This window comes from Euprymna scolopes, chromosome 5 (assembly GCF_053919585.1).
Source record: "Euprymna scolopes isolate OS-2025 chromosome 5, ASM5391958v1, whole genome shotgun sequence".
Lineage (NCBI taxonomy): Eukaryota > Metazoa > Mollusca > Cephalopoda > Sepiida > Sepiolidae > Euprymna > Euprymna scolopes.
In genome coordinates this window covers 178300481-178422990 of record NC_136486.1, presented here as the reverse complement: position 1 = coordinate 178422990, position 122510 = coordinate 178300481, and the positions used below count along the sequence as shown (strand labels likewise).

Genomic DNA, 122510 nt, shown 5'->3' with positions numbered 1-122510 from the left:
ACCCCTGATGAGTTTGTGGTATATTTTTTAATTCATGCACATTTCATATTTATTATTACAGAGCTCATTCTCTATTGAATATTATATTGTACCTAATATATATAGTACTGATTTCAAAAAAAAAAAAAATGACTTGGGTGACATCAACTAGAATCGAAACTAAAACACTTAGCACTCCAGCTGCATTCCCTAACATTTCAGCTATCACGACACTGATAAGATTTTAAATTAAACCACTTTGTGTTATGAATGAATTTGCACAAGCGCAAAAATAATAATATATCAACGAGTTGAAATAAACATTTTGCATTTCAACTTGCCGACATATTTCTGTACGTGTTTTTCATCTGTCCAAACAAAGACTTTACTCGTTAGCAACCATCTTTAGTGTATGATTACTATTTCTTGTTAATTTCAGCGTTTTGTGACCAATAGTTGAAGAGTTTATCGGTTAAATATTTACAAACACATACATACATCTACTGCTTTTATTCATGTAGATTATCAAACTTGTCACACACACTGGAAACAATATACTGCGATAAAACATTTTTACATTAAATTGTGTTATTAATATACAGCGATAAAACATTTTTACATTGAATTGTGCTATTAATATACTGCGATACAACATTTTTACATTGAATTATGGTATTAATATACTTCGATACAACATTTTTACATTGGATTGTGTTGTTAATATACAGCGATAAAGCATTTTTACATTGAATTGTGTTATTAATATACTGCGATAAAACATTTTTACATTAAATTGTGTTATTAATATACTTCGATAAAACATTTTTACATTTAATTGTGTTATTAATATACAGCGATAAAACATTTTTACGTTTAATTTTGTTATTAATATACAGCGATAAAACATTTTTACATTGAATTGTCTTATAAATATACTGCGATAAAACATTTTTACATTGAATTGTGTTATTAATATACTGCGATAAAACATTTTTACATTGAATTGTGTTATTAATATACTGCGATACAATGTGCCTTGTTTGGGGTGAAAATTGAATAAAAAGAAAAAAAATATATAGTTTTTTGTCATTTATTCACTATATATATATATATATATATATATATATACTAGCAGGCCACCCAGTATTGCCCGGTCGTAAAATACACATAAATACGATATTTTAATTCATACAGAAACTGAGACATGTGCCTGCGAGTATTATGCGTTTTCTAAATAGTTCACTTCTTTTTCGTAAACCATTTTTTCTCTAATATTAACAATTAGTATAGATATCCTGAAAAATTGAACCATAGGAAAACCTTTCACAAATATCTTAGTGACTCCTGAAGATTGAACCTTCTTTATAATCTACGGACCCACCCTCAAACAAACGGTTCGAATTCTTGTAATGCAGAGCGGACCTCCTTTTCCTAAGTGGAAAAAGAAGCATGTTCTCAACACCCAGAGAAGGCCGCAGGTTGCAGCGACCGAAACGTTGTACTAATAACACCCAAGATGCGAATAATAGTCCGATTAATCAACATAACACAAGCATTCACATCTCAAAAATCAGAGTTCACTTCTTGTAAGTAAAAAAACATACTCGAGCTGAGATAGAAACCAAAACCTTAAAAAAGTGAATAAAGTATAATAATAATAATAAAAATAATAATAATAATAATAATAATAAAAATAATAATAATAATAAAAATAATAATAATAATAATAAAAATAATTATAATAATAATAATAATAATAATAATAATAATAAAATAGCTTGACAAGATCTTTTAAAAGTGTTTTCAAACATACTTATTCTTAACATAAGGAATCTGCCATGAGAATGATTCACGCATGCGCATTCGTGAAACAGTTAAAAAATAGATAAAAATCCGATTATTCCCACATACCAATTTTTCAATCATGACCCCTTAGCAGCCCTTTTTTCCAGATGAAAACTGATTTAAAAGTTTTCCACATGTCTGAATACCCTATATACCAAATTTCAAGTCTGTAGATAAAAAATTCGTTGAGTATGTAGATTGAGAAGTGTCCGCATACGTACACACACACACATTCTCGCTTTATATATATATTGAAAGAATAACAAAAAAAAAACTTCAATAACTGTGATAAGTACAAGGTCCTCTTGTCACAATCGTCTGGCAAAGTCAGTGAAATCTTCCCACCAAAGTGTAAACAAAAAACTAACAAATAATTTTTAGCTTGCATTAGTTTTTGTCCTCCTCTTAAATGTCAAATGTTTTATGAGGTTCATTTCCACAGCAAGTTGGCCAGTTGCACAATACTCTAAAATATCAGACATGAACCACTTCAAAATGAAAGGAAAGTTAAAATAAAAAATAATTTTTTTAAGTTTCAGTTGTGAATCATGCAAGAACTTCAGGAAATTTGTCAACTATATTTGTATCAATTTTTGTTGTGTCGAAATTTATTTTTAAAAGACGACAGGCCAAATAATGGCGCGAGAAATAAAGAAAAACACAATTTGCGGCATTTTGATTGCGTCGAGATTTTGTATTGACTTGAACACTTTTTCTATTTATGTCTTTTCCTGTCGGTGTTTATCTATTTGTTTCTACCTGTATATACTTTAATTTATCTATTTCTTTTTCAGTCTTTGCCGTATCTCTTCATGCACATCTGTTTGCATATGTCTCTCTGTGCTTGTCTCACTATTGTTGAGATTTCACCCAATCACATATGCAGTTTTGGAAATCATATGAGAAATAAATGTTAAATCAACAGAAAAGGGAATACAAACTTCTAAATTGTATCAATTTAGCATGCTGAAGCAATTTATGCAACGCTGAAAAGACAAAATTATTTTGCTTTACAAATGCTGGCATTTGCAAGACTTATCCATGGATAATATTATCATCCAAATAGCAATTCTAAGTCATTCCATAAAATTCTATGACAATATATGGGTGAGGAGAAAATATCTTGGAGCTGTCTGTCTGTCCATGGTTTCTCCGTGTATATTGAATATTTACAGTAACTGTTGGAAGCTTGTTGAAGACAACTTGCTTTTCCAAAAGGCTAGGACAGAAGATAATGATTTCTTCAAACACAAGCAGTTCATTAGTCAAACTGTTTGTGCTAGCCAGCCTTTGATTGTTTCAACACACCATCGTTACAAATGGCGGTTGTTTAAAGGGAAGCAACTCTAATGTCTATAACTGTCCGTCGGTATCTAACTCAGTTTTATAAGATATTGAATGATCACGCATATCTTTTGGACTAGAAATTTCTTACATGAGTAAATTACATAATAAAAGCATTTGAATTGAAAGGAAAAAATTCTCTGAGGACTGAAATGATGAGGAATAGTTAATAATAATATTAGTTATTTTGAAGATATTGTACAGATGTGTATAAAAAAATTGGAAGAAAGACTATCTTACATTTATTTTGGTTAATCACTAAATGTTTGCTGAATGTTTCTGAGGGTGTCTGAACCTCACATGTTCCCACAGTGAAATTTGGAAAGTTTGCTTGGAACTAATAACAAAATGGTCATGTTGAGATTGATAAAATCATAGAATTTCTCATACAGACATTTCTGTGTTTTCTGGGAGGTGTGATACCAAACCAAATCCATCTGCAACGCTTGATGACAGTCAATAGAAACTTAAAGTTGTCTCAATCGAGTCCTTTTCCAAAAATGTTGGGTGACATGATGTCGCTTTCACCTGAAACCCAAAGACAATCAGTCTGAAGGAATTTGGTCTTTTAGGAGGCACAAGACTCTGTGCTGACCAGAGGCTAACGACATGTCGTTTTGCGTGTTGTGTCACTGGTTTTGCGAAACAATCAGAGCATCTTCTGCTTGAATGGATGTTTGACGTTATTGAGAAATTTTTGCCTTTCATAAGGCAATTCTCTTATAATTTGAAAGCAAGTAGCTGGCCCTTGCGGAATAGCAATGACCCTCATTCAGTGCTTTCTTCATAGTCACCACTCTAATTACCATCCTTCCTGCCAAGATGTGCACTTTTATTTTATTTTTTTAGGGGTGGAGCTCCTTGAAGAATTTCATTGTGTGAATAGACAGAACAGGAAATACATCCAAAGTTTTAGTTTTCATAATACACGTGACTTCATGCACGTTATAGATAACGTACCTGTTGGTCATCATGTCGTGCAAATGGCCTTGGCAAAAGTTCTTGTCTGAGAAAAGCTAGAGCATCCCTGGCTCGACTGGCTATTTGGCCTTCTTGAGGAGTTTCTTGGTTTTTGTAAGGCGGCACTTTTGCACTTTTGGCCACTGCAATTCTTGTATAAGAAGTACTGAAGATCATCTTTCAGCACTTTCTCCGCAGTCACTAACATCTAACAACCAGCTCTCTCACCAAAGTTCACACTATCTTGCTACACCATTTGTTTTTGTTTTACTTTGATGTGTGTGTGTGGGGGGGGGGGGGAGTTTCTCAAATTTCATTGTACAGCCAAAAATCAAAACGACTGAATCCACTGTGAAAAATTTCCCCCACTCTTTATCTGTGCCTAGATTAAAACGTAGATTCCATGAACAAAGTTTCTTTCTTAGAACTGCACACCTGTGGAACTCTGTTCCGTCTGCCTGCTTCCCACCTAACTACAACTTGGATGTCTTCAAGTCCAACATTAACAAATTCCTAATGAAACGCCCTGTTAAGTAAACACTTCATTAAATCTCTACACCAACGTACTGTACTTGCAATAACCCTTATACCCGAGTGGATTCCGGGCCTTGATAAGTGGTGACCACCGTGTAAAAAAAAAAAATGACTATTATGATTCTTCAAGTTACTCCATCACAGTTCTTTAGCTCACATCTCATGGCTTCAAGGAGCATTCAAACAAATTTTTTAATCCACCATGAATCATGATGTTTGTCACCATTTTGCAATATTTCCAGTCATCCATGCTCTCCAACACTCCAACCCATAACTGTACACAGAAACAGTTATTCATTGCACTATTCCTCACTAATAAATACTTCAAATGCAAAATATTACAAAACTAGTGAGACCCATAGAAATTCAACAGAATGAGAAATACATTTAATCAACAAATATGTTTTAATAAAGCTAATATTTTTATGAATAGTGCAAATAATTAGTTTTTTTTTTTAAAGTGAGACCAATAACACATTGCAAACATAAGTTTATTAACATTTTTTAAAAAGTGACATGCAATATGGTTTCCGTTCTGCTAGATCTACAGTTGATGTGCTAACAGTTATATCCCATATAATTAGTGAATCTCTCGACAAAAGCTTCCTTTCTAGGGCAATTGCTCTTGACATATCAAAGGCCTTCGATAAGGTTTGGCATAAGGGCCTACTTCACAAGATTTCCAGTTACGGTATAACTGGAAATGTTTTCTCAATAAATAAATCATTTCTCTCCGATAGGTTCATAAGAGTAGTGGTTGATGGACAGAAATCAGAGGCCCACAGTATTAATGCTGGAGTCCATCCTGGGCCAAACTCTTTTCTTGATCTACATCAATGATCTCCCAAAACACATACTTAAATCATTCGTTGACATCTATGCTGATGACACGACCATCTACAGCAACACATCAAAGGCCGTAAATGACAAAGCTCTCTCTGATTCTCTCTCCTCTGATCTTCAGCATGTGGGGGAAGAGATGGCTGGTTACTTTTAATGCATCTAAAACCAAGCTTCTATCTACATCATCAACGCTCTGTTCCTCATCTAGCATCAATTGAAATGGATGGCTCTCATCTTGGGGAGACTTCATGTTTTGACAAGCTTCTGGGTTTGACCTTTACTCCTGATCTGAAATGGAACACGTATATCAAGTCTGTTGCCCGGGCCGCTGGGAAAATGGTGGGATCCTTCTCCCGCTCCAGAAGATATCTCACTACTGATGCAATTCTCTATCTGTATAAAAGCCAAGTACGTCCAAGGATAGAGTACTGCTGCCACATCTGGGTTGGAACTCCAAAAAACAGCCTATCCTGTCTTGACAAAGTACAATTAGACTTCATGGCTTCCTGGGGGATGCTCTCTTCTCTTCCCTGCAACCTCTCTCCCACAGAAGAGACGTTGCGAGCCTGTATTTGTTTTATCGTTATTTCCATGGCAAGTGCTCATCCGAGCTCCAATCAGTTCCCCCCTCGCCAATCCTTCATGATAAACATTCATCTAGCTAAAACCACTGTCAGTAATTTCTCCCACTCTTTATCTGTGCCTAAATCAAAACGTAGATTCCATGAACATAGCTTTTTTCTGAGAAGTGCACACCTGTGGAACTCTGTTCCGTTTGCCTATTTCCCACCTGGCTACAACTTGGATGTCTTCAAGTCCAACATAAACAAATTCCTGATTAATTGCCCCCTTAAGTAAGACACTTTATCAAATCTTCAATACCAACTATTATGATATTATCCCATTGATTATTGTACACAAAATAATCCCCGAGTGGCTTCCGGGCCTTGATAAGTGGTGATACCCATGTAAATAAAAAAATAAAAAAAAAAAAGTGTCTATTATATTTTAAATATAGAACTGACCCAAACGCAATAAAATACTAATAAATACTCAGAAAGTAATATTGTGCTGGATAGTTCAATATAAATAATAAAATTAGAATGTAAGAGAACCTTTAATTTAATCCTTCGGTTCAACACTTCTTAGCAAACGTTCTTTTTTTACCCTGTTTCTTTTGAATGTCCCTTTTATAGGTTTCGGTGACTTCTTTCTTCAGTGAAAAGTTACTGTTCATCAAAATTACTCAAGAGTTCCTTTCTCACACGATTACAACAATGATCATATATTATTATAATGGCTGTTAAAAAAGGGAGACAGAGTTTTTTTTTATCCACGGTGAAAAGAAGGATGGAGGGAAAACATTTAATGGAAGTTGAAAAAAAAAAAAAATTAACTAAATAAGAGTCAGCCGACCGGGTTTTGCCTTCACTTTTCAAAGCTGAATCAAGGTTTTTTTTTTTTTTTGTATAGAAAAACGAATTTAAATGGAGAACGGCTAAAATAAAATCAAAGTATCGGGGAAAAAAATGGGGGAACGACTAAAATAAATCTATCGTTATGATAATCATATAATGGAGAGGGAACGCCTTAGAGACTAATCATGTCCAGACACAATAGACACTCCCTTTGTTTACAGAAAGAAGGTCTCTTTAAACAGACGTGAATTACTATAATATTTGAAACTATGCTACATGAAGGAAAGGTCACTCTCATATTCTTATCCAAGGTTATCAGATTGGCTTTTTTGAAGTCAAATTTTGTGAATTTGGTCTGTTTTGAAGCTGTTTGTCCTTCAAAAATAGTATTTGCCTTTTTTGAAACAAAATCTTCAGACTAAGGAGAAAACAGAATATAATAAAGATGATCTCATCTGTCCCGAACATCATGCAATACTATACAACGAGCAACTTTAATTATAAAAGTAGTAAATGGGGTCAGCACGGTGCACATGTTTAAGCCTCAGCAGCCATGTTGCCTGCATCAAATGGAATCAGCCACAAATGTGTTTTTGCTAATGAGTTTTCATGAGATTTAGCCTCATTGTTCGCAAATTGTGAAGTGAACAAATTTAGAGCAAAAATGTTAATTAACAGTTTTTTTGGTTTTTGTCGATCATGAGGGAGGAGAACAATAAACAATGGCCACAAAGGTGTCGAAAAAATTTATGATGGTTTTATTTCCTGTGATCTTTAACTAAACAGTAAATATATATCAAATTGACCTAGACATGGCAGTCTGCAATATGGAGGGGGAACCTGCAAATCTGTCCAATATTAGACTGACTGACATTTTAGAATTTTCATTAAAATAACAAAAATATCTCCAATTACGTGTGTGCATATATATATATATACACACTCGTGAGCAAAAAGAAATGGGCCAAATAAATTTTATCGCACTAAAAGCTATATTGAACAAAGAATAATTGAACAAGGAAACTTAAACGAGACTAATAACACAGAACAAGACATTTACTTTAATAAATGCTTAGGATGGAATCGCATTCCCTTTTGATTTTCTTAAAAGATCAATCCTTTTAGACATGCTCTCAACCAAAGTTGAACACTGAAGAGAAGATGCTATTCCATTCGCTTTGCACAGCTTCTCACAGTTTGCCATTGTTCGAAAAAGTTCTTCCATCCAATGCACGAGATATTATGGACCAAATATTCTCAATTCGGTTTAAATCAGGGCTTTGACCTGGCCAAAATATCACATTAATTGAATTATCAAAAAAACATTTTTTGTGACTTTAGCAGTGTCTGCAGGGGCATTATCATGTTGAAAAATAATGTTCTCCGAGATATTCCCAGCTTCTGGATACTTGGTAACAGTCCTGTTTCTAATATTCGAATGTATTCCTTTGCATTGATTGACTTCTCACATCTAATAAGTTCCTCAACTCCTGCTGCAGTAAAAGTTCCCCATACCATTATCCCCTCCATTCCGGTGTTTGACTGTCGTTTTTATGCAACTTGGTGAAAATCTTTCTCCAGTTCTTCGATTGCTCCATTTGGGAGCATCACTAACAAAACAAAATCTTAATTCATCTAACCAGAAAACATTCCTGAACAAGTCTGTATCTTTCTTGCCATAATACGAGAAAAATCTCTATCATTGATGTTCTTCTTAGATAAAAATGGTTTCTTTGCACACTTTTTAGAAGAAAATCCCATTTCTTTTATTCGACTAAATATTGTATATCTAGAAAGAGAATTTCCAGCCCCTGTTTTGAATTCTTTGCTATGGTCAACATAAGTTTTCTTTCAATCCTTCAAAACAATTAATTTAAGCCTATGGTCGTCCTTCAAAGTGAATGCTCTAGGGCGACCAGATCCAGATTTCCCTTTTACTAAGCGTTCGACTTCGAACCTTTGACCAATTCGCTTCACTACAGAAGAGACATTTTCACATTTTCTTTTCTTAAAATATAAAAAATCTGTAAGTCATTTTGGACTGCCTTAATCTTGCGATTCGGTTTTTTATATCCTAGCCAAGATGCAGTCTTACCATTTTTAGGATTCATTTTTTCACTTATAATTATATGCTATAATAATAATGATCTGCGAAGTAGAAATTTTCAGTTAAAATTAACAAAAATTCATGGAAAAATATTGAAAAATCGATTTCTTCCTTCTTTCACTCTTGGCACATTTTTTTCTGCTCATGAGTGCATATATATATATATATATATATATATATATATATATATATATATATTGTATTTTGTGTACAGAAAGTTATTAGATGAGATAAATCATTAGTACCATCGGTTTCAAGTTCGATAATTAGGACTGTTTAAGATATCCATATGAAGCTCTCTTCAGCCAATACTCATCTCTTGATTACATCTTCAATTTTCGTTTGCAGGATTATTGTATATAGCTGGTTACTGGGTGTTGGTATATTTTAAGTGGAGTAATTTAACGTATATTTTTCCATCTCTGGTCTTTGCTTCCTGTTTTGTGGTAAACTAATCATATATATATATGTGTGTGTGTGTGTGTGTGTGTGTGTGTGATTATAGAGAAATACCAGGTGTGTTTTCAAACTTTTATCATATGGGCACTTTTATTGATAGTACACACATGAAACTTTAGTCCCTTCGACGTAATATTCTCTGGCTGCCACACACTTGTACTATTCCAACAACTTCTAAAACGCCTCATGAAAGTCCTTTTGTGTGAGTGTGTCAATGAACCTTGTCACAGCTTCTTTTATCTTTTCAATTGTCTCAAAACGACAGCCTCTAAGGTTTTCCTTGAGCTTAGGGAATAACCAAAAGTCACAGGAAACAAGGTCTGGACTATAGGGAGGGTGAAGAACTGTCTTAATGTCCATCTTGGTCAAATAGTCTATGACAAGGATGGAGTTGTATACCGGTGCATTGTCCTGGTGCTCGATTCATGCAACATGGTCCGAAAGCAGTCTGCAGCATTCCAAACATTTCTGTGGCATTTTTTTATTCCAAGTTTTAAACAGAATTTTATTGCATATCGTTCTTCTAAAGTGTCCTCACATACAGATTGCATTTTCAAAATTCACCAACTGTGACAATCAGGCTTTAGTATGGTGTATTTCAATTCCTGCTATAACATTTCATTTGAATCTGAAATCATAAAAATTAGTCAATCATCTCATAAGATGTATAGCAATAACATACTGAATTTTCAAGAGTCTACAATAATTTTAAATGCCTGTGCAAAAATTTGTCACCCTAAGGAAAACAACACTACAACTTTATTTTAAAACTTGTATTGAAACAATCAATTCAGGTTACTTGATTATGCATTAGAGCTCAATCACTACCTCAACACAGGTCTGGAACTGGGAGCATGCCTTTTCCACAAGCGCCAGTAGGAGTTTGGTAAATACTCGGCGGATGACAGCAATCAAGCTGGCTTTGGTGTTATGGGAGGTCATTTTGGTGATGTTCCCAATGTATGACCAAATGAAGTAGTCCAGCAGGTTTAGATCGGGGGAAGCGGTAGGGGGGGGGGGGACAGTGAGAGAAGGGTACAAAGTTGTAGCACTCCTTCTGAATCGAAGTCTAGGTCTCTTTGGACTTGTGCGCCAGCAACAAGTCCTGCTGCCACACCCAGGGTTTGCCACCTGATTGCACCAGAGATCACCACATTCTTAAGCACATCCAGGTACACTTTGGTGTTGACTTTCAAGCCGACTTCGAAGATGTGAGGTGGCATGATGTGGCCCTCACTTGAAACCACACCAAAGACCATAACTTTGTTTTCATCACTCTGGGCACGTCCACGATATTCGTGGCAATGCGGTAATGCATTTTGAGGGTAATGGCAATAGTCATGGTCCTGTTGTCATAACTTGGATCTCGCTCGTTGAACATTTCAATTTCAGACATGATAAAAGGCTCCTATCACTCTTGGGATTTGTATACAACTGACAAACTAGTAGATGGTCTGCAACAAAAAAAGAAACGGCTTTCATCAAACGGAAATGGAATCAGGTTGTCTTTTTTACAGCGACAATTTTATCGTCTCACATTTATTTATAAACCTAGAAAAATAGAAATAAATAATAGTTATTTTCTTTGAACCAAAGAAGGCAGAGTTATCACCTTTGAGAGAGCACGTTGACTTACAGTTTAAATGGCAAAGAAAAAATGCTTCACCAGCACAAACTTTAATTCATCCAGTGGCTTCTACATGACCATTTAATCTGTAAATTTGTTAAAGTTGATACTTTATCTGTTGATCTTTTTTGTGTAGTTATTAAACTGATAACACATATCATCATAACAAGAATTTATTTTCCCGTTGACATCCATAGTTTTCACCAACTCTCTATTCATTTAACGCCACTTTTCCTTCATTCAAGGCCCAGACGTTTTTGATATTCTGCAAACTTATAACCCTGATCAAATTATAGTTTAGCAAGCCAACTACCTCCAAATTTCAACTTTATATGGTCTTGTCTAATCATTTGCTTCCAAGTTTTCCTTGGTTGGGCAACCTTCATGCAGCTTGAGAAATCCATGTTGTGTCAACGTTTTATACATGACTCGATCAATGCTTAGAATGATATTTCCTTTTTAAAATATGTTTTTTTGTCACATCTGAACCCAAGTGATTCTCGAATAATCAATCCATCAATTCCGTAAAGGCTGAAATCAGTTGAATCACAATTTTTTTTAAGTTAAATATAAAAATAGTTTGGCAAGCTTGAACACTCTAGCAAAACCTAATGGCCCATAACAAAAAAATTACCTCAACATAAATGCTAGGTTGAATTCATAAGTCGCCCTTAAAAGAAAAAGCGTCCTTAACCCTACCATTCTAGGCCTGAGTGGCAAGCCCACCCATCCCACCAAAAAATATTTTAATACAACACGTAATCATTCTGAGAAAGCACAGTTTATCTCCATACTAAAAATAAAAAATCAGTTAACTGTTCTTAAATGCATAAATACTGAAATCGGTTGAATCACATTTTTTTAAAGTTAAATATAACAAATATTCTGATAAGCTTGGACACCTAGCTAAGTCTAATGATCCCATGACAATATTAAATGTAGTTTTCCTAAATTTTACCCACTGTTCGTTTTTTTTTATGTTATCTGCATATTATACAAACTTGATGAAATTTGTGAATAATTTCTCCGTAATTGAAACGGAAATGCCTTTAATATCCAGCTGTTGAAAAAGGCTTATCTTTTTATTTTAACTTTTTTCAAAACAGATAATGGCATTGCTCACATTTATTGACTTCTCATGCTGTCAATTATTTAAGATGCATTTACAGAAATGCATTTTTTTTTTTTTTTTTTTACACAGTGATCACCACTTATCAAGGCCCGGAAGCCACTCAGGGATAAGGGTTATTGCAAGTACATTACGTTAGTGTGGAGATTTGATGAAGTGTTTACTTAAGGGGGCGGTTCATTAGGAATTTGTTAACGTTGGACTTGAACATATTCAAGTTGTAGTCTGGTGGGAAGCAGGCAGACGGAACAGAGTTCCACAGGTGTGCAGTTCTAAGAAAGAAGCTTTGTTCATGGAATCCGCGTTTTGATTTAGGCACAGATATAGTGTGGGGGAAACTTTTGACAGTGGATTCAGCTAGACAGGTGTTTTTCGTGAAAGATTGCCGAGGGGGGACCAGAGATTGGAGTTCAGACAAGCACCTGCCATGGAAATAACGATAAAACAAGGATAGGCTCGCAACGTCTCTTCTGTGGGAAAGAGGTTGCAGGGTAGAGAAAAGGGCATCCCCCACTAAGCCACAAAGTCTATTTTGTACTCTGTCAAGGCAGGATAGGCTGTTTTTAGCAGCTCCTGCCCAGATATGGTAACAGTATTCCATCCTTGGACGTACTTGGCTTTTATATAGATAGAGAATTGCATCAGTAGTGAGATATCTTCTGGAGTGGTAGAAGGATCCCACCATCTTTCCAGCGACCTTGGCAACAGACTTGATGTACGTGTTCCATTTCAGATCAGGAGTAAAGGTCAAGCCCAGAAGCTTGTAAAAACACGGGGCCTCACCCAAACGAGAGCCATCCATCACAATTGATGCCAGATGGGGATCAGAGCGTTGATGATGTAAGGATAGGAGTTTGGTTTTGGAGGCATTAAAGGTAACCAGCCACATCTTCCCCCACTGAACCACGCGCTCGAGATCAGAGGAGAGAGAATCAGAGAGAACTTTGTCATTTACAGCCTTTGATGTGTTGCCGTAGATGGTCATGTCATCAGCATAGATGTCAACAAATGATTTAAGTATGTGTTTAGGGAGGTCATTGATGTAGATAAGGAAGAGAGTTGGGCCCAGGATTGACCCTTGAGGGACTCCAGCATTTATATTGCAGGTCTCCGATTTTTGTCCATCTACCACTACTCTTATGAGCCTATCGGCGAGAAATGATTTAATGATTGAGAAAACATTTCCAGTTATACCGTAGCTGGAAATCTTGTGAAGTAGACCCTTATGCCATACCTTGTCGAAGGCCTTTGATATGTCAAGAGCAATTGCCCTAGAAAGGAAGCCTTTGTCAAGAGATTCACTAATCCTGTGGGATATAACCGTCAGCACATCTGCGGTAGATCTTGCAGAGCGGAAACCATATTGTGTGTCACTAAGAAGGTTATTCCTGCTGAGGTGGTTGACTATTTCTCTATTTAATATGGATTCCAGCAACTTACTCAAACACACAGGAGACTTATTGGTCTGCACTGAGAGGGAGATGACTTATCACCTGAATTCTTAAATACAGGGCAAACTGATGAGGTCTTCCAGGGAGTCGGAAAGCACTTCTCCTTAAGGCAGCGCTTAAATAGTTTCGTAAGTATGGGAGCAAGTTCTGGTTGAAGCTTTTTTAACACTATAATTGGGATGCCATCAGGGCCAGTTGCTTTACTGGAATCTAGGTTCTTGATTAGCTTGGCGACCTCATGCACGGATATTTGTATGTTACCTAGCTTGTTCTGTGTTATAGGAGGAAATATGGGGAGTTGATGGCCTTTGTCGCATAGGGTAGAATTAGCTGCAAAGTTCTTTGCAAATAGTTTGGCCTTGTCTGATGCTGACGAGATTATCTCTGGTCCATTGATAATGAATGAAATGCTATACTTTATATACACAATTAAATATTTTAACAAAATATGGATTTTTTTCATTTCAATATTTTATTTTCATCCATATAAGCAACTGCTAGATGCATGAATTTTTTAAAAATTTTTGGAACAATATCTGCATTTACATATTAAATATCTGTGTCCAACGGATGCAAATATTTGTTATATTTTTTTATATTGCAAGGTTATTAACATGTTAAAATGAAATAAAAATAAAATGATAAAATAGGTATTAAACAAATTTGATTTAAAATGGATTTTTAAAAAGTCCAACGTAAAAAATAAAAAAAAATAATTAAAATTGATAACAAAAATATCTTTTAAAGGTTGACAAAAATTTCACAGAAAAATATAAAATATATTAAAAAAATACTTGATACTTACAAGATTTATCAGACCCAACCCCACAGATACAAAAAAAAATCTATTTTATCAAGGATGTGCGTGGCCAATGAAATAAAAATCTGAAATTATAATGAATTTCCCAACCTGGTAGGCCATGGCCATCTACCAGTCATCCCCACCCCCATTTAATGGAGAGTGATCTCTCATTTCTAGACCATTCTAGTTTTTTAGGGCAGTTAATGATAAAAATGGTTTTCCGTGGGAGATAAATTTTATGAGGATTTATCATGCTAAAAAGTTGATAAAGAAAATTCACCCTAACATAAACACAAGATCCAATTCATAAGTATCCCATAAAAAAAAACTGTTCTTAACCTTACCATTAACCCTAAGTTTGAGTGGCAAGCCCACACCCAAATAAAAAACATTGTAAAACAATATGTAATAACTCTGAAAAAGTAAATACTCCTGCCACCAAATATAAAGATATTATCTTTATCGCAAAAAAAAAAAAAAATGGTTAACTGCCCTAAAATGCTCGAATGGATCGAAAATGAGGGATCATTTTATGTCAAATTCATATGTAAATTCTAAAATAATTATGTTTTCTTCAAGTTTCTCAGGGTATTTACACATAATTGCTTAAAAAAAAAATAGAATCTCATTTTGCAAAAAACATTCATCTACAAAACATTTTTTATATTGTATCGACTGATAGGTTTTAGCCTCAGTTTTGCTTTTAAATTCATTCATTTTTGCATTTTGCCTAAGAAGTTAATGTTATGTGTTAAATGTTAAAAGTATTTGGGTTTTTTTTACTTAAAATAAAAGATCAAAATGTTCAAAATTAAAAACATCAATATGTTTAGTGTAATAAACAAACAAACAAACAAAAAAATGTGGTTGTTAACAAGAAAAAAGACCCAACTGCGTATGTGAGACTTTTTGATGAATTAAAATTAAAAAGGAAATAAAGCAAAATAAGATGTGAGGAAAAGGAGGAGAGAGAAAAAAAGAAAAGGGAAAGAAAGATGAAGCAAAAAAGGGAAATAAAATGGAGTCAAGACAAAAAGCAGATTTCTATCTTAAAACAAGAAACAGATTTAAATGGAAATCTTCTAAGTTTAAATTAAAAAAAAATAAAGGTCTCATTCCTGATTATATATTTAGAAATAAAAGTTTGTTTTGATATGTCAAATTTTTCCATGAAATAATAGAATAATGTTCAAGTATTAAAAATATGTTCTTATTTCTATATTTAACATTTTCTTCTTAAAGGATTGCATATTTGTGTGTATTAGATAAGAACAGAAATTTGTCAGGAAATTAAAATTTCCAAACATTTCATTCAATTTGAACTTGATCAGAAAATTGATTAATTCATTTGAAAGCAAACATTCTAAAAATGCAGGGAATGAACAGATATCAGGAAGTGAATAATAATATCAGCGCTGTGATAAATTATGATGCATTCAAAATGTTTTCATTTCAAAATATTACACTATATGTCTTCAATTGAATTTTTATAAAATATTCATATTTTTATTACAGAAATGATATTTTGGGGAATATAATAAAGGATATTTGCTTTCAAAATGTTTGTTTTTTTATCCAATGTATAAGAATTGTATTTTCTGGCTTGCATTCAGATTATAAATCTGTGTGGGCATCTAACTATATACACCAGATGTCTATTATATAAACTTCTATAAACATATTTAAAAATTTTTTATACAAATACTTTTTTGTGATACTATTATATGCACAGTTAATATTATAATATCTACAAAAAACATACTGCAGCGAATATATTTTCAATTTAAATAAAAACATTTGGTAGCATATTTTTATCCAACTTGTTTGAATCAAGTCATACATTTGGTTTGATAAATTGGTATTCTATTTTTGTATGTTCCTGTGTTGTAATAAAATATATATAGTTGCATAAGCGCATTTAAGATTTAAAATATGTGTTTGTTCATATTATATACAATTTTGTAAATATTTTTGAGATTTAATCTACATATCAGCATTATATTTAATTTTTTATGTATTTTTACAATTGTACACAAACACACATATATATATATATATACACACACACACACACATATATATATACACACACAATTAGTTATCATTCCAAATGTCAATGGCAGAATCAACTCACACTAATTCATTAGACTATTTTAAGACAGATGCCTAAATTTTCATTGTAATAATAATAATAATAATTCTTCATAATAAAAATTTAGGCATCTGTGTTGAAAAAAAAAAAAAAGAAAAGTGAAATGAAAATTGAACTGACTCCAGTTTTTGACATTTGGAAAGAGTAATAATATACATACTCTGAAAGCGGAAATTCTCTTTCATTGAGCTTAATATTTGTTTCAATTCAAAATATAATTTATGGAATATATACATCAAGAGAATATACTTTCTCATAATCTTAAGATATATATATATATAAAAACAAACATAAGCTTTTTTTTATATATATAAACACAAATATGTATGTATTATGTGCGTGCAATATATATTATATAGAGAGAGAGAAAAAAAGGACAAAATCACAAAAATTCATAAATAGACTAATATTTTGTTTCTTTTAATAACAGAAAGTTTGTTCAAATAAACAGAAAAGATATGTTTGATATTTTTGCAAAAAAATATCACTTCAATCCACTTTAACAAAGTTTCTGTTATTACAAAAAACAGAATATTGGTCTATCATATATTTTTTTTTGTTCTTCTATACATTCTGTGATGTCAATCTCATAACTATACAAGGTTTGCAAAAGTAACGTTATCTGGCGATGTTACAACAGCAGGTTAGTGCAGAGGCTATATTTTCAGCAGAACAGAGCACCAGTCCGTTTGGCTTTTGCAAGATTATTTGAATGGCAACCTAACCAGTTGATTGATTGCCAGGCATGGACCACAATAACAGTTTCGCTTGCAGATTTTATCCCTCCTGAGATTTTCCTGCAGAAAATTCTTAACGACAAAGTCCACACAGAAAAGCCGTGTCGTATCGTCGAACTTGCGTATTTCTTCAATGCTTCATTTTTCTTTTACATTGAAACAAAATTTCAAAGTTACATATGGCGGACCCCATATATAGAAATTGTCCATATGTGTGTGTGTCTTTATACTTATCTACTTATCCTCATGACCAAGAGATTCCTGAAGGTGAACACTTGATTTGGGTTATCGATCTTAATGTTCGAAAATTTAAAAAGCTAACAGCATCATCATCATTAGAATTGACCTGTTCCTCATTTTTGGCAAAGTCTGCTACGATATTAAATGGTGATGTTGGCTCGTGGGTGTTCAACACCATGCTAAATTGTTTGTCTTGAGTTTCCTGAAAGTGTTTTGAAAAGCCTCGGATATGACAAGGCAAAAGAGGGCCGATGATTTCCAACACGTGACCTTTCTGATTTTCCTCTGGCAAAAACACTGTACTGTGCTTAACCTGTTAAAAAAAATAAATAAAACAAATGAAATGAAATCTATTAGAATAATTTGTTACACATCTCATATATATCAGTAATTATGAATATATATATATAAATATATATATCCTATGTATTTATATATATCAGTCATTATGAATATATATATATCAGTAATTATGAATATATATATATATATATATCAGTCATTATGAAAATATATATATATATATATATATCAGTCATTATGAATATATATATATATATCAGTCATTATGAATATATATATATATATATATCAGTCATTATGAATATATATATATATATATATATATATATATATCAGTAATTATGAATATATATATATATATATATATATATATATCAGTAATTATGAATATATATATATATATATATATATATATATATCAGTAATTATGAATATATATATATATATATATATATATATATATCAGTAATTATGAATATATATATATATATATATATATATATATATATCAGTAATTATGAATATATATATATATATATATATCAGTCATTATGAATATATATATATCAGTAATTATGAATATATATATATATATATCAGTCATTATGAAAATATATATATATATATATATATATATATCAGTAATTATGAATATATATATATATATATATATATATATATATATCAGTCATTATGAATATATATATATATCAGTAATTATGAATATATATATATATATATATCAGTCATTATGAATATATATATATATATATATATCAGTCATTATGAATATATATATATATATATCAGTCATTATGAATATATATATATATATATATATATATATATATATATATCAGTCATTATGAATATATATATATATATATATATATATATATATATATATCAGTCATTATGAATATATATCAGTAATTATGAATATATATATATATATCAGTAATTATGAATATATATATATATATATATATATATCAGTAATTATGAATATATATATATATATCAGTAATTATGAATATATATATATCAGTAATTATGAATATATATATATATATATATATATCAGTAATTATGAATATATATATATATATATATATCAGTAATTATGAATATATATATATATATCAGTAATTATGAATATATATATATATATATATCAGTAATTATGAATATATATATATATATATATATATATCAGTAATTATGAATATATATATATATATATATATATATATATATCAGTAATTATGAATATATATATATATATATATATATCAGTAATTATGAATATATATATATATATATATATATATCAGTAATTATGAATATATATATATATATATATATATCAGTAATTATGAATATATATATATATATATATATATATATATCAGTAATTATGAATATATATATATATATATATATCAGTAATTATGAATATATATATATATATATCAGTAATTATGAATATATATATATATATATATATATCAGTAATTATGAATATATATATATATATATATATATCAGTAATTATGAATATATATATATATATATATATATATATATCAGTAATTATGAATATATATATATATATATATATCAGTAATTATGAATATATATATATATATATATATCAGTAATTATGAATATATATATATATATATATATATATATATATATATATATATATATCAGTAATTATGAATATATCAGTAATTATGAAAATATATATAGCAGTTAAGCTACCCAGTATCTTCTGCATTTCATCAGACTAATCAAGCTAAAAAAGCATGGAATTTATGAGTATTTTTATATATATACACACGATGTTCAGTTTAGCAGTCAGATTCATTGTTATTCCCACCCACGTATTAATATTTCTATTAGTCAATGACAGAGCTTCTCTCAAACAAAGGTTTAGCTGACTTTTATTTCCTCCTTTGTTCTGTTTTTACACCACTTCATCTCACCTGCCCAATGGGGGTTGCAGTTAGGGTGCTACAGATGTTAATCAGTCATCTCCATCCTTCCCTGTCCTCCGCAGATTTGACCACCTCGCTCAGCTTCAATCCTGCCCATTCTGTGATGTTGTCTTCCAATCTCTTTTTTTGTCTTTCTTCCACCTCTGACTGTTCCCTGGAGCGCTGTTTGGCAAACCTCTCTCCTCTTGTTATGTGACCCAACCATTTTAGTCTGCGCCTCCTGATTGTGGTAACAAGATCTTCATAAGGACCAATGGTTTGCCTTATTCTGTTTTTGACTTCCTCATTGGTTATGTAATCTTTGTAAGAGATGCCAAGCAGTTTTCTGAAGACTGCTTGGCATCTCTTTTGCTCTGTTCTGAAGAGCGAGAACTCATCCTTTGTTTTTGTGAATTTGTTGAATTAAAAGCTGACATTGTTTTAACGTGTGTTTAAAGTAATTGTTTTTTAATTTCATTTTAGATGTTCAGTTTATTATTTCATAATTATTTGATGTATTTAGTATTCCTTTTCCTCATACATTGTCAACTAAAAGACAAGCAAAAATCAATACTATGATCTATGTTTAATAAAATATGAGGTGGTTTATGACAAGGCACAAAACCCTTGCAAAGACACTGTTTCTGAAAATTCCACCTGACACTAGGTGCATAGCGAAAGAAAGCAAAGTCTTTTTTCATTGTAGTAGAAAAATAAGTTCTTGCTGTAAATGTCTTCCAAAGAAAAATTAAAGATTGGAGCTTAATTGAACACTTTTCATGGAAATAACAATAGAGCAGAGAGAGACTAGTAATGTCTATTCTGTAAGAATAAGGATGTAGGGGAGAGTAAATTTCAAAATTGATTTTGTACTCTGTCCTGCCTTGACAAAGTGCTCAGAGTGGCACTTCTGCAGATGTGACAGTCTCATTTTAGGACAGATCTGAATCTTATATAATTATTGCATCTGGGGTCAGGAGTTTTCTAGAGCAATAGCATGATCCAACTATTTTTCCAACTTTAGCAACACACTGGATATACGTCTTCCATTTTAGATTTGGAATAAAAGTCCCAGGAGCTTATCAAAACAAGGGACTTCTTCAAAGAAAAAGAAGAACCCAAGCGCTGGTGATACTTGGATTTAAAGATGTAAAAAATAACAAGCCGTTTACCCCTCCCCTCCTACATCACATGTTCTAAATCCAAAGTGAATGAGCAAGGTCTTGATCACTAATGCTCTCCAAGGTGTTGCCATAGAAAATTGTGTCATCTGCATGTCAACAATTGATCTCAGGATATGGTTTGTCATATTATTGCTGAACATCAGGACGAGTGTTGGTTGCCGAATAGATGAGGCATGTCGACATTGATTCTATTTGCTTTTGAACTCTTTTGAACCATCAACAACTACTTTTATAGATCGTCTGTCAATGCGAAAGGATTCAGTGGTTATGAAGACATTGACAGATATTTCATAGCAAGTTTGAAACAGTGTTTTTTTCTCCTTGCTACAACCTCTTTGTCGCAGAAGAAATGTTATGACTATCTTTACTTTCATGGCAAATGCTCAACTGAGTTTCAATTTATGGTCCTCCCCTGCAAGACTTTCACAGCAAACCCATCTAGCTACAATCACTATCATCAATTTCCCCAACTTTCTATCGGTGCCAAAATCATAACACAAATTACATGAACAAAGCTTCTTTCATAGAACTGCCTGCCTGCAAAACTCTGTATTACGGGCCTACTTTCTAACAGATTACAAGATAGTCATCTTCAAATCCAATGTAAACAAATTTGTATTGAGCTGCCCCGTTAAATAATCCAATTCCATCCACCACTCTTAATTATTATGAATGTTGTCTCACTGACCACCTTACACTCATTAACCCTTATCCTTGAGTTGCCTTCAGGCCTTTATAAGTAATGACTCCTTCATAAAAAAAACACCTTTTGCGCCTACCAGAAGGCCTTTTATATATCAAAGACTACTGCCCTAGAAACAAAGTCCCATCAAGAAATTTGTTGATCCTATGTGGTATTACAGTCAGTACATCAGTTGTTGACCTTGCAAGACAAAATCCATATTGCTTGTCTATTAAGCAGACGCTTATGCTGAGGTAGTTGCCAACTTCTTCATTGATTCAAGCAACTTAATCATAATGCACAAGAGATTGAAATGCAGAAAATTGCCATCCAATGTTTTTAAATACTCAGCAAACTAATGATGTTTTACAAGCGAGAAAACAGTTCTTCTTTAAGCAACAGCTGAAAGTAAAGTTCTGGCAAAAGATTCTTAAGCACAACTGTGTGATTGGAATTTTGTTAGGAACAGTTGACTTGCTGGCTTCAAGGTTCCAGATAAGTTTGGCAACATCCTGAATATGTATATCACTTAATTTTTAGTCATAAGTGTGTGTCGGGGGGGGGGGTGCTCTGATGAAAAAAAAAAAAAAGAAAAAAAAAGTCAATTTTGTAAGAGAGTTATTTGTAAAAACAAATTTGGATTTGTGTATTTCCTCTCTCCGTAAATCAAGACAGATGGTCTGTCCGTGTCTGTATTAACTAAAAGCGTGGTTATGTGTTAATTCATTTCTATTTTTGTCAACGTCGATATGACTTCCAGTGTGAACCTTATTTAAAACAAACAAGGTATGATTTGATTCCTATTCATAATTAACCATCAAAAGTTTAATAAATAATTTTTAACCAACACAAAGATTCTGCAAAATAAACTTTGAATTAAACATACAATGTTAATTTGAGTTTCTTCTTTTTAACTGTTATTCTAACTTTGAATTACATAGAGCTCTCTTATAGTTTTGACAAAAGTTCATTGAAAATGCTGGTGACTATGTAGAAAAATAAATTCTGGAACAGAAAAGGTTGCTTCGTAGCTCTAGGAGGTTTTTCTTTTGGAAAGTATGACAAAGTGCGCTCCAGATACCCATGCACAGCCATTGTTCATGCTGGCAAAAGTTAATTGAGAATTGTGGTAATTTGAAGAATGAGTTACCACAATTCTCAATTAACTTTTGCCAGCATGAACAACGGCTGTGCATGGGTATCTGGAGCGCATTTTGTCATACTTTCCAAAAGAAAAACCTTCGATTTTTTTTTTTAATTCAAAATGTTGAAGAGCTACGAAGCAACCTTTTCTGTTCCAGAATTTATTTTTCTACATAGTCACCAGCATTTTCAATGAACTTTTGTCAAAAATTCAATAAAGCATCTCTACTTCTGATGCACATCCATGACAAGGATTGATTTCTTAGCATCTCAAATGATCAATATCTGCAACAAAGAAATGAAACTTTCAGGTCAAGAATGCATCAGTTCAGTCATCATAACAATTTGTAATCCATTTGGGTGGAATAACAAATAGGAGGCATTAATTTTGTAACGCCCCTCGTATTAAAAAAATTATTAAAAAATTAAAATAAATAATTATAGTAACAATTATATATATATATACATTAAGACAACAATAGTATGAAATGAAGTCACAAAACTATATATTGGTAGATATAGAATGGATCATTTATTGAATAATGGAATACAAGCAAAATTTGGGGGATAGAAGGGACTCTTTATGCCAGGGCATTTCAAAGCCTAATGCTTCTCATCAGAAGAGTAGAGAAGGTGCTAGGTAGCATGGGGGAGATATGGCGTCTAGCGTAAGGTTCATTAGGGACGAAAAAGATTAAGAGGAATTATAGAATGTTGGGGGAAGCTTTATTGAATTCTAAATAAATAAAGAAGCTTGCTATATATAGTATGATATATAAAATTGTATATGGGCTTTAACATATATATATATATATATATATATATATATATGCATATATTTTGGCAGCAAGCAAGTTATTGTCGAGGCAAGTTTGGTTAAATATGACAGCTTTCTTTTTTCTTGATTTTTCTGTTAACTTTTTCAATTTGATGAGTATTTATTTGGATCTCAGGTTGTAAATTGTTTAATACGTAACTGAATATCTTTTTGTCGGCTGTTTTTCCTTAAACACTTTCATTCCATAACCGTCATCAGTAATAATTTTGTTGTTGTTAAATATGTTACCTAGTCATGTGTACATGAACGACATCAAGACGGCGTATGTTATATCATCGTGGGAAGGAGATGAGTGTTTATGAAATGTGTATTCGTGTGATTGTCTATTCATGAGCGTCTTTGAAATCGATATACATTAGAAATGTTTGAATGTAAAAACATCAAATGGGATCATACCTTTTTCCAACAGTTTCCACATTGGCCGGGTAAGCTTTTTGAATCATTAGACTGAAATAAAGACTTTCAACTTCTTTGAGAGAGAGACTAACGCGAAACTTTGATAATATATACATAAAGGTCTTTAGTCTGGAATCATCCCATCTCCTAGAAGCTACAATCACTGTTCTAAATCACATCTCTAAGCCTGTTGTCCTCACTCTGCTTCCACGGTCGTTTTGGAAAACCCATCTTCTCTCGTTGGCTCCAAAAACTTGACCGAACTTAAACTTTTACTGATCACGTATCCTCCTAAGATACACGGCAACTTAAAGTTATTTCTATGTCAGACCGTTTGAGGTTAAAATATTTTTTAATGTTTCTTCCAAAACCTATTTGTTTATATTATTTATGTAAACATTGACTATTCTAGTTTATTCTAATATAAACATTTATCTTAACAATTTTTAATCTTAAGAAAACTAATTTATCCTAACTTGTATGGTTATCAAACATTGTCCGGGATTGTTTTATGCAACAGATTTTTTAAATTTCATTTTGGTTTTGATTTATTTGTTTAATTTTATTTAGTTAGTTAATTTCATTAAGTTGTCTGTCAGGAAAGGAAGGTAGAGTATTTTTTTTATTTAGTTAATTACTATAAGTTCTCTCTTTCTCTCTCTATATATATACTAGCAGTTCAGCCCAACTTTGCTCAGGCTCTATGTACTGTTCATAATTTGTTCTATGTGTGAATATACTTTATGTAAGATTTCAAATGTTTGGATCAAAATTTGTCTGAGTAATATCATAGAGACCGCAGAGGTCAATTTTTTTAAACTTTGATTCCAATTTTGACCCCTTAACATTTATTATTTTTGTCTCAAATCAAAATACAAAGTTTTACCCATGTCCAAGTTACTTACATCTAAAATTTCAAGCCTTTAGACCCAAAATTGACGGAGGAATTTGGTAGAATCTGCAAAGGTCAACTCTTTCAACTTTGACCCTTTGGCAGCTAAATGTTCGCCCAAAAACTGATTAAAATGCTTGCTGCATTTCTGAATACCCGTTATGTATAAATTTCAAATGTTTAGACCCAAAATTGGCTGAGTAGTTTGCTAGACATTGCAAAGGTCAAATCTTTTGAACTTTGAATTCTTGGTAGCTCAAATTTTCGACCCAAACTGATGAAAAAGCTTGCCCTATCTCTGAATACCCTTTATGTAAAATTTCAAATGTTTAGACCAGAAATTGGCTGAGTAATTTAGTAGAGACCGCAGAGGTCAATTTTTAAAAACTTTGACCCAAATATTGACTTCTTATTTATTTTTTTAGGGCTCAAATCAAATTAAAAAGTTTGATCCATGTTCAAGTAACTTACATTTAAAATTTCAAGTGTTTAAACCCAAAATTGGCAGAGGAGTTTAGTAGAGCTTTCAAAGGTCAAATCATTGAACTTTGACTCCTTGACAGCCAAATTTCTGGCCGAAAACCGATTAAAAAGATTTTCCCAAATCTTAGTACTCCTTATGTCAAATCTTGAGTCTGTAAACCAAAAATTGACAGAGTTATTTGGTAGGGAAATGTACACAGACACACACACAGACATTTTCACTTTTATAGATATATATATACTAGCAGTTCCACCCAGCTTTGCTCGGGCCCATGTTCATAACTTTATGTGCATATGTATATATTAAAAAGTGTGAATATATACGGTAATGCCTTTCTATGTAATAGGCTTCTTTAACTACCATAAAGAAAAGTTGGTAGAGACCGCAGATGGCAAATTTTTTTTAAATTTGACCCCCAATTTTGATCCTTTAACATTTATTGTTCCTATTTACAATGCCTCCCCACGGGACAGAGTTAGACACCCTTAATATTTATTGTTTTGGGCTCAAATTAAATTAAAATGTTTGACCCATGTCCAAGTAACCATCATCTAAAATTTCAAGTGTTCAGACCCAAAATTGGTGGAGGAGTTTGGTAGGGTCAGCATAGGTCAACTCTGTAAACTTTGACCTCTTGCCAGTCAAATTGTCACCCAAAAACTGATTAAAAAACTTGCGGCATGTCTCTGAATACCCTTTATGTAAAATTTCAAATGTTTAGACCCAAAATTGGCTTAATAGTTTGCTAGAGACCACAAAGGTAAAATCTTCTGAACTTTGACCCCTTGGAAGCCAAATTTTCAGAAAAAAAAATGATTAAAAAGGTTGCCCTATCTCTCAATACACTTTATGTAAAATTTCAAATGTTTAGACCAAAAATTGGCTGAGTAATTTTGTAGAGACAACAGAGTTCAATTTTTTTAAAAACTTTTACTCCAATTATGACACCTTAACATTTATTGTTTTGGGCTCAAATCAAATTATAAAGTTAGATCCATGTCCAAGTAACCTATATCTAAAATTTCAAGTGTTTAGATCTAAAATTGACGGAGGAGTTTGATAGAGTTCTCAAAGGTCAAATCGTTGAACTTTGACCCCTTAACAGCCAAATTTCTGGCCGAAAATCGATTAAAAAGATTTTCCAAAATCTCAATACCCCTTCTATCAAATCTCGAGAATATATATAGATAGAGAGAGATAATTAGGTATATGTATTGATTGTTTAATATGTTAGTACCTGAATTAAATGCTATATTGTTAGTATGTATATATATATATATATATATATATATATATATATATATATATAGTACCGTTTCGCTGTATCACAGCTCATCACTGCGGCTAGACAGGCAACTGCCTCAAGCAAAACCCGACTGCCTAAACTAGTCAAGGCTTCTCACCATTATGCTATACAGCTGCTGCAGTGCGGGTAGTGAATTAACGATGTTTTGACACATATATATGTATATGTGCCTAGTGAGGCGAACAATGAAACACATGAAGGCAATTCATCATTAGAACGTTTTCTGTTTCATTGCAGGAAAGAAAATGTATGCAGAATTTTCTATGAATGAAATGTTACTTACTTTCATAGATTTCAAGACAGCGCCTTTAAAACCAGACGGGGATAAAATAGTAGGTGGAATCCGAAACTGGGGGCCAGCAGCTGCAAAACAAGATTTCCAATTGAGAAGAAAATTGAAAAGCGCATTGACATCAATATCAGTTTCCAAGATGATTGTAGATTCGGGACGACTATCGATTTTTTTAAATCCGTCACGATTTCTTTTAATTCAGTTAAGGAATAGAAAAGTTGTTTAACAGACATTTTTTAAAGAAGAAATTTTAAAAAAATGAAAAGTACATTGTTTTTAAAGTAAAAGAGAAATTTTATAAAAATAATGGAAACGATATTTTCAAAGTGAAAAAGAAATTAAAAAAAATGAAAGGACATTTTTTAAAGTGAAAACAGTGATACAAGAAATGGAAAATAGACTAAAACAAAAAAAAAAAATAAGAAAAGAATTTCTTTTCTGTAACCAGAGCTGAAATCAGTATTTATCAACCCAATAGCCACAGCTTGTTCACAACAAGTTTCAGATGCAAAACAGATATATACAACAGCAGCAAGGAGGTGACAGTAGCTATGTGGTTAACAACATAGACTGACAATCTGGAATCCAGCTCATTCCACAGAAACACTTTCACTTATCGATGTTGGCAACCTTCACATGGTCCCTCCCGTAAATATCCAATATCTTTCTAGAATGAATTCTTTCCAGAAAGATATCAGAGAAACAAATACCAACAAAAATCATCTGATTCATATGAAATAAATAAATGCTCAACAACAAGAGAAGCAAATCATTTACTTAGGAGTGATAGAGACTAAAAATTAGTTTTCTATAAAATAATCAAAATTCTTGCAAAAATTTGTTTTATTAGTGAAACTAGCGGGATCCATGGAAATTCCACAGTTGTACTTTTCATCTGTCGTACATCGCGGCTGTGCTTAAAAGTATTTTTTTATTCGAGACAATAAGTGCATAGTTTGATGTCAGTGTGGGAACTGTACACACAATTATTCACGAGGAACTGAAGATGCAGAAGATTTGTACGAATTCCACAATTCCATTCTTATCACAGACTATTTGACCAAAATGAGCATCAAGACAGTTCTTCACCCTCCCTATAGTCCAGACCTTGCTCCCTGTGACTTTTGGTTATTCCCTAAGCTCAAGGGAAACCATGGAGGCTGTCGTTATGAGAGAACTGAGGATATGAAAGAGGTCAAGGGTCATTGACACGCTCACACAAGAGGAATAGAGTTTCATGTATGTACTATCAATAAAAGTGCTCGTACAAAACAAAGTCTGGAAGTTTATTGGACGTACTTCATATGTCTATTGTTATCCTAGCTAGAATCTTCAATCACCATAATACCACATTCAGTCCAGGAGTTGTCCTACTTAAGATTACAAAATCAACTTTTTTTTTTTTTAAATATAAACATAAATAAATCGTTTTTATTAAAATAATTTCATTGACACAGGGTGGGGAAAAAACAAAATATACAAACAGATGTCAGTTTGTGAAAAGAAAAAATGTGCATCTTGGAGATTTTCTTATCAGGAGGGAACCCTTCACTTGGCTAGCTAAGAAACTAAAAAGGACACTTTGATTCTTGCTTGAAAGCCAAGAAAATGTAAGAAAGATATTGGTACTGCTTTTTAAAATATCATTACATATTTAAATACTGAATTTTTACTGAAAACTAAAAGCAATTCGTGCCCTATTTTTTTTTTTAAATAAACATTTATTTGCAGCAAAGATATAAAACAGAAGAAATTAATATTTTGATCAAATTTTGTTATCATATATGAACCGAGCAGATATTAATTTTTAAACATTTTTGCCTCAATTTGAGAAATAGAAAAATAAAGCAAAAGGTAACGAGTGACAGAGAATGGGGCAGGCAGGATTTTTTTTTATTAAAATTAAAACTGACGTAACTTCTATAAGAAATATGCCAAAAGTAATGCCCTCTATTTTTTATTCTGCCCGAATGAATCAGTCGGGATTGCAAATGACATTGTTATGATGACTGAACTTATGCAATTATGAACTGAAACTTTTGTTTCTCTGCTGCAGATATTGACAGTGTGAGACTTTAAGAAACAACCCCTGTCATGGATGTGTGTCAGAAGCAGAGATGCGTCATTGAATGCCTCCATGCAGATAAAATTGAACCAAACAACATTCATCAGCGCTTGTTGAACATTTACAAAGCTGATGCAATTGATGTCAGCACAGTTAGGAGATGGGTTAGTTGATTTCAGATGGCAACATGGCTGCGAGTGACAAAGCATGCTTCGGACTTTTACAATCAAGGCATCAAAACAGGCTGGCAAAAATGCATCGAGAACGGTGGTAACTATGTATAAAAATAAATTTTGGGGCAAAAAAGATTGCTTGTGTTAATGGTACTACTCCCATATTCGTAGCTCTTTAGTATTTTAGTTTTTGAGTTAAAAAAAAATATGAGGTGTACTTTTGGAACGACCCTTGTATTCGTACTATGTTCGATTTTAAGAAATATTGCAAATCATTTGTGGTCAAAGTTCACAAAGAATAACTTATGAACCCTTATTCCACTTTTTCAGTTTCAAAGCAGTCAACTGTCATCTGCATAATAAATAGCGGTTGAAAACAGGTAGATACAGAAAAATACAACTGATCCGTTGATCAGATATGATCAGCTGTGTCCTTGTAGTGTACACAACAGCTACTGGTTATCAAAACAACTTCCACTCTTCAGTATCTACCGAGCTTGACCACATGCCTTTTACCTTAATTAACAGATTTCAGAGAAAACATCAGCTGATGATGATGGAATTAAGTCCCTTTTATTCAAACTCAACCAGCGCTTCTATTCAAGGAACACAAACCCTAACGTGAATTCCGCATGACCAACGCAGCGTTCCAACATTTAAAAAGACTACCGCAGAAACAACAAATGGACTTCTACTGATTCTATGCTCCAACAACAACATGACAAAAAAAAAAGAAATACTGAAGATGAAGTTTAACTTCGAAATATATTTATAAATTTCAATATAAATTTCAAACAAGATAAATGTTTGCTTATTTTGTAATAATGTGTTGTTTTGGCTTCAAACGTATCTAATAAGTATTTATTTTATTCAAACTCAACCAGCGCTTCTATTCAAGGAACACAAACCCTAATGTGTTTTGTTTATAATTTTGGAGGAGATTTATTTAACAAAAGCTGATTAATTTTTTCTTGTTTGTTCAGAAGAGAACAATGTTCAGGTGTTTAATTACGGTTGACCGTTTATGACCTGGTTGAACCAATTTGTTCAGTCGTAAATAAATGTATATAACGGCATAAATAAAGTGGGAATTGATTCAAATACGCCGTGTATATATTAGCTCAATATCCGAGTAGATGCCAGATACCTCCAGATTGTAAATGTCCATTGCTTACATTCAGTATGCCGCCATTTGTCTCAGAGAGTGGAAGATTTCATTTGTCATAAATACAATTTTTTTTAAGCACTATGCATAATAATCAAGGAAAGTTTATGAAATGTCAAAATTCTCAGTGGTAGTTTAACTCTTGAACTTCATAATTTTTATAGTTTGAAGACAAACATAGTATCATTACCTTTAAACTAATTAAAATTAATAAATATTTTTTTTATCATATACATCATAACTCAGGTCATAAAAGTTCTGGCCAATTACTGCCCCCTCTCCGTTTTAAAGGGGAGTATAATAATTTTATTCAAATCAGTAAGGGAATTAACTTCATTCAAAGCAAAGCAGAAAAAACTTTCTTTTAGGAAGTATTTTTTAACTTGATTTATTTATTTTGAGCAAGGAACTAAAGACTTTTTGGTTTCAATTTGTATGATTTAGTATTGTTGATTTGTTTTGTTTTGTTTTTTTTCACATTTTATATTGTTTAGCTGAAGCAAACATATAACTGCGTTTTCATATTTGTGTCATGTGCTTTAAGTAGTTCATGATTTGAAAGCCGTGAAAAAAACTGTAAATGACAGATGCCATAAAACATGTAGAAGAAGAAGAGTTAGATTTGTTTGGCATCTGGAAAATCGAAATTTTTAAAAAGTGGTTTTCAAATCATAAACAGCTTCAACCATTTGGACTAAGCAGGAGAGGGTAGAGCAGTAGCTCTAGATATATCTAAGACTTTTGACAGGGTATGGCATGAAGGTCTTCTCAGGAAAATCAGACCATACAGTATCACTGGAAGAATACTTAACATAATTAAATCCTTCTTAGATAAGAGAAAAATCCAGGTTGTCCTCGACAGTCGTACATCTAAACAATATGATATAAATGTGGGAGTGTCAAGGGTCTATCCTTGAACCTCTATTATTCCTAATATTCATAAATGACCTCCCTGACAAAATTGTTTGTGAGATGGGTATATATGCTGATGACACCACGCTCTATAACAGACATGACAGGAAAACAAATGAACACACATCTAAAGAAATGGCAGAAACACTAGAGGATAACCGATCTGTAGTGGAATGGGGACAAAAATGGATGGTCACATTCAATGCTGCTAAGACTAAACTTGTTTCCTTCAATAATTACAAGAAACCTTCTCTATCACCAATAGCAATGGCCAAAGACTCCTTATCTAAAAGTACAAGTTTTAAACTCCTCAGCCTAACATTCACAGGAAACAGGAGTTGGAACAATTACATTGAGAGTATTGCCAGGACCGCTGCGAAGAAGGTAGGTTCTCTCTACCTTGCTAGAAAGCTACTAACGCCTGAAAGTATCTTGTACCTCTATAAGGCCACTATTCACCTGTGTATGGAGTATTGTTGTCATATTTGGGCTGGTGCATCTGCTACTAGTCTCTCACTCCTAGATAAGGTTCAAAAGAGAGTCGCCAACCTGATAGGTCCTAAACTGTCATCTAAGCTTCAGCCTCTGTCCCATCAACGAAATGTTACATCCCTCTGCCTGTTCTACAAGTATTTTAATGGTGAATACTCCGAAGAATTGCAAGCACTTGTACCCCCCCCCCTCGACGTAAGTACCCCCAACAGACCCGACAAGCAGCTAAATCCCACCCTTTCACAGTAGAGATCCCTAGATATAAGAGAGCCTTCTACTCCAGTAGTTTCTTCCCCAGAACTGCTAGACTTTGTAATTCCCTTCCGGGACCCTGCTTCCCTGACTGTACTGACATGCAAAAGTTCAAGTGTAACGTGAACAGACGTGTGACCTTGCAACGTGTCCTTACACGCCCTTGACCCCTGATCGCGGCCCAGTTATGATCTGCGCCCTGGTCGGCACAGTTATGATATGTCGACTGGGCAACCAGGTCTGCCAACCGTTAGTACGTCGCGTCACCCAGTGAGTTCTTCGTTAAGGCGTTGGGGATTCTTCTCGGATGCTCGGTCCTCAAGGCCTGTTCTCCGTGGATCGTCTAGTTATTCTGGGTGTTCGTTGACGGATACGGTGTCACAAATGGCAAATAAAGAAATATCCACATATAGGGATCAACGCACATCAGCAACAAAACTCCGGAGGTTGGTTAATATAATATATATTTCGGAAATTCATAAAAGAAGTATTTACAGTATATACATATAGTTGACAATTAATTCAAGCAAGCAGTTAGTTCTACAACTGAGCTTCTGTTATTGAAATACCTGGTCGGTATCGCGGACTTTGCGTAATTCTCATTAAGTGATCGACACGTTATAAGCGTTGAGTTATCAGGCAACAAGCGAGGGGGAGAGAGAGGAGAGGTGATTCTGCCGAGACTTAGCTTTCTTTGACTCTGATTCCGGACTCTCTCTTCTCTCACTGACTCTTACTTAATCTCTGATTTTTCATTTCTTTTATAATACAATTATGGAATGATGACGACACCCATGTTCGTCCTCGACCAATCAAATTGCTTGATTATAATTCGACGGGGCCTTTTCTCATTGGTTGATTATACTTCGACAGGGCCCTTTTTCATTGGTCCATTTCCAAAATTGGATTGACTCCTCCCTGGCTTACTAATGGAATTTTTCCATTCCCAGGAAAATTATTTTTCCTTTGACTTAAAGCAAATCACGCGATTTTATTTGTTTTAAAATTATCTATTGATCTCATTTTTCGCCCCGACAACTCAAAGGAATTTTAGTTTATCCTTGAATTAAGTTCTGGTTGTCGGCCATTCCACCACATCAGACACCCTGTTTACGTCAAAAGACCAAGAATGCATTTGTCGCCTTGAACCTATCGGACAACGCATTTTCCCATCCGAGCAAAAGTATTTCATAACTTCAATTTTCGTTCGACCTGATTCACCAAATGACGATTCTCGATACGTCATATTATTGTTTTGAAATTTCGGACAATTCATTTTTTTCCTATTCTTTGTTCTAAAACATAATGCCGAGTCACTGCTTGTGTTTCTCTCAGATCAAAAACAACCCGACTTTTCAATTGTCAGACTCACAGGTCAACTTGGCTCATAGTTTTGCAAATTGCGGGTGTGAAATCCCCACCCCTCCGGCTCCTGCATAACTATGATTTCGGCCATTGTAGATCAAACGCCTGTGTATTTTAGCTAAAATATTTTATGCATTCTTTTTCGCTTTTAAAGTCTAGAATGTGATTTAACCTCTCGCTACAAAGGCACTCTTGCCGCCGCCATCTCAACAACAGACTTAGCTCAGAATTTATTCACAAAAAAAATTAATAATAATTTTTATTCTTTCAACCCGATCATCGTCCGGGAACAAAAATTTACTTTTAACCAAAAGAAACGCCACATCAACCCCACAGGTCTGATGTGGCCTCTCTTTAGTGCCACAGACGTCTTGCTGCCCAACTTCCCACATAGTACCCCTGTAGCTTATATCCCTGATAGTAGCCCCCTACATAAAAGTGGCAATGTGCCTTGTTTGGGATGAAAATGTAATAAAAAAAATTTTCCAATATTGCTTTTAGATTCTCCAATGATACGGAAGACTGTAAATACCAAGTTTTATATTTCATTTTCATAATCATATTTGCAGATTTGATTCAAATGAATCGAGCAAAAAAGTGGGAAGATGTAAATCTAAAGAAATTTAAGCTTTTAATCTCAGAAATTCCTTAACAGTTTCGTGCCTTAAGACTGTTACATCATAAGCCAGTTTTTGACAGCAATGACATACAGTGATTTGTTATTGTTTGTTTTTATAGGCTATATTCGAGTGGCAGGGGGGGAGGGGTCATGACATGTCAGTTTGTACGGACATGAGATTAAATAAGTACATCACTTCAAGTAAATTTGATTGTTACAGAGTAACTTTTAACTTTGTACCAAACTTAAATTTCAGATAATTTTAATATTCAAAATAAAACTTGAGATTCTCTTCTTTTTTTCTTTTTTTTTTACTAGGGAGTCACCACTTATCAAGGCCAAAAATCCACTTGAGGATATGGATTAAAATTTGAGATTAGAGTTATAGTAAAAAAAAATTTGGGCAGAAATGAGAGGCCCACACCATTAATGTTGGAGGCCCTCAAGGGTCCATCCTGAGCCCAACTCTCTTCCTGATTTTTTTTTTTTTTTTATTACATTTTCACCCCAAACAAGGCAAATTGCCACTTTGGTGTAGGGGGCTACTATCAGGGGCAACAACTACTGGGGTACTATGTAGGGATTTGGGCAGCAAGGTGTCGGTAAGGGGGAGCTAAACAAGAGGTTATGCAGAGCTTCAGACATGCATCACAAGTAGACCATTAGCTGACCTTTCTCCAATTAGGATTGTGGCCTCGGGAAAGCCCACCGGGGATGAGTGCAGGGTCCCTTTCCATGCGCGTCATGGCACTACAAACAACCCGATATTATTCAACTGTTGATGGAGCAGCCGCTCTAAGCGCTACCAAAGAGTTAGGGCTCCTGTACTACCAGTCGGGAACAGCAGCCAGGAACTGTCAATCCGGTACCCTCAACCCATTAGAAGGTCAACCCAATCTAATCGCTCAGGCATATCTTATACTCAAGCACTCCCAAATGTTCAGTTTTAGGGGTGGGGTATGCTGGGAAGGGGAAGAACGGCGTTCGTTGCCCTACATCAATGATCTCCCAAAACACATACTTAAATCATTCGTTGACATCTATGCTGATGACACGACCATCTATGGCAACACTTCAAAGGCCGTAAATGACAAAGTTCTCTCTGATGTCTCCTCTGATCTTGAGCGCGTGGTACAGTGGGGGAAGAGGTGGCTGGTTACTTTTAATGCACCTAAAATCTAGCTCCTATCTTTACATCATCAACGCTCTTATCCCCATCTGGCATCAATTGAAATGGATGGCTCTCGTCTTGAGGAGGCTTCATGTTTTGAAAAGCTTCTGGCATTGACCTTTATTCCTGATCTGAAATGGAACACATACATCAAGTCTGTTGCCAAGGTCGCTGGAATGTTGAGATCCTTCTACTGCACCAGTAGATATCTCACTGCTGATGCAATTCTCTATCTATATAAAATCCAAGTAGTTCAAGGATGGAGTACTGCTGCCACATCTGGGCAGGAGCTGCTAAAAAGCAGCCTATCCTGCCTTGACAGAGTACAAAATAGACTTCGTATCTTAGTGTGGGATGCCCTTTTCTCTTCCCTGCAGCCTCTCTCCCACAAAAGAGACGTTGCGAGCCGGTCTTTGTTTTATCGTTATTTCCATGGCAAGTCCTCGTCTGAGCTCCAATCTCTGGTCCCCTTTTGCCAATCTTTCACGAAAAACACCCGTCTAGCTGAAACCACTGTCAATAATTTTCCCCACTCTTTATCTGTGCCTAAACCAAAACGTAGATTCCATGAACAAAGCTTCTTTCTTAGAAGTGCACACCTGTGGAACTTTCTTCCATTTGCTGTTTCTCACCTGACTACAACTAGGATGTCTTAAAGTCAAACATAAACAAATTCCTGATGATTACTATGATATTATCCCATTGATTACTGTACACGCAATAACCCTTATCCCCGAGTGGCTGCCGGGCCTTGATTAGTGGTGATTACCATGTAAAAAAAAAAAAAAAAAATTTGAATGGGTATTCCTCATATGAACACTCTTCATCAAAAGTGACAAAAAATTGATATGCTTCGCTAGTGTTTGTACATGATATTTATCTAGATATATTGCTAATATTCAAATGAAATCACAGAATTACATCAGTAATTCTGATTTTATATATAAATTATCATTTTGAATGACCTAAAGAAAAAAAATATATCCTCCATCAACTTTTTAATATAGAGTGAAGAATTTCTTTTTGAATTTATTTCAAGCAGTGGAGTAAATCTGTTATTTGAAATTTTTTTTTTTTTGTTTTTAAATGTTCTTTTTTTTTTTTTTAATGTTTTTTTTTTTATTTTTAAATGTTCGTTTGTTTTTTTTAATGTTTTTTTTTTTTAATGTTTTTTTTTTTTTAGCGATCAGAACAAGACACATATTTTATTTGCTAACTTCTGTATGACAGGATGGAAATGCAAATATTTATTTGCATACAAATACACATAATGCGAGTCTTGAAGACAGGCTTAGATCTAATAACCTCAGAGAAAGATTAAATCTAGAGAGTATGGGGGTGTAAATGCAAAACAGAAGACTCCATTGGTATGGTCACACTGAAAGAATAGACAAAAGTTCTTCAGTTTAAATAGCAAAGTCAGTTGGCAGAGAAAGACCAAAGAAAACATGGAAGAAAGTGATAAGGATGGACCTGAGTGAATGTGATGGGTTCATTTGGAAATCAATATGTAGTTGTGACATACATGGCTGATTGTCAGCAAAACAAATGTTAAATTGAAGATGATGATCAAATCTGAAGAAATAAATATTTAGGGAAGCATTAGAAGCTTATCACAATACAGAATATCATTAACAGACAAATCTGGAAGCTATAAAAAAGATCTGGCAAAAAATAGTTTAGTTTGGAAATCAATTTCTAAAAGCCGTCTAACACATGTCAGTGTGTAAAAAAAAATGTTAAAAATATTTTTACAAGTTTCATTCAAACCTGATACTTTTTCGTTTATTTTAGTTTAGAAAACTTTAATTGAAAGCTAATTTTAAGAAGAAATAGTTTCTTTGCCTTTATTTTTCATCTTTCATGAATGTACATCTAATACACCTATAACCACCCATGTGTAGAGCAAGAAAACAAAGGTTTCATTCTATTTATATTATGATAAAAACTACACTGAAAAATTTGGTGCAAATTCAGAGTTCAACCTAATTAAAAAAAAAATACAGAAAAATCTTTATGTTGTATGTATCCGCACAGAACGAAAATATCATATCCCTAAAATCAAGTAAATTGATTAGGTATTTTTCTTCTGTATACAGAAAATCATTTTTGTTTTTTTTTACAAATTTTAGCGATTCATAGTATACTGTAGTAATTGCAAAGTTGATTTTTAAAAATCAGTAGTTCATATTGAGTTGTCTCCCTTTATTAAACATGGCGGATACAAGCAATGTCCTACTTTTTGATTAAATTTGATTTTCTTAATTTAAAATAACTTGTACAATTTACATGACTTTTTTGAACTATGACAATTCTATGACGGGTAGGTACATCAGATTTTTCTGTATTTTTGTTTTTCAATTAGGCTGAATTCTGGTCAATAAGCAAATATTTTATTAGTGTGCTAATAAAAAAGAAAAAATAACTAAAACAGTGCTATCATATTTGCGATAAAATTTAAAGGAGAATAAAGGGACGTAACTCAGTTTTTTTATAAACATCAAATGAATTACTTCCCTTGTAAACAATTTTAATCAGTTTATTTTTTCATCAAAATTCAGTGAATATGCTCAAAGAGGAATGTAATCACAAAGTGATTTTGTTGTCCTATTATAATAAGACATTTTCTTTATGTCTAATTGAAACTTATAAATAAAAATCACTTTAAGGGGAAATTATTTGAAAACAAAACACGATGCAGAAATCATATTCATTAGACGAAATCTGAAAATAAAACATTAAATCAGAAAATCTAAAATTTGTTTTTAGCAAATTCACTACTCAAAATTTATGTCACATATTTGAAGTAGATTTTCTATTAAAATATCATTCTCCATCTTAATCATAATAATTTGCCAAAAATAGATCCAGACTATGTGAAAAATGTTAAATTCTATATAATTTCTTCAATATCCAGAAGTGACTCCATTTTTGAAAACAAATTCCCATAAAATGAGTGTTTCTTGTTTTTGTTTTTTTTTTAGGGAGGACGGGGGGGGGGGGGAAATGGTCTAAAAGTCACCTGAAATGTCTCAACAAAAATGTATGAAATTGGTTCTTGATGGTTTAAAGATTATACATTTTTTTGTTTTAAATCAATTCTGTAATGATCTGATACTCTGCTTTTCATACATAAAGTAAATTTACAGTGTATAAAGATTATTCGATACTGGAGATATTCATAATCGCACCTTATTTCCAAAAAGAGAGGAGATTTAACATGAAAAATATTTGAAATCGTCTCCCCTTGCTGTTATTTCAGATCATTTGAAACCATACTAGCAAGTTTTAGTCTCCCCTACATCAAGGCCAAAGGTTTGGGGATATATATATATATATATATATATATATATATATATATATACACACACACACACACAGAGGCACATACTCAAATTAAATCTAAATATTTCAGTCATAAACTACACAAAATTTTGATGTGTATGTCTCCATATAAAGTTAGTTATGTTTAAATATTTGTATGCACAGGTTCACTCCTAAACTAATGAACCGAGAAAAACAACAGCTAGATGTAAGGAGTGACAATGTGGGTTATATTTAGTTAAATTTTAAAAAAATATAATGAAATTCCTTCATGAAAATTCAGATACCATAATTTTTTTGAAATTTTAAACAAATACATTTTTCACCTTTATTCGCCAAGGCAAAACAAGCATTGCAAAACAAGACATTTTGCCACTGAGAAATAAGGGACTACTGTGAATTGAAGGTCATAACTATAGGACATCTTAAGGGAAGAGTTGTGCAGCAAGATGTTTGTTCACATTACACTTAAATTACGGTATGTAGGTACAGTCAGGGAAACAGGAAGCAGGGATCGAATTCCAAAAGTTTAAGGATAGAAGTTATTAGAATAGAAAGCCCTCCGTCATCTGGTGATCTCTACAGTGAAGGGGTGAGATTTAGTTGATTACCAGGTTTGTTGAGTGCATTTACGTTAAGGTTGCACTACAGCAGCAACTGCCTTAAAGTATATTTCATTGATGTACTTGTTTTACAAATGCAAGGATGCAACATTGTGGAGATGAGGCAGAGACTGGACTTTGAATATTGGACTTTTGGGTGGGGTACACCTAAGACCCAATTACATCTGGGAGGGTCGTTTATGAAGACCAGGAACAATAGGTTCACAAATTGACCCATAAGCTAGATTAGCATTAATCTCATGTTGCTTAGACGTACAGCTATCAAAGACAACCCGGGTCTTATTTTTTGGCAGGGAAGGATTTTTACTATTAAATATTAATCCAGTAACACTATATAAATTTTTATAAGACCTCCACGCCAGACCTTATCAAAGGCTTTGGATATATCAAACACTATCATCTTAGCTTCACTTGGGTTCTGCCTTGCCCAGTGTATGATATATCAATTATATATATTACTAGCGGGGGTGGGGGCAGCTTTGCCCGGACGTAAAATACACTTGATTATAATATTTTAATTTGTCCAGATTTCGTATATATTATTATAGAGTCGTGATTTCAAAGGAAAAAGAAAAAGTATTTAGGTGCCATCAGCTAGAATCGAAACCGAAACTGTAGCATTCAAAGCTTGTGATGTTACCACTGTACCAATGTGACATGCATATGAATTGATTAAAAATTAGAAATAAATTAAAATGAATGTACAAAATGTTTCAAGATTTTTTCAATTTTGACGCCTTAAAAAACAATTTTAAAAACATCTAAAGACCCATAAAAGAACGTTCCGTAAAAAATGAAATCATTTGAGGCCCCTAGCACCGTTCTGCAACTTTTCATTTTGGAGGAGATAAAGTTTGAGAATATGGAGACAGGCAGACAGACATATAGCCGATTATATATATTATTATATACATGAATATCAATATTCCATAAATTTCAGCTTCTTTATTAAATTTTAAAGGGGTTGAAACCAATTAAGCAAGATTCCCTGAATTTTAATTTCTTTATAAGTCTCTTTAATTTTTACAAACTTGCTAGAATAACAGTTTGTATCATTTTGGTTTGGAAACCAAAAACTACTATTTATCAGAGGTTTCCACTATTGAAACCAAGAACAGAATAATGTAGCGCATAGAACAAAGTCATTTAAAGTTTTTTTTCAAGTTTTTAAAACAGAAATGTAATTTGGGTAAATTTTGTACGTTAAAAAGGATACAATTTTACTTTCAGTGGATCAAGTGAAGGAAAGTTTTTTTTGTCAAGTCCAATACTCTCTAACCAAACAGCAGCTCCATCGTATGCAGCAAAACTGGCTTCATCATCGTCATCATCATCATTGTCACAATTGGAATCCACTTTGTCTGATAATTGAGAATTCATGGCATCCGGGGAAATTTTCTCATCGTTTTGAATGTTTGCATTACATAAATCCTCATCTTTATCATCGTCAAACAAATCCATTTCCCCATCAAGATCTTCATTATTTGAAGGTGAACAAGATTCTTGGCTAGAAATAAAATTGTTATATTAAGTATGAGATCAACATACAAAACGTTTATATCTCGGACCAATATGATAAACAAATGTGTACACTTAGTATCAACACAAAAACAATAGAAGAAATTTACACCAAAGATAAACATCAACAAAAAGTACGCTAAAGACGGCCATTAAAAAGATGTTCACTGTAGATTAACATAACACTTGTGATGTGCTGGCAACTTCATCACTTAGCATGAAATCATGTTGCTCTAATCAAGCATGTCATTCATGTTAAAAAATGTAAACGTTAGAATAGAAAAAATCTGTCGGGTAATTGTTGGATGATGAGAATAATGAACTTGGATTTTAGCAAAACGAACATTCTTGCTGTGACAATTCATGTCGCATCTTCGTTCATATTTTCTACTGACAGATTTGATTTGTTTTACATTCTATTGATCTTCTTGGGTTAAATAATGGAGACGTATTTGGATAAAAAGATTTTGTATTTAAGATTTTTAATATTAATTCAAATATTTAATAGATTTTTTTGTTTTGTATATGTATCATCTGTGGATTAATTTCTTTTGCATTTGTATATTTTGTAAATAAACATTCCACAGTCAAAAACAGAGGATACGGTTTCATTTATTGGAATTATAGATATTATATTTTAGGGAATAAGCCTGCAGTCTTTAAAAAGGAGACAATAAGTTCCACCCTGACGCTATAATGCCAACATGGCAGTATCTTTGTTGCATGCGAGTAAAATCCAACATATTCTATCATAAAGTGTCTCACCATAAATGAAACATGCGAAATCACACATTATGGTGGCTCTATCTGCTCACACAAGCGTAAATGAGTAACTTAAATGTGCCCAATATGAAGTTGAGGGAAGACAACCCTAACCTCTCTTTGTGATTTCTACAGCACAGTTTTCATTCTTACAGATTGAGTTGTATTGTTAGTAATTTACTGCTTCAGCAAAACTACCATTTCTCACAAATATACGTGTGAATATTTGGTTTAACATTTATGTATGGAATCTTAAATTTGTTGTTGAGGGGCAGTTTGGGTCAGCTTTATCATTTCTTAAAATCCATGCAGGACTTGGAATTTAACACAGTATAATGTTAGTGTCCAACAATGATTTTAATTTTCATAATAGTTCAAAAGATCAGTGATTTATTCAATTTTCTATTCTTCATTGTTGTTTAGATAAGGAGTCTAAGAAAATGGTGAAACAAAAATTCTCCAAGATTATAATCAGGAAAAGATTCAATAACAAAAGCTAATAGCACATCCATTGGCTCGGATGAGATCCACTACAAATTGATGAATCTACCCAAAATATCCAGAGAATGTCTACTGCCCATCTATAATGATATATGGACAACATGCAGTGTCCATAGATTATGAAAGCAGGTTGTCATAATTCCCATAACTAAAAGATCAAAATTCCTCTTCAAATCCAATAAATTACAGGCCTATTACACTAACAAGTTGTCTGCAAAATGCTGGAAAGGATGGTGAATACCGAACTGATATGGTTCCTGGAAAAAAAAGAAATTAATTCCAAACTAGCTTATTCTGCTTGTGCAGTGATAAAACTTCAAAAATGTACTTATGTTGGGCGGTATCAACTTTGGTCAAAATCAGACTTTGTGTCTGGCAGTGTTCTTGAATAGAATAAAAGTAGATGTGTGCAAAATTTCCAAATAAAATCGGCTCAGACGTTTTCAAGTTCATAAGGAACAAACTCACACACAAAGTGCCTTTTATATATAAATAGAGATAGACAGACAGCTGGAAAGAATGGTAAATTCCAGACTGACGTGGTTCCTGGAAAAAAAAAAAAAATTACAAATTGGCACAATTGATCAACTAGTTTGGCTGGAGATTTTTATCCAAGATTCTTTTATTAGAAAAGAATATCTGCTGACATCCTTTTTCCTAACATGTGTCACAGCTAAATCAATTAATCTTGGGTATGTCTTACACTCCCACTTCTGTATGCCATAAACATATCACATTTTATATTTATTCAAAAATTATCTAAAACACTTTAAAATAATCCGTTCATCAAAATATTCTTACCTTACATTCTGATTGATTTTCGGACTCGTTTCCTCATCTTTCTTGAAAGATTTTTCAGAAATTCGAAAATCAAACGGCATCTTGAACTGAATTCCTGAAACAACAAAAAATTCTCATAAAAAAATATATAAAAATATATATTTTTGATTTTTCTTCAAAATTCCCGCTATATTAAAAAAAAAGCAAAAATCAGCAAAAATTCATACAATTTATGCACCGATGATGTCCAAAAAATCATGTAAATTGATTAATTTTGTAATTGCCTACAAATTTTCATTATTTGCTAAAAAATCATTTTCTTTATAAAAATAAAATTATTTGATTATTTTACGTGGTTTTTGGAATATGATATTTTAATTTCGTCAATCATACAGATTTTACTTTGTTTACTTTATTTTTTAATATAAGGGAAATTCTAGACAAGAACTAAATCTTGGATAAAAACCAAAAGCTTTCCATAAACTTTTTCTACAGCACTGATTTAAATCATCTAAATTTAATCATTTTATCAGATTTTAAAATAGATCGTCTACGTGAATTATTCATAAACAGAAAAATAAAATAATTCTCGTACAAATCAAATTATTCAATAAACTCTAATGCATGTAGAAAGATTTTAAAATTTTTGAAGCAGAAACAAAGGGACGCAACTTAGGTTAAATACGTTACTTCCCTTGTATCATACAATGGGTGCTAATAATTTCATTTGTTATTTCTTTTAGTTTATTTTTGGTTCTCATCTTCAAATGTTATTTGCATAATGTTTTGCTCATTATTTTAATTTTTTTATTTTTACAAGGGAGTCACCACTTATCAAGGCCTGAAGGCCATTCGAAGGTAAGGGTTAATGAATGTAAGGTGGTAGTTTAGTAATTATTAATAGCATAGATTGGGTAAAATTTGGATTATTTGAAGGGACGACTCAACAAAAACTTGTTTGCATTGAAGTTGAAGGCTTATGATATTGTAATCAGCCAGGAAGCAAGCCAGTAGAATAATGTTCCACAGGCGGCCAGTTGTAGAAAAGAAACTTTGTTCATGGAATCTGCGTTTAGATTTACGTACAGAAAGAGAGTGGAGGGAAATTGTTGATAGTGATAGTAGCTAGTCAAGTATTTTTTGTGAAAGTTTGGCGGGTGGGGGGACTATAGAGTGAACCTCGGGTGAGCATTTGCTATGAAAATAATGATAGAGTAGAAACAGGCTTACAATGCCTCTCCTGTGAGACAGAGGTTGCAAAAGGGAAGAGGAAAGGGCATTACCAACTAAATTTAGAAGCTGGTTTTGAATTCTATTAAGGCAGAATAGCTCGCACCGAGCAACCTCCTGCCCAGATGTTGCAACAATATTCCATTTTAGAATGTATTTAGCTCGTATATAGATAGAGAATTGCATCGGCAGTGAGATACCTACTGGAGCGACAGAATGATCCAACCATTTTTCCAGCAATATTTTTCTGTTTAATCTGGGAATCTGCATGCAATTTCTAACAAAACCCTTCATTAAATCCACCAGGGTAGCATGTTCTCATTCTGTCAACCATGACTGAGTAGTTGCAACTGTATTTTGGGTGTCACCTGCATTGACCAAATTTTTTAAAGATTTAAGTCATTTATGTCCATTCTCAGATAAATTCAGTAATTGTATTCCCTTGTTACAGATCGTATTGTTTTGCTGCAGAGGTTGTTCTGCATACATGCTAAAAAATCTCACTGTTTTATGTTTTTGTTTTGAGTCAGCCATTTTATACAGGATTGTTGCAAAATACTATTGCGAATTACTTAGCAGTTCTACCCAGTCATGGCTGACAGAACAAAAGCATGCTATTCCCTGTGGATTAAATAAAGGGTTCCCAAAGTCAACAGAAAGATTTCCAAGTTCAACAAGATACACTAAAGAAGGTTGGAGGTTACATCGATCGAAATGTCATGCAAATAACACTAAAGATAGCAGTAGTCCAAAGAATCCAAAAATCCAAATAAAAGTTTTAAATATTAGAAGTCTGTGATGCAGACTTCCTGTTTCTTGTGTTGACAAATCACAAAATTGACTTTGAAATCTAGCGGAGAAAGTCTTTTTTTCTACAACTTATTTCTTGCAGAAGAGACATTGCTAGGTTTTACTTTATCATTATTTTCATGGTAGTTGCTTGAATGAACTCGAATTCCTGTTTTCTCGCTGCAAAACATTCACAGCAAAAACTCTTCTTTCTATAACCACTAAAGAATATTCCTATCTTTTGTGTGCCTGGAACTAATCGGAACTTCCATGAGCAGAAGAGGCATTGCTAGACGTACTTTATCATTAATTACACTTTTTTGAAGGTTGAAGGTTCAATCCTCAGTGCAGGCAATACTCAAAATACAAGCGAAATTTCTTAGAACTTTCATGGTTAACAAAACAAGAGCTTGTTACCCCGATGGATTAAATAAAAAAGTTTGTTTGAAATTTTGTGCAGTTTCCAGAGTTTTACAAAGAGATTCCTGCATTCGACAAGATACACCTGAAAAAAGTCGGAGGTTACATCGACCGAAACGTTGTGTAAATAAAACTCGAGATGAGAACGTTACTGCAAAGAAACCAAATAATACAATCAATCCACATCTAAAAAATGCAAAAATGTTTTATTTCTGTTTCACAACAAAATAAGCAACCACAAAGCAAAAAAAAATATATATGGCAGTAAATATGAGGTAATTTTAACCAAAAAAAGAAAGGTGGGCTCCTTCTACCATGCTAGAAAATTACTCACACCAGAGAGCATCCTATATCTTTACAAAACCACATTGTTGCGATATCTGGGTAGATGCATCTATCATTAATCTCTCACTCTTAAACAAGGTCCAAAAAGAGTCTCAAATTTAATAGGTTTCATACTGTCAGCCAAGCTTCAATCTCTGTCTCATCCCTGTGCCTCTTTTACAAGTACTTTAATGGAATGTACTCTGATGAACTCTTAGCATTTGTGCCCCCTTGACGTACATACTCCCAACTAACCCAACAGGCAGCAAAATACCACCTCTTCTCTGTTGAGGTTCCTAGATGCCATAAAGCTTTCTACTTAACTATTTTCTTCCCTCTGACAGCTAGACTTAAGAATTTTCCCCCTGCTTCCTTGATTATACTAACCTATAGAAGTTTAAATGTAATTTGAATAGACATCTTACTAAACTTTCAACGGTCTCCCATTAGACATGAGCCTAAATAGTAGCTCCTTACATTTCAAGTGATAATACACCAGAATTTTTTATACAATAAATAAAATTTTTACTCATGACACCCACACGTTATGGAAGTTAGCATGTAACTGACACGCAAACATAAACCCCTGATTCACTTGTTGAACCACGCATAGATCTATACTTTGAACAGGGTTAGTAGAGATTTTCAATGTCCATTTTCAAAGGTTTTCAAGGCTTTCTCCAAACAATATTTAAGTTTTCAAAAAAAAATTTGGGGGTTGTCTTACAATCTATAGCGATTTATAAAGTGACCAAAAATCAAAAAAATACAACAAATAAATGTTAGCATAGCCAATAAAAGTTACTTTGCATCGTTATTTTCATGGCATGAGCTTCAATCTATGGTCTCCCCTCGTCAAACGTTCACAAAAAACACTCGTCTAGCCAAAACCACTATCAATAATTTCCCACACTCTTTATCTGTGCCTAAACCTAAATGTAGATTCCATGAACAAAGCTTCTTTCTTAGAACTGCACACCTGTGAAATTGTTTTTCGTTTTCCTGCTTTCCAGCTGACTAAAGCCTGATTGCCTTCAAGTCTAACATAAACAAGTTCTTAATGAACCGTCCCCCTAAGTAATCCAATCTACAAAATTCCCACTACTTATGTTTATTATGCTATAATTACATTGACTAATGCATACTCATTAACCCCTTATCCTCGAGTGGCCTCCGAGCCTTGATAAGTGGTGATTCCTGTGTAAAAAAAAAAAAAAAAAAAACCTACCTGCATCATTTTCTCGTGTTTTTTTTTTTGGGGGGGGGGGGATTGGAAATTCCCGTCCGCACAAGGAAAGTATTTTTTAGAGAGGGGGGGGGAGGGTCATTTTATTTATGGCGGCCACCACTACTCCCCCGCCTTAAAAAAATTATAAAATCAATTTATAAATGAGAACAAAAATAGATGGAGATTTCAACCGTTATCATGAAACTACCCAAAGTAGCATTGTTATGAATATCAATGGGGATGACACAAAAGACTCCCCTAACCCTCAAAAAGCCAAGTTTCATAATTTACCTTCTGCTGTAAGCGCTTCTCGGATGCCTCTGGTGGTAGGAGTGACGACAGCACTTAGGGAAGCTGTCTTCTTGACCCTTCGAAAGAGGACGCTTAACTGATGTGTACATAAATAGAAATATGGACAATGTCCAGATTTTAACTGACCAAAAGCAGAGTGAAAGCTTGATAACCTGAAATAAAAAAAATTTTTTTTAAAAGATTAAAATTCAACAACATCCATGACTGCTTGTGTTGCGTTTATGCATGGAACATGATTGTAAAAATGGGCAACATTATTAATCGGAAATTCATGTAACTGCTGTGAGGTTGATTGAAAATTTCTATGTAATACATACAGCAAAGTGTATGTTCAGTGTTATCAGTTTTATGTTCAAAGTGAATAAACAAGTTAGATTGATATTTAGAGAGCGTACGAAGAGAAAGCCACAGAGTGCATGAGTAAAGAAAGGATAAAAAGCTATTAAAATCAAGTTCTTCTCATAAAACTAAATTCAAGTGATTCTTTCATCCTCTATATACACTAGAATGCTTGGACACTATCGTTCAGTGTCTGTACATGGGTGTGTGAAGACAACGTGGCATGAGCATACTTTTTGCTCCAAGTAAATCATGATTAAATATTCAAAATCACATTTCGTATTTGCGGCCCAAATAAGAAATTCTCTGTATGGCTGACTCACACTGGTTTTTATGAGGAACTAACAGGGATACCCTGTGTTACCCGGGTGTAGAGTGGTGGGGTGGGGATGAGTAATCAAAACAACAGTAGGCAGCCAGGGTGGAGAGAGATGTTAAAAAAAAAGTTTTTTAAAAGTGGTAATAGGCAGGCAAGCTTGAACCCGTGACGCGAAGGCGGAAAAGAAAGTGAAAGAAAATCTGACGTCTTATCGATGCTCCATGACACAAACAGAAGTTCGGAACGTTCAAATTATGTGAAGTCAATCCAACCGATACAATGACTTGAAAAAATGGCGATTCAAAAAACCAACTCCTCCCGGCAGAAAACTGCTCAGTTGAGGGGGAAGCAATAAATGTTTTTGGCCAATTTTTTCATATTTGTCATCCAAAACATTGAGCTTCAAAATGATACCGGTCTTGTGAAAATCCGTCGCTTCTATCAAAAGTTTTTGGTAGACATACAAACCTACACACACATAGTTTGTCTTGCACCTTCTCCAAGTGGTTGCCTGAAGTAATAGCATGAAGCTTGATACTCAATCAGACTAGATGAATTCTTGTCCTGGAATTCAGTAAAACCAAGAAACCATAAGAAAGATACACTATCACATATTTAAATGGTTGATTAGGAAGAGGAAAATGATGTTCTCGATTCAGTGTTTGAGATATTAAGAATTTTAATGAAATATGCAAATATTGATGTATCTCATATAGAGATCTAGGAAGACAATCCCTTAATTTCTGAGAACTTTTAGTAAAGTAAAATAATAAAAAAAAAAATACCAAAATAACGCTGTTTTATTTGGGTTGAAGTGAACATTTGAAAAACGTTCTATTGGTTAGGTAGATGTTCTTCATTATGATGATCTTCTGTGTCCATGGCACAGGATCGTCATTAATAAATAGAAGGAATAAATAAAATTTATAGTCTATTTTTTGCAGAGAGAGAGAGAAAAAAAAGGGAAAGGCAGTTTAATCTTCTGGTGATCTTATCATTGTATATTTCTGTAACTAATAATTGTAATCCCTACATTTGTTTTCCTGTTTTCAAACTTTTGAGTATGTTGGATCTTTGTATCATTTGGATTCTTCAGACTACCATTCTCATTTTTGGTGTTATTTTCACGTTTTGGTCGATGTAACTTCCAAGCTTCATCAGGTGTATTTTCTAAAACTCGGAATTTGTATGAAATTACAAATCAAATAATAGATAGTAATAAGTAGGTAGTAATAATAATAATAATAATATATATATATATTAATAATATGTAATAAAAATAGTGATATATAATGATAAGTAGTAAGATTGTACATCAAGAAAACAAAATAGGTTTTAGATTCCAAAAATTAATTCCTGGCATAATGGATAGAGTACTTGGTAAAATGCAATTGTAAGTTACACTTTTCTGGAGGTTGAATGTTCAATCCTCAGTGTGGGTGGTACTAAAAAATACAAACTGAAAATTAGGAATTCTACCAAATCATGGTTGACAGAATGAGAGCATGCTACCGCCATCGATTAAATAAAGGGTTCCATTCAAAATTCCATGTAGATTCCTGAGTTCAACAAGATACGCCTGAAGAAGGTCAGAACTTACACTGACCAAAACATTGTACAAATAACACTAAAGATGAGAACAATAGTTTGAAGAATTCAGATAATAAAAAATAATCCTCAAAATATCTAGAGAGAAAATACAAACCAGTCAGCTTGAAGAGCTTCATATATCGTATCACCCAAAGGAAACGTCTGCAAAGACCTGGAAAAAAAATTAGGGATCAATTTACAAACCAATGATTATATTTGACTGACTTTTAAAACAATGCATTTATGGCATTTTATACACACACACACATATATCACTAAATTTTATACACACACACATATATCACTAGATTTATGCATTCACTATACAACCATTACAATATCTTGTAGATTAACCGGCCATCAGAACAAACCATTCTTGCTCACAAACTAATTATCTTCTCTCAACCAGTAATTCAACTTAACCTTCTAATATGCTTACAAATACCACAAAAAATGCGTCTTTTTTCGTACAGAGCAAAGAAAGTTTCTTTTTTCTGTAACTTTCCCTACACTACAACTATTGATCAACATTTTCGTTTCAGTAACATCCACTCTCGCTTTTCATAGCATTCCTATTAATTTTCAACTTAACAAGTACACCTTCCATCGTTTCACAGGTAAGTACTAAAGCATTAGTGTAGAGCATCTTTTCCAGATACAAAACTCCCATAACAACATTTCTAAGACGCAACAAATGAAAAACAATGTTCTTTGGTCTTTTGTGATTCAGTTCAAAATCACATTTACTTTAATCTGTTACACTTGAAATTGCAGTTTTATGAACAATTTAAACAACTTAGCAACAGAAAAGACAGAGAAAATTAAATAATGGAATATGTCAATGAATGCTATCAGAATATTAAAACTTAATATGTTCAAGCAGTGAGAATAAAGAAATAATTTCAAGATTCATTTTCATCAGTTTCGTTCGGTGAACTAGGAAGATATAAAGCAATGAATGCCAAGTTTGAATCAAAATTATTATTACACCAGTTATTTTAAGAAAAGAAAACCTCTATTTGCAGCAGTGAATAAGATTGATGAGGAATTGTATATACTCAAAAAATGACATCAAATGTAACTAAAGTGAGCTGGTCTCGGCTAGAGTCTAAGTTATGAAATTAAAGAGACACATGTTTGTGTAGACTGATTTCTTAATGCTCTGTGCAAAGAGTTAAACTCAACTGAAAGAAGTTTTCAAAGTTTAATTTAAATAATATTTATCGAAAAATATATATGAATGAGGAGTGCTCAAACGCTTTTTGGTTATTCATGATTCAGTTCAAAATCGCATTTACTTGAATCTATCACACCTCATGTTTTGACAAGTTACTGGGTCTGACCTTTACTCCTGATCTGAGATGGAACACGTACATCAAATCCATTGCCAGGGCTGCTGGAAAAATGGTGGGATTGTTCTACCACTACAGTAGATATCTGACTACTGATGCAATTCTTTACCTATATAAGAGTCAAGTACGTTCAAGGATGGAGTACTGTTGCTACATCTGGACAGGAGCTGCTAGAAGCAGCTTATCCTGCTTTGACAGAATAGTTCAAAATAGACTCCATAGCCTCTGATGCCCCCCCCCACACCACCAAAACCCAATTTTTCAGTTTTGAACCCTTAGCAGCCCCAGCCCTTTTTTTTTCAGATGAAAACCAATTAAAAAGTTTTTCACATGTCTGAAAACCCTACATACCAAATTTCAAGTTTGTAGATCAAAATTTTTTTAAGTATATAGGTCAAGAGTTGTACTTCATTGTACAACGTTGTATAGGTGTTGATTTTCATGTTACCACGCCAATAACTATTAAGAACATTGTCAGCTGTTTGATTCATCCATGAACTACACAAATATCATAAAATTGATGTAAATGAAAAGAGGATAACTATAGCAGCTCTTCGCTAACAGATGTGGATGTGGTAATCACATCAGGGAAAACACTTATTTCAATATTCACTTTCAAATTTAATCAAGATAAAAAAAAAAAAACAATTATATTCAGATGTAACATTTCTGGAGAGAAAATTCTCCCACAGAGTAAGCGTTTCTATCTATGTTAATGTTTGTTGTAACGTGGCTCGTATCATATGGCTTCCGGTCACCCTGAGATATAAAAGGTGTGTATAGCATGCAAGAAAATGCATATTCCATTAACAGATAACTAACACCTACTACTTTTTTTTGTTCCCCTACTTAATAAAGTAATTATCTGCAGTTTCTCAGCCTTATTATTTTTGTGCAATATAACAATCTCTTTTTCTTTCAACTTCCCCTGAGCTATGTTCATGTACCGTTCATTCTCCTTTAGGATCCTCCGACCACTCCGTCGTATCAGTTAAGATAAAAACAAAATGTAAGAAGCCATCAGACGTACCCCTCCACCGTACTGTATACCGATACTCTATGGCTGACTGGGATAGCTTCCGTACATTCATATCTGATTTACCTCTGCACTCCATGTTTAAAAAGGAAGTGTCCTCTATAGTATCAGATCTCACCGAATGGTTAATTGTAGGCATAGACCAATTTATACCATCTAAAAAATTCCAACAAAAACCTAACAGCCAGCCATGGTTCTCCCCAGAATGTGCTGCTGCTATCGCGCACAGAAATCACTTTTTCGATAACTACCAACGTAATAGATGCACTGAGACTAAAGCTGCTTTCAGGACTGCCAGCAACCACTGTAAAAGAGTAATAAAAAATGCAAGAGAGCTATATGCCCAGTCTGTTAAATCCAAGGTAGCTGATCAGCGGCTTGGTTCCCACCAGTTTTGGCAAATAACAAATAGGATCTTGAACAGAAGTGTGCGTTCTATCCCAACCATTATCAATGGACCAGAGGTTATCTCGTCAGCGTCAGACAAGGCCAAACTATTTGCAAAGAACTTTGCAGCTTATTCTACCCTATGCGACGAAGGCCATCAACTCCCCATATTTCCTCCTATAACACAGAACAAGCTAGGTAACATACAAATATCCGTGCATGAGGTCGCCAAGCTAATAAAAAACCTAGATTCCAGTAAAGCAACTGGCCCTGATGGCATCCCAATTATAGTGTTAAAAAAGCTTCAACCAGAACTTGCTCCCATACTTACGAAACTATTTAAGCGCTGCCTTAAGGAGAAGTGCTTTCCGACCCCCTGGAAGACCTCCTCAGTTTGCCCTGTATTTAAGAATTCAGGTGATAAATCATCTCCCTCTCAATACAGACCAATAAGTCTTCTCTGTGTTATGAGTAAGTTACTGGAATCAATATTAAATAGAGAAATAGTCAACCACCTCAGCAGGAATAACCTTCTTAGTGACACACAATATGGTTTCCGCTCTGCAAGATCTACCGCAGATGTGCTGACAGTTATATCCCACAGGATTAGTGAATCTCTTGACAAAGGCTTCCTTTCTAGGGCAATTGCTCTCGACATATCAAAGGCCTTTGACAAAGTATGGCATAAGGGTCTACTTCACAAGATTTCCAGCTACGGTATAACTGGAAATGTTTTCTCAATCATTAAATCATTTCTCTCTGATAGGCTCATAAGAGTAGTGGTAGATGGACAAACATCGGAGGCCTGCAATATAAATGCTGGAGTCCCTCAGGGGTCAATCCTGGGCCCAACTCTCTTCCTGATCTACATCAATGACCTCCCTAAACACATACTTAAATCATTCGTTGACATCTATGCTGATGACACGACCATCTACGGCAACACATCAAAGGCTGTAAATGACGAAGTTCTCTCGGATTCTCTCTCCTCTGATCTCGAGCGCGTGGTTCAGTGGGGGAAGATGTGGCTAGTTACCTTTAATGCATCCAAAACCAAACTCCTATCCTTACATCATCAACGCTCTGATCCCCAGCTGGCATCAATTGTGATGGATGGCTCTCATCTGGGTGAGGCCCCGTGTTTTGACAAGCTTCTGGGCTTGACCTTTACTCCTGATTTGAAATGGAATACGTACATCAAGTCTGTTGCCAAGGTCGCAGGAAAGATGGTGGGATCCTTCTACCGCTCCAGAAGATATCTCACTACTGATGCAATTCTCTATCTCTATAAAAGCCAAGTACGGCCAAGGATGGAATACTGTTGCCATATCTGGGCAGGAGCTGCCAAAAACAGCCTATCATGCCTTGACAGAGTACAAAATAGACTTCGTGGTTTAGTGGGGGATGCCCTTTTCTCTACCCTGCAACCCCTCTCCCACAGAAGAGACGTTGCGAGCCTATCCTTGTTTTATCGTTATTTTCATGGCAGGTGCTCGTCTGAACTCCAATCCCTGGTCCCCCCTCGCCAATCTTTCACGAAAAACACCCGTCTAGCTGAATCCACTGTGAAAAATTTCCCCCACTCTATATCTGTGCCTAAATCAAAACGCGGATTTCATGAACAAAGCTTCTTTCTTAGAACTGCACGCCTGTGGAACTCTGTTCCGTCTGCCTGCTTCCCTCCGGACTACAACTTGGATGTCTTCAAGTCTAATGTTAACAAATTCCTAATGAACTGCCCCCCTAATTAAACACTTCATAAAATCTCCTCACTAACGTGATGTACTCACAATAACCCTTATCCTGAGTGGCTTCCGGGCCTTGATAAGTGGTGATCACTGTGTAAAAAAAAAAAAAAAAAAAAAAAAAAAATCTCACAGTCGGCTTTGTCACTCAGAGAGAGATAGGCCCTGGGCATCTTAGCTAATGAGTCGTACAATGGGAACTATAAAAATAGATCATAAAAGGAAAAAATAACAGATAAGGAGTGGATGTTGGTATGTGGCCCATACCATACGACTTCCAGTCAACGAGAGTTATAAAAGACGGTACGCAGAGCAGATAGGCGAGTGGAATCGTAATTAACACCTACTATTTGTAAACACGTCTTGTTTTTGTTCCACTACTTAATAAACTAGTTATCTACACTTTCTCTTTTTTATCGTTCTTTTTCTAACAGATTGGCAACGAGGATCCAAATTTATTACCAACCACCAACAGATCGCTAACAGAAGGATCCAAATTTATTACGAACCACCAACAGATCGCTAACAGAAGGATCCAAATTTATTACGAACCACCAACAGATCGCTAACAGAAGGATCCAAATTTATTACGAACCACCAACAGATCGCTAACAGAAGGATCCAAATTTATTACGAACCACCAACAGATCGCTAACAGAAGGATCCAAATTTATTACGAACCACCAACAGATCGCTAACAGAAGGATCCAAATTTATTACGAACCACCAACAGATCGCTAACAGAAGGATCCAAATTTATTACGAACCACCAACAGATCGCTAACAGAAGGATCCAAATTTATTACGAACCACCAACAGATCGCTAACAGAAGGATCCAAATTTATTACGAACCACCAACAGATCGCTAACAGAAGGATCCAAATTTATTACGAACCACCAACAGATCGCTAACAGAAGGATCCAAATTTATTACGAACCACCAACAGATCGCTAACAGAAGGATCCAAATTTATTACGAACCACCAACAGATCGCTAACAGAAGGATCCAAATTTATTACGAACCACCAACAGATCGCTAACAGAAGGATCCAAATTTATTACGAACCACCAACAGATCGCTAACAGAAGGATCCAAATTTATTACGAACCACCAACAGATCGCTAACAGAAGGATCCAAATTTATTACGAACCACCAACAGATCGCTAACAGAAGGATCCAAATTTATTACGAACCACCAACAGATCGCTAACAGAAGGATCCAAATTTATTACGAACCACCAACAGATCGCTAACAGAAGGATCCAAATTTATTACGAACCACCAACAGATCGCTAACAGAAGGATCCAAATTTATTACGAACCACCAACAGATCGCTAACAGAAGGATCCAAATTTATTACGAACCACCAACAGATCGCTAACAGAAGGATCCAAATTTATTACGAACCACCAACAGATCGCTAACAGAAGGATCCAAATTTATTACGAACCACCAACAGATCGCTAACAGAAGGATCCAAATTTATTACGAACCACCAACAGATCGCTAACAGAAGGATCCAAATTTATTACGAACCACCAACAGATCGCTAACAGAAGGATCCAAATTTATTACGAACCACCAACAGATCGCTAACAGAAGGATCCAAATTTATTACGAACCACCAACAGATCGCTAACAGAAGGATCCAAATTTATTACGAACCACCAACAGATCGCTAACAGAAGGATCCAAATTTATTACGAACCACCAACAGATCGCTAACAGAAGGATCCAAATTTATTACGAACCACCAACAGATCGCTAACAGAAGGATCCAAATTTATTACGAACCACCAACAGATCGCTAACAGAAGGATCCAAATTTATTACGAACCACCAACAGATCGCTAACAGAAGGATCCAAATTTATTACGAACCACCAACAGATCGCTAACAGAAGGATCCAAATTTATTACGAACCACCAACAGATCGCTAACAGAAGGATCCAAATTTATTACGAACCACCAACAGATCGCTAACAGAAGGATCCAAATTTATTACGCACCACCAACAGATCGCTAACAGAAGGATCCAAATTTATTACGAACCACCAACAGATCGCTAACAGAAGGATCCAAATTTATTACGCACCACCAACAGATCGCTAACAGAAGGATCCAAATTTATTACGCACCACCAACAGATCGCTAACAGAAGGATCCAAATTTATTACGAACCACCAACAGATCGCTAACAGAAGGATCCAAATTTATTACGAACCACCAACAGATCGCTAACAGAAGGATCCAAATTTATTACGAACCACCAACAGATCGCTAACAGAAGGATCCAAATTTATTACGAACCACCAACAGATCGCTAACAGAAGGATCCAAATTTATTACGAACCACCAACAGATCGCTAACAGAAGGATCCAAATTTATTACGAACCACCAACAGATCGCTAACAGAAGGATCCAAATTTATTACGAACCACCAACAGATCGCTAACAGAAGGATCCAAATTTATTACGAACCACCAACAGATCGCTAACAGAAGGATCCAAATTTATTACGAACCACCAACAGATCGCTAACAGAAGGATCCAAATTTATTACGAACCACCAACAGATCGCTAACAGAAGGATCCAAATTTATTACGAACCACCAACAGATCGCTAACAGAAGGATCCAAATTTATTACGAACCACCAACAGATCGCTAACAGAAGGATCCAAATTTATTACGAACCACCAACAGATCGCTAACAGAAGGATCCAAATTTATTACGAACCACCAACAGATCGCTAACAGAAGGATCCAAATTTATTACGAACCACCAACAGATCGCTAACAGAAGGATCCAAATTTATTACGAACCACCAACAGATCGCTAACAGAAGGATCCAAATTTATTACGAACCACCAACAGATCGCTAACAGAAGGATCCAAATTTATTACGAACCACCAACAGATCGCTAACAGAAGGATCCAAATTTATTACGAACCACCAACAGATCGCTAACAGAAGGATCCAAATTTATTACGAACCACCAACAGATCGCTAACAGAAGGATCCAAATTTTTTACGAACCACCAACAGATCGCTAACAGAAGGATCCAAATTTATTACGAACCACCAACAGATCGCTAACAGAAGGATCTTAATTTATTACGAACCACAAACAGATCGCTAACAGAAGGATCCAAATTTATTACGAACCACCAACAGATCGCTAACAGAAGGATCCAAATTTATTACGAACCACCAACAGATCGCTAACAGAAGGATCCAAATTTATTACGAACCACCAACAGATCGCTAACAGAAGGATCCAAATTTATTACGAACCACCAACAGATCGCTAACAGAAGGATCCAAATTTATTACGAACCACCAACAGATCGCTAACAGAAGGATCCAAATTTATTACGAACCACCAACAGATCGCTAACAGAAGGATCCAAATTTATTACGAACCACCAACAGATCGCTAACAGAAGGATCCAAATTTATTACGAACCACCAACAGATCGCTAACAGAAGGATCCAAATTTATTACGAACCACCAACAGATCGCTAACAGAAGGATCCAAATTTATTACGCACCACCAACAGATCGCTAACAGAAGGATCCAAATTTATTACGAACCACCAACAGATCGCTAACAGAAGGATCCAAATTTATTACGCACCACCAACAGATCGCTAACAGAAGGATCCAAATTTATTACGCACCACCAACAGATCGCTAACAGAAGGATCCAAATTTATTACGAACCACCAACAGATCGCTAACAGAAGGATCCAAATTTATTACGAACCACCAACAGATCGCTAACAGAAGGATCCAAATTTATTACGAACCACCAACAGATCGCTAACAGAAGGATCCAAATTTATTACGAACCACCAACAGATCGCTAACAGAAGGATCCAAATTTATTACGAACCACCAACAGATCGCTAACAGAAGGATCCAAATTTATTACGAACCACCAACAGATCGCTAACAGAAGGATCCAAATTTATTACGAACCACCAACAGATCGCTAACAGAAGGATCCAAATTTATTACGAACCACCAACAGATCGCTAACAGAAGGATCCAAATTTATTACGAACCACCAACAGATCGCTAACAGAAGGATCCAAATTTATTACGAACCACCAACAGATCGCTAACAGAAGGATCCAAATTTATTACGCACCACCAACAGATCGCTAACAGAAGGATCCAAATTTATTACGCACCACCAACAGATCGCTAACAGAAGGATCCAAATTTATTACGAACCACCAACAGATCGCTAACAGAAGGATCCAAATTTATTACGAACCACCAACAGATCGCTAACAGAAGGATCCAAATTTATTACGAACCACCAACAGATCGCTAACAGAAGGATCCAAATTTATTACGAACCACCAACAGATCGCTAACAGAAGGATCCAAATTTATTACGAACCACCAACAGATCGCTAACAGAAGGATCCAAATTTATTACGAACCACCAACAGATCGCTAACAGAAGGATCCAAATTTATTACGAACCACCAACAGATCGCTAACAGAAGGATCCAAATTTATTACGAACCACCAACAGATCGCTAACAGAAGGATCCAAATTTATTACGAACCACCAACAGATCGCTAACAGAAGGATCCAAATTTATTACGAACCACCAACAGATCGCTAACAGAAGGATCCAAATTTATTACGAACCACCAACAGATCGCTAACAGAAGGATCCAAATTTATTACGAACCACCAACAGATCGCTAACAGAAGGATCCAAATTTATTACGAACCACCAACAGATCGCTAACAGAAGGATCCAAATTTATTACGAACCACCAACAGATCGCTAACAGAAGGATCCAAATTTATTACGAACCACCAACAGATCGCTAACAGAAGGATCCAAATTTATTACGAACAAACAAAAAAGCTAAAGCATCGTTAAAAGAATTAAAAGGAGAAAAAATGATGGAATACTTCAGAATTTGTCGGATGGAATTTCTAAAACAAGAAACATTACACAAAGATGAAGCAGAAAAGTTGAAAACCATCTTTGTTCCACTACCTAATAAAGTAGTTATCTACAGTTTTTGTGTTACCATGTTTTTTGTGTGTGTGATATAACAATGTTCGAATTTCTTTTTCTATTTATAAACATTTGAATGCTTTTTTTTATTTATTTATTAATGTTAAAATGAAAACACACAATATTTTAGTAATATTACTTTCTTTTTTTTTTTACAAAGATTCCTATGTAATAAACAAACAATACTGAAATGTCTAAAAAATATGTTTAAATTAAAAAAATTATTAACATAAATTTCCTTTGGAAAAATGAAATTGCGTATCAGACTAACCTTTCATTTTGAATTCTTGGGAACATTTTTAGCCACGGAAGATTCGGATGGATCCAATAAAGACATTCCTTCTGGAAAATTGATTTCCATTTATCCACTTGGGTTTTTTTCTAAAGACACAAAAAGAAAGAGAAAATTCAAGAAATCAAAGAAAACTCAATGTGTAACAACAATTTCAATTACAATAGAAAATGTGTTAGGGCTAAAGTTCCGTTAGGTTTACTGAGTCACTTTCAACGATACCATTCGAAAAGGTATAAACCCTTATGTTCTCCCTCCTCTTATAAGTGAAATACTTGGGCAGTGTGATTACAATATTTAGAAGTGGATGTGTAAAAATAATCTAAACATTGGAATTTCCACATATTTTTGCTTTCTTTAGTGTTTAACAAATATTTCTTTATCGGTCACATTTAACCCTTTATGACCTGGTTGAACTAATTTGCTCAGTTATAAATAAATGAATATAACAGCATAAATAAAGTGATAATTGATTAAAACACACCTTGTACATATTAGTTCAATATCTGGATAGATGCCAGATACCTCCAGATTGCAACTGTCCATTGCTTACATTCAGTATGCTACCATCTATCTTAAGAGAGTGGAAGATTTCATTTGTTGCCAAATGTGAGAAAGAGGTTGTCGGAAAGAGAAAAGGACATCCCCTACGAGGCTACGAAGTCTATTTTGAACTCTATCAAGGCAGGATAAGTCCTTTCTAGCAGCTCCTGTCCAGATGTGGCAACAGTACTCCATCTTTGGATGTACCTGGCTCTTATATAGATATAGAATTGCATCAGCAGTGAGATATCTACTGGATCGATAGAAGGATCCCACCATTTATCCAGCGGCCTTGGTAATGGATTTGATGTATGTGTTCCATTTCAGATCAGGAGTAACGGTCAAGCCCAGAAGCTTGTCAAAACATGAAGCCTCCCCAAGATGAGAGTCATTCATTTCAATTGATACCAGATGGGGATCAGAGCGTTGATGATGTAAAGATAAAAGCTTGGTTTCAAATGCATTAAAAGTAACTAGCCACCTCTTTCCCCATTGTACCACGTGCTCAAGATCAGAGGAGAGAGAATCAGAGAGAACTTGGTCATTTACAGTCTTTGATGTGCTATCATAGATGGTAGTGTCATCAGCATAAATGTCTACGAATGATGTAAGATCATTAATGCAGATTAGGAAGAGAGTTGGGCCAAGGATGGACCCCTGAGGGACTCCAGCATTAATACTGTGAGCTTCTGATTTCTGCCCATCAAATACTACTCTTATGAACCTATGGGAAAGAAATAATTTAATAATTGAGAAGACATTTCCAGCTATACTGTAATTTGAGATCTTGTGAAGTAAACCTTTATGCCATACCCTATCAAAGGCCTTTGATATGTCAAGAGCAGTTCGCCTAGAAAGGAAGCCTCCGTTGAGAGATTTGCCAATCCTATGAGATATAACTAAGCACATCTGCTGTAGATCTAGCAGAACGGAAACCATACTGCGTGTCACTAAGAAGGTTATTTTTGCTGAGATGGTTGATTACTTCTCTATTTAACACAGATTCCAGCAACTTACTCATGATGCACAGGAGACTTATTGGCCTGTACTGAGAGGGAGACGAGTGATCACCTGAATTCGTAAATACAAGGTATATTGATGAGATTTTCCAGGGTAATGGGAAGCAATTCTCCTTAAGACAACGTTTAAACAGTTTTGTAAGTATGGGCGCTAGTTCTAGTTGAAGTTTTGGAGAAATATAATTGGAATACCGTCAGGGCCGGTTTCTTTACTTAAATCAAGGTTTTTGATTAGTTCGGCAACATCACATACAGATATGTGCATATTACATAGCATGTTTTCTGATACAGAAGGAAATATTGGGGGTTGGCACCCTTGGTCACAAAGGGTAGAATTAGCTGCAAAGTTCTTGGCAAAGAGTTTGGTTTTGTCTGATGCTGATGACATTACCTCAGGTCCATGGATGATAGTTGGGATAGAGCACATGTTTCTGTTCAGGATTCTGTTTGCTATTTGCTAAAACTGGTGGGAACCAAGCCGGTGCTAAGCTACTTTGTACTTGACGGACTGAGCATACAACTCGCTTGCGTTCTTTATGACTTTACAGTGGTTGCTGGCAGTTCTGAAAGCGGCTTTAGTCTCAGTACATTATTACGTCGGAATAAATGGAAAAAGTGATTTCTATGCGCAATGGCAGCAGCACATTCTGAAGAGAACTACGGCTAGCTGTTAGGTTTTTGCTGGAACCTTTTAGAGGGTATGAAACAGTCTATACCTACAATTAACCATTCCGTCAAATTTGATACTATAGAGGACACATCCTTTTTAAACATGGAACACAGAGGTAGATCTGATATAAAATGTATGGAAGCTATCCCAGTCAGCTATAGAGTATCGATATACTGTACGATGGAGAGGTACATCTGAGGACTTATTACATTTCATTTTTATCTTAACTGATACAACAGAGTGGTCGGAAGATCCCAGTGGACACAGAACAGAAGTTGAACATAGTTCAGCGCAAGTTGTGAGAAAACAGTCTAGGAGACTTGCATATTGGCCGTCAGTGTTGTATATTTATTTATTTCTATATTTATTTATCTGCAGACTGTTATCCTCATCTTCATAGTTGTTGTTTAACCACGTTTCGGTCAACTATTCCTAGGAATAGTTGACCGAAACAGCAACTATGAAGATGAAGATAACGGTCCGCAGATAAATAAATATAGAAATAAATAAATCTAAAGGGTTAAGTTTGAAATCGCATTTTCATTGTATTGGATACATCTTCACAATATCTGTTTTTAAATGAAAATTAAATCAAAGCATTTTTTTTTTTAATATTATATTGTCAAGAATTTTTGGAGTCAAAAACTGGCCCATATGACTCATACAACTTTTCTTTCTTTCAACTGAAAAGTACAAAAAAAAAACAAAAAAAAAAAAAACTGCAATTGAAATAAAAACAAACCATTTTTGTTGGTTCCATCTGGGTTATTGGATTCTTCAGAAAATGGTGAACTCCATCAGCTTCTTCTGATGTCTTAAGATGTTTGCACCAATCAAAAGGTTGAATAGAAATAACGCGGATTTTCTGTTTAAGACTCCAATCAACAGGTAAGCCACTAGAGGTAGAATGGGTGAAAGATTCAGACGAAGTGGCCAAGCCATAATTCTGTTAATTAAAAAGAAAACATTAAAAAAAAAATGATAGCAACAATTTGTTTGGGTGTCTTGTTCCGTGGTGTAACCACCTTATTTTCTCAATTCCATCATTTTGACAGTTTTTGTTTTTTTGCATGAATGTGTATACAAGGTTTGTCTGGAAAGTAACAGGACTCGTGTCACAATCAATTTCAATTCCAAACATGGATTACCTTTCAAAGTTATCCATCCCTCCTAAATCTAATGAACTTTCCTATCTTTCTCTGTACTGTTTCTATGCACTTCAGCTACAGACCCTCTTAATACCTCTTCCGCCTCTACTATGAAAATGGTTCTTCTTTAGTTTAGATGGAAATAAAAAAAAAATCATAAGAAGCAAGATCAGGTGAATAAGGAGGGTGTTCCAGTAAGGAAATTTTCCTCTCAAACAGGAACTACCTGATAATCAAGATGTTGTAAAAAGTTCAAGAAAAGGTAAATAAAAACATATGAAACAAAAATGTAATGTTTTCAGTAAGATAAGTTCAGTTACCTTCTTTTGACATATCTAATACAATCCACTTATCCTTCTTTCAACCACAGTTCACACAGCACTTTTCAGGTAGACTTTGCATAGTAAAATGGTGTGAGGTTTACATATTTAATATTATGTGAGAAAAAATTATTGAACGGATTGCTAAAAATAATCAGTATTGATAAAAAAAAAAAAACATTGTAAAAACTGAAAATCAATAAAATTTCAAAATTACATGCAAACATCACTCGCCTAGATACAAAGGCCCAAGTACATATATTTGGTGACTTTAATGCCCACCACAGTAATTGGCTTGGCTTCTATAACTACACTGACACATAATTTTTCTTGATCCCATTCCTTGACACAGACAGTAACGTTCCTGACCCGTCTCCCTGTTAATCAGGATCAGCAAGCCTCACTTCTGGACCTATTTCTGACCACAGTTCCTGAGGATTGTGTAACAAATGCCCATTGCCCTCTCGGGAATGCTGATCATGCTGTGATAATGATAGACATCACTCTAAACTCAACCCGAAGCTGAAGAGCCACTGCTCAAAACAACAATAAGGCTGATTGGGATTTCCATAAGGAAATATCTTTTCTCTTCCTGTGGAACAGTGCACAAATGAGACCACTGAATGGTTCAAAGCAGCAATTGAAGTACATGTTCCTACACGGAAGTTCTATAGCAAACCCCACTCTTCCCAATGCCATTGCTTAAAGACAGCATGCATACCGCAGATTTATTCGACATAAAAAAATCCAGGTTGTCCTCGACGGTCGCACATCTAAACAATATGATATAAATGCGGGAGTGCCCCAGGGTTCTTTCCTTGGACCTCTATTGTTCCTGATATTCATAAATGACCTCCCCGACAACATTGCCTCTGAGATGGGTATATATGCTGATGACACTACACTCTATGGCAGACACGACAGGAAGACGAATGAACACATTTCTAAAGAAATGGCAGAAACACTAGAGGAAGACCTCCAATCTGTAGTGGAATGGGGACAAAAGTGGTTGGTCGCGTTCAATGCTGCCAAGACTAAACTAGTTTCATTCAATAATTAGAAGAAACCCTCTCTACCACCCATAGCAATGGCCAACGACTCTTTATCTGAGAGTCCATCTTTCAAACTCCTTGGCCTAACGTTCACAGGAAACATGAGTTGGAACAATTACATTGAAGGCATTGCCAGGGCCGCTGCAAGAAAGGTAGGCTCTCTCTACCGTGCTAGAAAACTACTAACACCCGAAAGTATCCTGTACCTCTATAAGGCCACCATTCGCCCATGTATGGAGTATTGCTGCCACATCTGGGCTGGTGCATCTGCTACTAGTCTCTCGCTCCTTGACAAGGTTCAAAAGAGAGTCGCAAACCTGATAGGTCCTGAACTGTCATCTAAACTTCAGCCTCTGTCCCATCGACGAAATGTTGCATCCCTCTGCCTTTTCTACAAGTATTTTAGTGGTGAATGCTCTGACGAACTGCAATCACTTGTGCCCCCACGACGCGAGCACCCTCGACAAACCCGACAGGCTACTAGATCCCACCCCCACACTGTAGAGATCCCTAGATGTAAAAGATCTTTTTACTCCAATAGTTTCTTCCCCAGAACCGCAAGACTCTGGAATTCCATTCCAGGTCCCTGCTTCCCCAACAGTACTGACGTGCAGAAGTTCAAGTGTAACGTGAACCGACACCTTGCTGCCCAAATCCCTACATAGTACCCCAGTAGTTGATTCCCCTGATAGTAGCCCCCTACACCAAAGTGGCAATTTGCCTTGTTTGGGGTGAAAATGTAATAAAAAAAAAAAAAAAAAAAAATGTCAAGTACAAACAGACAAAAGTTTATTGAAGCTAGAAGTAATTGTAGGAAAGAAATAGCAACAGCTAAGAGAGAACATACCAAAACCACCAGAAAATGAATTGAAGTGCAAAAATTAGGAACTCATGATTTCTGGAAAATCTACAACAGTGTAGTAAATAATTAAATAATAGGCAATCAACAATTCTGCCACTATCCAACAATCATGAGGTTGTTTGCGAGGCAACTGAGAAGGCTAACATGCTTGCCCATCGGTTTGCCTCAAACTCTACATTGGACCCAGCAACCCACTCTCTCCCTGATTTTCCTTTGTGGACAGAAATCTCACTAGATGATCTGAAAATCACCCCTTCTCAAGTTCATGATATTATAAAAAACCGAGACACCTCAAAAGCATGTGGACCGGATCTCATCCTTGCTGGGGGTTGCTTCAGTTCTCTTCAAACTTTTCAAGAAATGCCTTAATGAATCTTTCTTTCCTGACTGCTGGAAAACTGCTTCTGTGGTGCCAGTTTACAAGAATTCTGGCAAAAGAACTGGCCCATTAAATTATCGCCCTATTAGCCTCCTCCCTCTTTTCACCAAAATATTTAAGTCCATAATTAACCAAGCTCCAGTCCACCATCTTACAGCTGCTAAACTTCTGCTCAACCAGCAGTATGGGTTCAGGAAAGTCCATTCTACTGCAGATATCCTAACTGTAATTTTTTAACGTATATACCATGCACTGGATAAAGCAGGGGAGGCTAGGGCAGTAGCCCGAGATATACCTAATGCCTTTGACAGGGTATGGCACGATGGTCCTCCCATGAAAATCAGATCCTATGATATTACTGGACAAATACTTAATATAATCAAATCCTTCTTAAATAAGAGAAGAATCCAGGTTATTCTCGATGGTCGTACATCAAAACAATATGATATAAATGTGGGTGTACCTCAAGGGTAGATCCTTGGTCCTTTATTATTCCTGATATTCATAAATGACCTCCCTGATATAATGGGTCTACTTGCTGACAATACCACACTCTATAACAGGCACAAGCAAGGCAATAGCGGAAACCCTAGAGGAAGACCTCCGGTCTGTAGTGGAATGCGAAGGACAAAATTGGATGGTAACTTTCAAAGCTGCCAAAACTAAGCATCTTTCCTTTAATAATAGTGGGGCAGGTTATCTCAGTATTCCATAAGAATCTTTCACTTAGTAATACAAGCACCAAGTGATGAAAGATTGTTTCTGCAATCTGCCCCACTATAACTACCAGAAACCTTCTCAAACACGAAAAGCCATGGTTAATAATTGATTACCAGAAAGTACTTTGTTCAAACTCCTTGGTTTAACGTTCACGGGGACATGAGTTGAAACAGATACATTGAGGGCATTGCCACGACTGCTGTGACAAACGACGTGAGCTCTCTCTACTGTGGTAAAAAGTAATTATGCCACGATTCGCCTATGTATGGAGTATTATTGCAACATTTGGTGCATCAGCTACTAGTCTCTCACTCTTAGACAGGGTTCAAAAGAGAGTCACCAACCTCATAGGTCCCACACTGTCAGCTAGGCTTCACCCTCTGTCCCATTGACGAAATGTTGCATCCCTCTGCCTGTTTTACAAGTATCTTAATGGTAGGTGCTCCAACAAACTACAAGCCCTTGTCCCTCATCAACATGACAAACCTGACAAGCAGCAAAATCTCACCCCTACATAATAGAGATTCTCAGATGTCAGAAAGCCTTCAACTCTAATAGAACTGCTAAACTTAGGAATTCCCTTCTGTGTTCCTGCTTCTCTGACTATACTGATATGCAGAAGTGTATTGTAAACAGATATCTTACTGCTCAACTCCCTACATAGTACCCCTCCAAATTATGCCCCAGATAATAGCCACTGTGCCTTGTTTGAGGGGGAAAATGCAATAAAAAAAATAAAGAAAAAACTCCTCAAATAAGAAAATAAATGGATCGATTTAAAAAAAACTAACAGTTATATTTCTTTGTTTTTTATTCTCTTTCTAATAATGCTTAATTTGAGTTTCTTGGATGTAAAGAAAAAACTGCTACAATAGTATTTGTAAATACATCTTGTTTTTAGTCCATTGCTCAATAAAGTAGTTATGTACATTTTCTGTCTTATTCTTTTTGTGTGATGTAACAGATTTGTGTCGAAGATTTAATTTATTACGCCAACAGATTGGTGACAGAAAAAGTTCAAATTTATTATGAACCACCAACAGATTGGTGACAGAAAAAGTTCAAATTTATTACGAACCACCAACAGATTGGTGACAGAAAAAATTCAAATTTATTACGAACCACCAACAGATTGGTGACAGAAAAAGTTCAAATTTATTACGAACCACCAACAGATTGGTGACAGAAAAAGTTCAAATTTATTACGAACCACCAACAGATTGGTGACAGAAAAAGTTCAAATTTATTACGAACCACCAACAGATTGGTGAAAGAAAAAGTTCAAATTTATTACGAACCACCAACAGATTGGTGACAGAAAAAGTTCAAATTTATTACGAACCACCAACAGATTGGTGACAGAAAAAATTCAAATTTATTACGAACCACCAACAGATTGGTGACAGAAAAAATTCAAATTTATTACGAACCACCAACAGATTGGTGACAGAAAAAGTTCAAATTTATTACGAACCACCAACAGATTGGTGACAGAAAAAGTTCAAATTTATTACGAACCACCAACAGATTGGTGACAGAAAAAGTTCAAATTTATTACGAACCACCAACAGATTGGTGACAGAAAAAGTTCAAATTTATTACGAACCACCAACAGATTGGTGACAGAAAAAGTTCAAATTTATTACGAACCACCAACAGATTGGTGACAGAAAAAATTCAAATTTATTACGAACCACCAACAGATTGGTGACAGAAAAAGTTCAAATTTATTACGAACCACCAACAGATTGGTGACAGAAAAAGTTCAAATTTATTACGAACCACCAACAGATTGGTGACAGAAAAAGTTCAAATTTATTACGAACCACCAACAGATTGGTGACAGAAAAAATTCAAATTTATTACGAACCACCAACAGATTGGTGACAGAAAAAATTCAAATTTATTACGAACCACCAACAGATTGGTGACAGAAATAAATAAATAATTTGTTTCTTTTTTTTCACTTAAATAAATCTGTTACAAGAATAAAACAGAAATTGTTACGGTAGGTTGTTGTTTCTTTTTATTTTTGTTATATTTTTTTCTGGTGATTTCATTATATTTAAATGTCTATTTCAGTACTTTCCTTCAGTAGTTTTGTTACGTTTTGAAAGCTGGCAGTTGACATCATGTTCCGAGCAAAGCCGAGCAGCCAGTATCAATGTCTGCTTCAAATTTTGCACAAGTATTGATCTTTACTTCAGATCTAGTTCAAATTTAATAAACATTTTAGTTTTTTTGAACAATTTACAATGTTTTGCCTCTAAATCAAATGGAATAATATTTAACAATAAATTTGAATTGAGTTTCCCAACTACAAATTATCATTTTGAAAGTTGTAGTCTTCCATACTTGACACAGTTAAAACTGGATTTTCAAACAATGAAAATCCAGTTTATGAATATTTTTGATGGACTAATTCTCATTGGATCATAGCGTGAATCTTAGGATATTTCAGATAAAAACAATCTTTAATAGATGTTGCATCCCTCTGTTTTACAAATATTTTAATGGTAAGCGCTCCAACAAACTACAAGCCCTTGTACCCCCTCAACTTAAATACCCCTGACAAGCAAAATCACACCCCTACACAATAGAGATTCCTACATGCAAGAAAGCCTTCAACTCTAATAGTTTCTTCCCAAGGACTGCTAGACTTTGGAATTCCTTTCCAGCTTCCTGCTCCTCTGACCGTACTGACATGCAAAAGTTCAAGTGTAATGTAAACAGACATCTTGCTGCTCAACTCCCTACATAATATCCCTGCAAATTATGTCCTAGATAGTAGCCCTCTACATCAAAGTGGTACCGTGCCTTATTTGGGGTGAAAATGCAATGAAAAAAAAAAAAATTAGAATTATGTTAAATTTTAAATGTTTAATTCTTTTCCCCCTCTTTATTAAACCATAATCAGAAAAAAGGTTAGCAATAGACATAGGCTACTAAGCTAATTAGTGAATACATAAAACTTAGGAACATCATGATAGACAATACAGAACTCCGAAGATGTGACAGTGATACATGTTCATTCACACAATTATGAGGCAGCATGTTCAGGATTGCAGAACACAATGCAAAAGTCGATCACTGGTACATCTCTAAACATCAGTGTGATTATGCAGTGGAGCTAATGTGAAAGTATATCGTCGCAGGTTTGGTCTGTTCAGCCGCAGCACAGGATGATATTTAAGTATTGCGGCAGAGCAAGAACCATGAAATAATCTGTAGGCAACAGAAACAACCGTTACATTCTGGCGAGTAGAGAGCAGATCTAATCCAAACAGATCATATATTCCAGAGGGAACAGGGTTGCAGCAGAGAATATGTAGTATATATATATATATATATGTGATGGTACGATGCTGTAGACGCTCAAGAGAATCCTAGAACACTCTGCCAACTCCGGCAAACACTAGGGACCCATATTCCAAGTGGGGACGAAGTCAGCAAATGCCATTCATGGGGTATTGGTAGCTTAGGATACACAATATGTAAAGCTCCCTATTAACCTTGTTGGATACATAAGACACGTGGTCGTCAAACTTGAGATTGCTAGATATTATTACTCCCAGATAGTTATGACATTTCAAGAATGAACAAATGTGTCATGAAACCAAAAGCGCAACTGTTTTTACTGGGGTGAACAGCATACCCCAATTCCTTTGCACACTCAGATGCAAAAACAAGCAGGGACTGCAGGTAAACCGATGATATGTAATTGTCTGCCAAATTAGAAATGTACTTCAAATGTCTAATTTTGTGACACACACATTATGTATCCTTATAAAATTTGAGAAGGATCAATTCGACAGGGATACTATGTAGGGAATTGAGCAGTGAGGTGTCTGTTCACATTACACTTGAACTTCTGCATGTCAGTACAGCCAGGGAAGCAGGAAACTGGGGGGGGGAGTCCAAAGTCTAGCAGTTTGAGGGAAGAAACTATTAGAGTAGAAGGCTTTCCGGCATCTAGGGATCTCTACAGTGTAGGGGTGGGATTCTGCGGCTTGTCGGGTTAGTCGGGTGCATTTATATCGAAGGGGGAACAAATGCATTGAATTCATCATAGCACATTCGATTAAAATGCTTGCAAAACAGGCACAGAGATGTAATATTTCAACAATGGGACAGAGATTGGAGTTTGGTTGATAGCGCAGGAACTACTAGGTTGGAGATTCTTTTTTTGGACTCTGTCTAAGAGTGAGAGACAAGTGGCAGATGCACCAGCCCAGATCTCGCAGCAATATTCCATGCAGGGGTGAATGGTAGCCTTGAAGAGATATAGGATACTCTCAAGTGTGAGCAACTTTCTAGCATGATAAATTGAACCTAACTTCTTTCCAGCAACCTTGGCAATGTCCTCAATGTTTTGTTCCAATTCATGTTGTTTGTGAATGTTAAGTCAAGGAGTTTGAACGAAGAACTTTCTGGTAGTATATCATTAGTCATGACAATTGGTGGTTGAGGTAGTTTCTTATAATTATTAAAAAAAAGAAGCTTAGTCTTGCCAGTATTACAGGTTATCATCCATTTACAATTGCATTATACAACAGAGTGGAGGTCTTCCTCGAGAGTTTCAGCCATTGCCTTATATATGTGTTCATTCATTTTTACCTTACATTTGCTATGTCATCAACAAATATACCCATCTAGGAAACACTCTTATGAGAGAAGTCATTCATGAATCAGGAATAATAAAGGTCCCAAAATCAACCCTTGCGGTACACCCGCATTTAGATTGTGTTGCTTTGATGTATAATCATCGATGACAACCTTCTCTTGTTTAAGAAGGATTTGATTATATTAAGTATTCATCTAGTAATACTGTACGATTCAATTTTCATGAGATATAGCCATTAAGCTACACAGAATTTTCCACGTTTCATTCTTGTAAGGACTGGTCAGGCTAATCCTAATTGATTAGCCTGACGAGTCCGTATAAGGATGATATGCAGAAAATGTTATGTAGCTTAATTGCCATAGCTTACTATATATACTGTCTTCGGTTTCTCTCTGTACAAGAGTTTGCAGGACAACATGACAATTCATCTGATCAGTAAACCCTGACCAAATATCCAAACAATAGAAAGCACAAATAAGATCCCTTCAACATGGTTATAAACTGGACCAGATGAATTCTTGCCCTGGAATCTGGCAAAATTCAGAAAGAACCGCAAGATAAACTGTAGCATAATCATTCAATTGGAGAAAGAAAAATTAATGTTCTACACTTCTTTATGAACCCAAAACATTTGTTGAAACAGAATCTTGATTGAGCGCTCGCATATCTATGTATCCTGTATAGCAATCAGAAAGTAACCCCCTTCATTTATGAGAACTTGTTGAAGTAAAATGAAAATATATAATTTAAACGACAGTGCAATAATAAAAAAAAATGTCCCCCGATATTGCATACACAACAAAATGGAAATGATACAAAAATAATACAAACCTTTTCCAAGTCTGCATCAAATCGTTTATCATTTTGAGATTTGAATGTTGCTGATAAATGTTTTCGCAACTTTCGTTGGGAATTTTCAAGACTACTGACTGCGGCCGGCTGAAAAGAGAAGACATCTAGTTTATTTGTTACTTTGAAAAGTTGAATTCAAAACTATTTTTTCAGATTTATTTTCACGGATTTATAATAGATGGCGAGGTCGGAGTTAGAGATTTAGAAAGAAGTCAATGTCAAAGTCGTAAAAACATTAGACGTCGGAGTCAGATTTTTTAAGCTTCAAAGAAGCAACAGATTGTCTAAGACTTTTAATTAGGAGTCGGAATCAGATATTTCAAAATTCTAGGAATCTGAGTGTGAATTTTTGGAATCCCAGGAGCCAGTGTCAGACACAATTCCTGGGAGGCCAAGCTGCACTTGTTTTACAAATACTTCCATGTGCTATCAAGGTTCAGCACTTGTACTCACTTAACATAAATATAAACAACCCTAAACACAACTAATACTCAATAAAATCACAACGCTTCATTATAGAGTTGTTTTTTTTAATGTTAATACCTTCTTTCTTTGGACAGCTTGGTTTTTTAATTCTTTCCCTGTTTCCCCAACTATAACAGAAATTTAAATGTAATCTGAACAAACATCTTGCTGTCCAATACTCCACTCAAGTCGTCCTATAAACTTGGCTTCAAATCACAGTATGAGGAGCGTGCAATAAGTAATGCCCCTGACTCACGTCCAGTTGTCTATCTAGCTGAAATTTTGCATGTGCAATGGTTTATATCTCCACAGGTTATGTGGCAAATTACAGCTCTGAACTAATTGTGGTTTCTGTTTTACAGGTGTTTGAACTGAGTCAGGTGTGAAATGGAGCCTGTTGAATGTCGAGCAGTGATCCGGTTTTGTATTTGAAAGGACGCACACCACAGGAGACTTTTGATGAAATGAAAGAAACTTACAGTGATAATGCCCCAACGCTGGCATCGTGAATTCAAACATGGCCCGAAGTCTGTGGAAACAGCTCTCAGACCTGGTCGCTCCCCTCCTTCTGCCATTGATGAGGCATCTGTTCGTCAAGTTGAGGCTGTCATTTTGGAAGATCGCCGCATTACTATTCGCCAAATAGCCCAAGATGTCAAGATTAGTACAGGGTCTGTGAAAACTATCATTCATGACCATTTGCATATGCATAAGGTGTCTGCCAGATGGATTCCCAGGTTGCTCACACCATTCCAGAATCGATTATGACCCCTGAAAATTTATTGTTTTGGGCTCAAATCAAGTTATTAAGTTAGATCCATGTCCAAGGAACCTATATCTAAAATTTCCGGTGTTTAAACTAAAAATTGTCGGAGGAGTTTGGTAGAGCTCTCAAAGGTCAAATCGTTGAACTTTGACCCCTTAACAGCCAAATTTCTTGCCGTAAATTGATTGAAAAGATTTTCCCAAATCTCAGTACCCTGTATATCAAATTTCGAGTCTGTAGACTAAAAATTGACAGAGTTATTGCGTAGAGAAATGTACACAGACAGACAGACAGACACACAGACACGTTCACTTTTATAGATATATAGATAGATAGATTAAACAAAAATATATACGTATACATAAATATATATGGAAACAATTTTTTGTTTACTGTAAAGATTTTACGCAAATTTTATGCAGATTCCATGAACAAAGCTTCTTTCTTAGAACTGCACGCCTGTGGAACTCCGTCTGCCTGCTTCCCTCCTGACTACAACTTAGATGTCTTCAAGTCCAACGTAAACAAATTCCTGATGAACCGCCCCCTTAAGTAGACACTTTAAATATCCACACTAACGTACTGTACTTACAATAACACTTATCCCTGAGTAGCTTCCAGGCCTTGATAAGTGGTGACCACCTTGTAAAAAAAAAAAAAAATGCAAGTATAAATCATGTAGAATATCTGCATGAATATAATTACACGTAATAGTTAACTAAAGATGATCCTCCCATAAGAAAACCGAAAAACTAATAGGGAATTAATTAAAATGAATGTTTAAAAGAATATGCAAATTAGCTAGATCGTTTGCTAGTGAATGAAATTCCACAACCAAGATATAAGAAAATTGTATTTTCCTTTTAAATAAATAGAAAAGAGGGCTGCCTTTTTTTCTGTTGTTATAAGACCTTGGTCAATGTAGGGGCAACCCTTCATACCAATTATCACTATCCAGCTCCCCTACTCTCCGGGGAGTTTGTCCCCATTTCTCCTTCACTCTTCACATTAAAAATCGGCCTTGTGCCTAATTTGCTTGGTGGGGGAGCAAATAAATACCCTGTTGTTCTTGGCCTTTGGGCCGGGATCAAAGTGTAGTATCTGTTCCGGCAAGCAAGGACCATATGCGGGGGCAACCCCACATACATATAAGACCTTGGTCAATGTAGGGGCAACCCTTCATACCAATTGTCACTATGCAGCTCTCATTTCCCACCCATCGAGAACTGGTCCCCTTTTCCCTCCCCCACTCTCTCTCCACATTAAAAAACGGCCTTGTGCCTAATTTGCTCAATGGGGAAGCAAATAAATACAATCTGTTCTGCAGATGCTGCACTTAAGATAATTTGTACCAGTCAATGGAGGGGAAACCCTCTATACTGGGACAATTGTTATTTTTGGTAACCTTTTTTGCCTACTTTTAGGGGAGCTGGGTTTTACCCCACATTAAAAACGGCCTTGTGCCTAATTTGCTTTGGTGGGGAAGCAAATAAATACAATAAATAGAAAAAAGAGTTTTTAATATTAAAAATATCAATACACACGAAAGAAAAACAAATTTATAGGAGTATAGATATAAATATAATTATCTCTTCTCTTTCTACTATTGTATAAAAGAAACTTTGTGTGTGTGTGTGTGTGTGTGTGTGTGTGTGTGTGTGTGTGTGTGTGTGTGTGTGTGTGTGTGTGTGTGCAGGAGTTCATTCCCTATGGACTCAAAAACGGGTGGGCTGATTTTTATGAAATTTTACACAAAGGTACTTTATGTGTCTGGCAGTGTTCTTAGATAGGTTTTGTATCAGAAGGTCTTCAATTGGTATCGATAATCAAAATAATCCAATGAGAGAAGGAACGGGCGATTTTGATCAAAGTTAACATCTTACACATCATTCAATCTCGGGCAACATCGGGTCTCCCTGCTAGTATATATAAAAGGTGACCTTGTCTTGCTATTTGTGTGAGGAACGGTCTCTACCAAACTACCCTGTCAATTTTTGGCCTATGGACTGGAAACTTGATATATAGAGGATTTGGACCTGTGGAATAAATTTGAGTTAGTTTTTAGCAGGCAAAAATAGTTGCTATGAGGTCAAAATTGAAAAATAAATCAAAACTTGGTATGCATGAGTCGACTTGAGGTGTTAATTCTATACATTTCGAGGTTAAACAATGTTATTTTTTTAACTATTTATGTGCATATGGACATGGCTTAGATGGTAACGAATAAGGTTGGAATGCTAAATGGTTTGGTTTCAATGCTAACTGATAACACTCAAGTCATATTTTTTACTTTTGAAATGACTATTATACATTGGATGCAATATAATAATCTTTAGAGAATTGGCTTTATAATAGTAATAAATATGAAATCTGCATAAACTAAAATATCATATTTAAGGGTGATTGGGCAATGCCAGGCGGCCTGCTATTAGATATAAATTTTTGCTACTTGTTAAGATATAGTCAGCAAATCGATTTTTTAAATATATCATTTGAAGCAAAAACAATATTATATACTTAATTGTCATATTGAAAAATAGTAATATATCCAAAAATTACGAAAAGTCATCTGTGTTTTTAGTAAAAAAAAAAAAAAAGTCTATCACTATAGACAACAAATATTACAACTATGACACAAGAAATCTAAAATATTCATTTCGGAGTTATGACCCCCATATATAGCCTCCTACTGCCTACTTTAAAACGTTTAAGAAAAATGCGATTTTACACAATTTTCCATACAAATTGCTTTTAACTAGAAATAACTTCCTACACAATGATTTTTCATAAGTTTTGGATATATTACTATTTTCAGCATTACAATTAAGTATGCAATATTGTTTTTGCTTAAAATGACATATTTTAAAAAATCAATCTGTCGACTGTATCTTAAGCAACAATTAAAAGATCTTTCTACTCCAGTAGTTTCTTCCCCAGGACTGCTAGACTTTGGAATTCCATTCCAGGTCACTGCTTCCCCAACTGTACTGACATGCATAAGTTCAAGTGCAACGTGAACCAACATATCGCTGCCCTAATCCCTACATAGTACCCCAGTAGATGTTTCCCCTGATAGTAGCCCCCTACACCGAAGTGGCAATGTGCCTTGTTTGGGGTGAAAATGTAATAAAAAAAAAATAAATAAATAAAAAAAAAAATAAGATGTATTGCAATGACATACTGAATTTTCAAGTCTACGATAATTTTAAATGCCTGTATAAATAAGTCTGAAAAGTTTTTGAAGATAACTAGTAACAAACTTAAATTTGATTTCTTTTATGCATTTTATTTGGACGGTGCATTACTCTCATTTATGATGGAGTGCCAACAATTTATTTATTTATTTTTTTTTTTTTTACAAAGGAGTCACCACTTATCAAGGCCCAGAAGCCACTCGAGGATAAGAGTTAAAAACTGTACACTGGTCAATGGGACAGTGGCATAGTAATTGTTAGTAGTGGAAATTTGGTAAATTGGATTACTTAAGGAGAACAGCTCATCAAGAACTTGTTTACGTTGGACTTGAAGACGACCATATTATAGTTGGAAAGCAGGCAAATGGAAGAGAGTTCCACAGGTGTGCAGTTCTAAGACACTTTGTTCATGGAATCTACATTATTGATAGTGTTTTCAGCTAGACAAGTGTTTCTCGTTAATGTTTGGAGGGACCATAGATTGGAGCTCAGACGAGCACTTGCCATAACAATAACGATAAAGCAGAGACAGGCTCTCAGCGTCTCTTCTGTGAGAAAGAGGTTGCAAGGGAGAACAAAGGGCATCTCCCATTAGGCTACGAAGTCTATTTTGAACTCTGCCAGGCAGGATAAGTCCTTTCTAACAGCTCCTACCCAGATGTGGCAACAGTACTCCATCCTTGGACGTACCTGGCTTTTATATAGGTAGAGAATTGCATCAGCAGGTAGATATCTACTGGATTGATAGAAGGATCCCACCATTTTCCCAGCGACCTTGGCAACAGATTTGATGTAAGTGTTCCATTTTATATCAGGAGTAATGGTCAAGCCAGGATCTTGTCAAAACATGGAGCCTCCCCAAGACAAGAGCAATTCATTTCAATTGATGCCAGATGGGGATCAAAGCATTATTAAAATATTTAAAAAACACTAAAATTGAATGCACACGCGAAAACAAACATGGCGATCAGTGAAAACAATATGGAATACATTAGATAATATCATTTCCCTTAAGTTAATAAATGAAAATTCCTTTATATAAGACTAGCGGGGGGTACCCGGCATTGCCCGAGTGTTTGAAGGTGTGCATGTTAAAAAAAGAAAAGTTTTAGTAGGAAGATGGGATTGAACCTCAAAGCCTTGACGCGAAGGTGGAAACGAAAGGAAAAAAACGCCCGACACCTCACCATCTCGGCCACGATGGAGAGGAACTGATAAGGGCGTTATGTGAAGGTTTATAAAGCAAAATAAACAGGTGCAAGGAAGTGGTGTGATATCTGATCTAGTTTTGCACTGCAAGCCAGATCATTCGTTTTTCAAGACGTGGCAAGCTCATAAAAGTCAAGCAAATTAAATACACACGTGACCCCCGTTGTTAAGTTGTAGTTATTATGATTTAGATGCGATATAAAAAGTTTTAAGAATGAGTGAGCCGACCAAGAATCACGGCGAAAAAAGCCTTTTGCAGACATACATAAAAAGCAAACATACATACACATATTTTTCCTTTTATATATATATATAGAAGGGTGTGCGTGCTCTCGTCGAGTGGTTCCAATATGGGGGATCGATTTTTTTTTTTTTTACATGGTTTTTCTGTTTGGTTTTACTAGATGCACGATTTAGCAGTTTTTTTTATAGTTTTGCTTTTATTTTTGGAAATCTGTCATATTTTGTACTGCAATGCTTCCAGTCCATCAACTCACTGCAAATCCTGTCTCGGCAGATGTTTTCGTTTTGGTTGTGATGTCACACAGGACCAATGAAAATTCTGTCTTTGAGTGAGATCATTGGATTACATCAGATAACAATCGGATTGTAATCTGAAAGTTATCCAGTTCCTGAATCAAATGGAATTTGGCAATTGGATTAGTCCGGGATCGATCCAGAATTACAATCTTATCCCCCCCAAAAAAAACGGGCATAAATCAATAAGAAGCAACCCATGCTACTATAGCCCTTTATAGCTTTTTCCTTTTTCTTTACATAGGAGTCACTACTTGTCAAGGCCCAGAGGCTACTCGAGGATAAGGGTTAATGAGTGTACAGAAGTTAATGGGACAATAGTAATATAGGGACGTAGTAATTGTTAGTAGAGAAAATTTGGTAAATTTGATTACTTAAGGGGATGGCTCATCCAGAATTTGTTTACATTGGACTTGAAAATGACCACATTGTAGTCAGCTAGAAAGCAGGAAAACAGAAGAGAGTTCCACAGGCATGCAGTTCTAAGAAAGAAGTTTTGTTCATGGAATCTAAATTTAAGTTCAGGCACAGATAAAGAGTGGGAGAAAATATTGATAATGGTCTCAGATAGACGAGTGTTTTTCATGGAAGTTTGGAGCTCAGACGAGCACTTGCCATGAAAATAGAGATAAAGCAGAGGCAGGTTCGAAACATCTCTTCTGTGGCAAAGAGGTTGCAGGGAAGAGAAAAAGGCACCTCCATTAGGCTACGAAGTCTATTTTGAACCCTGACAAGGCAGGATGAGCTGCTTCTAGCAGCTTCTGCCCAAATGTGGTAACAGTACTCCATCCTTGGACGTACTTGACTCTTATAAAAGTAGAAAATTGCATCAGCAGTGAGATATCTACTGGAGCGGTAGAATGATGCTACCATTTTTCCAGCGACCTATGCAACAGATTTGATTATGTGCTAAGATCAGATTCAGAAGCTTGTCAAAACATGGCGTCTCGACAAGACTAGAGCCATTCATTTCAATTAATGCCTGATGGGGATCAGAACATTGATGATGTAAAGATAGAAGCTTGGTTTTAGATGCATGAAATTAACTAGCCATCTCTTTCCCCCTTCCACCACGTACTCAAGATCAGAGGAGAGAGAATCAGGCCATTTATGACCTTTCAACTGTCACCAGCATAAATGTCTACGAATGATGTTAGGATGTGATTTGGGAGATCATTGATGTAAATCAGGAAGAGAGTTGGGCCCAGGGTGGACCCCTGAGGGACTCCAACATTAATTCTGTGAACTACCTATACCACTACTCTTAGATTAGAGAGAAATGGTTTAATAATTGAGAAAACATTTCCAGTTATACCGTAGCTGGAGATATTGTGAAGTAGGCCTTTATGCCATACCCTTCAAAGGCCTTTGATATGTCAAGAGCAATTGCCCTAGAATGGAAGTCTTTGTGGAGAGATTCACTAATCCTATGAAATATAACTGTTAGCACATCTGCTGTAGATCTAACAGAATGAAAATCATATTGCGTGTCACTAAGAAGGTTATTTTTGCTGAGATGGTTGATTACTTCTCTATTTAACACGATTCCAGCAACTTACTCATGATGCACAGGAGACTTATTGGCCTGTACTGGGAGGGGGATGAGTGATCACCTGAATTCTTAAATACAGGGCATACTGATGAGATTTTCCAGGGTGATAGGAAGCAATTCTCCTTAAGACAACGTTTAAACAGTTTTGTAAGTATGGGCGCTAGTTCTGAATTCCAATTAAATCTATAAATATAAAAGTGAAAATGTGTGTATGTATGTATGTTCGCTTTTTGTGTACGTCCGCAAAAGGATTTTTTTCGGCGGCTTCTCGAGGCTGTCACACATTTTTAAAACTTTTTATATCAAGTCAAAATCATAATATCTACAAGTTACGAACGGGGGTCGCGTGTGTATTTAATTTGCCCGACTTTCAAAAGCTAAACATTCAACATTTTTCGATTGGCACGTGTAGATTCGCCTTTTTCGTATAATAAAAGCGAAACTAATACAAAGGTTATCGTTCCCAGCGTGTTCGCCGGAATGTCCAAAAGCAATCAGCTTTGATCAATGCGGTTTTTACCTTATATCAGACAATTGCTATTCAATTTGGACAATTCCCTTTCAATGGGGAGCTGGTTTCCCCCTCCTCCCGTCATCTTGGGGAACTCCAAACTGCCCCGCAGTAAATGAAAAAATGATCCCGCAGTGAAACAAAGTAAACAAACACCAAAAAACTGCCCCGTCATCGTAACTCTCCCGCGATGACCTCATTAAGTGGCAACCTGTCAATCAAACCTCCTTGACTTGACTCACTTTAATCGCTCTTGCATTAACATTGTCGCCGTAGTTCAGGTGTTCAGGCTCAGTCTATAGGCCTCAAGGCTCCGGGTTCGAGCCCACATGCCACCAAATCCTCATCTTTTTTTTTTTTTTTTTATTAAAAAAAAACGCTATCGTTAAGTTTCCTTTTTGTTCTGATTTACCCCCCCCCAAAAAAAAAAACACACACACCTACAAATACCCGGTCAACGCGGAGTACCCCCGATTAGTAATATATAAACATGAATTTATAAGACCAAAAAATTCAACCTTGATTGCCCTTCGGGGCCCGTGGCGCAGTTGATAGAGACATTGAATTTCTACGGTTCCAGGTGAGAATTGACTGAAGATAGCGGTTTCAATCCTACTCAAAGCCAGCCAGAGGCTTACTTGGCCAAAAACGTGGTGAGACGACAATAACTACGGAAGGCAGTAATTGCAGTGGATGCAGTCAGGAGATTAAGAGTTCTTATCCGTCGCGGTTACCACCTGACGAAGGCCAGAGGAATAGTTGGCCGAAACATCGTGAAACAACTAAAATAAGATGAGGATAATAGTCCACAATAAAAATAACACAAGTGTTAAAACTAAAGTAATTTTGGTACTTGTGCACTTTTGCCATCGTGCTGAAATAATAGTGTAATTATTTTGAAAGCCATTCTTAACATGGGAAGGAGAGAGTATTTTATAACTATTCTGTGCTTCCACCTAACAATTTAATTAAAAAAAAAAGATATTGTGAAGTCTGAAAAAAAAAAAAAAAAAACTATTTAAAAATAGCGTGGTGGCAAAAGTACTTGTGCACCGTAATTTTTAAAATAATTATATGGTTACGTTTTTCGTATCAGGTTTCCGTTCTGTATCAACCGTATCCACTTCCGCTAGCTTGATTCTTCCAAGCACTGATCTTGGAGATAACCAATAACCCTTTTGGTCAACGTACACGAGTGCTTCTCCACTAGCGAAATACACATCGGCTCCAATGTTGAACGTTCTTTGATTGAGGGAGAAATCATAATTTTTACAAAGAAAGAATTTTTGCGTGTGTGTGCGTTTTTTATTTTTGCAGGAGTTTATGTAATTATTAACAGGAAAATTGGTGAAAGTCAAGATGGAATCTGCGCTATTTTTTAATATTATTTTCAAGTTTAATTAAAGTTTTACTATACCGGAGTTATTTTTTTTTTTCAAGTTCGCTTTTTTTTTTTTTTGTTTTGGCCAGATTTAATGAAAGCAAAACAAAACAATAATTTGGTGCTTATGCACTTATGTTACCGTTATTTTTTTTAATGGTTGAAGTTCATGTTCCGTTCATTCTCCTCTAGGATCCTCTGACCACTCCGTCGTATCAGTTAAGATAAAAACGAAATGTAAGAAGTCCCCAGACGTACCCCTCCACCGTACTGTATACCGATACTCTATGGCTGACTGGGATAGCTTCCGTACATTCATATCTGATTTACCTCTGCACTCCATGTTTAAAAAGGAAGTGTCCTCTATAGTATCAGATCTGACCGAATGGTTAATTGTAGGCATAGACCAATTCATACCATCTAAAAAATTCCAACAAAAACCTAACAGCCAGCCATGGTTCTCCCCAGAATGTGCTGCTGCTATCACGCACAGAAATCACTTTTTCCATCGCTACCAACGTAATAGATGCACTGAGACTAAAGCTGCTTTCAGGACTGCCAGCAACCACTGTAAAAGAGTAATAAAAAATGCAAGAGAGCTATATGCCCAGTCTGTTAAATCCAAGGTAGCTGATCAGCGGCTTGGATCCCACCAGTTTTGGCAAATAACAAATAGGATCCTGAACAGAAGTGTGCGTTCTATCCCAACAATTATCAATGGACCAGAGGTCATCTCGTCAGCGTCAGACAAGGCCAAACTATTTGCAAAGAACTTTGCAGCTAATTCTACCCGATGCGACGAAGGCCATCAACTCCCCATATTTCCTCCTATAACACAGAACAAGCTAGGTAACATACAAATATCCGTGCATGAGGTCGCCAAGCTAATCAAGAACCTAGATTCCAGTAAAGCAACTGGCCCTGATGGCATCCCAATTATAGTGTTAAAAAAGCTTCAACCAGAACTTGCTCCCATACTTACGAAACTATTTAAGTGCTGCCTTAAGGAGAAGTGCTTTCCGACTCCCTGGAAGACCTCATCAGTTTGCCCTGTATTTAAGAATTCAGGTGATAAGTCATCTCCCTCTCAGTACAGACCTATAAGTCTCCTCTGTGTTATGAGTAAGTTGCTGGAATCCATATTAAATAGAGAAATAGTCAACCACCTCAGCAGGAATAACCTTCTTAGTGACACACAATATGGTTTCCGCTCTGCAAGATCTACCGCAGATGTGCTAACGGTTATATCCCACAGGATTAGTGAATCTCATGACAAAGGCTTCGTTTCTAGGGCAATTGCTCTTGACATATCAAAGGTCTTCGACAAGGTATGGCATAAGGGTCTACTTCACAAGATTTCCAGCTACGGTATAACTGGAAATGTTTTCTCAATCATTAAATCATTTCTCTCCGATAGGCTCATAAGAGTAGTGGTAGATGGACAAAAATCGGAGGCCTACAATATAAATGCTGGAGTCCCTCAGGGGTCAATCCTGGGCCCAACTCTTTTCCTGATCTACATCAATAACCTCCCTAAACACATACTTAAATCATTCGTTGACATCTATGCTGATGACACGACCATCATCCTATCCTTACATCATCAACGCTCTGATCCTCATCTGGCATCAATTGTGATGGATGGCTCTCGTCTGGGTGAGGCCCCGTGTTTTGACAAGCTTCTGGCTTTGACCTTTACTCCTGATCTGAAATGGAACACGTACATCAAGTCTGTTGCCAAGGTCGCTGGAAAGATGGTGAGATCCTTCTACCGCTCCAGAAGATATCTCACTACTGATGCAATTCTCTATCTATATAAAAGCCAAGTACATCCAAGGATGGAATACTGTTGCCATATCTGGGCAGGAGCTGCTAAAAACAGCCTATCCTGCCTTGACAGAGTACAAAATAGACTTCGTGGCTTAGTGGGGGATGCCCTTTTCTCTACCCTGCAACCTCTCTCCCACAGAAGAGACGTTGCGAGCCTGTCCTTGTTTTATCGTTATTTCCATGGCAGGTGCTCGTCTGAACTCCAATCTCTGGTCCCCCCTCGCCAATCTTTCACGAAAAACACCCGTCTAGCTGAATCCACTGTCAACAGTTTCCCCCACTCTTTATCTGTGCCTAAATCAAAACGCGGATTCCATGAACAAAGCTTCTTTCTTAGAACTGCACGCCTGTGGAACTCTGTTCCGTCTGCCTGCTTCCCACCGGACTACAACTTGGATGTGTTCAAGTCCAATGTTAACAAATTCCTAATGAACCGCCCCCTTAAGTAAACACTTCATCAAATCTCCACACTAACGTAATGTACTTGCAATAACCCTTATCCCTGAGTGGCCTCCGGGCCTTGATAAGTGGTGATCAATGTGTAAAAAAAAAATGCCTCGCCCAATGTTTGAATTGGTTTTTAAAGGAAAATTGGTGGAAGTCAAAATTAGCACTTGTGGCGATAAACAGAAAAAAAAAAAAAAAAAAAAAGTAAAGTTCAAGTGAACTTGGAAGTTTTATTTTTTATTTAAAATAAATAACGCAGAAACACTCGTCTAGCTGAAAACATTATCAATAATTCCCCCCACTCTTTATCCGTGCCTAAATCTAAACGTAGATTCCATAAACAAAGCTTATTTTTTACAACAGCACGCCTGTGGAATTGTCTTCTGTTTTCCTGCTTTCCAGCTGACTACAATATGGTTGTCTTCAAGTCCAACGTAAACAAGTTTCTGATGAGTCATTCCACTTAAGTTAACAAATTTACCGAATTTCCATTACTATCGATTACTATATTGTCCTTTTGACTACTGTACACTCTTTAACCCTTGTCCTTGAGTGGCCTCTCGGCCTTGATAAGTGGTGACGCTTATGTAAAAAATAAAAATAAAAAAAAGGTAAAACTTTAATTAAACTTGAAAATAATATTTTAAAATAGCGCGGATTCCATTTTGACTTTCACCAATTTTCCTGTTAAACTCCGGCAAAAAAAAATATCGATAAAAAAAAAAGAAAAAAACAGATAAAATCATAACAAAAATCATGAGCAAATTTCAAGCTAAAATAAATAAAACAAACTAGATCACACACACAAAGATTCTGTCCTTGTAAAAGTAATGATTTCTCCCTCAATCGAACAACATTCAACATCGGAGCCGATAAGGCCACGGTAGCACTCGTGTACGTCAGCCACCCTAAATTGTTTGTTAAAAGTACAGAATAGTTAAAAGACACTTTGTCCTTCCACTCTTCATGTTAAGAATGGGTTTCTAAATAATAACATTATTTTAGCACGGTGTACTTAAGTTTCTACAGTATTTAAACCGAACATATTTTTTTATTGTTTTGTTTGTTTGTTCTTTTAATCCTAAACTAACCATAAAAGTGGTAAACAAGAAAAATAGTAAACTCAAAGTCAACAGTAAATGATGCTTCATCAAATTTGGTTCCTGATATTAAAGACTTCATCTTTTGGTTCACAATCGGGCATTTTTTTAATCGTTATTTTTTGTTTTGTTGTTTTATTTTTGTTATAGATAGGTTGTTCGATTTTTTTTTTTTTTTTGGTGTTTGTTAAGATAGAATCGACAGATCGATTTTTGTTAAATATGTGGTTTTAAGCAAAAACAGCATTTACTTAGTTGTCGTGTCGAAAATAAATAATATATCCCAAATTACAAAAAATTCATCAAGTAGAAAATTATTTACAGTTAAAAGTAATTTTGGTGAAAGTGCACTCCACAGGGGGACCACCCGAAGAAGTTGGGTACTTGTACAGTTGGTACTCCTTGGGTGTTGAGTTCCATGGCGACCAGCAGAAAAATCTACCCTACCCATTAAATTTTTCTGCTGGTTGCCATGGAACTCAACACTGAAGGAGTACCATACAGTTTAATCAAGACATTAAAAATTGAAAATATCGAAAAAAGATTATATTGTATGTATGCGTTTTGGACTGAAGATGAAGATCTCCGAAAAAAAAAAAAAATTTGGTAAATGTTTACTTTAACTACAGCAGAAGAACACCGACCAATAAAATTTGTTTTTTATAGGTTTTCGGGGTCGCTGACGACGAATCTGATGTTCAAACCCGTCGCAAATTTAGCGTTTGCACGGTATTAACCCCTGAACCCTCGCACTATTTTGTGTCAACTCACCGCACCCACCGCCATCGTTTATGCTATTCTTACATGATGCGTTCGCGCATGGACGCGCGTAGTAAGGTGACTTGTGACATCGCGAAAGAATTTTTTAGCAGACATTTGAAATAAACAAGAAAGTTTTCAGAAAGAAAAAAAATGTGGTTCATTTTTCTATTACATAGTTTTTTGATGCTTTTTAATTGATCTAAAAAATTAAGTTTTCACGAACGATTTACAAAAGCATTTTTATTTTTCGTTTTTTTTTTTGTTTTTTTTTTAGAGGAGAGTTATTCAATTAAATTTGTGAAATTTGTGAAAAGTGAAATTTTTGTACTCATGCAGAGAGTGATCCGTGCTGAAATAACGTTATTATTTAAAAAGCCATTCTTAACATGGGGAGGGGAAGGTGTTTTGTTTGTACCTATTCTGTATTTTAACCTTACAATTGAATAAAAAGAACATGGTGCAAGTCTATAAATGGTCAACAAGTAATCTTTTTTACTATCAAAATCTGAAAAAAAATCTTTATAATGTACGTACTTGTCACTGCATGAAAATGTCATATTCCAAAAATCACTAAATCGATCAAGTAGTTTTTTTATTTAAAAAAAAAATCAAATATTATGAAACATTTTATCGTAGAAAAAGTTCACGCCATCTTGTTTTTGAATGATAACGAAAATAACGTTTAAAATTCCAGCAAACGAGTAGTTTCCAAGATATGAAGAATTTTACGTAAATTGAGCACCCACACGTTGACGCTCCTCCAACAAAAATTCGGCAAATGTGTATTTCAGCGGCGTAAATTTAAGTTTTACACTAATGATGGCCATAAAGTGGGTGATCATTATACGTTAAATTATTATAGAAAAGTGATCCCCCACTTTCTTTAAACTAACATTTCTTCATATCTTGGAAACTACTGGATTTTAAACGTTATTTTCGTTTTCGACATCTTCAAAAACTTATGTCTTAATTTTTCAAGTTTTTTTTTTCTATAGTGTGGAAAGTCGATTGTCTGCCCCTTGCTGATCTTATATTCCAAACATTCCCAATAGGTGTCGCTAGCAGTGTTATCATTCAAAAACAAGATGGCGTGAAGTTTTTCTTTGATAAAATGTCTCATAATATTTGATTTTCTTAAATAAAAAAAAGCTACTTGATCGATTTACGTGATTCTTGGAATATGACATTTTCATGCAGTGACAAGTACGTACATTATAAAGATTTTTTTCAGATTTTTATAGTAAAAAAACATTGGTACTTATACAGTTTAATGACGACATTAAAAAATGGAAATATTGAAAAAAAATTTTTTTGTACGTACCTGTTATAGACTGAAGTTCTTCGAAAAAAAATTTCACTTCATTTGATCAAGTAGGTTTTTTTTTACAGCGAAAAACAATTATTTATCACGACGACGTCAACGTGCCCATTTTGGAAATGTACCTAGCAGAATACCTCCATTTTAGGCCAGATTTCGCAATCTAGCCTTTTTTTTTTTTTTCGCCAGAATGAGATGCGCACATCACATCTGCAATTTTTTTCCGTTTTTTTTTTTTATTTTTAAAGCAGAATACTATTGAATATGGCAAGAAATTGAAGAATGCAAAGAACTGAAAAAATTTTTACGCGATTATTTTCGAAACATGCGCAGTAGTGTTTACCGATGTATTGGAAAATTCAAAATGGTGCCCGCCGACACTCTCTTTAACATGGTAAGTTTGGGAAAAGGTGTTATAAATAATAAACTACACAAAATACTATTTAAAAAACACCGAATATATGTCAACTTATGTCACGGTAATATATATTGAGCGAATTTCTAACAGTACTTTGTCTAGTTTATTATTTATAACGTCTTTTCCTGAAGTTACTGTGTTAAAGAGAGACTCTGGCGCCATTTTGAATTTTCCAATACATCGGTAAACACCGTATGCTTTTCGAGCTGAATAAACATGTTACATTGAATAAAAACACTAAAAACATATCCATATACAGTAATACAAACCCTAAGTTTTTGTTTTTTTTTAATTCGAAAATTTCGGTTGCACATTTCTAATTTTTCTAATATTTTATTCTTTTTATTTTCTTCTGTTACAAATTAAAAAAAAAAAACAAAAACACTCCAAAAATGGCATCTGTCTCCGCAAAAAAAAAAAAAAAAAAAAAAAATCTCATTCTGGTGGAAAAAAAAGGGCTAGATTGGCCTAAAATGGAGGTATTCTGCTACGTAGGGCAGTTACTTGCCCTTGGGGAAAGTTACCTGCCCTTAGGGAATTCCTGGGCGCTGCAATAACATTTCCAAAATGGCCACGTTGACGTAGCCGTGATAAATAATTGTTTTTCGCTGTAAAAAAAAAACTACTTGATCAAATGAAGTGAAATTTTTTTTCGAAGAACTTCAGTCTATAACAGGTACGTACAAAAAAAATTTTTTTCAATATTTCCATTTTTTAATGTCGTCATTAAACTGTATAAGTACCAAAACATTATTTGTTAACCATTTATAGACTTGCACCAAAAACATATAAAACTTTAATTAAACTTGGAAATACGATTTAAAAAAAAAAATAGCGCGGATCTCTGCATTAGCACCGAATTTTTTTTTTTTTTTTTCGGAGAACTTCGTTCCATAACGGATACGTACAATATAACCCTTTTTTTTTTTTTTTTTTTTTTTCGATATTTTCATTTTTTAATGTCTTGATTAAACTGTACAAGTACCAGAAGTTGATTACGGGGAGATTGAAAATAAGGGTAAAACTATACAAACACCGTGACAGCGAATTAACCCTAACCCCTAACCCCTAACCTTAACCCTAACCCTAACCCTAATCCTAACCCTAACGCTGTCACGGTGTTTGTATAATAATACCAAAATAAGAAAATGCTTTTCGGAATAAGCACCTCCAACCTCCCCATGTTAAGAACGGCTTTCAGAGAAAACACCCTCAATCTCCTCGTGTTGCTGAAATTATTTATTAAAGAAAGCAACAGGCTTTCGGAATAAACACCCTTTGGAGGTTAGACGACCAGAATGCACTACTGCAGTGCAGTAGTGCATTACGGTCACTGTGCAGTAGTACTGCACAGTGACCGTAATTTTTACGGAAAATTGCATTTTCCCTAGATGTGAAGATTGCGAATACAGGGGACATACTTATCCCCCTTTTTGTCACTTTAATGGCTGACGTATTGTTTTTTACCATTACGAGACTGTTTTTAATAAAAACCCAATGTCTTCAAGTCCAACGTAAACAAATTCCTGATGAACCGCCCCCTTAAGTAGACACTTTTATTAAATCCCCACACTAACGTACTGTAAATGCAATAACCCTTATCCCTGAGTGGCTTCCGAGCCTTGATAAGTGGTGGTGACTGGTGACCACCTTGTAAAAAAAAAAAAAGGGTCGACCTAGACGAGAGGATCCAAAATGGCCGACCAGGACTGAGATATGACACGTGCCGTTGTTTCCTTAATAAATTATTTCAGTTAGGAAGAAATATCTCATGTATTAATAAATGTTAAATAATAATGAAACCTTACCAAAACAAAACGAAATAAAAAAAAAAAAATATCTGACAATTCATCGGCTCTAGCTGAAATAATTTATTAAGGAAACAACGGCTCGAGCTTATACTAATAAATAGCAACTTACACACAAATAAATGTTAAATAATAATGAAACCTTACCAAAACAAAACGAAGTAAAAAAATAAAAAATATCTGACAATTCATCGGCTCTAACTGAAATAATTTATTAAGGAAACAACGGCACGTGTCATATCTCAGTCCTGGTCGGCCATTTTGGATCCTCTCGTCTAGGTCGACCAAAAAAAGTTGTTTATGAATTTTCGTAATTTTTGGATATATTACTATTTTCGACATAAATTATATATTTAAAAAAAATCAATCTATCGACTCTATCTTTACAAACACCGATTTTTTTAATAATATTTGACTCGGATGTTCTGGTTTGTTTTTATAAAAAAAAAAAAAAAAACAAAAAAAAAAAAAACATACGTTATTGTTGATTTGATCCTGACGATCGAGTGCGTCCAATAAATTATGCTTCGTAAGTTTGTCGTCCTTATTTTCCTGGGATTGGAGTCTAGAGTTTTGCAGGCTGTTCCTCCGGAAAGGATTCTTCGATCGCAACAATGGAGAATCGATGCTTCCTAAATCAAAATTGGACAAAGAATTAATTTCGGTTTTATTTCCAACTTCATTTTCATTTCGGTTTTCGCCTTCGCGTAATTTTATCCGCTTCGACTCTCTTAAATTCTTATTTTCTAATTGTCTTTTCTTTCGCCTTAATTTCATTACATCCGACGGTTTCTTCCATGGTGAAAAACAATCTTCCATTATTTTAGTTTGTCGTCTAATGATAAAAATAATTTTAAAAATAAAAGTTGAATTGAATGAATTAGGAGGAAATTATGGAAAAACTTGAACTTTGGCGCTGTTGAACATTGCATTCTGGGAAGGAATCAAATAGTCACGTTAGAGTTATTTCCCTTGTCTCGTTTTTCCGTGTCAACCTCCTTACATTGAGTAAACACTAAGTTTACAAGCAGAAGGGGTCTATATTTAAACAAATGTTGCGCAATCTACAACCGCATCTCTCTTAAACAAGGATTGCTTGAATCCAGGATGACTGGAAACGATGCAAAGAAAACTATTTCATAGTTTCTATTTCCTCGACTACTTGTAATGTACAACATAATGGGTGGAACGATAAAAGTGTCACCCTAAAGGAAGCAACAACTACAGCTTTATTTTAAAACTTTTATTTAAAACATCGGCGCTTCTACACTATTGGGACGAGATTTCGGAAATCGTAATACTGATTTTCACATGAAAACAATGGTATCTACGTATTCCTCGTATTTTTAAGATGATTAAATAAAAAAATTACGAAAATCGATAAGGTAGGAAATTATTTATTAAAGAAAATAAAAAAAAGAATTTGATGAAAACGATTGTAAAACAGAGGAGAGCCGAAAAGGGATTCAAACAAGATGGCGGCATTTATTCACCTTCTAACGCGATTAAAGTTGTTTTTTATTATTCAGTAATATTCAGGTAATTCCGACTGCATAATTGACAAAAAAAATCAGTTGAAACCATTGTTTTTTATCTGAAAACTCCATTTATCGACTACGAAATCTAGTCTCAATTATGTAAAAGCGCCAAAAAATCAATTCAGGTAACTTGATTATGTAGTAGAGCTGACATTTATTCAATGTAGCTGCCTTCAGCCTCAATATGGGTCCGGAACTGGGAACATACTGGTGGGAGCTTGGCGAATATTCAGCGGATGGGAGCGATCAGGTTGCCTTTGGTGTTGTGGGAAGTCATGTTGGTGATGTTCTTGATGTATGATTAAACAAAGTAGTCCAACAGGTTCAGATCGATAGAGGCAGTGAGAGAATGGTACAAAGTCGTAGCACGCCTTCTGAAGCCAAGCCTGGGTCTTTTTTGTTTGTTTTATTTTTGGACTTGTGGGCCAGCGCTGAGTTCTGCTGCCACATCCAGAGTCTGGCAGCGGCTACCTGATTACACCAGAGGATCATCACACTCTTCAACACATCCAGATACACTTTAGTGTTGACTTTCAAGCCAACTTCGAAGATGTTAGGTGGCATGATGTGGCCCTCACTTGGAACCACATCAAAAATCATAACCGTGGCCGGAAACTTTGTTTTCATCACCCTGGGCACGTCTCTCCAATCCAGCAATGTATTTTGAGGGTGCTGGCAATGGTTTTATTGTCATAATTTGGATCAGTAGAAAGTAGGAGTTGCACGGCGGCACATCTCCAATCTTGCTCGTTCAACATTGTGTCACTTTCAGACATGATAGAAGACTCCTATCACTCTTGGGATTTGTACCCAATTGTTCAACTAGTAGATGGTCTACAACAAAAAAGAAAACTGGTTTTCAGCAAACAGAAATGGAATCATGTCGTCTTTTCTAGGGTGACAATTTTATCGTTCCATATCGCTTGAGAGTCTAATCTACTCTGCTATTTAGCCGTAGCTGGAGAGAGGATATATAGTATCATACCTTTCCAAAGGGTTACAAAAAATAATGATGTAGTATATTCTTACACACAACTCACACAAGTATAACGACATAAGGGGTTGTTTTGAATTAGGGATCAGATTTAAAGGAACATCCCAACTGGGAAGATGTTTGTTCATATAAATTTATATTTCTGTATGTTGGTACAGTCAGAGAAACAGGAGCAGAGAGGGAATTCAAGGAAAGGAGCCATTAGAGTAAAAAACCAGCATCTAGAGACTTCTAAGTGAAGAGGTGTGATTTTGTCAGTTTGTCAAGTTAGTGCAGGTGTTTTCATTGAGAAAACAAGAGTGGAGTTTACTGTCTCTTCTTCCTAATTACTGAAGAGCTCCTCACTCAACCAAGAAGGTTCTATTAATAGCAGACATTACATCTCTCTTTTGTGTTCAAATTGCTTTCTTACTCTTCCAAACTGCTGCTTATATATCTTCTGTGCAGTGGCGGCTCGTGCATGGAGTTGTGGGACTGCAGCACCCCCAAATTATTTCTACACAATATTAATGATAAAATTGAAAATAATATGTTTATTTTTTTATTATTATCATTTTATTTTTTCTATGTGTACATTATAAAATCATTAAGTTTAATGTCGGTATCTCCAAATTCATATAAAAACAAAAATAAAACTTGCTTGGAGCTGTGAAATTCATAGTTACACTTTCTTAATGAAATTCTCTTCTGTGCATGCGCGCTTATAGACAGCTGATAACGGCCGCTGGGGAACTGTCGCTTCTCGCAGTTCCGCATCTCAAATGCTCATGAAATTCAGAGTTTACTTAGAGTGTGCGCCTGTAACCTCTTCTACTTCTGTAGAAATATGATAACATTTTGTTATTGAAAAAAAAAAAGGAGGCTTATTTACATTTTTTTTTAATTATTATTAAAATGTGCATATAACGTGTTCTTGTACATAAAATATTGTGCTTTTTTTCTTTTTTTTTTTAAATACGCACACTTTTAGCGTTGTGATTTAATTCAGTAGCAGACGGAAATATATAATATGCAGAACCTGTTTTTTTTTTGTTGTTGTTTTTTTTTTTTTAAGTATTCGGGGATTTAGCAGTGAAGCTAGCATGCGACTAAGGATAAAAATCAAATATACAATAAATAAATCTTACCATAAAAATAAAATTACTTTTCCATCTTCCTGCCTTTTTGTTTGTCTGTTTTACGTAGTTTTAAATGCTATTTATTTTGCAACAACTAAACTTTACAAAAAAACTGTTTACATTTTTTCCTACAAGCAAACAAGCAAAGAAACACTTTATGTTGAAAATACATTTTAGTTAGAAATCTTTTTAACTTGTATGTTTTAGATATAAAAAAAAATTAGCATTTATTTGCCTCCAACAAGGACAATGTTAGAAGTTTTACACATTGAAAAATGTTTTTTTTTTTGCACAAGGCTTTTTTAAATAAAAATGTGTTTGTAAGTAAAGAAACACTTTTTATAATTATGCATTTTTAAACTTTACATTGAATTTGTTAGTAGATGGGGCAGATAATACACATTAAAAAAAAGTAATTAGAAATCCTTCTGGACTGAGACAATTTTAATTTTTTGTTTTCTTTGGGGAGAAAGCTACATTAAAATTCGATGTTTTATAATGCTTATATATGACACCCTATTTTCTTATAATAAATTTCCACTTTATGTCGATCTTTACTGGCATGGGAAGGTCAGAAATTAGCCGTTTGTTTGTTCTTTTTATATAAAAAGCAAGTTGTTAAAAGATTTGTAAATAAAATTTTGTTTCTTTAAATATTTTTGTTTGTTTGCTTACTATATAAAAATGTAAACTTTTTTATTTTGCATTTTATTCACAAATACGTTTTGTTATAAATACATCTTTAAAAATAAATTTTGGACATTAAACTGTTATTAAATATAACGCTATTTTCAAATAGTACACTCCTAAATTTCAAAGTTTTTCTTTTTTGTTTTTATAAAAAAAAATAAGTTATTAAAAAATTGTAAATAAAATGTATTCTTAAAAATGTTTTTCGTTTGTTTGCAAAAAAATACGAAAAAAAAAACAAAAAAAACGCAAACTTTTATTTAATCTGAAAAGTTTAAAAGAAATAAATGTATATATCATTTTTATTATTCTCTAAAGTGTACACGATTTAAAAAATATTTTTAATAAAAGTTTTTGCATATTATCCATTTGTGATTGATTATTTGCCTGTGTTATATATTTGAATATTTATTTGAATGTTTGTTTATTATTTGATTAAATATTTACTTATATATTCGAATTTCTTTTACACAATATTAAAACAATACGCAAAATTTTTGAAGCAGCAGCACTCCCAATAATCTCAGGCACCAGCTGCCACTGCTTCTGTGTTTTCTTATCTGGCATTTTGTTCGGCTGAAGTATATAGGGATAGCCACTTTTTCCTTCAATGCATTTTATGGTCATTTTGATATATCTAATTTTATCTCCGGCCATTACACGCTTAAAATTGTTTTTGGATGCTATAAATATTTATCTGACTCATGGCAGTTGAATCGGTAGAATGCTCCCTACCTATACAAATAAGAGCTGCACATGTCGAAATGAACCACTGGGGAAAGTATGTTTTACTATAGAATTTGCACGTAGGGACATATGTGTCTATGCATGCTTTGATCCATTCTGTTAACTCATTTATGAACCGTTCCCATTTGATGAGATCTCGTCATCTTAAGTAACTGCACTTTAGTTTGGAATCGGAGGTTTAAAGTAATATTAACCATTATTGTAAGGTGATCACTGGGATATAGGCATCTGTCACATGAAGGAGAGTTATCAAGAATGTGTTGGAAAATGAGCCTTCGCAATCTGGGAGGTCAGGAAAAAGAATGTGCAACAGAGAAAGTATCTCTGCATAGCTCAAGAAACCAGGGATTCTGTTGCATGAAACCTCCAAAAACTATTAGAATAAATCAGATTCAAAGGTTAGGATTGTTGTTTCACGAGGAAAGAGAGACAAAAAAAATTGTTATCACACATGGCAGCACAACTGCACCATCAAGTCAACTGGTGTTGTACATATGGAAACCGAATGATGTATATACGGAAACCGAATGATGTATATACGGAAACCGAATGATGTTGTATATACGAAAACCGAATGATGTTGTATATACGACTCAACACAGTCCCAAACAATTCTGTCCAAACACTCCAACATAATCCCAAACAATTTCATCCATGTAACCCGACACGATTCTGAACATCTTCAGCCATTCAAATCCAAACACCTCTGTCAATTCGACATGATCCTGAACAACTCCATCGATTCGAACATGAACACCTCTGTCAATTCGACACAATCCCAAACAGCTCCATCGATTCAAACTTGAACGCCTCCGTCGATTCAACATGAGACGATCCCGAACAACTCCGTCAATTCGACTTAACATAGACCAACCTCAGCAGTTACTCTCTGAATGACTCTGATATCGGTTTTTTATAGCCCTTGGATGAACTCATTTTTGCCATAGGTAGGCTCGACTAACACATTGGCACACAATTCTTGAGCACTTCCGCCCATGTTCGTCACAAGGTTTAGAAATTTTCAAAGAAGGTAGGTTCTTTCTACCAGACTAAAAAAGTCTTAACACATCTGCTAGAATCCTATATCTCTATAAAGTCACTATTCGTTCGTGCATAGATTGTTGTTGCAAGATTTGGGCTGGTGCATTAACCACTAGCTTCTCTCTCTCTCTCTCTTGGATAAGACACAAAAAAGAATTTCTAACTTAATAGGTCACGTCACTGCAGTAGTGCAATCTTGTGCTTATTTTACAAAACGTGTTTCAATAAACTTACTGCACTTGTACCCGCTCAATGTAAATACACCCAATGCATCTAACTAATAGCAAAATCGAATCCCTTGTTGCTTTTTTAATATCTTTCCTGAAACTTACTTTCCTGATCATGCCAACATATAGAAATTTAAATGTAATGTGAACAAACATCCTGCTGCCTAACTCCATTAAATTTGACCCCTATTACAGTAGCCTCTTATACTTCTGTGGAAATATGCCTTGCTTAGAATAAAAGTAAAAAGCAAAAATTTTTAAGACGTTTCTGAATTTTTGAGATGAGGATTGGTTATTTGTATTATTTGGATTCATCGAACTACTGTTCTCGACTTGAGTGTGATTTTCACAACATTTCGGTCGATGTAACCTCCAAACTTCTTCAGGTGTATCTTGTCAAACTCAGAAATGTTTCTGTCGAACTCCGGAATTTGGACGGAATTTCAAACGGAACCCTTTATTTACTTCACAGGAGAAGCATGCTCTTGTTCCATCAACCATGACTGGATAGAGGTCCGAAGTAATTCGTAATTGTATTTTTCGGTTGCCTACACTTTTAATGGCGCAGTGGTTTCAGTATTTGGAAAAACCAATTGTAAACTTTATATTAAGCTGAAACACTACCGAAACCTCAACTGGAAGTGTATAGAACATCAACTGACCAAGCTCTAACCCTAACATTTTTTTATACACTCCGCTTTACAGATATAGTCAACGTGTCATTCCGAGGGAGCAAAAAGTAGGATGTTCACTTACTTTGATCCCAAGTTTCACTCTCATCTTTTTTCAATTCTCTTTTGATAAGCAATTTAATTCTGAAAATTGTTTTGGGCATTTTTCCAGAATAACCAACAAAACAAAAATGTGGTTAATAAACAAATATGTAACAAATGTTATCAAAGAAAATCTAAGTTAGAAACTATTAGGCTTTCTGGTATCTGGGGATCTCTACTGTGCAGGGGTGAGATTTTGCCGATTGTCGGATGTGTCAGGGGTATTTATGAGCTCCAAGAAAGATTTGATGAGAAGAAAGACCAAGAAGTTTTATAATCGATTTCTCCTCAAGATCTGAGCCACCCATGAGAATCTCAGGAAGAAAAGGGATTCACTTACGACTGAAAGACACGAATGAACACATGCATGAACAAACAGGAACAAACATATCTTGAATTGTTCACATAAACATAAACAGCTCTTCAGAAATTCAAAGATTGCATCCAATAACATCATGGAACAGAAACAGAGGTGACAATATATTCATATTGAATACCATTTCAATTGGTGATCATGGATTTTTCCCAATTGTAATCGGATGCTATTTACTTTTTAAAAACATGAAAAACGTATAAAAATACATAAATGATTAAATTAGTATTAAGGAAAATCCATATAATTTATATAACTTCCTAATTAAACTATCTCTGGCCAAGTCTTTATTTACTCCTTTTCATGTTTTCCGGTAAATTGACCCTGCTACCACAACTGTTCTACATCTACTAACCCAAGCTACCCTGGCCATTCTTTCAACGTGGCAAATCTATTGTTCTACACGCATCTCCCTATACTATTCACATTTAATCTTCCTGTGACGTTATCAGAACTAAGTTCATCTTTAAACTCACATTACACATCCAGAGTATTCTCATATTATTCTTACATTATTCTTATATTCTTTCTCTCCGTGCAACACATGTCATCCTGCTCCCTAAAGGCGCGGATGTATATTTTCTACTTTTATCAGCATATTATGAAACTGATCATCTATGTACCTTTATATAATCAGTATTTATGGTTCTTTTTGTTTTCCATATGAATCCAATATCCTCTTGTAACATTTCGGGGTGGGAGTGGGGTGGGGGGGTTGCAAGTTCTTGCACGTTTTTTTCTTTCTTAGATCATTGAAAAGATCTTGCGTCAGCAGTCCATTGTTGTCATGACAATAACACTTACAAAAACTTGAATAAAAGTCGTCACGTTGCATCCACAAACAAAGTAACCGATTTTGTTCTGCTGTAATGCATCAATACAGCGAAAATAAATTAACACTTTGCAAAGAAGTAATCCGCGTTTCATTTTTATTTAACCTCAAACAAGGCATATTGCCACTTGGAACATATAAGGCTATTATTTGGGACCATGTCTAGATGGTCACTATGTAGGGAGTTGAACGGCGAGATGTTTGTTCACATTACATTTAAGCTTCGGCATGTTAGTACAGTCAGGGAAGCAGGGAACCAGAATGGAAATTTAAAAGTGTATCAGTTCGAAAGAAGAAACAACGAGGTGCCTTCAATAAGTTTCCAGACTTTTTCGTATGGTCACTTTTATTGATAGTACACACATAAAACTCTAGTCCCTTTTGAAGTAATCTCCTTCGGCTGCAATGCACTTTTTGTACCATTCCAACAACTTCTGGAAGGCCATATGAAAGTCCACTTGTGCAGGCATATCAATGACCCTTGTCACAACCTCTTTTTTTTTTCTTTTTTTCTTTTTTTTACACAGTGATCACCACTTATCAAGGCCCGGAAGCCACTCAGGGATAAGGGTTATTGCAAGTACATTACGTTAGTGTGGAGATTTGATGAAGTGTTTACTTAACGGGGCGGTTCATTAGAAATTTGTTAACGTTGGACTTGAACACATCCAAGTTGTAGTTCGGTGGGAAGCAGGCAGGCGGAACAGAGTTCCACAGGCGTGCAGTTCTAAGAAAGAAGCTTTGTTCATGGAATCCGCGTTTTGATTTAGGCACAGATATAGAGTGGGGGAAATTTTTCACAGCGGATTTAGCTAGAGGTGCGTTTTTCGTGAAAGATTGGCAAGGGAGGACCAGAGATTGGAGTTCAGATGAGCACCTGTCATGAAAATAACGATAAAACAGGGATAGGCTCGCAACGTCTCTTCTGTGGGAGAGAGGTTGCAGGGTAGAGAAAAGGGCATCCCCCACTAAGCCATGAAGTCTATTTTGTACTCTGTCAAGGCAGGATAGGCTGTTTTTAGCAGCTCCTGCTCAGATATGGCAACAGTATTCCATCCTTGGACGTACTTGGCTTTTACATAAATAGAGAATTGCATTAGTAGTGAGATATCATCTGGAGCGGTAGAAGGATCCCACCATATTTCCAGCGACCTTGGCAACAGACTTGATGTACGTGTTCCATTTCAGATCAGGAGTAAAGGTCAAACCCAGAAGCTTGTCAAAACACGGGGCCTCACCCAGACGAGAGCCATCCATCACAATTGATGCCAGATGGGGATCAGAGTGTTGATGATGTAAGGATAGGAGTTTGGTTTTGGATGCATTAAAGGTAACTAGCCACATCTTCCTCCACTGAACCACGTGCTCGAGATCAGAGGAGAGAGAATTAGAGAGAACTTTGTCATTTACAGCCTTTGATGTGTTGCCGTAGATGGCCGTGTCATCAGCATAGATGTCAACAAATGATTTAAGTATGTGTTTAGGGAGGTCATTGATGTAGATCAGGAAGAGAGTTGGGCCCAGGATTGACCTCTGAGGGACTCCAGCATTTATATTGCAGGCCTCCGATTTTTGTCCATCTACCACTACTCTTATGAGCCTATCAGAGAGAAATGATATAATGATTGAGAAAACATTTCCAGTTATACCGTAGCTGGAAATCTTGTGAAGTAGACCCTTATGCCATACCTTGTCGAAGGCCTTTGATATGTCAAGAGCAATTGCCCTAGAAAGGAAGCCTTTGTCAAGAGATTCACTAATCCTGTGGGATATAACCGTTAGCACATCTGCGGTAGATCTTGCAGAGCGGAAACCATATTGTGTGTCACTAAGAAGGTTATTCCTGCTGAGGTGGTTGACTATTTCTCTATTTAATATGGATTCCAGCAACTTACTCATAACACACAGGAGACTTATTGGTCTGTATTGAGAGGGAGATGACTTATCACCTGAATTCTTAAATACAGGGCAAACTGATGAGGTCTTCCAGGGAGTCGGAAAGCACTTCTCCTTAAGGCAGCGCTTAAATAGTTTCGTAAGTATGGGAGCAAGTTCTGGTTGAAGCTTTTTTAACACTATAATTGGAATGCCGTCAGGGCCAGTTGCTTTACTGGAATCTAGGTTCTTTATTAGCTTGGTGACCTCATGCACGGATATTTGTATGTTACCTAGCTTGTTCTGTGTTATAGGAGGAAATATGGGGAGTTGATGGCCTTCGTCGCATAGGGTAGAATTAGCTGCAAAGTTCTTTGCAAATAGTTTGGCCTTGTCTGACGCTGACGAGATGACCTCTGGTCCATTGATAATGGTTGGGATAGAACGCACACTTCTGTTCAGGATCCTATTTGTTATTTGCCAAATTGTCTCATAACGACGACCTCTAAGGTTTTCCTTGAGCTTAAAGAATAACCAAAACTCATAGGGAGCAAGGTCTGGGCTATAGGGAAGGTGAAGAACTATCTTGATCAAATAGTCTATGATTATGAATTATGAACTGCACTCTTGGGACAAACTTCGCACAAATCTTCCACATCTTCAGTTCCTCACAAATAATTATGTTTACAGTTCCCACACTGATATCAAACTGTGCACTTATTGTCTCTATAGACACACGACAGCTCTTATCCATGAAATTCTTTATTTGACCAATCAAGTCTTGTGTTCTGACTTCCTTACTCTTCCTACACCTCTCATCCTTCCTCACAGACTTTCTTGAATCTTAATGCCTCTCAAAAACTGATGCTCGATTCATGCAAGATGGTCTGAAGCATTCCATACATTTCTGTGGTATTTTTCTAAGTTGAAAACAGAATTTTATTGCATATCATTCTTCTAAAGCGTCCTTACATCCAGAATGCATTTTTGAAATTCATTAGTAGGGTGTATTCCAATTCCTGCTGTAGCTGTTCATTTGAACCTAAAATCATAAAAATTGGTCAGTCATCTCATAAGATTTATAGCAATAACAGACTGAATTTTCGAACATCTACAATAATTTTAAACTGGAAACTTATTTAAGGCACTTCATATTACAGTATCTAGGGACTTCTACAGTTAAGGAGTGGGATTTTGCTACTAGACAGGTTTATCGAGGCATGTACAGGGAGGAGGTACAAGTGCTATTAGTATATTGCAGCACATTCCATTAAAATGCTTGTAAAACAAGCACATGGATGCAACATTGTGATGGTAGGATAGAGGTTAGGCTTGACTAATAATGCAGGACCTATTAGATTTTAGACTTTTTTGGACCCTGTCTAAGAGCGAGAGACTAGTGGCATACATACCAACTCAGATGTGGCAACAATAGTTCATGTATGAGCAAAGCGTGGCTTTGTAAAGATATAGGATGCTCTTGTAGGGGACTAGGATATATAAATACCCCAATCCTGTTACAAAAGAATAATGAAACGAATGGGAATTGAAGGTGTTCTTAGTGACCAGTAGTAGATGGAGAGAGAAAGAGTGAGAATGTATACATACAGTCTTTAGCTCGTGCCCCATACATAGTCACAGGGGTGTTGACGACGCGCGAGCCTCACAAAGGGGAGGCGGTTGGTTAGCCCAACCTCTCTAGCCGAGAGCTAGTCCTAAAAGGGTTAGAAACAGCTTGTCTCCATGTTTTATACTCGCTTCCGGAGTGTCTTTTGCACATGTGTATTTCCTTAGAAAACGGAAGTGACGTCGTCCATGTGTGCGTTTGTGTTCGCGTATGTGAGTACATGTGTATACGTAAGCGTGTGTGTATATACACGTGAATGTGAGTGTATGTACGCGAACGTGAATATGTGTACATGTGTGGACGTGGGCGCGTATGTTTGTGTGCGCGTATGTATATGACAGCTTGAAATATGAATGTGTGTTTTGTGTGAGACTTGAAAAAGGCTCGTACACTCTCTATTGTAACTAAATTTCTATCACAGTAAACAACCTTGGCAATGTCCCTAATATATTTGTTCCAATTCTTGTTGCCTGTGAATGTTAAGCCAAGGGCTTTGAAAGATAGGGTGTTATTTGTCATGACAATCGTTGGTTGAGAGGGGTTTTTTTTTATAGTTGTTAAAGGAAATTTATATATTATAAATTATTAATAGTGTCGTGTTGTAGCCATGATGGATTATTTGTTTCCTTAAATTTAGTAGTAGGAGTGTGCATCACAAAAGATTAGAGACAAATGTATAAAAGATTAGAGACAAATGGTATAAAAGATTAGAAGCAGGGCTATAGGAAAAAGAGTTTGTTTATAATTTTGAAGTCTGATTGTCATGCTGGATTATTTGTATTCCTGTTTAGTCGGAACTCACCTGGAACACAAGTTAGATGAGTTCTGCTGAGTCAAAAGAGAGAAGTTGGAGCAACAGGTCCATGCCACATGGTGCTGTTGTCAGTCCAAGATCTAAGAAGAAAGAGGGAGAGTGTTGCCGGTTTCGCCTTTTATAAACTTGGTCACATGACTGAGAGCTGGCGTCTGATTTGACAAGCCAAAAAGGAAGTATATTCAAAAAGTCGAACCTGCAAGAATTTGCACTTGCTGATGTTCTTTGCAATCCTGTCTGCTACAAATAACAATAATAAAAAGGACAAAAATAACAACAATAATAAAAATAACAATAATAACAATAATAACAATAATAATAATAATTACTTGCGAGACCTGTGGAAATTCCACAAGGGACTCATTCATATGTAATATTGATGTTGGCATTCTGTAGATGTTCAGTGTGAATGGAGACACTTTGATATTATTGTAGCTCTTTTGTTAAAACTGCAAAAGTATTTATCTAAGCTAGCAGGGATGCCCAACCTAGGCCGGTCGTTAAGTATGCTTAAATATATTTTAATTCTTACATATTTCGTATATATTATTATAGAGTTAATGTTCTATCGATTCTTATATATTATAAAGTTGTGATTTCAAAAATAAAAAATATATCTATATTACTTGGGTTCATCAGCTTGAATCGAAACCGAATCCCAAACTTATATATATATATATATATATATATATATATATATATATATATATATATATATATATATATATATATATATAACTTTAGTTCCTTCAACTATAATCGAAACAAAAACCAAAACTTATGAAGAATTTGTGATAAAATTATTTATTAATAAATAGATTACTAAAGTGCCATCAGCTAAAATCGAAACCGAAACCAAGACTTATGAAGAATTCTTAGTAAAATTATTTATAAAAAAATAAAATGACTTGAGTGCCATTAGCTATAATCGAAACTGAAATAAAAACTTATGAATAATTCTTGGTAAAATTATTTATTACAAGAAATGGAAGCACATAACAATTAAAAGACCTGGATTTAAGCGTGACACAGAAAATAACAGACATGCTATCGTATTAATATATAGATGATTATAATGATAATAATAATAATAATAATAATAATAATAATGATAAATAATAATAATAATAATAATAACAATGATAATAATAACAATAATGACAATAATAATAATAACATTAATAACAATGATAATAATAAAAATAATAATAATCTGCACCCCTTTTTCTGTCCGCCTCTTCCTTTTTTGTGTGTGTCACCATAAATTGGCACTACACCAAATAAGTGAGGAGGGTCAAAAAGGATGGAAAGACCGAGGAAAGAAAGCATTAGCCAGACTTCTGCTGGATGAGTGCAAAGAGGACTAGGATCTGGGGGGGGGGCTTATTGCCACCCAAATTCCAGTGAAGACTAATGGTTGCTATTAGTGATGAATAAATGGTAAATGCCTGTAGCGATAATACAAAATCATTTACAAAGAATATCGAAAGAGTTGGAGTGTACTGGAAATCTGGGGAGACTTGTCACCCAGACTCCAGGAAACACTACCAGTTATCACCAGTGAGTGGTCGCTGATAATCACCTGTGCGAGAACTCCTAGAGAGTAACAATAATAGCCATGATGCCACTCAACAATATATGCAGGAAATGTGGTGCTGAATGTAAGTATACAGACACAGAATAAAGAATTTACCATCTCATGTATATGGACGACCTGAAACTATTTGCAAAAAGAAACTGAAAATGATGAACACAACCAGAATCTCATACTGATAATCAAGCTTTTTCTTTCGTCCAAATCATATCTAGAACGTGCTGTGATCATAGCAGCTCATAAAATATCCACTAATTGTATTTTTTCAATCCCAGTGATGGCTTTTAACGTCTATAATAATAGAAACTGATGAGACTAATTATATGTGGCATATTTAATTAATCCCTTAAGTAAACATCCAAGGTTAATCAATAGAATGTGAACTGAAGGTCAACAATAATGAGATATTTATCCAGAATGGAAACGCACTAATTCCGTTTAAACAGTGTCTGTTCAAGAATAGACACTGTTTAAACGTTATTTAGATAATTTAATATGTCTTCTGTTGTGTGACGTATAAAACGAAAGCTTTTCTCTAATTCACACAAGTCACAGATAACTAGTAAGCATGTATGGAAACTAAAGCCGTTTTCAGGACTGCCAGCAACCATTGTAAGAAAGTAATAAGGAACGCAAGAGAGTTGTATGCTCAATCTGTTAAGTCCAAAGTAGCTGAGCAGCGGCTTGGTTCCCACCAGTTTTGGCAAATAGCAAACAGAATCCTGAACAGAAGCGTGTGCTCCATCCCAACTATTATCAATGGACCTGAGGTAATCTCGTCAGCATCAGACAAAGCCAAACTCTTTGTCAAGAACTTTGCAGCTAATTCTACCCTTTGCGACCAAGACCGCCAACCCCCAATATTTCCTCCTGTATCAGAAAACACGCTATGTGATATACGTATATCTGTACGTGATGTTGCCAAGCTAATCAAAAACCTTGATTCGAGTAAAGCAACTGGCCCTGATGGTATTCCAATTATAGTACTCAAAAAACTTCAACCTGAACTAGCGCCCATACTTACAAAACTGTTTAAACGTTGTCTTAAGGAGAATAGTTTCCCATCTCCCTGGAAAATCTCATCAGTATGCCCTGTATTTAAGAATTCAGGTGATCGCTCATCCCCCTCTCAGTACAGGCCAATAAGTCTCCTGTGCGTCATGAGTAAGTTGCTAGAATCTGTGTTAAATACAGAAGTAATCAAACATCTCAACAAAAATAACCTTCTTAGTGACACTCAATATGGTTTCCGTTCTGCTAGATCTACAGCAGATGTCCTTACAGTTATATCGCATAGGATTAGCAAATCTCTCGACGGTGGCAATCTTTCTAGGGCAATTGCTCTTGACATATCTAAAGCCTTTGATAGGGTATGGCATAAAGGTTTACTTCATAAGATCGCTAGCTATGGTATAGCTGGAAAAGTCTTCTCAATTATTAAATCATTTCTTTCTGATAGGTTCATAAGAGTAGTAGTTGAGGGGCAAAAATCAGAAGCTCACAGTATTAATGCCGGTGTCCCTCAGGGATCCATCCTGAGCCCAACTCTTTTCCTGGTCTACATTAATGATCTTCCAAATCATATCCTTACATCATTTGTAGACATTTATGCTGACGACACTACCATTTATGGTACCACATCTAAGACAGTAAACGAGCAAGTTCTCTCCAATTCTCTCTCTTCTGATCTTGAGCACATAGTACAATGGGGAAAGGAGTGGCTGGTTACTTTTAATCCATCTAAAACCAAGCTTCTCTCTTTACATCATCAACATTCTAATCCACATTTGTCATCAATTGAAATGAATGGCTCTCGTCTTCAGGAGGCCTCAAGTTTTGACAAGCTTCTGGGCTTGACCATTACTCCTGATCTTAAATGGAACACATATATCAAATCTGTTGCCAAGGCCACTGGAAAAATGGTGGGATCTTTCTATCGATCCAGTAGATATCTCACTGCTGATGCTATTCTCTATCTATATAAGAGCCAGGTACGTCCAAGGATGGAATACTGTTGCCACATCTGGGCAGGAGCTGCTAGAAAGGACTTGTCCTGCCTTGATAGAGTTCAAAATAGACTTCGTAGCCTCGTAGGAGATGTCCTTTTCTCCTCCTTGCAACCTCTATCTCACAGAAGAGATGTTGCGAGTTTGTCTCTGATGTATCGTTATTTTCATGGAAAGTGTTCAACTGAGCTTCAATCTATGGTCCCCCCTCGCCAAACTTTCACAAGAAACACTCGTCTAGCTGTAAACACTATCAATAATTTCCCCCACTCTTTATCTGTGCCTAAACCTAAACGTAGATTCCATGAACAAAGCTTCTTTCTTAGAACTGCACGCCTGTGGAATTGTCTTCCGTTTTCCTGCTTTCCGGCTGACTACAATATGGTTGTGTTCAAGTCTAAAGTAAATAAGTTCTTGATGAGCCGTTCCATATAAGTTATTAAATTTACCAAATTTTCATTACTAATGATTACTATATTGACCAATTTCTACTGTACACTCTTTAACCCTTATCCTTGAGTGGCCTCTGGGCCTTGATAATGTGGTGATGCCTTTGTAAAAAAAAAAAAAAAAAAAAGAAAAAATATCCAAGTTATGAAATTTAAGTTGGCTTTATTTTTGTCAGCCTCATAACTCTCACTTAACCTTATTTTGTCCTTTAATCTCACATTAAATGAACAATGTTTCTGACAAAGGGAAAAGAGTTGCTGTTTTCTGGGTCGGAATCTATCCATTTATTATTGACTCGTTTTTTCACCTTCAGGTAATATTTAAAAAGTTTTTTACTTTATCAAGTGGCTTTATGCGTTGTTTGGAGCAATTTTCATGAACTAAAAAATACTTTCCTTATGAAAATGATTGGTTAACTCGCTTCATTGTCATTGTAAAAAACAGATGATGGTAACTGTGGAAACGACTGTTGATCGATATTCTGATTTTGATTGTCATCTTTGCAATGTTGTCATTTGCTTTTACCAAATCGTTTGATTTTTTGTGAAAATACTAATGCTACTAATACTACTACTGTCGCTACTACTACTACTACTACTACTAGTGTGAGTTGCTGCTGCTGTTGCTGCACATCGTTCATGCATTTCGAATGAATCAGATGATTATTGTTGGCATTCATTTTCCAAATGTCTTTCTAGTTATAATTCTTTCTAGAAAGACCTCAGTGGAATTATATGGAATTATGGGAAGGAGCACGTGAAGGTTGCCAACATCCCTAAGTGAATGTGTTTATATGGAATAAACTGGATTCAAACTTGGTACACATATGTTGCCAGTACACATCATTAACCACTTAGCGACCATCACTTCTTTGCTGCTGTATTATATTGTAGGTTATACCGTCCTTACTCATGGTACCAATTAATCATATCTTATATAGCCGAGGATGTATAATGTTCGTCATCAAACTAAATATCTATGTTGTATTGGATAGAGAGAGCTGGGTATATATAGATGTGTGACGTATCGTAATATGTTCTTCTAGTATAAAATTGTTTGTTGTCTAAACAGAATATGGGCCATGTCCGTGTATATATATATATATATATATATATATATATATATATATATATATATATATATATATATATATATATATATATATATATCATTCACAAACAGGGTCTGTTTAAAAAAAGACACACACTACCTTTATTTAACACATTCATCACACAGTCGAGGGTAGGGGTGGACCAACACTTGGCTTGGAAAGCTCAGAAATTTTGTGAAAATAGCGAATAATTCCACCCCATCTTTCCAAGCTTATAACTCCTCGAAAAATGCAATTCAAGCCCTAATTTTTTTTTTCAATTAAAGGAGCAAGGACCAAGATTTCATTAAAAAAAACAAAAAAAAAACGTGTTTTTTTTTTTTAAAAGGTTTTAAACTTCGGACTTTACAGGTAAAATTCTATGAGAACACTATGTTTTTTTTGTTTTAAATTTGAATATATTATGTATTGACCTTTTCTCTTCAATTTGTGAGTAAATAATTATGTACTTAAGCGAGTCTAAATTAATTATTATTAGACATTTACAAAATGGGAGGCGTGAATTATTCGACCCCCTGTCTTTCCAAGCTTATAACTCCTCGAAAAATGTAATTCAAGCCCTAATTTTTTTTTCAATTAAAGGAGCAAGGACCAAGGTTTCATTAAAAAAAAAAAAAAAAAGAAAAAACAAATAACGTGGTTTAAAAAAAAGGTTTTAAACTTCAAACTTTACAGGTAAAATTCTAAAAGAACACGATGTCTTTTTTTTTTTAAATTTGAATATATTATGTATTGACCTTTTCTCTTCAATTTGTGAGTAAATTAATTATTTACTTTCCAGGTACTAAATTAAGTATTTACTTTTTAATAGACACTTAAAAATTGGATTGGGGGGGGGGGGTCGTGAATTTAAAAAAAAAAACGTTTGTCTAAAATATTATATTCGATTTATTGGAAAGAACATAAAATTTCACACTGACCCTGAAAATATCGTAAAAATAGAATCAATAGAAAAATTTTGATAGATTTTTAAAGTTTAAAGATTGAAAAATATTGAGTTCGGAAAATTCATTACTGTTTAAAAAAAAAAAAAATATTTCTATCACTTTTAAAACAACTGTAATAGTTTATTTTGGAAGTATAATCCATAAAGAAAATAAATAACCCACTTTTAACAGAGAAATTCCGAGATTTTTATATTGTATTCGCAGTTTCGTGTTAGGGGTGTCAAAAATTCCTACAAAAATTCTGATACCGCTAAAGCTGCACCCTCTTTGATAACATCTCTCTAGCTGCTGGCCCCATCGCTTCTAAGGAGAAGCTTATTTGTTGGACCAGCTTATTCACTGACCCATCCGGTTCTGCTCCAAAACTTAGACTGACTAAAAATCAAGATCAGCTGGCTGTGACGTCATTCGACAAAGAACATGTTTTCCTTAACTCGTCAGCTGTCAGAGATCAACATTTTTAAACTATTGTTTACCTGTTTTGTTTATTCTTACTCAAAACCCACAACTATAAACTACTTTATTTTTAAGAATTTTTAGAAAGAATGTTAATTCTTTCTAAAAATCTCATCTATTTTTCCAAAATATAATTCCTATTTTGATCTAGCCATGACAATCGATGATGAGGCGAAGTGATCTATGCAGCAGCTGCTGCTGCTGTCGATTTGAGCTGGTTACAGCCGTTACTGCATTTTATTTGTTTGTTAGAAACTCAATCACAGAGATTTCAGTTAGGTGCAGATATCACTTGACTAAGAGACATTGTGGCAGGCGAGTAGTCACTTCTATCTCTCTGTAATGTATGACCCTGGGTCGGAGGTTAGGGGTCGTAAGCACTTGTCAACTCTTGAATAATCTGTTAGTATGTAATTGGCCATCTCATTGTCGAGTGTGCACTTCCTGCCAATTACGTCAGCAAATTACATCAGTATCACAGACTGTTATTGTGTCTTGTTTTGTAGAAATTACCAATCAAAAGTGATATTGGTGCTTGTTCAGAATATTGAGATTTCAAATAAATGCACTTTAGGTAAAAAAAAAAAAAAAAAAACGATTACGTACTAACATGTCATGTCGAAATTAGTAAAAAAAAATGTTAAATTATGAAAATTGATTGAGTAGAAAAATAATTACACATAAAAAATATTATTTATCGCATTATATAGTTACATCAAGTTGGTTTCTGCTGAAGAGTTCTTAAAAGCCAGGGGAGGTAACAGTGATCTATGATTTTGACAAATCCGTAATTTCAAACTAGAAAATAGCTAATATCTATGTTTTTTTTTTTTTGTAAAAAAAAAAAAAAAATAGCTCTTGCTGATCTATTTTTCGTAACTTTTGGAATTTTTACTAATTTCAACATGTAATAATATTTTTGCTTAAAATGCATTTTTGAAAACCTATTAGACTACACAAGCACCGATATATCTCCTTTTGTTTTCACATGACGTCACTATCACTTATGCAATATTCCACCTCCTCGGAGAGTGTCAAATTATGTCAACTATCAATAATCTGCCACTCATTTCTGGTCTGTTCTTTTCAGCTTTGGTTTATTACTCCTGTGCAGAATAGGAAGAGAAAATTTCAGTTTAACATTTAAACAATTATTTATTGATAATCTTCATTAACGGGTTAATAAAGAATGACTAAAAATAAAAAAGTGTTAGTAATTTTTTTTTTTTACAGTTATTTCATCCCAAACTCAGTCTCAAGGGGAACCAGATTTGCAGGGATACTATGTATGGAGTTGGCCATCGAGATGTCTGTTCACATTACATTTGAACTTCTGCATGTCTGTTCACATTACATTTGAACTTCTGCATGTCATTACAGTCAGGGAAGCAGGGGTATGGGAGGGAAGAAACTATTTGAGTAGAAGACTTTACAACATCTAGGGATCTCTACAGTGTAGGAGTAGTATTATTCTGCTTGTCGGGTTTGTCGGGGATATTTACAGCGAGGGAGTACTAGTACTTTGAGTCTGTCAAAGCACTTTCCATTAAAATATTTGTAAAACAGGTACAGAGATAACACATTTTAGTGATGGAACAGATGCTAGAATTTGTTAGATAGTGAGGGCCTTGTTAGGTTGGGGACTCTGTTTTGAATCCTGTCTAAGAGCAAGAGACTAGTGATATTTGCACAAGCCTAGATGTGGCAACAATACTCTGTGCATGGGCAAATCGTGGTTTTGTAGAGATACAGGATACTCTCATGTATGTGTAACATTCTAGCACAGTAAAGAGAGGCCACCTTTTCTGCAGCCATCTTTGCAATTATCTCAGTGGAGTATGGATGAAAATAAAAGCTTAGGAAATGCACACAATGTTAAAAGTCGGGTTAGTAGGGAAGAGAAAAATTTTTATTTCTGAAGAAATGGTGATTGTTCTCTTTGTAAGAAAAGGAAAAGTTTTAATTTATGAAGAATGTGTACTATCAAGGCCACCGAGATATAGAAGGCCTATTAACTGAAAAATGTCTGCATGCAATGTAGGTAAGATTTGTCAAACTGTCACTGTCGATACTATATGAAGGCATTTTTAAAAAGAGCATTAAGACATGAAAAATTAAAAAGAAAGGAACCCAATTCGCTTAATAATGAAACTGAACTTTATTCAATATAATATATATATATATATTTTTTTTTACACAGTGATCACCACTTATCAAGGCCCGGAAGCCACTCAGGGATAAGGGTTATTGCAAGTACATTACGTTAGTGTGGAGATTTGATGGAGTGTTTACTTAAGGGGGCGGTTCATTAGGAATTTGTTAACGTTGGACTTGAACACATCCAAGTTGTAGTCAGGTGGGAAGCAGGCAGACGGAACAGAGTTCCACAGGCGTGCAGTTCTAAGAAAGAAGCTTTGTTCATGGAATCCGCATTTTGATTTAGGCACAGATATAGAGTGGGGGAAATTTTTCACAGTGGATTCAGCTAGACGGGTGTTTTTCATGAAAGATTGGCGAGGGAGGACCCGAGATTGGAGTTCAGACGAGCACCTGCCATGGAAATAACGATAAAACAAGTATAGGCTCACAACGTCTCTTCTGTGGGAGAGAGGTTGCAGGGTAGAGAAAAGGGCATCCTCCACTAAGCCACGAAGTCTATTTTGTACTCTGTCAAGGCAGGATAGGCTGTTTTTAGCAGCTCCAGCCCAGATATGGCAACAGTATTCCATCCTTGGACGTACTTGGCTTTTATATAGATAGAGAATTGCATCAGTAGTGAGATATCTTCTGGAGCGGTAGAAGGATCTCACCATCTTTCCATATATATTATCTATGTAAAATGATGTAATTTTAAAGCAATATACAATCTAATACTGATAAAACTGAATTATTCTTTCTCCACAGTCATTCTCTAAGGCAACAAAAAATATTTTTATGCCTGCTAGCATGGTTACATGGTTGAATACAGCTAACTGTACGCAGCTTTTACCTACATGTCACTTTGGAAATGATGTCACTCGTTCATGTACACCGGCCTTCTTCTTTATCTCGGTGGCCATGATACTATACACCGGTGTTGGAATCAGTGCCATGTAGGTATGCGTGTATGTTATAGTAAGTTCATGCATGTGTGACTATAGCAGTCATGTTGAGTCCATGGTGCTTCCTGTCAAACTCCAGAGTCAGACAGCCCAGGGAAGGGGAGGGAGTTGCACCCTTGCACCCTAAGAGTGAAGATTGGGATTAGAAGAAGTGCCATGAAAAGGGTCAGCTCGTTTTGGTCTGCTGGTTGTAAAACAGAAAGTAAGCCATTGATTTAAGTTAATCCTTTTTATCAATTTCTGTCATGTGCTCAGCTCACCTGAGAGATGGTCAAGCGAGAAGGGAAGTTGAATGCTTGCACCAATCAGTGCTGAGCTTATAAACCAAACAAGCTGACACTACTGCTGCTGTGATCTTCTGTAATCGCTACCATAGCTACAGTCCCACCTCTTCTCTTTTTCTCCTCCTCTTGTTTCTCTACTCTCATTCCACCATTTTTAGATGTATCCTCACATCTTGTTTTGTTGGTCAGTCTGTCCCACTTCAAAGATTTTCTCAAGAAATTTTAATGTTTTTGTAATGTATATACGTTCAGAGCATCTATAGACTGGCAAAACACCGGACGTATGTACACAGGAAACATCAGTCACAAAAACATTAGGCACTTCCGGTTAGGCTGATTCGGCTCCTAACACACTTGTATATAATTAGAGTCACAATAAAATGGTGAATCAATAATTTTACTTTGTTTTTCTTGTGAGAAACACCACAGTTTTAAAACTATACGACAAAGCTTTATGGTAATTGTTTGTTTGTTGATAGTGACGATTAATCTTTATATTTGTTCTGCACTGCCCTAAGAGTTTGGGATAAATGTTAAAGGTTGCAGCCAGAGCAGAATGCAGAGAAAAAATCCGTATTTGTATTAAAAATGGTTTCATATTGTTTTTTTTTTATTATATACTAGCAGGACATGTGGAAATTCCTCAGCGGCATCTTCCATTTGTAATATATTACTGCTGGGCATTCTGTGGACGTTCAGCGTGAATGGAAACCCTGCAATATTATTGTAGCCCTTTTGTTAAAACGGCAAAATTATTTTTCTAAGTAATCTGGTTAATATGTGTCAGAATATATCTGGTTATTACGGTTTATCTCAAATATCCTTATAGGAGCCTGTGACATATTTCCATTGTATGGACACTCTACGTAAACAGAAACCCCACAATATCATTATATCATCTTTAGACAGAACAGATACTACCTTTGGATCCTAGCCAGAAGACCTAGTATAACCCTAACCCCCTCTCTGTCCGAGGGCCGGGCAACATCCGTCGCTATCCTGGTTCACGGGAGCATACTTGTGATGTACTTCTGGCCGTGTTCGTCGCTCCCAGCTCACAGGACCATAGATGCAACCCAGCAGGGCTACATTCTTACTTGTCTAGTGCTGGACTCCTCAAGGGTGACCAGACTCTCACTGGTCACTGGAAAATATCTTTCTGCTGCTCAGGGTATGCGAAATGTGCATGACCCTAAGTCCGTGTGGCAACATTGTCGATTTCGGCCGTCACTCTGGCTTTGTGCTGGATCCAGTCTGTCTCCTTCATCATCTGGCGTCAGGGCATACCTGAAATAAATCTTCATTAAGGCTGGCAATCGAGAAACAAGGAAAAACTCTAGGACATTTTTATATAACGAAACAAAATAATTATTCATAAATCGTTTTACACTTGTTTAGTCAAGTTCTTTGATTCAAGCTTTATGATGCAGGTTGTATACTTAAGTTCCACTAATCAATTTCCCAGCTAAGAACAAGAGCTTTTCAACTTAGCTCTTATGGATGTTTCGCCCCCCCCCCCAGGTGGGGTGAGAGCGATGTGGACGCCTCGATGCCAGCTAGTAAAAAGGACCCTAACTCTAAAAAGCCAATCGTTTTTATCAAATCAGTAATTCCTCCTTCCACCCTTTTGGAGTTATTCTTTCTTTTTCTTTTAGAGCTTATCTCTACCAGACCTCAACCCCCCACCCCTGCACTGAGGTTTTTTTTACTTGTTACCAATTAGGCATGATTAGTCACCCAGGTCGAACAATGCCTGGCAGTGACCCTTACTTTTTGACCCCCATTCTTCATCTCGCTCAACAGAGATTTTAAAAACAAGCTTTCCATTGTTGATAGATATATAACCGCAGATGAGATAAAACAAATTATTATTTGTTTTCTCTCTTTCTGACAAAATCCCATAGACATTTGTTTTGTCCCAATCAGACATTAACACCCTCCTCTTCTGCTCTCTCTTCCTCTATTTGAAAAACAAGACCATCTCTTTTGACATGTAGATAATTCCAAATCTGTCTCCCTTCTTCTGTTCCTCTATTTGAAAAGCAAGATCATCTGGTGTCGCCAGGGATCTCGTCATACTAGAAGGTATATTTCAGTTTCGCGTACGATTCAAAAGCGACATCATATCATTTATTTTTATTTAATTTTTTTTTTTTTACATTGCATCTTCAGTGATTGGGAGATCCTATTTATTGCAGGGGAGAGTAGAAGCAAGTTGTAAACATTAAATTAGCATATCTATAAACTAATTCAATGTTCGTGGTATGTTGCCATCTTCTTTTCTCCTTTTTAATGAATAGGGTCTCCCGATCGAATAATTTATAATCTGGAAACTGTGGCACATGTACATACATTAAAGATACTACAATATTAATATATAGATTATTAAATGAGGAATATATAGATTATTAAATGAGGAATTACGCATGTAAACTTGATAAAATACACTTGAAATGTGTCAACATTATCTGAATAAATGTAAAACATGGTATCGGGTCAAATTCGATCGCGATTTGTTTTGATTTCGCTTAATCACATAATGTTGACATATTTCAAGCATGTTTTTCTTAATTTTACATGCGTAATATTAAATTGATTTTAAATCGAAATGACTCTTCTTTTAATCTATTATATGAAGGGCAAAATGAGTGGTTGTGTATGTCCACGAAAAACTTTTTGCAATGGATTTCATACATCGGGTTAGATTCCGTTACATTCTGTTAGATTCCGCAAGAAGTTTTCACATACTTTCCAGCTCATGATATTGCAGATTCGCAAATGGACATCGTCTCTCTCTTTTTTTTGATCGAGTCAAACAAAATTCCCACTGTGCCGTCGCTCGGCTGTTTGCTTGTCTTTTAAATAAATAAAATGAAACTATTCGGACGCAAATGCCTGGACTTCGGGCTGGGTAGTATCTATTCTGTAATTGGTCCTTGGTCAATGTAGGAGAAACCCTTCACACTGAGACAATTACTATTTATTTCGATACTGCCAGATTGCCCACCTTTTTGGAGGAGCTGGTTTTCCCCCCACATTAAAAATGACCTTGTGTCTAATTTGCTTTTATGGGAGGTTTGAAAGCAACGCCATTTCTGCAAGTCATCTTTTGTTTTTCATTGACTACGTTAAATTTGAACGCTTTAGACTTCCGTTTGCGTCATGGAGTAGCGGTAAGACGTCAGATTTTCTTTCACTTTCTTTTCTACCTTCGTGTCACGGGTTCAAGCCTGCCTGCCTACTACCACTTTTTTTTTTTTGCTCAACCGCTCAACACACACCTCTAAACTACCGGGCAACGCCGGCCACCCAGACTATTAATATATAAGAAAAAAAAAACATAAAACTATTTTTAATGTCGATATTTTTCTCTATTCTGCTCTGGCCACGACTTTTAACATTTGCAGAGTTTTTAAGTTCTTTTAAAATATTTTTTTGTTTTCTGATCATAAGCTTTGAAAAGCAAGTCTCCCGTGCTTCCATTTAAAATATCAGTTTCATTCCGAAACTCAAAATATGAACAATTCATAAAAAGGCAGCACTGCTGATGATGAGGATGGACGCAGCTTCAGTTCATCATGTTATCCAAACTCTGCAGTTATTCAAAAATATTGATGCATTTCTAAAACCAGATCGAAACTGACTAACATGAAGCAAATACTTTTATGTCGTTTGCCTGGAACTTCATTTATTTCTTAATTAGCCATGAATAATTTTTACTCTCTTAATTAAGGAGTATTCTTAATCTATCGATTGGCAACAGAAAAGGCGGGGGTGATGATTCAGTGCAAATATGAAAACAATCAGCAAACAATTGCACAAATTAATGAAATCGATTTCAGTCTGAAAAAATAAAATTAGTTTCAGATGATTAATAAACTTTGATGAATTTAAGAAGTGTTTTTTTCTTTATTAAGGATTTGTCAAATGGATGCTCTCACAAACTATGGAATCACTATTTTGAATCAGCCAATCCTCGTGGCACTATCACAGTTATTTATACACACTAGAGGGGCCTTCGGAAATTCCACAGCTACATCTTTCATATGTAATATATTGCTGTTGGGCATTCTGTGGACATTCAGCTTGAATGAAGACCCTGTGATATTATTGTAGCCCTTTTGTTAAAACTGAAAAATTATTTTTCAAAGTAAACTGGTTAATGCAGTGTCTGGTTTATTTTCAATATTATTATAGGAGTCTGTGATATATTTTTTTTTATATGGATGCCCGGTGCGAACGGAAACCCCACAATATTATACCATCAGATACTACCCTTAGATCCTAACAAGAAGACCAATAAGGTATATTTTAGTTTAACATATGGCCCAAAAGTGACATCATATTTTTATTTTTTTATTTTTTATTTTTTTACATTGTGTCTTCAGTGATCAGGAGATCCTATTTATTATAAAGAAGGATAGAAGGTGATAATATACTTCATAGCCCTTGAGCCTCTGGAGGGGCATAGGCCATCTACAACTTTTTGTAGATGCTTTTGTCGCGAGGAGTTCTTTTTACGGGGTGAGGGTGCTGGCCCCACACCCAACCTACCCAGAAGGTACATACAGCGCCTAGCCTTCCCAAATGGTCACCCATCTGGTACTGACCAGGCTCAATGTTGCTTAACTTTGGTGGTCTGGCCAGAACCGGTGTGTCAACATGGTTGTGCCGTCCTGATAATATACCATGAACATTAAATTGCATGCGTAAAAATAAAAGTTGTTTAAATTGTCATGTTCCGATTAGTCAGATTTGCTTCGGTTCGTTCTGAAAAAAAAAGTTGTTTGACTTATTTTTTGTCTCACTTCGTTTAAACTCTATCTTGGCTTTTAATCGCAAGGTCAAGGCTGCTTCGTGCTTACGACTCTAGGACAATAGCTTGGTTGTGGTGTTTGCCAGTTCACAGTCGGAATCTGTTGATATTAGAGATCATGATGGCAGATGCAGATATATCAAAAACCAAAAGTGGTAGAGTATCACCGTTAAAGATAAATTTCATGAGATCTCCGATTTACAGAAGATCCCACCGAGTCACATCCACATCCATACAAATTTAAAAGGCATGAACATGAACTTTGGAGGGAAAATAACGATAATCGAATGACATTAAGGGTTTTGCAACATGTGTTCTTTGGAGGGAAAATAAAATGGTCATTAAAACGTGTGTGTATCTACGTGTTTAAGTGACATGCCTGTGTGTGTGTGTGTGTGTGTGTGTGTGTGTGTGTGTGTGTGTGTGTGTGTGTGTGTGTGTGTGTGTTCGTTATGTATGCAAACAGCAGTTCGAAATAACTTGTTGAAAAGAATTAATTCTCGTTTAATATGGTGCTTTCCATGTTGAAAATTTAGATGCATGATATTACATGCGTAGACATTGGCATAAAATAGACAAACGACACAGAGCTAGGTAAAAATCAAATATTCTTTATTGCTGGTCATGCTGGACGTCGCACTCTCTTCTCCAAGGTGAGTTGGGAAATTGAAATTTATTTATTATTTCCTTTTTTGGGGGTGGGGAAAGATGTGTCCTTTGCTAAAACTGGGATAGATCGTTGGATTCATTCACAATATATGGCAGGCTTTTTTATGACTCGGGCCCGATCTTGTTTGTATTGGTGATACTCGTCCCTCGTTTGGCTTTTGTTGGTCTGCTGCTGCTGCTGCATCTCATTGTGTCTGCTTGTTTCATTGTCTGGGGTGAGACTTTCTGTCTCAGAGTGGTTGTAAATGGTGCCTCTTGGTTGTTGTATTAATAAAGAATGTTTTGATTGCAATGTTTGACATGAAACAAAGGTTGTGGCAGCATTGCTGTTCACGTGCATTTCCACTTCGTATGACCTACCAGTCAACCTTCCTTCCTTACCATGGCTTCCTTCCTGCTTGTGCAGCTGCCATATGTCAAAGGCAGCATGCGTTCCACAGATTCAACCGACATAAGTCCAGCTCAAATAAACAGAAGCTTATAGAAGCTAAAAATAATTGTAAGAGAGTGATAGAGACAGCTAAGACAGATTACTCTGAAACCACCAGAAAGCGTATCGAAGAACAGAAATTAGGAACCCGGGATTTTTGGAAAATCTACAACAGCATAGTTAATAATGGACAGTCAACTATTCCCCCACTATCAAACAATTATGAAGTTGCTTGCACGGCAACTGACAAGGCTAATGTGCTTGCCAGTCGGTTTGCCTCAAACTCCACACTGAACTCGGTACACCACTCACTCCCTGATTTTCCTCTGCGAACAGACGCCACACTAGACGATTTGAAAATCACCCCTTCTCAGGTACATGCTATTATAAAAAACCTAGACACCTCAAAAGCATGTGGACCAGATCTCATCCCGGTTGTGCTATTAAAAAAATGCTCTGCCGAGGTTGCTCCAGTTCTGTCCAAACTTTACAATAAATGCCTTAATGAATCTTGTTTTCCCGACTGCTGGAAAACCGCCTCTGTGGTACCAGTCTTCAAGAATTCTGGTGAAAGAACTGACCCACTAAATTATCGCCCCATTAGCCTCCTCCTGCTTTTTGCCAAAATATTTGAGTTCTTAGTTAATCAAGCCCTAGTCCAGCACCTAACAGCTGCTAAACTCCTGACTGACAAACAATATGGATTCAGGCAAGCCCGTTCAACAGCAGATATCTTAACTGTAGTTTCTGAACGTATATACCGTTCATTGGATAAAACAGGGGAGGGTAGAGCGGTGGCCCTTGATATATCTAAGGCTTTTGACAGGGTATGGCACGATGGTCTTCTAAGGAAAATTAGATCATATGGAATCACTGGAAGAATTCATAATGTAATTAAATCCTTCTTAAGTAATAGAAAAATCAAAGTTGTCCTCGACGGTCATACATCCAAACAATATGACATAAATGCGGGAGTACCTCAGGGGTCTATCCTTGGACCTCTATTATTCCTGATATTCATAAATTACCTCCCTGATAAAATTGTTTCGGAGATGGGTATATTTGTCGATGACACCACTCTCTATAACAGATATGAGGGGAAAACAAATGAACACATATCCAAGGAAATGGCAGAAACACTAGAGGATGACCTCCAATCCGTAGTGGAATGGGGACAAAAATGGTTGGTCACATTCAATGCTGCTAAGACTAAGCTTGTTTCCTTCAATAACTACAAGAAACCTTCTCTGCCACCAATAGCAATGGCCAAGAACACATTGCCTGAAAGTACTTCTTTTAAACTCGTCGGCCTAACGTTTACAGGGAATATGAACTGGAATAGATACATTGAGAGCATTGCCAAAGCTGCAGCAAGGAAGGTTGGCTCCCTCTACCGTGCTAGAAAACTACTTATGCCTGACAGTATCCTATACCTCTATAAGGCAACCATTCGCCCATGTATGGAGTACTGTTGTCACATCTGGGCTGGTGCATCTGCTTCTTGTCTCTCGCTCCTGGACAGGGTTCAAAAGAGAGTCGCCAACCTGATAGGTCCTGAACTGTCATCTAGGCTTCAGCCTCTGTCCCATCGACGAGATGTTGCATCCCTCTGCCTGTTCTACAAATACTTTAATGGTGAATGCTCTGACGAACTGCAAACACTTGTACCTCCCCGACGTAACTACCCCCGACAAACCCAACAAGCTACTAAGTCTCATCCCTTTACAGTAGAGATCCCTAGGTGCAAGAAAGCCTTTTACTCCAATAGTTTCTTCCCCAGAACTGCGGGTCTTTGGAACTCCCTTCCGGGATTCTGCTTTCCCAACTGCAATGATATGCAGAAGTTCAAGTGTAATGTTAACAAACATCTTTCTACTCATCTCCCTTCATAATGACCCCGCTAATTAAGTCCCTAATAGTAGCCCCCTACTTCAAAGTGGCACTGTGCCTTGTTTGGGGTGAAAATTGAATAAAAAAAATAAAAAAAATAAATAAAAATTCCCCTATGTGAGGTCTTAGAAGTTGGACCGAGACATTGCTGCCCACGTGAAGTTGGCTCAGTTCTTTGCCTTTGCCCTGTTGCTGCAGCTTCTCATCTTCTTTCTTTTGCACCTCATGATGCGAGTAAGCATAACTCGGCTTCAGCAAGGCCTCCATGATTGGCACTGTTGCCTTTGCCCATCGTCCTAGTAGCCTTTGTGCTGGACTAGTATTGAGACTCTCGGTTGGTATATTTTGCATGTTTAGTAGCCCAATTAGTAGGTCTTCTCTTGAGGCCTTGCACTTCTGCATTAGACGCTTCATTAATTTCATAGCTGCCTCAGCAGCACTGTTTGCTTGACTGTTGCAGGGGAACATTGTTTCATGAGTAAACACCCAATCTTTTGCAAACTTTTCGAAATATGTTAGATGAGAATTGAGGTCCATTGTCAGAAATGACAAAATGGTTTTGAAGACTGATCACTGCATCTGAGGTTGAGCTGTTCAGCTTGTCCACTTCAAAAAACTGCTATGCTGGTCCATTGTGACTAGATATTCACTTCACTTGTGTGCAGATAGGTAAATCACAATATTGTAAGCTTACGTGCACTTCACATGCATGCTGGTTGAAAGCAGTGATTGTATTTAGAATGTCTCTTTCGGAGATTTGGTCCGGCTATATAAAGCGGATGATACACAACCTTGTGAGGACAGCCATCTTTTTTTCTTGTTTATTTTTACATTGTAGTCACCACCTATCAAGGCCCGGAAGCCACTCGGGGATAAGGGTTATTGCGTGTACAATAATCAATGGGACAGTATCGTAGTAATCATTAGTAATGGAGATTTGATAAATTGTCTTACTTAAGGGGGCGGTTTATCAGGAATTTTTGTTTATGTTGGACTTGAAGACATCCAAGTTGTAGTCAGGTGAGAAACAGGCAAATGGAACAGAGTTCCACAGGCGTGCACTTTTAAGAAAGAAACTTTGTTCATGGAATCTACGTTTTGATTTTGGCATGGATAAAGAGTGGGGAAAATTATTGACAGTGTTTTCAGCTAGACGGGTGTTTATCATGAATGATTGGCGATGGGGGACCAGAGATTGGAGCTCAGACGAGCACTTGCCATGGAAGGAACGATAAAACAAAGACAGGCTCGCAATATCTTTTCTGTGGGAGAGAGGTTGCAGGGAAGAGAAAAGGACATCCTCCTTCACTAAGCCACAAAGTCTATTTTGTACTCTTGGATTCTTACACGATTAAAATGTTTACACATTTTAATCGTGCATTTCTCTTGTTTCTATGGGTAAAATAAAAGGTCAAGGTAGCTTCATGCTTACGAAATTCCTGATGGCATCCATCTTGATTCTCACACGATGAAAATGTGTAAACATTTCCATCGTGCATTTCTCTAGTTTATATAGTAAAATAAATGAAACTCCTATATATAATAATGTTTAAGATAAGAAACATTTTGAATGACTTATTGTTACCATACCAACCTCAAACCTTATTTAGCAACATTACCTTATTTATTTATTATATTTAAAGACAATATTGAAATAAAACAGACAAGAATTTGTGGAACGTAATTGAGTGGGGTCGCCAAATCGACCAACACCGTCTATTTCCTATGACGTGTCATGACGTAAACAACCAGCAATGAATCGAGTAAGTTAATGTGTCGTTGCATTGTTTTTAATATAGGGAGAGTTCTGGACAAGCACCTAGCATTTTATATATGCATCCATGAATGTTTATAAAAAGCTTCGTCCATCGTTTGGTCTGTTTAGAAGTTGAAATAACATTTTCATCGCTTAACGCACAAATTGAATGGATGTATTTAAAGATATTCGTGTTTTCTATTGTCAGTTGGACGTATGTTTAACAAGTAAAATGTAAAAAAGAAGAAATATCGATGCGAAACAATGGACGCACTTTGTTTTTCAATGACAAATAAAAAACAAAGAGAAGTAAAAGGAAAAATTTAAGCAGAAAAAAGAAATAAAAGTGGAAAAATATAATAAAATAATAACATGAAAGGATCGAAGCCGCTGCCGTACTGTGAAAGCAGAGACATGTTTTGGCTTGTCTATATTTTAACATGGCACCTATCGATTGGTCTTCACAGTGTGACCACCAGGCAGAGGCTAGAAAAACGCACAGGATTTCTAATTGACAATGGCGAAATGATCCATGGTTTTCGTTGTTCAACTGACAGACGTCCGTTTGTGTTATTTGCAAAAAAATAAGCCAATTATCGATTGAGTGTGTGTGGAGGGGGTCTTTGCGAAGTTTCCTCTCAAATATGTGTAATCAGATGTCACGTGTCGTTGTTTGTATTTCAAACAGATCTACTCAGGCGAAATCAATAAGCGAATTATTATAACCATGAGAAAAAGAAAACTGGCTGAACGAAAATATAAAATTATGTCTTATATTTTCTTCCATTAAAATAAAAATAAAAAAAACTGGCAAAAAATTTAATATAGTTAATAGCCGAGAAATCGAAAACAAAGATTTTTGATCTTTTAAACTAAAGGTCGGAAACGTACAGCCTGCAGACTGGATCCGGCCGGCAAAGACATTTTGATCAGACCGTAAACCTGCTTAGCAGTAACATGAGAGACAAGGCCTTTGAATTCAGCAGAAGAAGGCTTGTTGTTATCTTCCTCTGTTCCACCCAGCAGAATTTGAATACTATGACTGCTAAACATGATTAAACCCCAATCATGTCTATTTCTTTGTAAAATATAAAAAATAAACATAAAACACTTCAAGCCCAACATTAACAAATTCCTAATGAACCGCCCCCTTAAGTAAACACTTCATCAAATCTCCACACTAACGTACTGTACTTGCAATAACCCTTATCCCTGAGTGGCTTCCGGGCCTTGATAAGTGGTAACCACCGTGTAAAAAAAAACAAAAAAACCCCACAAACTGAGAGTCAATTTAACCGACCGACTGATAAAAAAAATCATTAGGCAGGGCATCTTCAAAGAGACAAATTTGTCTCAGTCAGCTTTCTATTTCATGCCTTATTAATGTGTGGATGTTACTGCATGTGTACGTAGATAAGTGTATATGCTTGCAACTGTTTGTCCTTGTATGTATATGTGTTTCAGTTTGTGTGAGTGGTTCGTTTGTGGTACAATTTTCAATAACTCTTTCATACACGTCATAATTTCATCCCTTTTACTTTGGTTAATTTTTTTTACTTTGAAGTATTTTGACATTCCTTTTTTTTTA

At 35.4% G+C, this 122510-nt stretch overlaps 1 protein-coding gene across 1 annotated transcript; it reads right to left on the bottom strand.

Annotated features, from left to right (window-relative positions):
• Positions 1-17528: 17528 nt before the first annotated feature.
• Positions 17529-89694, bottom strand: LOC145277052 (protein downstream neighbor of Son-like). Its single transcript, XM_080128709.1, has 10 exons — positions 89241-89694; positions 71445-71552; positions 62251-62454; positions 59256-59365; positions 49518-49574; positions 47134-47306; positions 42873-42966; positions 40507-40797; positions 27121-27319; positions 17529-17940 (listed from the first exon to the last, which is right to left on the bottom strand). The coding sequence occupies exons 1-10, from the start codon at positions 89580-89582 to the stop codon at positions 17632-17634; spliced, it is 1887 nt and encodes a 628-aa protein (XP_079984835.1). The 5' UTR covers positions 89583-89694; the 3' UTR covers positions 17529-17631.
• Positions 89695-122510: the final 32816 nt, after the last annotated feature.

What these genes read in the sequence shown, in the direction of transcription:
- LOC145277052 (XM_080128709.1), bottom strand. Translation starts at nt 89,582, where the DNA reads ATGGAAGATTGTTTTTCACCATGGAAGAAACCGTCGGATGTAATGAAA. An exon ending in AGATGGAACCAACAAAAATG is followed by an intron (nt 59,366 to 62,250) that starts GTTTGTTTTTAT and finishes TTGTGTCTTTAG; the next exon opens with AAAAAAACCCAAGTGGATAA. An exon ending in GAAGCTCTTCAAGCTGACTG is followed by an intron (nt 47,307 to 49,517) that starts GTTTGTATTTTC and finishes TTTTTATTTCAG; the next exon opens with GTTATCAAGCTTTCACTCTG.